Source organism: Oncorhynchus gorbuscha, linkage group LG05 (genome assembly GCF_021184085.1).
Source record: "Oncorhynchus gorbuscha isolate QuinsamMale2020 ecotype Even-year linkage group LG05, OgorEven_v1.0, whole genome shotgun sequence".
Taxonomy (NCBI): domain Eukaryota; kingdom Metazoa; phylum Chordata; class Actinopteri; order Salmoniformes; family Salmonidae; genus Oncorhynchus; species Oncorhynchus gorbuscha.
In genome coordinates, this window is record NC_060177.1 from 87,274,436 (window position 1) to 87,393,727 (window position 119,292).

Genomic DNA, 119,292 nt, shown 5'->3' on the forward strand with positions numbered 1-119,292 from the left:
CAGCCTTGCTGAAGCACCCCAGATCATCACCGAACGTCCACCAAATTTCACAGTGGGTGTGAGGCCTGGAGAGGCCTACAAGCCGCAGTGTCTCAAACCCCAAAATGTGTTAAACAAATCAAAATATATTTCAGATTTTAGATTCTTCCAAGTAGCCACCGTTTTCCTTGATTACAGCTTTGCACACTCTTGGCATTGTCTCAACCAGCTTCATGAGGAATGCTTTTCCTACAGTCTTGAAGGTGTTCCCACATATGCTGAGCACTTGTTGGCTGCTTTTCCTTCACTCTGTGGTCCAACTCATTCAAAACCATCTCAATTGGGTTGAGGTCGGGTTATTGTGGAGGCCAGGTCATCTGATGCTGCATTCCATCACTCTCTTTCTTTGTCAAATAGCCCATACACCGCCTGGGTGTGTGTTTTGGGTCATTGTCCTGTTGAAAAACAAATGATAGTCCCACTAAGTGCAAACCAGAGGGATGGTGTATTGTTGCAGAATGCTGTGGTAGCCATGCTGGTAAAGTGTGCCTCTAAATAAATCACAGATAGTGTCACCAACAAACCACCATTCACACCTCCTCCTCCATGCTTCACTGTGGGAAACACACACAACATGGCAGTTGGAACCAAAAATCTAACATTTGGACTCATCAGACCAAAAGGACAGATTTCTACCGGTCTAATGTCAATTGCTTGTGTTTCTTGGCACAAGCAAGTCTCTTCTCTTATTGGAGTCCTTTAGTAATGGTTTCTTTGCAGCAATTCAACCATGAAGCCATGATTCTCCTCTGAACAGTTTAGATGTTTCTGTTACTTGAACTCTGTGAAAAATAAGGAGAGCCACACACCCTAGGAGCTCAGATGATTTTTTATGTCCAACCTTTTGACAGACAGGCTGTTTTCATCAGGGTATAGTGACAAACACTGCGGGATGACTTGTTTATATAGTGTCACACAGGTGTCTTTAATCATGGCCAGTTGTGGCCTGATATAATTGGTTAATTGTCATATATTAAAATACAAAAAACATAAATGGATAGCGTACAATCATAGATACAATTTGGCTACATGAGCCTACAAACATTTACACTAGCAAAATCACAGTAATCACAAGAATTGCTTCAGATCAAAGTCTACTTGAACTCTGTGAAGCATTTATTTGGCCTGCAATCAGAGGCTGGTAACTCTAATGAACTTATCCTCTGCAGCCGAGGTAACTCTGGGTCTCCGTTTCCTGTGGCGGTCCTCATGAGAACCAGTTTCATCATAGCGCTTGATGGATTTTGCGACTGCACTTGAAGACATATTTTAAGTTTGTCACAACACAACAGATTGGCTCAAACGCATTAAGAAGGAAAGAAATTCCACAAATTAATTTTTAACAAGGCACATCTGTTGATTGAAATGCACGTCACTTGACTATCTCTTGAAGCTGGTTGAGAGAATTCCAAGAGTGTGAAAAGCTGTCATCAAGGCAAAGCATGGCTAAAATATATTTGGATTTGTTTAACACTTTTGTGGTTACTATGTGATTCCATTTGTGTTATTTCATAGTTTGATGTCTTCACTATTATTCTGCATTGTAGAAAATAGTTTTAAAAAATAAAGAAAACCCTTGAATGAGTAGGTGTTCTAAATCTTGTGACTGGTACTGTGTATGATGGATATTATGTATGTGGCTGGCTGGAATATGTAGAATATCTGTAGTCAATGGCAGAATATCTGTAGTCAATATCTAGTTTATCTGTAATCAATGGCAGAATATCTGTAGTCAATATCTAGTTTATCTGTAATCAATGGCAGAATATCTGTAGTCAATATCTAGTTTATCTGTAATCAATGGCAGAATATCTGTAGTCTTTATCTAGTTTATCTGTAATCAATGGCAGAATATCTGTAGTCAATATCTAGTTTATCTGTAATCAATGGCAGAATATCTGTAGTCAATATCTAGTTTATCTGTAATCAATGGCAGAATATCTGTAGTCAATATCTAGTTTATCTGTAATCAATGGCAGAATATCTGTAGTCAATATCTAGTTTATCTGTAATCAATGGCAGAATATCTGTAGTCAATATCTAGTTTATCTGTAATCAATGGCAGAATATCTGTAGTCATATATCAATAGTTTATCTGTAATCAATGGCAGAATATCTGTAGTCTAGTTTAGTAATCAATGGCAGAATATCTGTAGTCAATATGTAGTATATCTGTAGTCAAGATGCAGTATATCTGTAGTCAATATGCAGTATATCTGTAGTCAAGGTGCAGTATATCTGTAGTCAATATCTAGTATATCTGTAGTCTTTATGTAGTATATCTGTAGTCAATATGTAGTATATCTGTAGTCAAGATGCAGTATATCTGTAGTCTAGTCAAGATGCAGTATATCTGTAGTCAATATCTAGTATATCTGTAGTCAAGATGTAGTATATCTGTAGTCAATATGCAGTATATCTGTAGTCAATGGCAGTATATCTGTAGTCAATATGTAGTATATCTGTAGTCGATATGTAGTATATCTGTAGTCGATATGTAGTATATCTGTAGTCAAGATGTAGTATATCTGTAGTCAATATGCAGTATATCTGTAGTCAATGGCAGTATATCTGTAGTCAAGATGTAGTATATCTGTAATCGATATGTAGTATATCTGTAGTTATGTAGTATATCTGTAGTCAATATGTAGTATATCTGTGTCTACCAATTTTCTCTGTGGTGGAGCAAAATATCAAATAATGGTTTTGGGGATCAACAACAATCACAGAAAGAGTAAAAATAAGTCTACATGTAAAAATGGTTGAACTTCCCCTTTAATGCTCAGTGTCAAGCAGCAGGGCATCAGGTCACATTTTTTTGAGTCTCTGTTTGGTTTGACTCGACCAGGGATTGAACCCTTCCAATCTCAGGGAGGACATTCTACCACAGGGCCACTGACTTGCTGCTACTGTTATAGTGACTAATAGTAGCAGTACTAGTAGTGTAGAAGGCACAATGACGCTACTGTAGTCAGAGGAAAGGAAGCCGGGAAAGGGAGCTAAGAAAAGAGAGGAAAGGAAGCTAGGGAAGGAGGAACGGAAAGGTAGTTAGGAAAGATTAGGAGGAAAGGGAGCTAGGAAAGCGAATGAGGAAAGGAGGACAAACATCAAGGGAAGGAAGCTAGGAAAAAAGGAAAGGAACCTAGGAAAGAGGAAGAGTAAAGGAAATTTGGAAAGATAGCAAGGGAATTAGAAACGGGATCTGGATAAGGTGAAGCGGAAATTAAGCTAGTATAGGAAAGGGGGGAGAAGATGCTAGGAAAGGAGGGAAGGAAATTAGAAAAAGATAAGCTCGGATAGCAAAGGAGTGGAAGAAAGAAAGGAAAGGATCAAGGAACGGAATTGATGAAAGAAAGAATGGGAAGAACAAAGAAAGACCATGGACTGTGATTATCCAATGGGCTGTCACGTTTTTAATGCCACACTGTGATTATCCAATGGGCTGTCACGTTATTAATGACCACACTGTGATTATCCAATGGGCTGTCACATTTTTTATGACCACACTGTGATTATCCAATGGGCTGTCACGTTATTAATGACCACACTGTGATTATCCAATGGGCTGTCATGTTATTAATGACCACACTGTGATTATCCAATGGGCTGTCACGTTTTTAATGACCACACTGTGATTATCCAATGGGCTGTCACGTTTTTAATGACCACACTGTGATTATCCAATGGGCTGTCACGTTAATGACCACACTGTGATTATCCAATGGGCTGTGATGTTATTAATGACCACACTGTGATTGTCCAATGTGCTGTCACCTTGTTAATGACCACACTGATTATCCAATGGGCTGTCACGTTATCAATTGTCCTGTTGTTACTGATACCAATGCCAGTCAAACATAATCTTCTCGCCATTGGCCAGACTCCATCACCTAATCAGTTTGAGATACTGTAGTAATTTGCCACCAATTTTTACCAATTCTCTATTGTCCGTCAATAAGTACCTTGATTGAATAAAGTCAAACATTTCATAGATTAAATACATTTTATAGATAAGTATATGAATAAGTAGCATGATTTTCTCCTTCCAGATAACAACATCTGATTCAAAGGGGGTGGAGTTTAAAACACTTCCACGCTAGAAGCTGAAAGGATACTCTTGTGAATCCTCTGCTGAAGTTGGTAATCAATGAGGAGAGCAGACTCCTCCTTTACCTACTAATACATTAACACTCTACTCAAACACTCATTAGTTTCCCCGTCACTGAGATATATTTATTCACTGGGAGATTCTCATTTGGCAAAAGTCTGCCCTCTCCTCTGTCCTCCTCTGTAAGTTGTTCTGAATAAGAGCGTCTGCTGAATGACTAAAATGTAAATGTAATGCTCTGCTTTAAGATGTTTTCCTGTTCAAGAACATCCGTTAGATAGTCAACAGAAACCACCTGTTGTTGGAAAGCAGTCTTTCACCTCATATTCAAAACTCATCTCAAAGACTGTCAGGACCCAGTTACGAACCCGGGTCTCCAGAGTGAGAAACAGTCACTTAACCAACTGAGCCACGAATAGTTGGCAGAACCCAGAAGATGAGGCAGACACAGCAGTACTTGAGACGGTGTATTTAATGAAGTAAAAAGTGAAGTTCTTCAGGAAAACATGTAACTCCACAACCTCAAAAGGAATTCCACAAGAACAAAGGTAATCCTCCAAGACAAAAAGGTAAATTCACAAGGTGGAAGGTAAAGCACAAAAAGCCTAAAAAAATACTCAAAAAACAAACAAACAAGAACAAAAAACAGAATTCCACAAGAGAGTCCACCGGGATCACAGAGTACTAGGGCTGGGTGCTAACACACAAACACAGAGCAAAGGAATGAGGAAAACAAAGGGTTGAAATACAATCAGGGGAAACGAGGCACAGGTGCAAATAATAATGGGGATCAAGGGAAAACAAAAGGTCAAAAGGCACAATGGGGGCATCTAGTGACCAAAAACCGGAACAACCCTGGCCAAATCCTGACAAAGACAGATTAAGAGTGTTGGGCCAATATCCACAAATTATCTCTGAGTAAGAGTGCTGCGATCTACGACCTGTCCATACAATGTTATTCATTATGATCATAAGAGTATAACTGATCCTAGATCAGCAACACTATTCTGAAGTGCTTTGTGGATACAGACCCTGATCTAGGTCATATTCATAAAGCATCTATGTCACGACTTCCGCTGAAGTTGGCTCCCCTGCCTGTTGGGGTGGTGCTCGGCGGTCGTCGTCACCGTCCTACTAGCCGCTACCGATCCCTTGTTCGTTTGTCTGTTGGTTTTGTCTTATTAGTTTCACCTGTGTGTATTTTGGTTTAATTAGCTTCCCTATATGTAGTAGTTTGACCCACCCTTGTTTTGTGCGGGATTGTCTTTTGTTACGTGTGTACATATTAGGTCGTGGTGTATTTTATTTTCTATACTGGACACCCTGTGGTTTTGGGTTGTCTGGTATAGGGTCCTGCGCCCTGTATGGTATTGGGCTTATCAGTTTGGTGTGCAATAGTAAAGCACTTTACTCCGTTACTCTCTCTCCTGCACACACAACTAGTCCCGCATGACAATCTACATGAAAGATGATCTAGGATCAGTTTAGCTTTTTAGATCATAATGAATCTGTGGGGTATATGTAAGTATATCGGTGGGCTCCCTGACGATGTTGTGGGTTCACTTGCTGATGGTGTTCCTGCAGCTTCCCAGCATGTCATCCCAGGTTGGATCATACAGATAACTTATTGTAATATCAAATTATTTATATAGCCCTTCGTACATCAGCTGATATCTCAAAGTGCTAAAACCAGCCTAAAACCCCAAACAGCAAGCAATGCAGGTGTAGAAGCACGGTGGCTAGGAAAAACTCCCTAGAAAGGCCAAAACCTAGGAAGAAACCTAGTGAGGAACCAGGCTATGTGGGGTGGCCAGTCCTCTTCTGGCTGTGCCGGGTGGAGATTATAACAGAACATGGCCAAGATGTTCAAATGTTCATAAATGACCAGCATGGTCGAATAATAATAAGGCAGAACAGTTGAAACTGGAGCAGCAGCACAGTCAGGTGGACTGGGGACAGCAAGGAGTCATCATGTCAGGTAGTCCTGGGGCATGGTCCTAGGGCTCAGGTCCTCCGGGAGAGAGAAAGAAAGAAGGAGAGAATTAGAGAATGCACACTTAGATTCACACAGGACCCCGAATAGGACAGGAGAAGTACTCCAGATATAACAAACTGACCCCAGCCCCCCGACACAAACTACTGCAGCATAAATACTGGAGGCTGAGACAGGAGGGGTCAGGAGACACTGTGGCCCCATCCGAGGACACCCCCGGACAGGGCCAAACAGGAAGGATATAAACCCACCCACCCAATATAACATTAGGACCTAATTATCATCATGGGGAAATGTTCCCCTTCATAAGGACCTTACCCAGGCACCCTGTCATTAACGTACCAACCCCCTGTATAAATACTGTACCAACCCCCAGTATAAATACTGTACCAACCTCCCGTATAAATACTGTACCAATCCCCCAGTATAAATACTGTACCAACCCCCAAGTATAAATACTGTACCAACCCCCCAGTATAAATACTGTACCAACCCCTGTATAAATACTGTACCAACCCCCTGTACAAATACTGTACCAACCCCCTGTATAAATACTGTACCAACCCCCAGTATAAATACAGTACCAACCCCCTGTATAAATACTGTACCAACCCCCAGTATAAATACTGTACCAACCCCCAGTATAACTACTGTACCAACCCCTGTATAAATACTGTACCAACCCCCCGTATAAATACTGTATCAACCCCTGTATAAATACTGTACCAACCCCTGTATTAATACCGTCCCAACCCCCAGTATAAATACTGTACAACACCTGTATAAATACTGTACCAACCCCTGTATAAATACTGTACCAACCCCTGTATAAATACTGTACCAACCCCTGTATAAATACTGTATCAACCCCCTGTATAAATACTGTACCAACCCCTGTATAAATACTGTACCAACCCCCAGTATAAATACTGTACCAACCCCTGTATAAATACTGTACCACCCCTGTATAAATACTGTACCAACCCCTGTATAAATACTGTACCAACCCCCAGTATAAATACTGTACCAACCCCCTGTAACGGCATTCTTCGTTTGTGGAAAGAGAGTCGGACCGAAATGCAGCGTGATGGTTACTCATGACTTTAATAGAAAAAAGTGACACATGAAATAACTATACAAATACAAAACAACAAGTGGAAAGTGAAACCTAATTACAGCCTATCTGGTGAAACTACACAGAGACAGGAACAATCACCCACAAAATCCAAAGCGAAACCCAGGCTACCTAAATACGGTTCCCAATCAGAGACAACGAGAATCACCTGACTCTGATTGAGAACCGCCTCAGGCAGCCAAGCCTATACATCACCCCTACTCAGCCGTAATCCCAATAATACAAAAACCCCAATATGAAATACAACAACATAAACCCATGTCACACCCTGGCCTGACCAAATAATGAAGAAAACACAAAATACTAAGATCAAGGCGTGACACCCCCTGTATAAATACTGTACCAACCCCTGTATAAATACTGTACCAACCCCCTGTACAAATACTGTACCAACCCCCTGTATAAATACTGTACCAACCCCCTGTATAAATACTGTACCAACCCCCAGTATAAATACTGTACCACAAAATACTAAGACCAAGGCGTGACAGAACCCCCCCTAAGGTGCGGACTCCCAGACGCACCTCAAAACCATAGGGAGGGTCCGGGTGGGCGTCTGTCCATGGTGGCGGTTCCGGCTCGGGACGTGGACCCCACTCCATTAACCTGTTAAGACTCTAGGGGCAGTATTTCATTTTTGGATAAAAAGACGTGCCCGTTTTTAGCGCAATATTTTGTCACGAAAAGATGCTCGACTATGCTTGGAATTGATAGTTTTGGAAAGAAGACACTCTGACGTTTCCAGAACTGCAAAGATTTTCACTGTGAGTGCCTTAGAACAAAACCTACAGGCAAAACCAAGATGTTTGAGCGACCAGGAAATCAACAGGATTTCTGATGGCACGTTTTCCATGATCGCCTTATATGGCTGTGAATGCGACAGGAATGAACGGACACTTCCTATCGTTTCCCCAAGGTGTCTGCAGCATTGTGACGTATTTGTAGGCATATCATTGGAAGATTGACCATAAGAGACTACATTTACCAGGGGTCCCGCACGGTGTCTGTGTGGAAATTGGTGCGCAAAAGTCACCTACCAGTATTTTTCCATCCGAATCTGAGAACAATGCAGGCTTCCAGGAATGGCATTTCAATGAAGAGATATATGACAAAACACCTTGAGGATGGATTCAAACAACGTTTTCCATGTTTCAGTCGATATTATGGAGTTAATTCGGAAAAAAGTTTGACGTGTAGGTGACTGAATTTTCGGTTAGTTTCGGTAGCCAAATGCATAGTAACAAAACGGAACGTTGTGTCCTACACAAGCATCTTTCAGGAAAAACTGGACATCTGCTATGTAACTGAGAGTCTCCTCATTGAAACATCTGAAGTTCTTCAAAGGTAAATTATTTTATTTGATCCCTTTGCTGGTTTTTGTGAATATGTTGCGTGCTAAATGCTAACGCTAAATGCTAAGCTAGCTATCACCACAAATTATTGATTTTCTCTGGTTCTAAAGCATATTTTGAAAATCTGAGACGACAGGATTGTTAAGAAAAGGATAAGCTTGAGAACAGGCATATTTATTTCATTTCATTTGCGATTTTTAGAAATCGCTAACGTTGCGTTATGGTAATGAGCTTGAGGCTATGATTACGCGACCGAATACGGTGTGGGTCGGACTAAGAGGTTAATGTACTAGTTCCTCCCCTTCGCGTCCTGGGATAATCCACCCTCGCCGCCGACCATGGCCTAATAGTCCTCACCCAGAACCCCACAGAACTGAGGAGCAGCTCGTGACTGAGGGGCAGCTCGGGACTGAGGGGCAGCTCGGGACTGAGGGGCAGCTCGGGACTGAGGGGCAGCTCGGGACTGAGGGGCAGCCCGGAACTGAGGGGTAGCCCGGAACTGAGGGGAAGCCCAGTACTGAGAGAAAGCCCAGTACTGAGAGGAAGCCCAGTACTGAGAGGAAGCACAGTACTGAGATGAAGCTCAGGCAGGTAGTAGGCTCCGGTAGATCCTGACTGGCTGGCGGAACTGGAAGATTCTGGTTAACTGGCAGATCTGGAAGAGACTGGTTGACTGGCAGATCTGGAAGAGACTGGTTGACTGGCAGATCTGGAAGAGACTGGTTGACTGGCAGATCTGGAAGAGACTGGTTGACTGGCAGATCTGGAAGAGACTGGTTGTCTGGCAGATCTAGAAGATCATGGCTGACTGGCAGATCTAGCTGCTCTATGCAGACTGACAGCTCTGGCTGCTTCTTACAGACTGACAGCTCTGGCTGCTTCATGTAGACTGACAGCTCTGGCTGCTTCATGCAGACTGACAGCTCTGACTGCTCCATGCAGGCTGACAGCTCTGACTGCTCCATGCAGGCTGACAGCTCTGACTGCTCCATGCAGGCTGGCAGCACCTTGCAGACTGACAGCTCCTTGCAGACTAGCAGCTCCTTGCAGACTAGCAGCTCCTTGCAGACTGACAGCTCTGGCTGCTTCATGCAGACTGACAGCTCTGGCTGCTTCATACAGACTGACAGCTCTGACTGCTCCATGCAGGCTGACAGCTCTGACTGCTCCATGCAGGCTGACAGCTCTGACTGCTCCATGCAGGCTGGCAGCACCTTGCAGGCTGACAGCTCCTTGCAGACTGGCATCTCTGGCTGCTTCATGCAGACTGACAGCTCAGGCTGCTCTGAACAGGCAGGAGGCTCCGGCAGCGCTGTAGAGGAGGAAGGCTCTGATAGCGCTGAACAGGCGGGAGACTCCGACAGCGCAGGAGGGAAGGAAGGCTCTGGCTGTGCTGAACAGGCGGGAGACTCCGACAGCGCAGGAGGGGAGAAAGGCTCTGGCTGTGCTGAACAGGCGGGAGACTCCGACAGCGCAGGAGGGAAGGAAGGCTCTGGCTGTGCTGAACAGGCGAGGCGCACAGAAGGCCTGGTGCGTGGTGCTGGAACTGGTGCTACAGGATTGAGGACACGCACAGGAAGCCTGGTGCGGGGAGCTGCTACCGGAGGACTAGTGTGTGGAGGTGGCTCTGGATAGACCGGACCGTGCAGGTGCACTGGATCTCTTGAGCACCGAGCCTGCCCAAGCTTACCTGGCTCGATGCCCACTCTAGCCCGGCCAATAGGAAGGGCTGGTATGTGCCGCACCGGGCTATGGACCCGCACTGGAAATACCGTGTGCTCCATAGCATAACACGGTGTCTGCCCGGTCTCTCTAGCCCACCTGTAAGCACAGGGAGTTTGCGCAGGTCTCCTACCTGGCATAGCCATACTCCCTTTAAGCTCCCCCCCAATAATTTTTTGGGGCTGCTTTTCGGGCTTCCTTGCCAACCGTGTTCCCTCGTATCGTCGGCTCCTATCTCCGGCTGCCTCTGCTCTCCTTAGTGCCTCCACCTGTTCCCATGGGAGGCGATCTCTTCCGGCCAGTATCTCCTCCCAAGTGTAATAACCTTCACCATCCAACACGTCTTCCCATGTCCAATTCTCCAAGTGGTGCAGCCACTCCCACTGCAACTGCTCTTCACGATTAACAGGGAGAGTTGGCTCAGGTCTGAACCCTGACTCAGCCACTCTCTCTCTGCGCCCCCCCCCAATAAATATTCGGGGGTTACTTTCGGTTTTCGCTCTGCGCCAACGTGTCTTTCTTTTTGACTCAATTCGCCTATAGCCCTCTTCGCATTGCTCCAGCGAATCCCAGGCGGGCTACTGCACTCTCTCTGGGTCGGCCGCACACCTGTCGATTTCTTCCCACGTCGTATACTCCATGCATCTGCAATCCATAACGTCCTCCCTTCGCTGTTCAAGCTGTCGCTGCCTGTTAACACGCTGCTCGGTCCGAGTGTGGTGGGTGATTCTGTAACGGCGTTCTTCGTTTGTAGAAAGAGAGTCGGACCGAAATGCAGCGTGATGGTTACTCATGACTTTAATAGAAAAATGCGACACATTAAATAACTATACAAATACAAAACAACAAACGGAACGTGAAACCTACACAGAGATAGGAACAATCACCCACAAAATCCAAAGCGAAACCCAGGCTACCTAAATACGGTTCCCAATCAGAGACAACGAGAATCACCTGACTCTGATTGAGAACCGCCTCAGGCAGCCAAGCCTATACATCACCCCTACTCAGCCGTAATCCCAATAATACAAAAACCCCAATATGAAATACAACAACATAAACCCATGTCACACCCTGGCCTGACCAAATAATGAAGAAAACACAAAATACTAAGATCAAGGCGTGACACCCCCTGTATAAATACTGTACCAACCCCTGTATAAATACTGTACCAACCCCCTGTACAAATACTGTACCAACCCTCTGTATAAATACTGTACCAACCCCCTGTATAAATACTGTACCAACCCCCAGTATAAATACTGTACCAACCCCCAGTATAAATACTGTACCAACCCTCTGTACAAATACTGTACCAACCCCCTGTATAAATACTGTGCCAACCCCCAGTATAAATACTGTACCAACCCCCCGTATAAATACTGTACCAACCCCTGTATAAATACTGTACCAACACCCTATATAAATACTGTACCAACCCCTGTATAAATACTGTACCAACCCCTGTATAAATACTGTACCAACCCCTGTATAAATACTGTACCAACCCCCTGTATAAATACTGTACCAACCCCCAGTATAAATACTGTACCAACCCCCAGTATAAATACTGTACCAACCCCCAGTATAAATACTGTACCAACCCCCCGTATAAATACTGTACCAACCCCTGTATAAATACTGTACCAACCCCCAGTATAAATACTGTACCAACCCCCAGTATAAATACTGTACCAACCCCTGTATGAATACTGTACCAACCCTCTGTATAAATACTGTACCAACCCCTGTATAAATACTGTACCACCCCCTGTATAAATACTGTAACAACCCCTGTATAAATACTGTACCAACCCCTGTATAAATACTGTACCAACCCCTGTATAAATACTGTACCAACCCCCTGTATAAATATTGTACCACCCCCAGTATAAATACTGTACCAACCCCCAGAAGAATAAATACTATACCAACCCCTGTATAAATACTGTACCAACCCCTGTATAAATACTGTACCAACCCCTGTATAAATACTGTACCAACCCCGTATAAATACTGTACCAACCCCTGTATAAATACTGTACCAACCCCCAGTATAAATACTATACCAACCCCTGTATAAATACTGTACCAACCCCTGTATAAATACTGTACCAACCCCTGTATAAATACTGTACCAACCCCCTGTATAAATACTGTACTAGCCCCCTGTACAAATACTGTACCAACCCCTGTATAAATACTGGACTAACCCCTGTACAAATACCTTACCAACCCCCGTATAAATACTGTACCAACCCCCGTATAAATACTGTACCAACCCCCGTATAAATACTGTACCAACCCCCGTATAAATACTGTACTAACCCCTGTACAAATACCTTACCAACCCCCGTATAAATACTGTACCAACCCCCGTATAAATACTGTACCAACCCCCATATAAATACTGTACCAACCCCCATATAAATACTGTACCAACCCCTGTATAAATACTGTACCAACCCCCCGTATAAATACTGTACCAACCCCCGTATAAATACTTTACCAACCCCCCGTATAAATACTGTACCAACCCCCGTATAAATACTGTACCAACCCCGTATAAATACTGTACCAACCCCTGTATAAATACTGTATCAACCCCCAGTATAAATACTGTATCATCCCCCTGTATAAATACTGTACCAACCCCCAATATAAATACTGTACCAACCCCCATATAAATACTGTACCAACCCCTGTACAAATACTGTACCAACCCATATACCAACCCCTGTATAAATACTGTACCAACCCCCGTATAAATACTGTACCAACCCCTGTACAAATACTGTACCAACCCCCAGTATAAATACTGTACCAACCCCCAGTATAAATACTGTACCAACCCCTGTATAAATACTGTACCAACCCCTGTATAAATACTGTACCAACCCCTGTATAGATACTGTACCAACCCCATGTACAAATACTGTACAAACCCCTATATAAATACTGTACCAACCCCCAGTACAAATACTGTACCAACCGATGTACCAACCCCCAGGATAAATACTGTACCAACCCCCGTATAAATACTGTACCAACCCCCGTATAAATACTGTACCAACCCCCATATAAATACTGTACCAACCCCCAATATAAATACTGTACCAACCCCCGTATAAATACTGTACCAACCCCCAGTACAAATACTGTACCAACCCATATACCAACCCCCTGTATAAATACTGTACCAACCCCCGTATAAATACTGTACCAACCCCTGTACAAATACTGTACCAACCCATATACCAACCCCCTGTATAAATACTGTACCAACCCCCATATAAATACTGTACCAACCCCTGTACAAATACTGTACCAACCCCCAGTATAAATACTGTACCAACCCCTGTATAAATACTGTACCACACCCCTGTATAAATACTGTACCAACCCCCAGTATAAATACTGTACCAACACCCTGTATAAATACTGTACCAACCCCCAGTATAAATACGGTACCAACCCATATACCAACCCCTGTATAAATACTGTACCAACTCCCGCATAAATACTGTACCAACCCCTGTACAAATACTGTACCAACCCCCAGTATAAATACTGTACCAACCCCCAGTATAAATACTGTACCAACCCCTGTATAAATACTGTACCACCCCCTGTATAAATACTGTACCAACCCCCAGTATAAATACTGTACCAACCCCCTGTATAAATACTGTAGCAACCCCCAGTATAAATACCTTACCAACCCCCTGTATAAATACTGTACCAACCCCTGTATAAATACTGTACCAACCCCCCCGTATAAATACTGTACCAACCCCTGTATAAATACTGTACCAACCCCCAGTATAAATACTGTACCAACCCCTGTATAAATACTGTACCAACCCCTGTATAAATACTGTACCAACCCCCAGTATAAATACTGTACCAACCCCCAGTATAAATACTGTACCAACCCCTGTATAAATACTGTCCCAACCCCTGTATAAATACTGTACCAACCCCTGTATAAATACTGTACCAACCCCCAGTATAAATACTGTACCAACCCCTGTATAAATACTGTACCAACCCCCAGTAAAAATACTGTACCAACCCCCAGTATAAATACTGTACCAACCCCTGTATAAATACTGTATCAACCCCTGTATACATACTGTACCAACCCCCCATATAAATACTGTACCAACCCCCTGTACGAATACTGTACCAACCCCCTGTATAAATACTGTACCAACCCCACATTCGCCAAGAGGCAATGGAGACCCACAGCTGGTCCGTTCTCAGTAATGTCTCTTAACCAAACTGTATAGGGTTCTCAGTAATGTCTCTAAACCAAACTGTATAGGGTTCTCAGTAATGTCTCTAAACCAAACTGTATAGGGTTCTCAGTAATGTCTCTTAACCAAACTGTATAGGGTTCTCAGTAATGTCTCTAAACCAAACTGTATAGGGGGTTCTAGGGTTCTCAGTAATGTCTCTTAACCAAACTGTATAGGGTTCTCAGTAATGTCTCTAAACCAAACTGTAAAGGGTTCTCAGTAATGTCTCTAAACCAAACTGTAAAGGGTTCTCAGTAATGTCTCTAAACCAAACTGTATAGGGTTCTCAGTAATGTCTCTAAACCAAACTGTATAGGGTTCTCAGTAATGTCTCTAAACCAAACTGTATAGGGTTCTCAGTAATGTCTCTAAACCAAACTGTATAGGGTTCTCAGTAATGTCTCTAAACCAAACTGTATAGGGTTCTCAGTAATGTCTCTAAACCAAACTGTATAGGGTTCTCAGTAATGTCTCTAAACCAAACTGTATAGGGTTCTCAGTAATGTCTCTTAACCAAACTGTATAGGGTTCTCAGTAATGTCTCTAAACCAAACTGTAAAGGGTTCTCAGTAATGTCTCTAAACCAAACTGTATAGGGTTCTCAGTAATGTCTCTAAACCAAACTGTATAGGGTTCTCAGTAATGTCTCTAAACCAAACTGTAAAGGGTTCTCAGTAATGTCTCTAAACCAAACTGTATAGGGTTCTCAGTAATGTCTCTAAACCAAACTGTAAAGGGTTCTCTCTAAACCAAACTGTATAGTAATGTCTCTAAACCAAACTGTATAGGGTTCTCAGTAATGTCTCTAAACCAAACTGTAAAGGGTTCTCAGTAATGTCTCTAAACCAAACTGTATAGGGTTCTCAGTAATGTCTCTAAACCAAACTGTATAGGGTTCTCAGTAATGTCTCTAAACCAAACTGTATAGGGTTCTAAACCAAACTGTATAGGGTTCTCAGTAATGTCTCTAAACCAAACTGTATAGGGTTCTCAGTAATGTCTCTAAACCAAACTGTATAGGGTTCTCAGTAATGTCTCTAAACCAAACTGTAAAGGGTTCTCAGTAATGTCTCTAAACCAAACTGTATAGGGTTCTCAGTAATGTCTCTAAACCAAACTGTATAGGGTTCTCAGTAATGTTTCTAAACCAAACTGTATAGGGTTCTCAGTAATGTCTTAACCAAACTGTATAGGGTTCTAACCAAACTGTAAAGGGTTCTCAGTAATGTCTCTAAACCAAACAGTAATGTCTCTAAACCAAACTGTATAGGGTTCTCAGTAATGTCTCTAAACCAAACTGTATAGGGTTCTCAGTAATACTGTATAGGGTTTCAGTAAAACCAAACTGTATAGGGTTCTCAGTAATGTCTCTAAACCAAACTGTATAGGGTTCTCAGTAATGTCTCTAAACCAAACTGTATAGGGTTCTCAGTAATGTCTCTAAACCAAACTGTATAGGGTTCTCAGTAATGTCTCTAAACCAAACTGTATAGGGTTCTCAGTAAAACCAAACTGTATAGGGTTCTCAGTAATGTCTCTAAACCAAACTGTTAACCAAACTGTAAACCAAAAAGGGTTCTCAGTCTCTAAACCAAACTGTATAGGGTTCTGTCTCTTAACCAAACTGTAAAGGGTTCTCAAAGTAATGTTCTCTCTAAACCAAACTGGTTAGTAGGGTTCTCAGTAATGTCTCTAAACCAAACTGTAAAGGGTTCTCAGTAATGTCTCTAAACCAAACTGTAAAGGGTTCTCAGTAATGTCTCTCTTAACCAAACTGTAAAGGGTTCTCAGTAATGTCTCTTAACCAAACTGTATAGGGTTCTCAGTAATGTCTCTAAACCAAACTGTATAGGGTTCTCAGTAATGTCTCTAATGTCTCTAAACCAAACTGTATAGGGTTCTCAGTAATGTCTCTAAACCAAACTGTAAAGGGTTCTCAGTAATGTCTCTAAACCAAACTGTATAGGGTTCTCAGTAATGTCTCTAAACCAAACTGTATAGGGTTCTCAGTAATGTCTCTAAACCAAACTGTAAAGGGTTCTCAGTAATGTCTCTAAACCAAACTGTATAGGGTTCTCAGTAATGTCTCTAAACCAAACTGTAAAGGGTTCTCAGTAATGTCTCTAAACCAAACTGTATAGGGTTCTCAGTAATGTCTCTAAACCAAACTGTATAGGGTTCTCAGTAATGTCTCTAAACCAAACTGTAAAGGGTTCTCAGTAATGTCTCTTAACCAAACTGTATAGGGTTCTCAGTAATGTCTCTAAACCAAACTGTATAGGGTTCTCAGTAATGTCTCTAAACCAAACTGTAAAGGGTTCTCAGTAATGTCTCTAAACCAAACTGTATAGGGTTCTCAGTAATGTCTCTAAACCAAACTGTAAAGGGTTCTCAGTAATGTCTCTAAACCAAACTGTATAGGGTTCTCAGTAATGTCTCTAAACCAAACTGGTTCTAAAGGGTTCTCAAAGTAAGGGTTGTCTCTAAACCAAACTGTATAGGGTTCTCAGTAATGTCTCTAAACCAAACTGTAAAGGGTTCTCAGTAATGTCTCTAAACCAAACTGTATAGGGTTCTCAGTAATGTCTCTAAACCAAAAAAAGGGTTCTCAGTAATGTCTCTAAACCAAACTGTATAGGGTTCTCAGTAATGTCTCTAAACCAAACTGTAAAGGGTTCTCAGTAATGTCTCTAAACCAAACTGTAAAGGGTTCTCAGTAATGTCTCTAAACCAAAAGGGTTCTGTAATGTCTCTAAACCAAACTGTAAAGGGTTCTCAGTAATGTCTCTAAACCAAACTGTATAGGGTTCTCAGTAATGTCTCTAAACCAAACTGTAAAGGGTTCTCAGTAATGTCTCTAAACCAAACTGTATAGGGTTCTCAGTAATGTCTCTAAACCAAACTGTATAGGGTTCTCAGTAATGTCTCTAAACCAAACTGTATAGGGTTCTCAGTAATGTCTCTAAACCAAACTGTAAAGGGTTCTCAGTAATGTCTCTTAACCAAACTGTAAAGGGTTCTCAGTAATGTCTCTAAACCAAACTGTAAAGGGTTCTCAGTAATGTCTCTAAACCAAACTGTAAAGGGTTCTCAGTAATGTCTCTTAACCAAACTGTAAAGGGTTCTCAGTAATGTCTCTAAACTGTATAGGGTTCTCAGTAATGTCTCTAAACCAAACTGTATAGGGTTCTCAGTAATGTCTCTAAACCAAACTGTAAAGGGTTCTCAGTAATGTCTCTTAACCAAACTGTATAGGGTTCTCAGTAATGTCTCTAAACTGTATAGTGTTTTGTGTAACATACGTTCAACAGTGTTGTATTTATCTGATCTGCTGATTATGAACGTAGTCCAAACCTTAGAATAACAGAAAATTATATTAATAACAATGTTATATTAATAACAGGAAGTTATATTAATAACAGGAAGTTATATTAAACTCAGGTTTAAGCACAATAATGGTCTACTGTAAAAGGTAAATGTCAAATGGTAAAAATATTTGAGATAAAATCTCAAATTAGTAGAAATATAGATTTTTTCACTTTTAATATTCTATGGACCAATCTAAGACATGCTGAGAAGCATAAAACAATACAGAAACATGATAAAGTCAGACTGAGAACATCTTGCCGTAAAGCACTTTGTTTTATTGATGCTGTAAGGAAGAGAATATATGGGTGACAGGGTGAGAGAACCAATCAGACACGAGGTCACAAAGGTCATAGGTTACAATCTAATCATCATTCTATTGCTCCTGTTCCTTCTTGTAGCTGTAGGTGTAGTAGACGGTGCCTTTCTTCAGGTGGCAGGTCTCAGTGTGTGTTCCTGGGTAGACGGTGGTGGTGCAGGTTCCCAGGCGGTTATCTGGCCCGGCGTCCTGATCCCACACCTAATAATAATTACATTATTATAATAATAACAAACACAATAGTAATAATTAATAATAATCATAACTATCAAATTCGTAATAATCATAATCATCATCATCCTCCTCTTCCTCTTCCTCCTCCTCCATCTCTTACTCTTCCTGTCCCTCTTCATCATTATCATCACAATAATAATAATTGATGGGATTTACATAGTGATTTTCCAGTGCTCAAAGTGCTATGCTTAGTAAGGGGGGAAACTCACCTCCAGCTTCAGGACAGACTTGCGGATGATGTCTAGGAAGTTGAACTCACCGGGCCAGGTGGGGTTGGCCTGGTTCGTTAAAATGCTGGTCATGCCACCGAACGCTGGGCCGCACCACACCTAAAGAAGAGAATGTTGTTGTTTTTTATTGTTATTGTGCTTCTAATACTGAATGATCTTTAATGGTAAGGGTAGGTAACAACACATCCTCCACAGTGATCCTAAACACAGGGGCACCTCAGGAGTGTTCATCCCCTTCCTGTACTCCCTGTTGCCTGACCTTACAAGTAACAAGCCAATCACTGACATTTTCATGGTCACATGTCACTGTAGGCTACTTAATATCCAAACAAATGACAGCTGACTGTCTGTTTACTGATTGATTATTGCTGTGTCTCTGTCCTTCTGTGTTATGATGTCTGTCCTGTCTGTAACATCACTGTACTTCCGTTTTATCTCCACACCTGGCAGTTTGTTGTTGTAAATAAGAATGTTAACTGACTGTTCGGGTTAAATAAGGAAGAAATAAATTAATGAATTCACCTTGACGTAGGGGTCTGGCTGGGAGAGGAGGTCCCCTTTCAGGTTGGAGGCACTAAGGCCCCACACTCTGACATGGCTGTCATCCAGGTCACAGTGTACAAGAGCCAGGGTGCAAAGCACCAGCAGTCCCAGGGACAGAGAGAGAGAGGCCATGGTACACTGTCTGGGAGAGAGGGGAGAGACGAGGAGAGGAGGAGAGAGACGAGGAGAGGAGGAGAGAGAAGAGGAGAGGAGGAGAGAGACGAGGAGAGGAGGAGAGAGAAGAGGAGAGGAGAGGAGGGGAAGATATAGTCTTATGTCCATAAGAACTTAAAAATAACACTACAGACATTCAAACGTAGTTGAAAGATCAGGACATATTTTCAGAATTAAGAGATCAATGAAGGAGAGAGAGAGAGAGAGAGGTAGTAGAACAGCACCAGAACAACAGATCATGTCTTACCTGGATATTCTTGAGCTGGACGTCTGTCTTCTCTAGTCACCCAACTGCTGATGGTCCTTACTGTGCCATCTAGCTGTTTATAAAGATCTCAGCCCCCCCCCCCCACACCCAGGTTTGTATGATGACCCACAGATGGTATGTAGGACTACTTAGTGATGACATAACCATTGAGAACACACCCTATATTACCAAGAGACATATGGAAGCTTATAAGGTGTAACAACAAATTCTGATACTATTTGAAATGCTGATTGAACAAATTGTATTCCAGATAATGTCAAAAGGCCAGCCCAGTGAATCAACAGTTAGGTGAGGGAGAGGACATTGCTAAGGGTGGACATGGTAAATAGTACTGCATAGAATCTGTAATTCATCAGTAATACCATTGATCACTATCTGGAGGAGACAACAGGCGCCACACAGCCACCTGCTTCAGTAGGAGTGGTATTATAAGGACCACTCCTACAGTGATAATGTTTGAGTCCCAAATGGCACCCTATTCCCTATATAGAGCACTACTGGTCAAAAGTAGTTCACTATAGAGTGAATAGGGTGTAATGGGGGACAAAGCCTTTACACACTACAGTTATATCACTCACTTTGTGGCGCCACATACAAACACTGTCTCTGGCTTCAATAGAAGCTTTATCCCAGGGCCCTATCAACCGGATGAGTTGTAAAACCTCTTGGTTTTATCCTCAATCACTTTGAATGCAGTGAATCCAGTTATGGTTAATATTCCAAGATCTGATTAATAAACTTTTTGTATTAAAGACGTACAGAAGACTACAGAGCTAATTAAGGTATTATAATATGAGCCACTCCCACAGTGACAATATACACTGACTACAGAACATACTTCTGTCTCTTCTCTCTGTGGCGCCACACACAAACGTCTGTCTGTCTGTCTGTCTGTCTGTCTGTCTGTCTGTCTGTCTGTCTGTCTGTCTGTCTGTCTGTCTGTCTGTCTGTCTGTCTGTCTGTCTGTCTGTCTGTCTGTCTGTCTGTCTGTCTGTCTGTCTGTCTGTCTGTCTGTCTGTCTGTCTGTCTGTCTGTCTGTCTGTCTGTCTGTCTGTCTGTCTGTACTACAGGATCTTAGATCTTGGGGTTGAGGCTGTGGTGGGGGTTAAGGCTGTGGTCTGTGGTGGGGGTTAAGGCTGTGCCGCTGTGTTCTGTGGTGGGGTTAAGGCTGTGGTGGGGTTGCCGCTGTGGTGGGAGTTGAGGCTGTGGTGGGGTTGAGGCTGTGGTGGGGGTTAAGGCTGTGGTGGGGGGGGTGGTGGGGGCCGCTGTGGTGGGAGTTGAGGCTGTGGTGGGGGTTGAGGCTGTGGTGGGAGTTGAGGCTGTGGTGGGAGTTGAGGCTGTGGTTGCGGCTGTGGTGGGAGTTGAGGCTGTGGTGGGGGTTGAGGCTGTGGTGGGGGTTTAGTGTATGGTGGGGGTTGAGACTGTGGTGGGAGTTGAGGCTGTGGTGGGGGTTGCAGCTGTGGTGGGAGTTGAGGCTGTGGTGGGGGTTGAGGCTGTGGTGGGGGTTTAGTGTATGGTGGGGGTTGAGGCTGTGGTGGGAGTTGAGGCTGTGGTTGGGATTGAGGCTGTGGTGGGGGTTGAGGCTGTGGTGGGGGAGCTGAGGAAGGGGTCAGCTTTATCTGCTACTTGGTGGGGGTTGAGGCTTTTTGAGGCTGTGGTTGGGATTGAGGCTGTGGTGGGGGTTGAGGCTGTTTAATAGTTTATCTGCTCCTTGTGTTTTTTTCCTAGCTTGATTTAATAATTTGCGAAGTTGATGATTAACGTGGTGATGATATTTGTCTGAGAAGTTGTTTCCCAGACCCTTTAAACAGACATAAAGTGCTTTAACCTTACCTTTATCAAATGATCCTCAAAGGGACCACTAAACAGTTCATATGAATACCTTTAACTCCTCTTACGTATGTTTACGTGTGGGTGAGTAAGTTGTATTTTTCCCCCAGCTGAATCAGCATCTTCTGAATGAACCCATAATACACACATACAATTCAGTCTATTTACCCAACTTACTTTTCCCAACCGACACAAGTCTACTCAACCACTGGTCTGTCACTTCACCTCTATACTCAACCCGTCCTATTACCAACCACAGTCAGGAACAGTCTGGAATTACCTTCAAATGTCTCCTCTCATGTAGGCAAAAAAATGTAAATGTAGGCAAACCAATTCAAAATCAAATCAAATCAAATCAAATTTATTTGTCACATACACATGGTTAGCAGATGTTAAAGCGAGTGTAGCGAAATGCTTGTGCTTCTAATTCCGACAATGCAGTAATAACCAACGAGTAATCTAACTAACCATTCCAAAAGTCCTACCTTATACACACAAGTGTAAAGGGATAAAGAATATGTACATAAAGATATATGAATGAGTGATGGTACAGAGCAGCATAGGCAAGATGCAGTAGATGGTATCGAGTACAGTATATACATATGAGATGAGTATGTAAACAAAGTGGCATAGTTTAAAGTGGCTAGTGATACATGTATTACATAAAGATGCAGTAGATGATATAGAGTACAGTATATACATATACATATTCCTACTCCCTTTTAGTCAAAACTATGTATAATCATTTTTAGTCAAACCAATTCCTACCAATATATATATATAACAACTATATTTCCATTAGTTTAGGCTATCCAATTCCTGCTAATATACAAATATAAAGTAAAAACTGTATATTTTACCAACTTGTAACATACATTACAGCAATAAAGGAACAAATGCACTTTTATCACAGACAAATATTAGGAGGAACCCTTAACACTTCATGGTGATAAAGGAAAGAACCAAACTGTGACCATTATTCTGAAATACAGTTGTTTTATTGATGTCTAAGCTGTGACCATCATACTGAAATACAGGTGTTTTATTAATGTCTAAACTGTAACCATTATGCCGAAATACAGTTGTTTTATTAATGTCTAAACTGTGACCATTATGCCGAAATACAGTTGTTTTATTAATGTCTAAACTGAGACCATTATGCTGAAATACAGTTGTTTTATTGATGTCTAAACTGAGACCATTATACTGAAATACAGTTGTTTTATTGATGTCTAAACTGAGACCATTATACTGAAATACAGTTGTTTTATTGATGTCTAAACTGAGACCATTATGCTGAAATACAGTTGTTTTATTGATGTCTAAACTGAGACCATTATTGTCACGCCCTGGTCGTATTATATTGTGTTTGTCTTCATTTATTTGGTCAGGCCAGGGTGTGACATGGGTTTATGGTGGTGTGTTTTGTCTTGGGGGTGTCTAGCATAGTCTATGGCTGCCTGAGGCGGTTCTCAATCAGAGTCAGGTTATTATCGTTGTCTCTGATTGGGAACCATATTTAGGCAGCCATATTCTTTGAGTATTTCGTAGGTGATTGTTCCTGTCGCTATGTTTCTTGTCAGCAGATAGGCTGTATAGGTTTTCACGTTCCGTTTCTCGTTTTTTGTATTGGTCATTTTTTCATAGTCATTAAACAAGTCTCTAAAATACCACGCTGCATTTTGGTCCGCTTCTCCTTCACCAGACGAAAGCCGTTACAGAATCACCCACCACAACGGGACCAAGCGGCGTGGTAACAGGCAACAGCAACAGCAGGAGAAACATAATAAGGATTTCTGGACTATGGAGGAAATCCTAAACGGAGAAGGACCCTGGGCTCAGCCTGGAGAATATCGCCGCCCCAAAGAAGAACTGGAGGCGGGGAGAGCTGAGAGGCGCTGGTATGAGGAAAAGCAACAGCGGCAGCAGGAGCAACAGTATCTGGACTACACAACTTGGGAGGAGATAGACAGGTGGGCGGTCAACCCAGGGAGAGTGCCGGAGCCCACCTGGGATTCAATGGAGCAGTGTGCAGAGGGTTACGAGATACGAGAGAATGAGGTTGGCGAAGCAAGCACGGCGGCGTGGAAGGAAGCCCGAGAGTCAGCCCCAAAAATTTCTTAGGGGAGGGCTCAGGGAGAGTGTGGCAGAGTCAGGAGTCAGACCTGAGCCAACTCTCCCTGTTTATCATGAGGAGCCAGAACCAGAACCAGAACCAGAACCAGACTGTGAAGGAGTAAATGGGGAAATTGGAGGAGAGAGTAATGAGGGAGTTGCTGTGTTGGTGCTTTAAGCATGATATTCGCCCGACTGAGCGTGTCGGAGATTTGATGGCACCTGGGTTAGCGCTCCATACTTGTCCTGAGGTGCGTGTTAGTCGGCTGGTTAAGATGGTGCCAGTCTCACGCACCAGGCCTCCTGTGCACCTTCCTAGCCTTACATGTCCTGTGCCAGCACTGCTCTCAAGATCTCAGGTACGCCTTCACAGTCTAGCCCATCCTGTGCTACCTTCACACACCAGCCCTCCGGTGGCAGCTCCCCGCACCAGGCTTCCTGTGCGTGTCCTCGGCCCAGTGCCACCAGTGCCAGCACCACGCATCAGACCTACAGTGCGCCTCGCCTCTCCAGCGCTGCCGGAGCCTTCCTCCTCTCCTGCGCTGCCGGAGTCTCCCGCCTGTTCAGCGCTGCCGGAGCGTTTCTCCTCTACAGCGCTACCAGAGTCTCCCGCCTGTTCAGCGCAGCCAGAGCCTTCCTCCTCTCCTGCGCTGCTGGAGTTTCTCGCCTGTTTAGCGCAGCCAGAGCCTTCCTCCTCTCCTGCGCTGCCGGAGTCTACCGCCTGTTCAGCGCTGCCAGAGCCTTCCTCCTCTAAAGCGCTACCAGAGTCTCCCGCCTGTTCAGCACAGCCAGAGCCTTCCTCCTCTCCTGCGCTGCCGGAGTCTCCCGCCTGTTCAGCGCTGCCAGAGCCTTCCTCCTCTACAGCGCTGCTGGAGTCTCCTGCCTGTTCAGCGCAGCCAGAGCTGCCAGCCTGCATGGAACAGCCAGAGCTGTCAGCCTGCATGGAGCAGCCTGAGCTGTCAGTCTGCATGGAGCAGCCAGAGCTGCCAGTCTGCATGGAGCAGCCAGAGCTGTCAGTCTGCATAGAGCAGCCAGAGCTGCCAGTCTGCATGGAGCAGCCAGAGCTGTCAGTCTGCAAGGAGCTGCCAGTCTGCAAGGAGCTGCCAGAGCTGCCAGTCTGCATGGAGCAGCCAGAGCTGCCAGTCTGCATGGAGCAGCCAGAGCTGCCAGTCTGCAAGAAGCCGCCAGAGCTGTCAGTCTGCATGGAGCAGCCAGAGCTGCCAGTCAGCATGGAGCAGCCAGAGCCACCAGTCAGCATGGAGCAGCCAGATCCATCAGTCTGCCAGGATTCGCCAGTCAGCCAGACTCTTCCAGATCTGCCAGTCAGCCAGACTCTTCCAGATCTGCCAATCAGCCAGACTCTTCCAGATCTGCCAGTCAACCAGACTCTTCCAGATCTGCCAATCAGCCAGACTCTTCCAGATCTGCCAGTCAACCAGACTCTTCCAGATCTGCCAGTCAACCAGACTCTTCCAGATCTGCCAGTCAGCCAGGATCTGCCAGAACCGCCAGCCAGCCAGGATCTGCCAGATCCAACTACCTGCCTGAGCTTCCTGTCAGTGCTGAGCTTCCTCTCAGTGTTGGGATTCCTCTCAGTGCTGGGCTTCCTCTCAGTGCTGAGCTTCCCCTCAGTCCCGAGCTTCCCCTCAGTCCCGAGCTACCCCTCAGTCCCGAGCTGCCTCAGTCCCGAGCTGCCCCTCAGTCCAGTGGGTTTCTGGGTGAGAACTACTAGGCCATGGTTGGCGGCGAGGGTGGACTATCCTAGGACGCGAGGAAGAAGGACTTAGACAATGATAGAGTGGGGTCCACACAATGATAGAGTGGGCGCCGGAGCCGCCACCATGGACAGACGCCCACCCGGACCCTCCCTATTGTTTTGATGTGCGTCCGGGAGTCCGCACCTTATGGGGGTGGGGTTCTGTCACGCCCTGGTCGTATTATATTGTGTTTGTCTTCATTTATTTGGTCAGGCCAGATTGTGACATGGGTTTATGGTGGTGTGTTTTGTCTTGGGGGTGTCTAGCATAGTCTATGGCTGCCTGAGGCGGTTCTCAATCAGAGTCAGGTGATTATCGTTGTCTCTGATTGGGAACCATATTTAGGCAGCCATATTCTTTGAGTATTTCGTAGGTGATTGTTCCTGTCGCTATGTTTCTTGTCAGCAGATAGGCTGTATAGGTTTTCACGTTCCGTTTGTGGTTTTTTGTATTGGTCATTTTTTCATAGTCATTAAACATGTCTCTAAAATACCACGCTGCATTTTGGTCCGCTTCTCCTTCACCAGACGAAATCTGCTACTATTATACTGAAATACGGTTCTTTTATTGATGTCTAAAGGGAGGACCATGAGAGTAGAGTGAGGACTATGCATATTCATGAGGCTAGCATCTTACTCTCCATTGAGAGACTATGGTCTATGGTCTATGGTACTGTGGTTGACGCCAACACCCCTCATCAAATATTCAAAAAAGTATTCAAATAATGAAAGAAAGTATTAGGCGGGAGCTTGACAGCCCACCATTCCGCTCTGTGGACAACGGAGTGTGTAGGAGTAGTACAGGGTCTACTGTAGAGGCTCTAGGGTGTAGGAGTAGTACAGGGTCTACTGTAGAGGCTCTAGGGTGTAGGAGTAGTACAGGGTCTACTGTAGAGGCTCTAGGGTGTAGGAGTAGTACAGGGTCTACTGTAGAGGCTCTAGGGTGTAGGAGTAGTACAGGGTCTACTGTAGAGGCTCTAGGGTGTAGGAATAGTACAGGGTCTACTGTAGAGAGTCTAGGGTGTAGGAGTAGTACAGAGTCTGCTGTAGAGGCTCTAGGGTGTAGGAGTAGTACAGGGTCTACTGTAGAGTCTATAGGGTGTAGGAGTAGTATAGGGTCTACTGTAGAGGCTCTAGGGTGTAGGAGTAGTACAGGGTCTACTGAAGGGACTCTAGGGTGTAGGAGTAGTGCAGGGTCTACTGTAGAGTATCTAGGGTGTAGGAGTAGTACAGGGTCTACTGTAGAGGATCTATGGTGTAGGAGTAGTACAGGGTCAACTGTAGGGGCTCTAGGGTGTAGGAGTAGTATAGGGTCTACTATAGAGGATCTAGGGTGTAGGAGTAGTACAGTGTCCCGCCCTTCTTCAGGAAGCAGCTATGCTGCCAAGTTCCGTTCTTGATGGAGCGATCATAGGTCCCCAGCAGGTCGTAGAGTTGCTGTCTCACACCTCCAACCTCACAGGGTTGTTCTCATTGGCGTTGAAGAAGCTGAAGTCCTCCTTCCACCAGGGGTCGGATCGGTCATTCTTCACCTCTGTCCTCCCCGCAAAGCTGCACCTTCACCTTAAAGGGATAGTTCACCAAAATCACAAAATGACTTAGAGAACCATAGATTAATTTATCATTTGGACTGGCTTTCAGATGAGTTACAGCCACCAGTCGAAGGTTCAGGAGAATCAGGGAGCTAAGTCCTGCTTTTTTTTAAATTGCTGAAGTTGGAGACTTACCGATTGCTGCATCTGTACACCTCCCATCTGTAAATAGCCCATCTGTAAATAGCCCATCTGTAAATAACCCATCCAACCTACCTCATCCCCACATTGTTTTTATATCCTTTTTTGTTGCTCTTTTGCACACCAGTATTTCTACTTGCATCATCTTCTGCACATCTATCACTCCAGTGTTAATATGCTAAATTGTAATTACTTCGCTACTACGGCCTATTTATTGCCTTACCTCCTTATGCCATTTGCACACACAGTATATAGACTTTTCTATTGTGCTATTGACTGTACGTTTGTTTATTCCATGTGTAACTATGTGTGTCGTTTGTGTCCCACTGCAGTGCTTTATCTTGGCCAGGCTGTTGTAAATGAGAACTTGTTCTCAACTGGCCTACCTGGTTAAATAACATGGTGACCCCTAACCTCAGAGGGTCACCCAGAGACCACATAATATATTTCATGGTCAACAACCATTTTTATCTTGACTGTTTCCTTGCCCTGTAAGCAGTCTATTGACAAGGTAAGCCAGCAATCAATGCATTTGGGGGAACTATCCCTTTAATAACAATAATAAAATAATGATAGATTTATATAAAAAAAAAAATCCAGATGCTCAAAGGGCTATACATGGTAAGTGGTTGGGATACTACCTTATCCACCACCCAGATATATGGCGCCAGACAGATCACCACACATCAACTGTCATGGTGGACAGGTGACTCAGGTGAGGAGAGTTACCTCGACGTAGGCATCAGGGGTCCCTAGCAGGCTGCTGTGCAGGTCAGTGGCATGGAGGTTGAACACCTTGAGGACCATAGGTTCTTCTGCTGCATAGATCTGGACCACAGTCAGAACACACACCACCAGCAGGCACCACGGGAGAGAGGAGGAGGACATGTCTCTCAGTCAGATAGGGCTTGATCTGTGGAGGGAAGATAATTAGGAGAGAGAAGGGGGGGGAGGCAGAGAGAGAGTGCGAGAGAGAAACCGGGAGGGGTAGAAAGAGAGAAGTGAGGCAGAGAGAAAAAGAGGGAGGGGGAGAAAGAGAGAAGAGAGGCAGAGAGAGAGAGGGGAAGAAAGAGAGAAGAGAGGCAGAGAGAGAGAGGGGAAGAAAGAGAGAAGAGAGGCAGAGAGAGAGAGAGGGAGAAAGAGAGACGAGAGGCAGAGAGAGAAAGGGGAAGAAAGAGAGAAGAGAGGCAGAGAGAGAGAGGGGAGAAAGAGATAAGAGAGGCAGAGAGAGAGAGAAGAGAGGCAGAGAGAGAGAGGGGAAGAAAGAGAGAAGAGAGGCAGAGAGAGAAAGGGGAAGAAAGAGAGAAGAGAGGCAGAGAGAGAGAGCGGAAGAAAGAGAGAAGAGAGGCAGAGAGAGAGAGGGGGAGAAAGAGAGACGAGAGGCAGAGAGAGCAAGGGGAAGAAAGAGAGAAGAGAGGCAGAGAGAGAGAGGGGAGAAAGAGAGAAGAGAGGCAGAGAGAGGGGAAGAAAGAATGAAGAGAGGCAGAGAGAGAGAGAGGGGAGAAAGAGAGAAGAGAGGCAGAGAGAGCAAGGGGAAGAAAGAGAGAAGAGAGGCAGAGAGAGAGAGAGGGGGGAGATGAAAGAAAGGAGAAAATATAAACTTGAAAACACTAACCATCTTCACAGAGAGAGAGAGACGGGAGAGAGGCAGAGATGGGTGGTGGGAAGCAGAGAGAGAGTGGGGGGGGGGGGGAGACGGGGAGAGGCAGAGATGGGGGTGGGAAGCAGAGAGAGAGAGTGGGGGAGAGAGGGGGAGACGGGGGAGAGGCAGAGATGGGGGTGGGAAGCAGAGAGAGAGAGTGGGGGAGAGAGTGAGAGAGAGAGAGAGGGGAGAGAGGGGGAGAGAGGGGGAGAGAGGGGGGGAAGAGGAACAAATGAAAAGATAGAAAAAGTCAGAAGAAGAGAGGAAAGACTTGATATATCAGGACATGACGTGGAAACAACGTTGATTCAACCAGTTTTTGCCCAATGAGTTCTTTACATTATGTTCATTTTCAAATATAATACATTATAAAGTAAACTCTCGTTACATGACTCCTGAATGGTCATAATATCTGTGTTCTGTAGAGTCTGGAGACGAGTGTCTGTCTGTCTGTCCGTCCGTCTGTCTGTCTCGCAAACCAACCACTGATGGTTGTTCCTATGCCCTCTCACTGTTTGTAAACACCTCACCCGTGTATCCACAATACACCCTCAACATACACCCTCTCTCCCCCGGAAAGAAATGCAATGACACTCCACAAGTGGCTTGTTCTCAGTGATGCCTCAACCAATGAGATAACAGTCTGCGTTGCCAAATAACAGCAACACCTACAAATAGTATAAACCTCTAATGGTGATGAAATGAAGACCAGGCTTTTGAATAAACTCTTTGAAGGCAAGATTCACAGCCTTCAAAGAGTGAGGAAAACATTGCTAGCTGTCAAATCCTTGCTTCCCTGTTTTTTATCAATTCCTCTCAAAGCTCATTGGAGGATGACAACCAAGGGAGGGACGTTGGATCCACTCATCTCCTCCGAAGCGATTTGAGATGGATTGAGGAAACAAGGAGGGAAGAAGCAAGGATTTCGACAGCCAGTAATGTTTTCAGACACAGCCAGTCCAATATGTCCATAAAGGGGAGGTTACTAGTTCTTTACAAGGGTTGCACCTCAAATGCACCCTATTCCCTATATAGTGCACTACTTTTGACCAGGGCCCATAGAGAGGGTAGTCCACTACACAGGGAATAGGGTGCCATTTGGAACACAAACAGGGACTAATAGCTGAGTGACGTATCATGTGTCATCATGACGTATTCCCACGGCAACACATTTTTCCACACCTGTGTTTGTTCAAGCTGGCCTGAAATGTGTTTGGTACGCCTCGTTCAACATTGTTTCATTTATTTAAAACATGTTTCCTAACAGCACAAGAATAGTCTGGTATCTGTACATCTGGTCTGGTTCCTTAATTAAATACCTAAATTAGCTCTATACTGTTACTGCTTTCTTACTTTGTCATAACCCCAAATAAACATTCTTTGTAGGGGACATGCTGTATATTTTCTTTGTTTTCAAACTTTTCAACTGCCCTAAAATAGAACCAACAGTGAATCAGGAAGACCCGGGTATTTGTGTCCTAACTGTAAAAACACACATATATAGCTTTAAATCACTTCCTTTTATTTGTGTTACTCTCTAAGAATTGTGTTCCTTTTCTAACAGACCTTCATGTAAGTGAGCCTCATTTCAACACAACTAAAAAAAATATGAGAGAGACTGAAAGCCATGTGCAGTGAATCTACTTTTATTAATTGATGCCATGGTTGAGTGAGCACGGAAGTGACAGTTGGACAGAGCCAATCAGACACAGAGCTAGAAGGAGCATGACAGTACAATCATAGTGACAAGAGGTCAACTTCTTTACTGCAGTTCACGAGATAAACAGACACAGAACCCATGTTTTATGGTGACGTTTACTGGAAATAAGCAGTTGTATGTTGCTAAATTGGGTGCATGGACAGTCTTAAATCTGGTGCATGGACAATCTTAAATCTGGTGCATGGACAGTCTTAAATCTGGTGCATGGACAGTCTTAAATCTGGTGCATGGACCGTCTTAAATCTGGTGCATGGACAGTCTTAAATCTGGTGCATGGACAGTCTTAAATCTGGTGCATGGACAGTCTTAAATCTGGTGCATGGACAGTATTAAATTTGGTGCATGGACAGTCTTAAATCTGGTGCATGGTCAGTCTTAAATCTGGTGCATGGACAGTCTTAAATCTGGTGCATGGACCGTCTTAAATCTGGTGCATGGACAGTCTTAAATTTGGTGCATGGACAGTCTTAAATCTGGTGCATGGACAGTCTTAAATTTGGTGCATGGACAGTATTAAATCTGGTGCATGGACAGTCTTAAATCTGGTGCATGGACAGTCTTAAATCTGGTGCATGGACAGTCTTAAATCTGGTGTACTGTTTGTCATGCATGGTCCCTGATCCCCTGAGATCCGATTTATACCCAAATCAGTTAAATACACAAAGTGGGAGACTGAGAGAGAGACATCAGACACGAATTACAATACACTAACTGTAAGGTGGAGGTGGAGTTTTGTACTGCTCAATGTTCTAGAATCTAGTCTGTTATGATGAGCCTGAGGATGAGGTCAGGGGGAGGACGGTTTTCCAGCTCAGTTTGAGGAGAATTAGAAATCCATGTAACAGATGAGGGGTCCGAAATGGGACGTTGTTGTAAATATAGATAAGAGGAGAGAGACCATGGGACCAGACGTTGCTGTAGATAACAAGAGGCTTCTACTGGATATAGGACTATCAGTAGTAAATGCTGTTTTAACTATGTGGAAGGGGTCTAATGAGCTCTAGTGTGTACTGTAGGCTTTTAGGGTGTAGGGGTAGTACAGGGTTTACTGTAGGCTTTTAGGGTGTAGGGGTAGTACACGGTCTACTGGGCTCTATGGTCTAGGGTGTAGGAGTAGTACAGGGTCTACTGTAGAGGCTCTAGAATGTAGGAGTAGTATGGAGTCAACTGTAGAGGCTCTAGGGTGTAGGAGTAGTACAGGGTCTACTGTAGAGGCTCTAGGGTGTAGGAGTAGTACAGGGTCTACTGTAGGGACTCTAGGGTGTAGGAGTAGTACAGGGTCTACTGTAGGGACTCTAGGGTGTAGGAGTAGTACAGGGTCTACTGTAGGGGCGCTTGGGTATAGGAGTAGTACAGGGTTTACTGTAGGGACTCTAGGGTGTAGGAGTAGTACAGGGTCTACTGTAGAGGCTCTAGGGTGTAGGAGTAGTACAGGCTCCCTCCCTTCTTCAGGAAACATTGATGTTGCCAAGTTCCATTCTTGATGGAGCGCTCACAGGTCCCCAGCAGGTCGTCGAAGAGCACGTCGGAGTCATACACCTCCAGCCTCAGCGGGTCGTTCTCACGGACGTTGAAGAAGTTGAAGTCCTCCTTCCACCAGGGGTCATGGTTGTTGTTCTTTACCTCTGTCTTCCCGCCGTAGCCGGAGCCCAAAAACACCTAAATCATAATGAGACTTGTGATGATAATGACAATAATGATGATGATGATGAGGAGAATAATGATACTGATAATAATGATAATAATAATATTTAACACCATAGTACCCTACAAACTCGTCATTAAGCTGGAGACCCTGGGTCTCGATCCCGCCCTGTGCAACTGGGCTTTCTGACAGGCCGCCCCAAGGTGGTGAAGGTAGGAAACAACATCTCCACCCTGCTGATCCTCAACACTGGGGCCCCACAAGGGTGCGTTCTGAGCCCTCTCCTGTACTCCCTGTTCACCCACGACTGCGTGGCCATACACGCCTCCAACTCAATCATCAAGTTTGCAGACAACACAACAGTGGTAGGCTCGATTACCAACAATGATGAGACGGCCTACAGGGAGGAGGTGAGGGCCCTCGGAGTGTGATGTCAGGAAAATAACCTCACACTCAACATCCACAATACCAAGGAGATGATCGTGGACTTCAGGAAACAGCAAAGGGAGCACCCCCTATCCACATCGACAGGACAGTAGTGGAGAAGGTGGAAAGTTTTAAGTTCCTCGGCGTACACATCACGGACAAACTGAAATGTTTCACCCATACAGACAGCGTGGTGAAGAAGCCACAACAGTGCCTCTTCAACCTCAGGAGGCTGAAGAAATGTGGCTTGTCACCGAAAACACTCACAAACTTTTACAGATGCACAATCGAGAGCATCCTGTCGGGCTGTATCACCGCCTGGTACGGCAACTGCTCCTCCCACAACCGTAAGGCTCTCCAGAGGGCAGTGAGGTCTGCACAACGCATCACCGGGAGCAAACTACCTGCCCTCCAGGACACCTACACCACCCGATGTCACAGGAAGGACAAAAAGACAGTCAAGGACATCAACCACCTGAGCCACTGCCTGTTCACCCTGCTGTCATCCAGAAGGTGAGGTCAGTACAGGTGCATTAAAGCTGGGACCGAGAGACTGAAAAACAGCTTCTACCTCAAGGCCATCAGACTGTTAAACAGCCACCACTAACATTGAGTGGCTGCTTCCAACATACTGACTCAACTCCAGCCACTTTAATAATTAATAATTGGATGTAATACATGTATCAGTAGTCAACAATGGCACTTTATATAATGTTTACATACCCTACATTACTCATATGTATAAACTGTACTCTATACCATCTACTGCATCTTGCCTATACTGCACGACCATCGCTCTTCCATATATTTAAATGTACATATTCTTATTAATTCCTTTACACTTGTGTATAAGGCAGTTGTGCAATTGTTAGATTACTTGTTAGTTATTACTGCACGGTCGGAACTAGAAGCACAAGCATTTCGCTACACTCGCATTAAAATCTGATAACCATGTGTATGTGACCAATAACATCTGATAACCATGTGTATGTGACCAATAACATCTGATAACCATGTGTATGTGACCAATAACATCTGATAACCATGTGTATGTGACCAATAACATCTGATAACCATGTGTATGTGACCAATAACATCTGATAACCATGTGTATGTGACCAATAACATCTGATAACCATGTGTATGTGACCAATACAATTTGAATTGATTTGATTTATCATGATACTTATCATTATCATCATCATTATTACAATTATTTTCATTATCGTCACTATCATCATTAGATTAGATGTATAAGCGCCCCCCTCCCAGATGTTCATGGTATAAAGGGGGAAGGGTGACTCACCTCATCTAATCTACTAATGTATAGCACTAGCACCTGGCTATTTTGCACCACATCAGCTATCATGGTGGACAGGTGACTCAGGTGAGGAGAGAGTTACCTTGACGTAGCCATCAGGGGTCTGGAACAAGCCACTGTTCAGGTCGCTGGCTCTGAGGTTGAACACCTTGAGGACCTTACGTTCCTCTGCTGCATAGATCTGGACCACAGCCAGAACACACACCACCAGCAGGCACCACAGAAGAGAGGAGGAGGACATGCCTCTCAGTCAGATAGGGCTTGATCTGTGGAGGGAAGACAACTGGGAGGGAGGGAGGGAGGGAGGGAGGGGAGGGAGAGGGAGAGGGAGAGGGAGAGGGAGAGGGGAGAGGGGAGAGGGAGAGGGAGAGGGGGAGAGGGGGAGGGGGAGAGAGGGGAGAGGGAGAGGGAGAGGGAGAGGGAGAGGGAGAGGGAGAGGGAGAGGGAGAGGGAGAGGGAGAGAGGGGGAGGGGGAGAGAGGGAGAGAGGGAGAGAGGGAGAGAGGGAACAGGATTGGACCCTTTTTTTTCATTTTGCCTAAAATGACATACCCAAATCTAACTGCCTGTAGCTCTGGACCTGAAGCAAGGATATGCATATTCTTGATACCATTTGAAAGGAAACATTTTGAAGTTTGTGGAATGAATTCAGGAGAAAATAACACATTAGATGTGGTAAAAGATAATACATCGAAAAAAAAACTGTAGAACCCAGTTCCTACATTTGAATATAAAAATTGATTTTATCAAACAAAACCATGCTACATTTTATCTCTGGGACCCTCAGGATGACAAATCAGAGCCAGATTACTGAATGTAAGTACATTATTTAACTTCAGAGATTAATGTATCAAACCAGGTGCCGTGCTAAAAGTTTTCTGTTCTTGTGCACTCAAACAATAACATGGTAAAGTTTCACTGTAATAGCTACTGTAAATTGGAGAGTGCAGTTAGATTAACAATACTTTAAGCTTAAATTATGTCTGTGACTTGTCTAACCTTCCCGCGCGCGGGGGGGGGGTCCGTAGAGGTTAAAGAGGGTGTATGACCTTGTCACAGAGCAGAAACTGTCTTCAAACCGTAAACATACACACATAACAATAACAATAACAATGTACATCCATTTCAAGGTCTCGTTCAGTTTAGGGATAACCACTAGGAGAGAGAAGAAGAAAATACACATGCCACATACAGAGAGAACGAGAGAGGGAGAAGCCAAGATACTTCTGAGAAAAACAAACCCAGTACAGACGAAGAAAACTACAGATAGAGGGAGAAGTCAAGATACTTCTGAGAGAAACAAACCCAGTACAGACGAAGAAAACTACAGAGAGAGGGAGAAGTCAAGATCCTTCTGAGAGAAACAAACCCAGTAGAGACAAAGAAAACTACAGATAGAGGGAGAAGCCAAGATACTTCTGAGAGAAACAAACCCAGTAGAGACGAAGAAAACTACAGATAGAGGGAGAAGCCAAGATACTTCTGAGAAAAACAAACCCAGTACAGACGAAGAAAACTACAGATAGAGGGAGAAGCCAAGATACATCTGAGAGAAACAAACCCAGTACAGACGAAGAAAACTACAGATAGAGGGAGAAGTCAAGATACTTCTGAGAGAAACAAACCCAGTACAGACGAAGAAAACTACAGATAGAGGGAGAAGCCAAGATACTTCTGAGAGAAACAAACCAAATAGAGACAAAGAAATGACAACAGAGAGAGTGAGAGATAGAAATATGGATTGGCTGTCCTTTACCTCAGCCTTGTAGCGTCTGAATGTTGTGCATTCTACCCCTGTAAATATAACATACTGTACAGTCCCTTCAGCCCCCTCCACTCTAAAGGTGATAGCAACATACATATGGTCAGTTCTCAAGCATCGTCTCAGCCAATGAGTCTCCACGGTGCTGGCTATGAGATGGCAACGCCCTATACTACGTGGCAAACAGGGGTTTGAACTGAAATCCTATGTTGCGTCCCAGAAAGGACCCTATTCTCTATACAGCACTATGGGCCCTGGCCAAAAATAGAGCACTATATAGGGAATATGGTGAAATTTGGGATGAAGCCTGGGTTAACAGAGATGGTCTCATTACATAATGACTGTGAGAAAAGGCTTTCCTCCAACAGGTGGGTGACAACAGGGGCCAACGTTGTTGTCATGGTTAACAGAGGTAGAAATGGTTTCATTACATAATGAAAGGTAGGTTACGGTATGCCTGAGAGAAAAGGCTTTCCTCCAACAGGTGGGTGACAACAGGGGCCAACGTTGTTGTCATGGTTAACAGAGGTAGAAATGGTTTCATTACATAATGAAAGGTAGGTTACGGTATGCCTGAGAGAAAAGGCTTTCCTCCAACAGCTGGGTTAATCTGACCAAAAATTATAAACCTGTAGCTAATATCGACCAAGTCTTCACAACCTAATTACACTATCTAACTAAGATACTGTATCTTTAGCTATCGAGCTCGCTTGTCTGCTGGAAGAAATGCTTTATAGTCATTCAGTTTTTGTTATTATTTTTGTTTATCCTCTTATGTTTGTGGTAAGTAGTAAATATTTCAGATGTTATTTTCATTGTTGTTGTTTTTTCCTGTGAATCACAATGCTTTGCATTCCGTGTCTGTAAAGTGGTGTATAAATAAAGCTTGATTTGATTTGAATGCACAGAGACACCGTGATGAGATAGATCCTGTGGCCCATTGTCGTGCCATTCATCCGCCGCCATCACCTCATGTTTCAGAATGATAATGCACGGCCCCATGTCCTGCATAAGACCAGCCCTTAGCCGTTGTATATTGGCCATATACCACACCCCTCCGTGCCTTATTGCTTAAGTATACAATTCCTGGAAGCTGAAAATGTCCCAGTTCTTCCATGGCCTACATACTCACCAGACATGGCACCCATTGAGCCTGTTTGGGATGCTCTGCATCGACGTGTACAACAGAGTGTTCCAGTTCCCGCCAATATCCAGCAACTTTGAACAGCTATTGAAGAGGAGTGGGACAACATTCCACAGGCCACAATCAACAGCCTGATCAACTCTATGTGAAGGAGATGTGCTGCATGAGGCAAATGGTGGTCACACCAGATACTGACTGGTTTTCTGATCCACCCCCCTAACTTTTTTAAAGTATCTGTGACCAACAGATGCATATCTGTATTCCCAGTCATGTGAAATCCATAGATTAGGACCTAATGAATTTATTTCAATTGACTGATTTTCATTATATGAACTGTAACTCAGTAAAATCTTTGAAATTGTTGCGAGTTGCGTTTATATTTTTGTTCAGTGTATCACTCAAATATCAAATAAATGGTGGCCAATATTGAGAGGTATCGTGAGGCTACCTTCACATATCTGAAATGATATGATCAATCGATGTTTACAGAACATGAATGGCATCCAGTGACTCGCTGTACAACTCTGATGATAGACCTAAATGTTTTGCATGGAACAATCTGAAATGTGTTGTTCTGACTATTCTCTTCAAGAGGTGATGATATTACAACCAAATAGTTCATATTTAACATTCCATTGAAAAACGCCGCTCAGTTGTCAAAGCTTGTAGCGGAGCTGGGGGTCTCCTTGCCCCCCTCGGGCAGGAAAATCAAACGCTCTGCACCTTATTGTGACGTTTTCTTGATAACAACCTATTACAGTGTCACAAACATTTGTACTTACTATCTATCAGAACCTTTGTCACCCAATAAACTTTGTGACTGAGAGACTGGGGTGATGGGTACGACAGTCCACAGTGGAGTCTGCTGAAGGGAGAACGGGCGGAACGGAGCGAATGGAATGGCAGCAAACACCTGGAAACAATGTGTTGGATGTATTTGTGTCATACCCTGACTTTAGAGATCCTTTTCATTTTCTATTTGGTTAGGTCAGGGTGTGACTAGGGTGGGCAATCTATGTTTTCTATTTGGTTAGGTCAGGGTGTGACTAGGATGGGCAATCTATGTTTTCTATTTGGTTAGGTCAGGGTGTGACTAGGATGGGCAATCTATGTTTTCTATTTGGTTAGGTCAGGGTGTGACTAGGGTGGGCAATCTATGTTTTCTATTTGGTTAGGTCAGGGTGTGACTAGGGTGGGCAATCTATGTTTTCTATTTGGTTAGGTCAGGGTGTGACTAGGGTGGGCAATCTATGTTTTCTATTTGGTTAGGTCAGGTGTGACTAGGATGGGCAATCTATGTTTTCTATTTGGTTAGGTCAGGGTGTGACTAGGGTGGGCAATCTATATTTTCTATTTGGTTAGGTCAGGGTGTGACTAGGGTGGGCAATCTATGTTTTATATTTCTTTGTTGGCCAGGTATGGTTCCCAATCAGAGGCAGCTGTCTATCGTTGTCTCTGATTGGGGATCATACTTAGGCAGACCTGTTTTCCACCTGTAGTTTGTGGGATCTTCGTTTTCTTCTGTATTGTTTTTGTTGAGTTTCATATTTATTAAACATGTGGAACTCTAAGTACGCTGGGCCTTGGTCCTATCATTCAGACGATCGTGACAATTTGATACCATTCCACTGATTCAGCTCCAGTCATTACCACAAGCCCATCTTCCCCAATTAAGGTGCCTGTGTTTATCCCTCTGCACTCTTGCTGTTTTATTTCACAACAGTCACACCTACATGTATAAATTACCTCAACTAACCTGTACCCCCGCACACTGACTCGGTACAGTCTGTATATAGCCTTGTTATTCTTATTCTTATTGCGTTACTTTTTGTTTGTACTTTTTATTTTAGTCTATTTGGTCAATATTCTCTTAACTCTTCTTGAACTGCACTGTTGGTTTAAGGGCTTGTAAAGTCAACATTTCACCGTAAGGTCTACACTTGTTCCATTCGGCGCATGTGACAAATACATTTAGATTTGATTGGTACTGTGGTGGGAAGCTGTGATTGGAGCTTGTAAGTGACATCTTCTTACTTACTTACTGACTTTATTGTCCCCATGGGGAAATTTTGTTGCAGTGTCATGTACACATTTAACGTGGCCTTTAAATAAATAAATAAAGTAATAAATAACTAAAAAATAAAACAATTTAAAGACTAGAGTGCTGGCCTTACGGAGTCGATAGGAACATTAGCCCAAGCTATTTAGGAGGGATATCACACCTGGCACAAATGATTGTCTCGTTCTGTTTTTCCTGCTGAGGGGTGCCCTATACCTGCGCCCAGAGGGGAGTAGTTCAAAGTCCAGGTACAGGGGGTGGCTTGGGTCTAAAATGATTTTGTGAGCCTTGCGGAAGGCCCTGACCTTAAAGACCTCATCCAGGCCTGTATGTTTGACTCCAAGTACCTTGTGGGGGGTTCTGACCTTAATCTTGCGACTTGCAATCCCGGATCCGGGAGCGTAATCATAGCCTCAAACGAATTAGCATAACGCAGAGGACATAAATACCCCTAGAAACTTTTCCTATTCATGAAAATCGCAAATGAAATATATTCAAACACAAGCTTAGCCTTTTGTTAATCACACTGTCATCTCAGATTTTCAAAATATGCGTTACAGCCAACGCTAGACAAGCATTTGTGTAAGTTTATCATGGCATAATGCTATGCTTGGCTCTGCTGGCACCAGGCAACATTTTCACGAAAATAAGAAAAGCAACCAAATTAAATAATTTACCTGTGAAGAACTTCGGATGTTTTCACTCAGGAGACTCCCAGTTAGATAGCAAATGTTCCTATAGCTTGAGGCTATATCAGTTTTTGCAGTGTGTGACTGTATTTAACATGATTAATCAGGCTAAACGCAGTTATAGGTTGTGGCATTTGTCTTCCCTATAGTGTATAGCCTAGCTGTTGCCCTTGTCCAGTTTATTGTAGCTTATTCAGTGCACCGTAGATGGGTATCTACTGCCAGTCTGCAATTAACCCGCAACTCCAACAATGGTACACACACACACACCCAGACCCCATTAGGGGGTCCCATCAGCAGGACGACCATGGCATATGGTTTACATCATTCATTCATGCTCAGCAAACCATTCAGTGACCGCTTGTGCGCTGTGGATGAGGGCATTGTCACCCTATGGGGGGCATAGCCATTATAGCCAAAATAATGGCCTGCTCAGCATTTTTATGCATGACCCTAAGCATAATAGGATGTTAATTGCTCCACGCTCGTGTAAACCCTCTGAGTCATGTCTTTGGAGAGCAGACGGGATCAGATCCGACTGACATTTACTAAATCCCTGCAGAACTCCCAGTTTGCAGATTGGCTCCACCCAAGCAGACAGCAGATTACTGGACAGGAAACCCGCAACAGCCACAAACTGAATACTCCGATGACACGTACAGGTTGGTGTCAGAACTCTACCATCCCATTCTTCACTACACTGATCATGCATACACCATATAGCCCAGGGCAAATGTCTTCCTAAGAACTCTAAAGATGTGATTTCTGAAAAGCAGCAGGGTAGCCTAGAGGTTAGAGTGTTGGACTAGTAACCGGAAGGTTGAAAGTTCAAATCCCCAAGCTCACACGGTACAAATCTGTCGTTCTGCCCCTGAACAGGCAGTTAACCCACTCTTCCTAGGCTGTAATTGGAAATAAGAATTGTTCTTAACTGACTTGCCTAGTTGAATAAATAAAAATAATAAATATAGCTGCCACCCACTTGTCATTGTTGTTTTTTTTTTATTGTATATTTTAACATTGTATTATATTAACTATTTTGCTAGTTTAGGATCTGATAATTATATTTGATTGATGTTATGACTGTAAATTGGTGTACATTTCAGTCTATGACTGTGAGAAACCAGTTAAACCTACTACTACTACTATCCCCATTTAGTCAAATGTTTCCATTATCTTGGCAGTTACCTGTATGTGTCTATATTAGAATAAATCTGACAGAGAATATAGTGTACTGTCCAAGACAAGTACACACTGCAGGTAATATATTGTACTTTCTTTGAACACCATACTGTATGGTGGTTCTTTAGAGTTCATAAGGGGTTTTAATTGAGATACAACTTAACGAGAAATGCACAGTAAACTTGCTGTGTCAAATAAAATATTTTTTAAAGCATTTACAAGTATCATGCAAAACTATTGAAGAATCAAGCTAATGACGGCATCATTCAGGTTTTAAGTATCAAGGTAAGGTGACTCTTTCGGTGAAAAGCATTCGATTTTGCTATCGCACACATAATGTGGGATTTGTGTGCCCCATGAAAACTATTTTCACCCCCCCAACATAAAATTAAATGTTTCGTAGTTACACTGCATTTCTGAGATCTCTATACAAAAAAAACCATTCAGACAGGATTCTTACAGAGTTCCAGTTCAACTAATTTAATTAATTAATCTAATTTAACTGATTCATTCTTAACATATGATATAACGACAACAACACACTGCCATAAACGCAAGGAGAAAAAAAACAATGTTTTATGTTTTATGCCACACAATTTTGAACAAATTCAGTCAAGACACCAACCATGATAAAGGACTAATAAACACTTAAATCAACACATCAGTTTGATTGAATATAACTATGATCCCCTGTTATATCTTATGTAATGACATGTATTGCCATGAAACAGCTGTAACAAGTTGTTGAGTGTAGGAAATTGTCACTGCTACCCTAGTTTATAGAAAGACAAATAAGTGAGGCATCTGACTGTGGAGGAGTTTAGGTGGACAGCCTTCACAGCGGACCAGTGGCAGATCTGGGGTAGTGGTAGCTCAGCAGGTCGATGGAATAGCATGTCTCACTGAATGGATACCCCATCCACCGGCCCAGCTGGTACAAGGCGTTCGCGTACCAGTGCATACCTTCCTGGTCTTCCTGCACCTGCCTCGGGGGAGCCAGAAGCCGGTCCCCAAGGAGAGAGAGGGAAGAGCGCAGGATGTGGAGGAGCCTGTAGGGGATGAAGGTGAGGTGAGCAAGCTGCTGCCGGCACTGCAGGGTGTAGCAGGAAACTAGGCGTCCGTCCACCACCAGGTTCCCCTCCACAGTCAGGGGAGCGTAGGCCCCTAGGCTCTCTGCCTCGCTCACTTCGGTCACACGTTTGGCCTCCAGTGATCCAGTGCTGGGGTCATGCAGGTAGATTAGGTGGCCCGGGAGGACATCCTTGGCGAACACCGGCACCCTGCGTGCGTCGCTGGCCAAGTCAATTGTTGTTGCGTTGTCGGGGGCGATGAAGAGAACATGGTCAGGTGTGATGTACAGGGGCTCCTCGGACCCCTCCGTGTCCAGCAGGAGGTAAAGCTCCCTTGAGCCGCTCCGCCGATCAAGCCACAGGAGGACCTCGCTGAAGGTGGGCCGGCCAGCAGCGTCGACCGCCAGCACCCTGTCCCCCACGCTCAGCTCTGCCATGGTTCTCCTGGATCCGTCACTGGTGAGCACCGTGGCATGGGCGGGGAAGCACTCCTCATCTTCCTCGCACACTGTGTTTATAGTGAATGCGTTTTTACTGGGGTATTCGGCCATGTTTCTCCTCACCTCACTCACAGTCATTGTGTTCCAGTATCTTACTAATTCCGGGTTCCTTGTAGGAGAACCTTCGGTCTGGAGGCTACAACCTGCCTCAACCCAAAGCTTGCTCAAGCACTTCATGAAATGGGGTCCACTCTCGTTGTCATAGCCACAATCCCCACTCTCTGGGGGCAGAAGAGAGAAAGAATGCAGGTTAGTCAAATGAATATTTACCTTTCAAATAGATTAATAGAAATGGATTTCCCTGAGTGGCTCAGTGGAATATTCTGAATGTGGCAGCTGGGAGAAACTCTGATGATAGCAATATTTGCACTTTAGGCAGGAGTTAGTCACTAATGCAACTTTATTTAACCATCTCAAGTGGTTTTTCTTTTGTGTGTGCTACATGTTTCCATGTGTTGCCACAACTGTTTAAATAAGGTGTGTGTTTTGTATTTATTCTTGAATTGTTTTGACATCCTGTCCACGCTATTAAATTGCAATCTCTACACAGTGCTCGGTTTCCAAGATGGCTTTCCTAATGTACTCTTTCAGATAAATAACTTTAGAACTACACTTCCCATCAACCCCTCCATCATAGACACATGAGCAAAACAATCTGATGGAAAAGGTTCTCGGGTTCTTCTTAAGGGTATATGTGAAGTCATCTTGGACATTGTGTACACTGAAATGTAATGACGTGAAACACATTTTCAGAATGTACACACCTTTTACTTAACAGTTGCAGCAACATATGAGAACATATAAAACACACACAAAAAAAAAAACATTTGAGTTCCCCTTTTTAAGCCCAGAATGACTGCCATTGTTCCATGGATTTTTTTCAAGCACTGCGGTAATAATTTTTCAACATAGTCAAATGATACTTCTGCACAGCCAGCTAGATACAGGTGGAGTCTTGTGTGACCCGGAAGTAGAAACCGCATGCGTCCACAAAACATATTGGTTTCAGAAGGGACATATTTAGAGCACAAATGGTTGTTGCAGTGCAATTTCACTACTATAGTGTGAGAGCTATTTGAAAAGACCGCCTGACATTTCAGCCTGTTTTGGTGCATAGGGGCTGCAGGGTAGCCTAGTGGTTAGAGCGTTGGACTAGTAACCGGAAGGTTGCAAGTTCAAATCCCCGAGCTGACAAGCTACAAATCTGTTGTTCTACCCCTGAACAGGCAGTTAACCCACTGTTCCTAGGCCGTCATTGAAAATAAGAATTTGTTCTTAACTGACTTGCCTAGTTAAATAAAGGTAAAATTAAATAGAGTTTTGGCCAGTGGATTAGTTAATAGACCAATACAATAAGAAAGATAGTTCCAAACCTTTCTACAAATCACAGCTAGTTATCATTTTCCCCTCCCCACTCAGACCACTCCCAGACAGACCTAGCAAAAATTCTTGCTTGAGAAATTGTTCTTTGCTAAGAAGCATTTTTTTTTAAACACAAAAAAAAAACATTTTAATTGAAAAACAATCACAGTATGGTACTTCAATGTTACCCATAAATGATTTGAAATTGAGATTTTCTTAGCCTTTAACATGCACATTTCATCAAATAATACAGTTATCACAAACTGTTCAGGTTTTTATAATGTTTTTTTAACCAGTAAGTTGACTGAGAACACATTCTCATTTTCGCAACAACCGGGGTAATGGTTACAGGGAAGAGGGATGAATCAGCCAATTGGGAGCAGGGGATGATTAGATGGCCGTGATGTTTAGATTGGGAAATGTAACCAGGACACCAGGGTTAACACCCCTACTATTACAATAAGTGCCATGGGATCTTTAATGACCACAGACAGTCAGGTCACCCGTTTAACATCCCATCCAAAAGACAGCAACCTACACAGGGCAATGGCCCCAATCACTGCCCTGGGGTATTGGAACACTTTTTAGACCAGAGGAAAGAGTGACTCCGACTGGCCCTCCAGCACCATCTGGTCTCCCATTCAGGGACCAACCAGTACCAACTCTGCCTAGTTTCAGACGCGAGACAGCAGTGGGATGCAGGGTGGTATGCTTCTGTTTTTTTTTAAAGGATCATTCAAAACATTGCATTTCCCCCAGTTAAGCACAAGTATTTTACTGGAGTAAGTTCAATTCAACCATTTTTAGTCGCAGAAAGTTTAAGGTCATGTTTTACTTAGTAAAATAATTCAGCGGGTATATGTGGTCCTTCTGTAGCTCAGTTGGTAGAGCATGGCGCTTGTAACGCCAGGGTAGTGGGTTCGATCCCTGGGACCACCCATACGTAGAATGTATGCACACATGACAGTAAGTTGCTTTGGATAAAAGCGTCTGCTAAATGGCATATATTATTATTATATATATTATATTTTGGATCACATTTCTATTTACATACAATTATTTAATACACTGTAATACGGCTGTATTTTCAGATTGTATTGTATGGTCAATTGCATATGACTTTGGAAAAATACATTTTACAACCTTTCTGGTGTATCAACGGTGTTATTATGCACCCTGTTCTCCCCTCTGAAAAATCAGTCTGAAAATGTGGGAAGATGTTTATAAATGTAGTGTAGGCTACCCTTGTCTTATGCTGACCTGTGTTTTACTATGAAATCTGTTGTTGTTGTGATTATTACACTTAGACATCCCATGTACTGGTCACATAATTTACTGCACTCAATTTTTTTTTAAATAAATATGTCAATATCTGGCTATTCCAAATTGGGGAGAAAAGATAAGATAATTGGCATTCTTTGTATAGAATGGATTGTATTTGGTAGCCTTTGTTGGTAGCCAAATAAAAAAATAACAATGGCCATGTTGACGTCCACTCACCGATGCAGTAGGGAAAGCTTGACCATCCAGAACTGGTACACTGGATCTGAGAGGAGACTTCAAGATTATAGAGTCGGTTACACGTTATATCGCATTTTTCTCCTTCAAAATTGGAGGCACAAAGTGCTTGGCCATTGGGAACTTCATAGGGATCACAGCGCTGTCTGCATTGGATCTGTTTGCTGCAGGTCAATGTTTCTGGTATGAACCTACATCCCATGACATCGCAGATGTGTGTCTGTTGAGAAACAAACCTTCCACTGTCGATCACTGATGCTGTCCATTCTGTATACACAACAGCAACAAAATACAAGAACACATGAAAACAGCAATGTAACACATATGTCATGGAAATAGAAATATAAAGACAATATCTGTCATGGAAACAGAAATATAAAGACAATATCTGTCATGGAAACAGAAATATAAACACAATATCTGTCATGGAAACAGAAATATAAAGACAATCAATATCTGTCATGGAAACAGAAATATAAACACAATATCTGTCATGGAAACAAATATAAAGACAATATTTGTCATGTAAACAGAAATATAAACACAATATCTGTCATGGAAACAGAAATATAAAGACAATATCTGTCATGGAAACAGAAATATAAAGACAATATTTGTCATGTAAACAGAAATATAAAGATAATATCTGTCATGGAAACAGAAATATAAACACAATATCTGTCATGGAAACAAATATAAAGACAATATTTGTCATGTAAACAGAAATATAAAGACAATATCTGTCATGGAAACAGAAATATAAACACAATATCTGTCATGGAAACAGAAATATAAACACAATATCTGTCATGGAAACAGAAATATAAACACAATATCTGTAATGGAAACAGAAATATAAACAATATAAACTCACCAGACTCATATACTCAATAACTCAATATTACATCAGAGGAATTTATATTACAGTACTTGGATATTAATATGATATTATGTATGTCTGGTGAGTTCATACTGCTGTGTATGTGTATCTCTGTGTTTGTTTAGTGAGTGTGTCTATGTGTGTGTCTACAATGCCTTTGGAAAGTATTCAGACCCCTTGACTTTTTCCACATTTTGTTAAGTTACAGCCTGATTCTAAAATTGATTTTTGTTTTTAAATAATCAGCAATCTACACACAATACCCCATAATGACAAAGTGAAAATAGGTTTTTAGAAATTTTAGCAAATGTATTAAATGTTCAAAAGAAATACCTTATTTACATAAGTATTCAGACCCTGCTATGAGAAGTGAAATTTAGCTCAATTGCATCCTGTTTCCACTGATCATCCTTGAGATGTTTCTACAACTTGATTGGAATCCACCTGTGGTAAATTCAATTGTTTGGACATGATTTGGAAAGGCACACACCTGTCTATATAAGGGTCCCACAGTTGACAGTGCATGTCAGAGCAAAAACCAAGCCATGAGGTCGAAGGAATTGTCAATAGTGCTTCGAGACAGGATTGTGCACAGATCTGGGGAAGGGTGTCAAAACATTTCTGCAGCATTCTTAAATGGAAGAAGTTTGGAACCACCAAGACTCTTCCTAGAGCTGGCCACCCGGCCAAACTAAGAAATTTGGGAGAAGGGCCTTGGTCGGGGAGGTGACCAAGAACCTGATGGTCAGTCTGACAGAGCTCTAGACTTCCTCTGTGGAGATGGGAGAACCTTCCAGAAGGACAACCATCTCTGCAGCACTCCACCTATTTGGCATTTATATTAGTAAAAGACACATGAGAGCGCGCTTTGAGTTTGCTGAAATGCACCTAAAGACAAGATTCTCTGGCCTGATGAAACCAAGTTTGAACTCTTTGGCCTGAATGCCAAGCATCACTTCTGGAGGAAACCTGGCACCATCCCTACAGGGGAGCATGGTGGTGGCAGCATCATGCTGTAGGGATGTTTTTCAGCAATAGGGACTAGTCCAGATTGAGGGAAAGATGAACGGAGCAAAGTACAGATACTTGATGAAAACCTGCTCCAGAGCGCTCAGGACCTCAGACAGGACAATGACCCTAAGCACACAGCCAAGACAACACAGGAGTGGCTTTGGGACTAGTCTCGGAATGTCCCTGAGTGGCCCAGCCAGAGCCCGGACCAGACCCGATCTAACATCTCTGGAGAGAACAGAAAATAGCTATGCAGCAACTCTACCCATCCAACCTGACAGACCTTGAGAGGATCTGCAGAGAAGAATGGGAGAAACTCTCCAAATACAGATGTGCCAAGCTTGCGGCATCATACCCAGAAGACTCAAGGCTGTAATAATCACTGCCAAAGATGCTTCAACAAAGTACTGAGTAAAGGGTCTGAATACTTATGTAAATGTCATATTTCAGTTTTACATTTTTTATAAATTAGCAAACATTTCTAAAATCTTGTTTTGCTTTGTCATTAAGGGGGTTTGTGTGTAAATTGATGAGGATAAAATATATATTTAATACATTTTAGAATAAGCCCCAACAAAATGTGGAAAAAGTCAAGGGGTCTGAATACTTTCCGAAGGCACTGTCTATGTGTGTGTCTGTATGTCTGTCTGTCTGTCTGTCTGTCTGTCTGTCTGTCTGTCTGTCTGTCTGTCTGTCTGTCTGTCTGTCTGTCTGTCTGTCTGTCTGTCTGTCTGTCTGTCTGTCTGTCTGTCTGTATGTCTGTCTGTCTATAAGTGTCTGTCTGTATGTCTGTCTGTCTATAAGTGTCTGTCTGTATGTCTGTCTGTCTATAAGTGTCTGTCTGTATGTCTGTCTGTCTATAAGTGTCTGTCTGTATGTCTGTCTGTCTATAAGTGTCTGTCTGTATGTCTGTCTGTCTATAAGTGTCTGTCTGTATGTCTGTCTGTCTATAAGTGTCTGTCTGTATGTCTGTCTATAAGTGTCTGTCTGTCTGTCTGTCTGTCTGTCTGTCTGTCTGTCTGTCTGTCTGTCTGTCTGTCTGTCTGTCTGTCTGTCTGTCTGTCTGTCTGTCTGTGTGTCTGTGTGTCTGTGTGTGTGTGTGTGTGTGTGTGTGTGTGTGTGTGTGTGTGTGTGTGTGTGTGTGTGTGTGTGTGTGTGTGTGTGTGTGTGTGTGTGTGTGTGTGTGTGTGTGTGTGTGTCTGCCTATCTGAACAACAAACCTATCTGAACAACTGCATTAGTATAAAAAATAATTGGAGCATACAGTATACTGAAGCTCAGTATTGGTATTATTCGTTTCATACAGTCATATTTATGAAGGGTGTCAATCATGTTGGACCACCAACTGTACATAAGTGCTGACTCACCATGACCAGGAAACAGATGTCCACAGACCGCTTTAGCGGCAGTTGAGTCTTCAACACAAACTTTGCTCCAACCGGCCTCGTCCACGTTCCCCTCAACGATCCCTGTGTAACCCGAGCCACTTGTCTGCAGCTTTACTTTTCTACATTTCACCTGTGGACTCCTGGGAGTCCCTGTCAGTGTTACAAACTCCAACTGTCTATCTGCACAGGCAAACCTGGCGTAGGGATCAATATTATGGAAGGAAACTCTCCATGCCACGATATCGCCAACTAAGTCATAAAGGCCATCTTGAATGTTGACCAGATGGAAGTCAGGCTCACAGGGTGAGGTTATCAATCCCCAGTCACCACCGTGGCAGGTGATGGTGCTGTCCTCAGAGGAAATGTGGTGGAAATGATCACATCTCAAGTACAGAGTGTCCCCTTCTTTGAAATTCCTTGTGCTACCTGAAGGTGAATAGAATTTACCATGAGGAACCTGGGGAGGGGCAAGGCAGGGGCTTGGTTTGCATTGCAGTATTCCAGCACTAGGGGGTGGGAACCACTCTCCTGATTCTACCTGGCATGTAAAGCTGGACACCCCAAAAAGATCGTACCCTGAGTCACAGCTGTATCCGATTGTAATGTAGTTTGAGTGTTGCAGGGAACGGTGAAACCCGTTGTTGATCTCCGGTGGGGTACTGCAGCAAAACGGAGGGGTGGGTTGAAAAGTACCGTAGTGACATCTGCTTTTGAAGTCGACACCAAGACAGATAACAGAGATAATTATGCCATGAGGAACATAATTGCCCCAATGGATGCAGCTTCTGGGGACACAGGGCCTATTCAAGTGTAGTAATAGGGCTGATGGTGTGCATTGAATTTCAGAGCTAGAGGTCAGCTGGTAGCCCTCCAGGCACTCAATCACCGCCACCGGTCCATCCGCTGTCATTTTCTCCTCAACGATAGTGCTTCCACTGGGGGCGATGAAGCCAAAGCATATGCTTAGAGTTTCTATTGGTGGGAAGACAGCCTTCTGACTTTCCATCTCTTCTATTACCGATGACACAAAGACCTTGAATGCACATTTGGGTTTTAAGTCGCGGATTTCCGCTCTAGCGTCGCTGGTGTTGAAGTGCGCCACCAGGTCACCACTGTCTTCTTCCACAAGCACCACGTAAGTGTACCTCTCGCTGTCGGGGTCAGACCCCACAGGGGGTGCCGCCCAGTTTATCATCACGCTGCTGTGGGTGACGTGCAGCACTTTCAGAGACACTGGCGGATTGGGTTTCGTTCTCTGTGCTGCCTCCCATAAAACCAACACTGGAACTTCACATCTTGTCAGGTAGAGCTGAAAGGTGTAAAGGACTCCAGAAAGGAGGCCAGTGATTTCCAATGAGGGGCTGTTACCCCAAGGTAAAGTGTCGGTGTGGAAAAGCTGGTCTGACACTTTTAAATGATAGCGGAACATTGACTCTGCCACACTTCCTACTCTCCCCAGAGCCATGTCTTCTACTTCAATGGCCGTCTCATTAGCACGTGTCACGCTGAAGGGCGGAAGGGATGAGTTAAAAGCCTTGAGGGAGGGGCTAATCTCAACAGCTGAGTTGAAGTAGGATGAGTCGGTCAGGGTGTTGTTTGCAAAGGCAAAGCTGATGTGTTGGTAAAGCGAGCGGTTGCTGCTCCAGTTGTCAAAAATCACAGTGAGCGAGTCTCTGCCAATCAGTTTTAGAAGAGGGTCTCGGTAGTGCATTGAAACAACAAGGTTTCCTTCTAAAGTAAAGAAGCAGGCGTCCTGGGGGGCGAAGTTACGAATTAGAACGCTATCTTCGATCCCATCTGAGGCGAAGTTGTCGATGTGTTTTACTCCGCTGCTGTCGTCCAGAATGTAAAGGTCTCTTCCTGGCCCCCCACACAGCAGGTCTGACCCGTGTTCCGGCACCAGACTGTCATTTCCGAATTTCCCAATCAGCTGGTTATCCTCGTTGTCGCCAATCAGCAGGTCGTTGAACTCTGTCCCAATCACCCTCTCCACACCAGTGAAGGTGTCATTTTCCGCGTCTGCTCCCCACCCCCTGCCTGAGTGTAGGTCCACCGTGACCCCACTGCCTGTCCGCACGTCTCCACTGAAGAATACTGTATCTATCCCAGGACCCCCGTCAATCCTGTCGGCCCCACCTCCCCCATAGATTAAGTCGTCTCCCTCGCCACCCTGGATTTCATCCTCCCCTTCTCCCCCCTCCAGGACGTCATTCCCGCCATCTCCGATGATGATGTCATTTCCTCCAAAGCCCTCGATCATCTCGCTTCCCTGGTGGCCATGGATATAGTCATTCATGTTGCCCCCGGTAATAAGGAAACTGCCGTTGCTCCCCGTGATGTAGTTACTGAAGGCAGTGGCGCCACGTATTCTAGAAACATTTCTGAATTCACTTCCTGATGAGGCACAGCTGATGTTGCAGCTCTTGGTGGAGGATGCCATGTCAATGCTGAGAACGGACTTGTAGGGGTAAGAATCACCATTGATTTTGAACAGAAATCCATCCAAGGAACGAACCAGGAGGTGCTGAAACTTCGGCCCCTTCAAGTAGTTCAGCAAGTGTACACGGACCGAGTCGTTCCTAGAGCGGGAGAACATGATAATGTGGGGTCCCTCCAGGAGAACTTCGACGTCTTCATAGAGGACCTGAAGGAAGAGGTTGTCCATTTTCATGTCTCCTGCCTCGTTGTCAATTTCGTTCTCATAGCCGTATGCATGGCCAAGGACATAGGTGTCTGACCCATTGCCTCCCCGCAGGTACTGGTACTTGTAAATGTTTCCAATGCCAGGGTCAATGAAGTTGTCCAAAGAGTTTCCAATCACAGTGTATGAACACTTGCTAGATTTGGCTTGGAACCTTTCCACTTTCCTCCAGGGCTCTTTGCTCAAGTCAAATATTTGTTTCTGGTCTATACACTCCTCCTTGCTGAGGTTAATTTCCATGGGACTCATGACGTCCTGGTCGGACTCATTGAGCGGCAAGGTGGAGATGATGCCGTCAGAAGTCTGCACAACCAGGTGTTGGAAGTTCTCACCCTGGAACCACTTCCACAGCACGACTTCAATGTTAACAACTGCCACCTTCAAAACAAGGTGTGGCAATCGAAGCTCTGTTTTGATTTCCCCCCAGGCATACTGGATAAACAAAACGTCGCTAGATTTGTCTTCTGCGAGATTGTTGATATGAGCTCCTCCGCAGCCAGACTTGATGACGTATTTATCACTGCCACCTCCTCCCTGCAGGTGGTCCCTGCCCCCGCTGCAGCTGAGGAAATTGCCCAGCACATTCCCGACAACGATGTCATCATAGGGGGAGTCGAAGACAGTCACCACGGTGTGGAAGTGTTGGTCAGTTTTGTTGAGGTTGACGGTGCTGCCATGTTGCTCTGTGCTGAGGTCGACAATCAGCGGCGTCTTTACCAGCCCACTGTCTTCACTTTTTGAGATGTAAAAAGTCACATGATCAGAAGACAGAAACGCCAAGTGTTGATATTGTCTGTCCGTGTTCCACTTTTGCAAATGGAAGCACGTTGACTTCGGCTCTTTTTCGTCTGTCACCTGAACACCATCATCCAGCAGTTCTGCACGAATCCTCTGGAAGGGCACGTGAAACACCACCAAGTCTACTTTCTGGTCTGTGGCGTAGTTGTTGATGATATCACAGCCTTCTGCTGGGAAGATCTCATAGGTGTCGGCTCCCTCTCCTCCTTCAAGTACATCTGCTCCCGGACCACCATTGAGAACGTTGTCCCTCTTGTTGCCTAAAATGCTGTCACTAAAATTGCTGCCCAAAACCCTGATTACACTTTGGTAAACCCCCTCCAGTCTGAGAGATATCAGACTTTGGGATTTGGTGTTGTCCAGAGTTTCCGGGACACAGTTAGTATGGAACTTGTGCCCCATAAGTCCTCTGTCTGCTATTTTAAACATGACGCCATCAGAAGACTGAAATGTCATGTGCTGATAGTAGTCAACATTACTGTGGGTAAACCAGTTCCTAATGGTGATCTGGTGCTTCTTCTGTTGTCCGTAAACGAGGAGAAGATCGTTTTGATTCCGGATACAATCAATGCGGCTGAAAGGTGCTTTTATCAACAGGTGATCCTCAAACAAATCGTGGGAGAAATTGTCAATCTCGGAAATGCTTCCGTCTGTGGGAAAGACGTAAAGGTCCCTCCCTTCTCCGCCAGAGAGCACCGAAGCCTGCGACCCGAGAAAGAAAATGTCATCCCCCCCATGACCGTGGATGGTGTAGCGATAGTTCCGGATCACGTAGTCCAAATCCAGGCCTCCATAAGCGCAAGGGTCTGAGGGAGCTGGTGGAGGCTGCTCTGCTGACGGTTGATGGAGGGCAAAGAATGAGTTGTCCTTGTCATTCCCATAATAGGTGCCGAACAGGGAGGAGCGGAGCAGGAGTTCTCCACAGATTACCTTTTTGGAGTGCACTGGGATGACCCACCACAGGTTTGCAGTCTTCTGGGTGTACAGGAACTGGCGAGACTCCCCCACCCCAAGAATGATGCTCTGAATGGCAGGGTTGTGGAATGTTTTCACAATGGTTTTGACCCCGCCTCGCCCATCATCAATGCCTCCAATCTGAATGGTGACATTGCCGTGGTTCGACAGCCGGACCGTTATCAAACCCCCGTATTGTGAGAGCTCCCCTTCCGTCAGGTCGATGGTGCTTACGTTACCGTCATTGGCCACTATTCTGTAATAGGCACCGGGGGAAGACAATTTCCGCAGAAGCTCTTGGTTTTTTCTGTATTCTTCATCCACCTCTTTCATCTGTCTCAGCAGCCCTCCAGTCCCAAAATCCAAAGCACCTTCCCCTAACCCTTTTAAAACAGCAGTCAGTTTCTGTATGTCATTAGCCCCCTTGGGCAGCCGGTCCAGCTCACTCACAACATCGCAGTAAAAATCACTGAGAGACATCCTAACTATGGTCAGGCCAATGATTATGGGCTCCAGAATGAGTGCGGCCGGAGGGAAGGCCACCTCAGCGATGGACAGCACAGTGGTTGACACGTCCAAGACTAAGTTTGAAACTTTTAAGCCATAATATTTCTTCTGTTCTGGGTCAGAGTTGTTGCTTGTCTGAATCGCTACAGAATCTTCAGCTATGAAATAGAATTGGAAACCCAAGCCAACGAAGGGAATGTCCTTCATAAATTGTCCAGCGGCACTCTCCTGAACTCTTTCCAGTGAGCCGCTTACTCTCTCCAATGTCTTCTCTAGACCCAATCTCTCTGCCCCTTTACGGATGGTGCTTTTTAATATGTTCTGGGACATTTTGGAGAGCTGTTGATTCATGCCAGTCAGCCCCCCAAGCCCGTGTAGAGACTGGGTGAGAGTGAAGGCACCTCTGGCTGTATCATTCTCTGCAAAAAACTTCCCCGCCCCAATGAAGCCAGCCACAATGCCATACACCGCCATGCCTCTGTTGATCTTGTCCAAGGCACCCCCACCTGACACTTTCACCCGACTGCCCTGATGCATGGCATTCTCTTCGATCTGCCGGGTGTAGAAGGTTCTGGACTCATCTAGAGGGAAGGAGACCAGGTGGGTGTCCTCTGGATTCCTCCTGCTTGCCACTTCAACCTCCACTTGACCGTCTTTAATGCGCAGTGACTTGTCCTTCACCACATACTCTTCTGAATTGCACACATTTCTGCGTCGTCGCCTCTTCTTATAACAACCATGTAAGTTCATATCTAGCTGCTCCCCAAAGCTGTTTTGGTCATTAAGCTGGTTTATGTTTGTTTCCAAATCGACCTCCATTTGGTTATTATTATTAGTAATTTTTCGCAAGGGGCTGCGAAACACGTTTCCATTTTCATAAGTAAACAAACATCTTCTTTGATCTTTTATGGTCATTTTATTCGTCATTTGCCCATGGTCCAAGACAGCAGGAAAAGGTTCCATACCCTTTTGCTCATAACTCCAGAATAGGTTTTCAGGAACATTGCCCATTTGGGTTTGGTAAACATTAAATGTGTCGGTTGTTGACAGGAAGGTGTCGTACGCCACAATCTTATGGAGCTGGAACCCTAGATGATTATTATTCACCTCCTTCATGAATCCAGTCATGTAATTGCTTGCGGCATCCGTTCCAGCATTGCACACAATGAATCGCATTTCAACTTGGGGTTGTTTCATATTGCTGACCAATACCTTCACCACATTAGCCAGTTCATGGTAATTCATGTTGTTGATGTTGTAGTCCACGCCAAAATGTTTCTGACCATAGTTTGTTAACTCTACCAGTTTTCTGTTACCATGAGAAATCAAGGTAATCTTGACTCTATCAGCGTTCTCAATAAGTGCATTGCTCATCCCATCTGGCATGCTAAGCACATGAAATGTTGTTTGACCGTTTTGGTCTATGTTTGCTTTCATAACACACACCTTAGCTGCTTTCCCTTTGATGTAAGAATCTGCGTAACTAATATAAGCTTGGTCATTGATGAAGACATCGGATGGCCCAAGCACTAAGTGAATTTCCACTTCATTTGGCCGATCAATGTTAACCTGTTGCCACTCCGGTCTGGAGTAAGGCCACATGGAGCCGCACCCCAGGACACAGGCTGAGAGGATGGCAATGAAAATGGAAAGACCAGCGGGCCTCATGGTGGCTATTCAACATTCACAAAAACTGCTTTCTCCTGAGAAAAGAAAAACACAGTAAGGAAAGATATTAAGGATTAAAGAAATTAAGAATAGATTCATGATATTACTGATTAATGATATTAAGGATATTTTAATGTCTGCTTCCAACTCATGCTCTCAAACACATAGATCTCCTGAACGCAGCCCACTTTCCCACCTCTTGTTTACTGACCCCTGCCTGTCTTGACCTGGATTATTACACCATTGTTATTGGACGTTGTCTGCATCTTGGTCTTACCTTCATACCTGATATAGTGTATTAAATGTTTTTTTCAATTAAACAACACATTCTACATAAATTAAGTTACTCTCTCAATGAAGTATCCTCCAGAAAACCTTCCTCTTCCTATCAAGGCCTGACCTATCCTCAAAAACACTTCCTCTCCCTATCAAGGCCTGAGCTACCTCCAGAAATCCTTACTCTCCCTATCAAGGCCTGAGCTATACCGTTAAGTGAATTCGGCGCATGTGACAAATACAATTTGATTTAGTATGATTTAAAGTGCTGCTGCTCATGGAATTGGTTGCTTGGACATGTTAATATTATTATAGATATTAAGAATAGATTACTTACATTAAGGATAGATTAATGACATTAAAGATAGATTACTGATATTAACGATAGATTAATGACATTAAGGATTAAGGATAATAAAGATAGATTAATGATATTAAGGATAGATTAAGGATATTAAGGATGAATGATATTAAATATTAATGATATTAAAGATAGATGAATGATATTAAATATTAATGATATTAAAGATTAATGATATTAAAGATAGATTAATGATATTAAATATTAATGATATTAAAGATAGATGAATGATATTAAAGATTAATGATATTAAAGATAGATTAATGATATTAATGATTAATGATATTAAAGATTGATGAATGATATTAAAGATAGATGAATGATATTAAAGATAGATTAATGATATTAATGATTAATGATATTAAAGATTGATGAATGATATTAAAGATAGATTAATGATATTAAGGATAGATTAAGGATATTAAGGATGAATGATATTAAATATTAATGATATTAAAGATAGATGAATGATATTAAAGATAGATTAATGATATTAAAGATAGATGAATGATATTAAATATTAATGATATTAAAGGTAGATGAATGATATTAAAGATAGATTAATGATATTAAAGATAGATTAATGATATTAAATATTAATGATATTAAAGATAGATGAATGATATTAAAGATAGATTAATGATATTAAAGATAGATGAATGATATTAAAGATAGATTAATGATATTAATGATTAATGATATTAAAGATTGATGAATGATATTAAAGATAGATGAATGATATTAAAGATAGATTAATGATATTAATGATTAATGATATTAAAGATTGATGAATGATATTAAAGATTGATGAATGATATTAAAGATAGATGAATGATATTAATGATAGATTAATGATATTAATGATTAATGATATTAAAGATTGATGAATGATATTAAAGATAGATGAATGATATTAAAGATAGATTAATGATATTAATGATTAATGATATTAAAGATTGATGAATGATATTAAAGATTGATGAATGATATTAAAGATTGATGAATGATATTAAAGATTGATGAATGATATAAAGGATATATTATGATATTAAGGATTAATGATATTAAGAATTACTCATATTAAATATAGATTAATGATATTAAAGATAGATTAATGATATTAAGGATTACTCATATTAAATATAGATTGCTATATTGATATAGATGCCATCAATCCACGGTTTCTGGTTAGGGAATGTTTTTATCGTTGCTATGGGAACGACATCTTCGACGCACGTTCTAATGAACTCGCACACCGAATCAGCGTATTCGTCAATATTCCCATCTGACGCAATACGAAACATGTCCCAGTCCACGTGATGGAAGCAGTCTTGGAGTGTAGAGTCAGCTTGGTCTGACCAGCGTTGGACAGACCTCAGCGTGGGAGCCTCTTGTTTTAATTTCTGCCTGTAGGCAGGGATCAGCAAAATGGAGTCGTGGTCAGCTTTTCCGAAAGGGGGGCGGGGCAGGGCCTTATATGCGTCGCGGAAGTTAGAGTAACAATGATCCAAGGTTTTACCACCCCTGGTTGCGCAATTGATATGCTGATAAAATTTAGGGAGTCTTGTTTTCAGATTGGCTTTGTTAAAATCCCCAGCTACAATGAATGCAGCCTCCGGATAAATGTTTTCCAGTTTGCAAAGAGTTAAATAAAGTTCGTTCAGAGCCATCGATGTGTCTGCTTGGGGGGATATATACGGCTGTGATTATAATCGAAGAGAATTCTCTTGGAAGATAATGCGGTCTACATTTGATTGTGAGGAATTCTAAATCAGGTGAACAGAAGGATTTGAGTTCCTGTATGTTTCCTTCATCACACCATGTCCCGTTAGTCATGAGGCATACGCCCCCGCCACTCTTCTTACCAGAGAGATGTTTGTTTCTGTCGGCGCGATGCGTGGAGAAACCCGTTGGCTGCACCGCCCTGGATAGCGTCTTCCCAGTAAGCCATGTTTCCGTAAAGCAGAGAACGTTGCAGTCTCTGATGTCCCTCTGGAATGCCACCCTTGCTCGGATTTCATCAACCTTGTTGTCGAAAGACTGGACATTGGCAAGAAGAATACTGGGAAGTGGTGCGCGATGTGCCCTTTTTCGGAGTCTGACCAGAACACCGCCGCGTTTCCCTCTTTTTCGGAGTCGTTTCCTTGGGTCGCTGCATGCGATCCATTCCGTTGTCCTGTTTGTAAGGCAGAACACAGGATCCGCGTCGCGGAAAACATATTCTTGGTCGTACTGATGGTGAGTTGACGCTGATCTTATATTCAGTAGTTCTTCTCGACTGTATGTAATGAAACCTAAGATGACCTGGGGTACTAATGTAAGAAATAACAATGTGCGGGAGCACTGGTTGGTCGGGCCAATTGAGGTAGTATGTTCATGAGTGTATAGTTAAAATGGCTATGCATATATAGATAAACAGAGAGTAGCAGCAGCGTAAAAGAGAGGTTGGGGGTGGTGGAGGGGGAGGGGGACACACACAATGCAAATAGTTTGAGTAACCTTTGGTTACCTGTTCAGGAGTCTTATGGCTTGGGGGTAAAAACTGTTGAGAAGCCTTTTTGTCCTAGACTTGGCACTCCGGTACCGCTTGCCATGCGGTAGTAGAGAAAACAGTCTATGACTGGGGTGGCTGGGGTCTTTAACAATCTTTAGGGCCTTCCTCTGACACCACCTAGTGTAGAGGTCCTGGATGGCGGTGGGGTGGCCAGTCCTCTTCTGGCTGTGCCGGGTAGAGATTATAACAGAACATGACCAAGATGTTCAAATGTTCATAAATGACCAGCATGGTCAAATAATAATAAGGCAGAACAGTTGAAACTGGAGCAGCAGCACAGTCAGGTGGACTGGGGACAGCAAGGAGCCATCATGTCAGGTAGTCCTGGGGCATGGTCCTAGGGCTCAGGTCCTCCGAGAGAGAGAAAGAAAGAGAGAATTAGAGAGAGCATATGTGGGGTGGCCAGTCCTCTTCTGGCTGTGCCGGGTGGAGATTATAACAGAACGTGGCCAAGATGTTCAAATGTTCATAAATGACCAGCATGGTTGAATAATAGTAAGGCAGAACAGTTGAAACTGGAGCAGGAGCATGGCCAGGTGGACTGGGGACAGCAAGGAGTCCTCATGTCAGGTAGTCCTGGGACATGGTCCTAGGGCCCAGGCCAGTTGAAACTGGAGCAGCAGCATGGCCAGGTTGTCATGCAGGTGAAAGAGGACCCAAACGCGACTTAACAGAAACAGAGTTTATTAAAGTCCAAAACGGAATAACAGAAATCCTCTAGATTTGTAGAGGGGAAAACAACTGGAGAAGCGGCCACAGACTGCAGGTCGCTTCGGGTAGGCGCAGGCCGTAGTCGACTGAGACACCTGCTCACACGCAGCATCTGATGAAGGCACAAAACACGACAGGACAGGGTGATACACAATCACGGCAAAAACACGACAGGACAGGGCGAAACGCAATCACAGCATGGTGAATACAATACAAGGAACCGACGGAACAGGAACGGATCACAAAGGAATAAATAGGGACTCTAATCAGGGGAAAGGATCGGGAACAGGTGTGGGAAGACTAAATGATGATTAGGGGAATAGGAACAGCTGGGAGCAGGAACGGAACGACAGAGAGAAGAGAGAGCGAGAGAGTGAGAGAGGGAGGGGGAGAGAGAGGGATAGAACCAAACAAGACCAGCAGAGGGAAACAAATAGCATGGGGAGCACAGGGACAAGACATGACAATAAATGACAAACATGACAGTACCCCCCCACTCACCGAGCGCCTCCTGGCGCACTCGAGGAGGAATCCTGGCGGCAACGGAGGAAATCATCGATGAGCGAACGGTCCAGCACGTCCCGAGACGGAACCCAACTCCTCTCCTCAGGACCGTAACCCTCCCAATCCACTAGGTATTGGTGACCCCGTCCCCGAGAACGCATGTCCATAATCTTATGTACCTTGTAAATAGGTGCGCTCGACAAGGACGGGAGGGGGAGGGAAGACGAACGGGGGTGCGAAGAAAGGGCTTAACACAGGAGACATGGAAGACAGGATGGACGCGACGAAGATGTCGCGGAAGAAGCAGTCGCACAGCGACAGGATTGACGACCTGGGAGACACGGAACGGACCAATGAACCGCGGAGTCAACTTACGAGAAGCTGTCGTAAGAGGAAGGTTGCGAGTGGAAAGCCACACTCTCTGGCCGCAACAATACCTTGGACTCTTAATCCTGCGTTTATTGGCGGCTCTCACCGTCTGTGCCCTGTAACGGCAAAGTGCAGACCTCACCCTCCTCCAGGTGCGCTCACAACGTTGGACAAACGCTTGAGCGGAGGGAACGCTGGACTCGGCAAGCTGGGATGAGAACAGAGGAGGCTGGTAACCCAGACTACTCTGAAACGGAGATAACCCGGTAGCAGACGAAGGAAGCGAATTGTGAGCGTATTCTGCCCAGGGGAGCTGTTCTGCCCAAGACGCAGGGTTTCTGAAAGAAAGGCTGCGTAGTATGCGACCAATCGTCTGATTGGCCCTCTCTGCTTGACCGTTAGACTGGGGATGAAACCCGGAAGAGAGACTGACGGACGCACCAATCAAACGACAGAACTCCCTCCAAAACTGTGACGTGAATTGCGGGCCTCTGTCTGAAACGGCGTCTAACGGGAGGCCATGAATTCTGAATACATTCTCAATAATGATTTGTGCCGTCTCCTTAGCGGAAGGAAGTTTAGCGAGGGGAATGAAATGTGCCGCCTTAGAGAACCTATCGACAACCGTCAGAATCACAGTCTTCCCCGCAGACAAAGGCAGACCGGTAATGAAGTCTAAGGCAATGTGAGACCATGGTCGAGAAGGAATGGGGAGCGGTCTGAGACGACCGGCAGGAGGAGAGTTACCCGACTTAGTCTGCGCGCAGTCCGAACAAGCAGCCACGAAACGGCGCGTGTCACGCTCCTGAGTCGGCCACCAAAAGCGCTGGCGAATAGACGCAAGAGTGCCTCGAACGCCGGGATGACCAGCTAACTTGGCAGAGTGAGCCCACTGAAGAACAGCCAGACGAGTGGAAACAGGAACGAAAAGGAGGTTACTAGGACAAGCGCGCGGCGACGCAGTGTGCGTGAGTGCTTGCTTAACCTGTCTTTCAATTCCCCAGACTGTTAACCCGACAACACGCCCATAAGGAAGAATCCCTCGGGATCAGTAGAAGCCACAGAAGAACTAAACAGACGGGATAAGGCATCAGGCTTGGTGTTCTTGCTACCCGGACGGTAAGAAATCACAAACTCGAAACGAGCGAAAAACAACGCCCAACGAGCTTGACGGGCATTAAGTCGTTTGGCAGAACGGATGTACTCAAGGTTCTTATGGTCTGTCCAAACGACAAAAGGAACGGTCGCCCCCTCCAACCACTGTCGCCATTCGCCTAGGGCTAAGCGGATGGCGAGCAGTTCACGGTTACCCACATCATAGTTGCGCTCAGATGGCGACAGGCGATGAGAAAAATAAGCGCAAGGATGAACCTTATCGTCAGACTGGAAGCGCTGGGATAGGATGGCTCCCACGCCTACCTCTGAAGCGTCAACCTCGACAATGAATTGTCTAGTGACGTCAGGAGTAACGAGGATAGGAGCGGACGTAAAACGTTCTTTTAGAAGATCAAAAGCTCCCTGGGCGGAACCGGACCACTTAAAACACGTCTTAACAGAAGTAAGAGCTGTGAGAGGGGCAGCAACTTGACCGAAATTACGAATGAAACGCCGATAGAAATTAGCGAAACCTAAAAAGCGCTGCAACTCGACACGTGACCTTGGAACGGGCCAATCACTGACAGCTTGGACCTTAGCGGAATCCATCTGAATGCCTTCAGCGGAAATAACGGAACCGAGAAAAGTAACGGAGGAGACATGAAAAGAGCACTTCTCAGCCTTTACGTAGAGACAATTCTCTAAAAGGCGCTGTAGAACACGTCGAACGTGCTGAACATGAATCTCGAGTGACGGAGAAAAAATCAGGATATCGTCAAGATAGACAAAAACAAAAATGTTCAGCATGTCTCTCAGAACATCATTAACTAATGCCTGAAAAACAGCTGGCGCATTGGCGAGACCGAACGGCAGAACCCGGTACTCAAAATGCCCTAACGGAGTGTTAAACGCCGTTTTCCACTCGTCCCCCTCTCTGATGCGCACGAGATGGTAAGCGTTACGAAGGTCCAACTTAGTAAAGCACCTGGCTCCCTGCAGAATCTCGAAGGCTGATGACATAAGGGGAAGCGGATAACGATTCTTAACCGTTATGTCATTCAGCCCTCGATAATCCACGCAGGGGCGCAGAGTACCGTCCTTCTTTTTAACAAAAAAGAACCCCGCCCCGGCCGGAGAAGAAGAAGGCACTATGGTACCGGCGTCAAGAGACACAGACAAATAATCCTCGAGAGCCTTACGTTCGGGAGCCGACAGAGAGTATAGTCTACCTCGAGGAGGAGTGGTCCCCGGAAGGAGATCAATACTACAATCATACGACCGGTGAGGAGGAAGGGAGTTGGCTCGGGACCGACTGAAGACCGTGCGCAGATCATGATATTCCTCCGGCACTCCTGTCAAATCGCCAGGTTCCTCCTGAGAAGTAGGAACAGAAGAAACGGGAGGGATGGCAGACATTAAACACTTCACATGACAAGAAACGTTCCAGGATAGGATAGAATTACTAGACCAATTAATAGAAGGATTATGACATACTAGCCAGGGATGACCCAAAACAACAGGTGTAAACGGTGAACGGAAAATCAAAAAGAAATAGTCTCACTGTGGTTACCAGATACTGTGAGAGTTAAAGGTAGTGTCTCAAATTTGATACTGGGAAGATGACTACCATCTAAGGCAAACATGGGCGTAGGCCTGTCTAACGGTCTGAAAGGAATGTTATGTTTCCGAACCCATGCTTCGTCCATGAAACAACCCTCAGCCCCAGAGTCAATCAAAGCACTGCATGTAGCACCCGAACCGGTCCAGCGTAGATGGACCGACATAGTAGTACAAGATCTAGATGAAGGGACCTGAGTAGTAGCGCTCACCAGTAGCCCTCCGCTTACTGATGGACTCTGGCCTCTTACTGGACATGAATTAACAAAATGTCCAGCAACTCCGCAATAGAGGCACAGGCGGTTGGTGATCCTCCGTTCCCTCTCCTTATTCGAGATGCGAATCCCTCCCAGCTGCATGGGCTCAGTCTCAAAGCCAGAGGAGGGAGATGGTTGCGATGCGGAGCAGGGAAACACCGTTGATGCGAGCTCTCTTCCACGAGCCCGGTGACGAAGATCTACCCGTCGTTCTATGCGGATGGCGAGAGCAATCAAAGAATCCACATCTGATGGAACCTCCCGGGAGAGAATCTCATCCTTAACCACAGCGTGGAGTCCCTCCAGAAAACGAGCGAGCAGCGCCGGCTCGTTCCACTCACTAGAGGCAGCAAGAGTGCGAAACTCAATGGAATAATCCGTTATGGACCGTTCACCTTGGCATAAGGAAGCCAGGGCCCTAGAAGCCTCCCCACCAAAAACTGAACGGTCAAAAACCCGAATCATCTCCTCTTTAAAGTTCTGGAATCTGTTAGAGCAATCAGCCCTTGCCTCCCAGATAGCTGTGCCCCATTCTCGAGCCCGGCCAGTAAGGAGTGAAATGACGTAAGCAACCCGAGCTCTCTCTCTAGAGTATGTGTGGGGTTGGAGAGAGAACACAATCTCACACTGCGTGAGAAAGGAGCGGCACTCAGTGGGCTGCCCGGAGTAGCAAGGTGGGTTATTAACCCTGGGTTCTGGAGGCTCGGCAGGCCAGGGAGTAACAGGTGGCACGAGACGTAGACTCTGGAACTGTCCAGAGAGGTCGGAAACCTGAGCGGCCAGGTTCTCCACGGCATGGCGAGCAGCAGACAATTCCTGCTCGTGTCTGCCGAGCATGGCTCCTTGGATCTCGACGGCAGTGTAACGAGCGTCTGAAGTCGCTGGGTCCATTCCTTGGTCGGTTCCTTCTGTCATGCAGGTGAAAGAGGACCCAAACGCGACTTAACAGAAACAGAGTTTATTAAAGTCCAAAACGGAATAACAGAAATCCTCTAGATTTGTAGAGGGAAAACAACTGGAGAAGCGGCCACAGACTGCAGGTCGCTTCGGGTAGGCGCAGGCCGTAGTCGACTGAGACACCTGCTCACACGCAGCATCTGATGAAGGCACAAAACACGACAGGACAGGGTGATACACAATCACGGCAAAAACACGACAGGACAGGGCGAAACGCAATCACAGCATGGTGAATACAATACAAGGAACCGACGGAACAGGAACGGATCACAAAGGAATAAATAGGGACTCTAATCAGGGGAAAGGATCGGGAACAGGTGTGGGAAGACTAAATGATGATTAGGGGAATAGGAACAGCTGGGAGCAGGAACGGAACGACAGAGAGAAGAGAGAGCGAGAGAGTGAGAGAGGGAGGGGGAGAGAGAGGGATAGAACCAAACAAGACCAGCAGAGGGAAACGAATAGCATGGGGAGCACAGGGACAAGACATGACAATAAATGACAAACATGACACAGGTGGACTGGGGACAGCAAGGAGTCATCATGTCAGGTAGTCCTGGGGCATGGTCCTAGGGCTCAGGTCCTCCGAGAGAGAGAAAGAAAGAGAGAAGGAGAGAATTAGAGAACGCACACTTAGATTTACACAGGACACCGAATAGGACAGGAGAAGTACTCCAGATAAATAAACTGACCCTAGCCCCCCCGACACATAAACTACTGCAGCATAAATACTGGAGGCTGAGACAGGAGGGGTCAGGAGACACTGTGGCCCCATCCAAGGACACCCCCCGGACAGGGCCAAACAGGAAGGATATAACCCCACCCACTTTGCCAAAGCACAGCCCCCACACCACTAGAGGGAAATCTTCAATCTTCTGTATCTGAAGTGCCTTGCCCCGTCGATGAGAATAGCGGCGTGCTCGGTGCTCCTTTTCCTGTAGTCCACAATCATCTCCTTAGTCTTGGTCAAGTTGAGAGATAGGTTGTTATTCTGGCACCACCCGGCCAGGTCTCTGACCTCCTCCCTATAGGCTGTCTCGTCGTTGTCGTGATCGGGCCTACCACTGTTGTGTCGTCTGCAAACTTAATGATGTTGGAGTCGTGCCTGGCCATGCAGTCGTGGGTGAACAGGGAGTACAGGAGGGGACTGAGCACGCACCCCTGGGGAGCTCCAGTGTTGAGGATCAGTGTGGCAGATGTGTTGCTACCTACCCTTACCACCTGGGGGCAGCCCATCAGGAAGTCCAGGATCCAGTTGCAGAGGGAGGTGTTTAGTCCCAGGTTCCTTAGCTTAGTGATGAGCTTTGAGGGTACTATATTGAACGCTGAGCTGTAGTCAATGAATAGCTTTCTCACATAGGTGTTCCTTTTGTCCAGGTGGGAAAGGGCAGTGTGGAGTGCAATAGAGATTGCATCATCTGTGGATATGTTTGGGCGGTATGCAAATTGGAGTGGGTCTAGGGTTTCTGGGATAATGGTGCTGATATGAGCCATTACCAGCCTTTCAAAGCACTTCATGGCTACGGCCGTGAGTGCTAAGGGTCTGTAGTCATTTAGGCAGGTTGCTTTTGTGTTCTTGGGCACAGGGACTATGGTGGTCTGCTTGAAGCATGTTGGTATTACAGACTCAATCAGGGACATGTTGAAAATGTCAGACTCCTGCCAGTTGGGCAGCACCTGCCCGGAACATTCGTCCTGGTAATCCGTCTGGCCCCGCAGCCTTGTGTATGTTGACCTGTTTAAAGGTCTTACGTCGGCTATGGAGAGCGTGATCACACAGTCGTCCGGAACAGCTGGTGCTCTCATGCATGCATCAGTGTTGCTTGCCTCGAAGAGCGTAAAAAAATGATGTAGCTAGTCTGGTAGGCTTGTGTCACTGGGCAGCTCTCGGCTGTGCTTCCCCTTGTAGTCTGTAATAGTTTTCAAGCCCTGCCACATCCGACGAGCGTCAGAGCCAGTGTAGTATGATTCAATCTTAGCCCTGTATTGACGCTTTGCCTGTTTGATGGTTTGTCACAGGGCATAGCGGGATTCTTGTCAGTTTCCGGGTTAGAGTGCCATTTAGCTCAGTGCGAATGTTGCCTGTAATCCATTGCTTCTGGTTGGGGTATGTATGTACAGTCACTATGGGGATGACTTCCTCAATGCACTTATTGATAAAGCCAGTGACTGATGTGGTGTATTCCTCAATGTCATCGGAAGAATCCCGGAACATGTTCCAGTCTGTGATAGCAAAACAGTCCTGTAGTTTAGCATCTGCTTCATCTGACCATTTTTTATAGACCGAGTCACTGGTGCTTCCTGCTTTAATTTTTGCTTGTAAGCAGGAATCAGGAGGATAGAGTTGTGGTCGGATTTACCAAATGGAGGGCGAGTTACTATCATTCTAATATCAATTAATGTATCTTTAATATGAATAATCCTTTTTATCATTAATCCTTAATATCATTAATCTATATTTAATATCATTAATCTTTAATATTACGAAGCTATCTTCCGGGGGGGGTTTTATCCTAAAAAACTCCCTAGTCCTTGCCAATGACAAGCATATACATAACATGATGCAGCCACCACCATGCTTGAAAATATGAAGTGGTACTCAGTTACGTGTTGGATTTGCCATTAAGCTTTGTATTTAGGACATAAAGTTAATTTCTTTGCCACATGTTTTGTAGTTTTACTTTAGTGACTTATTGCAAACAGGATGCATGTTTTGGAATATTTGTATTCTGTACAGGCTTCCTCCTTTTCACTCCATCATTTAGGTTAGTATTGTGGAATAACTACAATGTTGTTGATCCATCCTCAGTTTTCTCCAATCACAGCCATTAAACTGTGTAACTGTGTAATTGTTTTAAAGTCACCATTGGCCTCATTGTGTAATCCCTGAGCAGTTTCCTTCCTCTCCGTCAAACTGAGTTAGGAAGGACGGCTGTATCTTTGTAGTGACTGGATATATTGCTACACCATCCAAAGTGGAATTGTTTTAAGTCGGTCATACCAAGGATAATTTAGCTATTTGATTTTTAATGTTTTACTCTCTTGAATGGACACACAACCAATAAAATGAGGTTGCATTTCTTGAGCCAAGAACCAATTACTGGTGCAGGGATTTTCAAGGCAATATATGTTTTTAGATGAAATCTAACAGAAATGAAGCTACTCTTACCTTTATGAAGGTAAACAAGTTGATATGTGTTCCTGCATTGAAGGTTCTGCACTGTGTTCTCTCTCTCTCTGAGTGTGTCAGTTTTCCGGAGTTAATGATAAAGTGTTTCGAATCACATTGGTTTTTATATGAAGCTTGCTATTTGGCTGTGGGTTGGTCTAAAACCCTCTGGAGTCAAAACAGGGGTGGAAGATTGAAAAACATGTTTTCTGAAAAGAGAACAAAGGGGAGGGGTTGAGGGGAGAAGATCTTTGACTTGGGCTTGCGAGAGAAGAGCCTCTTTACCTTTTTTCTCTCTCTCTCTACAAATCATTTATTATTTTGACTCTATACTCCAAAAAACAATCAAAAGGGTAGGCTGTCGGCTTTAATCAGAGGGTATTTTCATCAATATCAGGTGAACCGTTTAGAAATTACAGCACTTTTTGTGCATAGTCCCCCCCACTTTAGTAGTGAAAAGTAATTAGTCCAAAAGTAATTTGTCCAACAATGACTACATCAGGCATGTGGCTCTACAAATTTGTTCCATGCATTTGCTGTTGGTTTTGGTTGTGTCTCAGAGTATTTAAATTAATGGTCATGGTAAATAATGTAGTGTGTCACTTTTATTGTAAATAAGAATATAATATATTTTGAAACACTTCTACATTAAAGTGGATGCTAGTATGATTATGGATAGCCCTGAATGAATTGTGAATAATGATGAGTGAGAAGGTTAGATGTACAAAGACCATAGCCCCAAGACATGCTAACCTCTCACCAATACAATAACATATACATTTTGTTTTGGGGGGGGGGGTGATTTTTGTGCGCCTAACTTTCTCACTCATCATTATTCACGATTCATTCAGGATTATCCGTAATCGTGGTTAGAAACATTCTTCACTGTCCCAATAATTGAACATACCAGCTGCTTAGCTAGCTACCCATCCAGCTCAGGCTAGAAAGCTGTGTTTAGCTAGCTAACTATAAAGGTCTGCTAACTTAGCTGCAGTTAGGCCTATATTAATTGACGGTGTCTGTACAAGGTAATTGACATAATACATACATATATCAAATTGTTAGCTAACAGTTCACTAGCTGGTTAACAAGTGATTAGCTAACCGATTAGCTACTTACTATTCATCTTCTGCATAGATAGCTCTGTGGTTAATTAAGCTAGCTAAGGTCTGCCAGTTAGCTAGCTAGCTGGGCTAGCAAGCATCTCCATGGTTCCTCCCACCCAACGGTTTCTCAATCAGACAGTTATGAGCAACAAAAATGAGTTCCAGGCTATTATAAACAGTCACCTTTGATGGGAGAATCTTTTCAATCTTTTTATTGGGTTTGGGCGAGGGAGAGCTTTGTACGCGTCTCTGTGTGTGGAATAAAGGTGGTCTAGTTTTTTTTTTCATCTGGTTGCACATTTAACATGCTGATAGAATTTTGGTAAAACAGATTTAAGTTTCCCTGTATTAAAGTCCCCGGCCACTAGGAGCGCCACCTCTGGGTGAGCGTTTTCCTGTTTTCTTATGGTGGATACAGTTGACTAAGACCGCACATCTTAGCGTGAGCATCAGTCTGTGGTGGTATGTAGACAGCTACGAAAAATACAGATGAAAACTCTCTAGGTAGATAGTGTGGTCTACTCTACCTCAGGCGGGCAAAATCTTGAGACTTCCTTAGACATTGTGCACCAGCTTTTGTTTACATATATGCATAATTCCACCCCTTGTCTTACCAGACACCGTTGTTCTATCCTGCCGATACAGAGTATACGGCTTATAACCAGCCAGCTGTATGTTGATAATGTCGTCATTCAGCCATGACTCTGTGAAGCATAAGATATTGCCGTTTTTTAATGTCCCATTGGGGTAGTTTAATCTTCTTCGTAGGTCGTCGATTTTATTTTCCAATGATTGCACGTTAGCTAGTAGGACGGAAGGCAGCGGGGGTTTATTAGATCACCTACGAATTCTCAGTAGGCAGCCCGACCTCCGTCCTCTTTTTCTCTGTTGTCTCTTCACGCAAATAACATGCATTTGGGCCTGTTCCCGGGAAAGCAGTATGTCATTCACATCAGGCTTGTAGGATTCGATAATGGAAAAAAAAGCCTCTGCCAGTTCGTGGTGAGTAATCGTTGCTCTGATGTCCAGAAGTTTTTTTTCAGTCATGAGAGACGGTAGCAACAACATTATGTACAAAATAAGTCTAACAAATACGTTACAAACAATGCGAAAAACAAACATAAAAGCACAATTGGTTAGGAGCACGTAAAACGTCAGCCATCTTCTCCATCACCGTCTTCTCAAATTGAATGCAGGGACAGTGCACACGGGCTGTGCAACTTTTGTTTTAGAAGTGGGATAAACACTCCAAACAGCAGCGTCCGCAAGGAGGCATCCACATGGTCCTAAAGCACACCGCTGCCTCGTTTTGTATCACATTCCAATTATAATCATACATTTTTTTTATTTCAGAATGTGGGGGGCATGTGAAAGTTGTGCCCCTTTCAAATATTCATAGTCTAATATAGTTTATATAGTTTCAACTAAAAGGCAACACTTTTTTAAAAATTATTTTTAAACAAAAATGTATTTATTTGATGGCGGCCAAATATTTGATATAAAACTACAACAGTTAGTTGAATTAGTCTAAATATATGATCATTAGCACATGGTCTGGAGGGCACATGGTCTGAATCTTAATAGAATATATAGCCTAGAATGAAACACATGAGGGACATGGAATCACATCAACATTAGAGTAGACCACTTTTGCAGCTTCAAAATGACTAACTAATATATTGTTCATAATGAGTGAAACATAAGATAATACAGTAACACTTCACATCATGTTCTTATATATGTGTTGTAGCGTAGTACTTTGTAAATCGCTTCATAATTACATAACGATGGAGTTATTACATGGAATAAGGAACCGTCACTATTCCTCTTGTGTCCCGTAGTTACAAAAACTCTCGGCTCATTGCTATGCAATTAAAATGCAATTACCAAAGTATTATGTCACCACATGCTAATTGAATTTAGTTGTAATACACAGGCACAAGGGCAGTTTAATGTTAAGTGCTCACAGTAACAAAATACAGCTATTAAGTGGGAACTAAATATCCAAAACTGCCTTCTTGAATCAACTACAGCCAAGGTACAGTAGGTAAAAAATTATGTAAGTTTGTATTCTGAATAAACTATCCCTTTAAATGTGGTAGAGTGTGTTTGAAACAAGAACACTTCCCCTCAGATGGACAAGAAGGTCCAAAGTAGGCTTTGAATCAAAAACTGTATTGCAGCTTTCAACATTTTCAGTGGTATGTTGAAAGAGTCATACAGTATTTGAGCATCACAACTTATTTATACTTCTCTGTACAGAATATCATTGGTTAGTTGGTTTGACTTGATTTTCTGCTTTTACAGACTGTTTGGGGTTTTATCTTTGAGATTGCTGTTAGTTAAATAAATTTGATTTGATTTGATTTGATTTGATTTGTACACCTGGGGCAATGGACAGTCAGGAGAATGGACATTTACAGAATGTTCAGATAGACTGATCTTTCCAGATATAACCCTGCTGATCTATTTTAAAAAAAAATCTGATTCTACTGCTTGTATGAATTACTACCATGTAGTCGTGGCTCTATGTCATACTGTGCGTTTCCCATAGTCTGTTCTGGACGCGGGGACTGTGGAGAGACCTCTGGTGCATGGATGTCTTCGCTGTGTGCAAGTCATTTATACAGACAATTCGATGCATCAACGTGTCAATACTTCTCACAAATACAAGTAGTGATTAGGTTAATCCCTCCTCTACTTGTCCATCTGATCCAGGAAAGATTGACATGCATATTATTATTGTTAGCTCTCTGTGTACATTTAAGGGCCAGCTGTGCTGTTCTGTTATGGGTCAACTGTAATTTGCCTAAGTCCATCTTTGTGGCACTTGACAAGGGGCAACAAAATTAGGGCCTGTACACTCTTAGAAAAATGTGTTCCAAATGGGTTATTGGCTGTCCCCTTATTGGCTGTCCCCTTATTGGCTGTCCCCTTATTGGCTGTCCCCTTAGGTCAACCCTTTTTGGTTAGAGGTTTAACTTTTTGGGGTTCCATTTAGAACCGTCAGTGGAAAGGGTTCTACACCGAACCCAAAATGGTTCAACCTGGAACCCGAAAGAGTTCCTCCTGAAACCAAAAAGGGTTTTTCAAATGCTTCTCCTATGAGGGACAGCCAAAGAACCCTTTAAGGTTCTAGATAACGCAGTTTTTTCTAAGAGTGTAGGACTTGCTTTTTTGATAGCCATGTCAAGAAAGCAGAGCAACGCTTTATTACGGACAGACAGCCCCTTATGTCATGCAATAAAATGCAAATAAATTACTTAAAAATCATACAATGTGATTTTCTAGATTTTTGTTTTAGATTCCGTCTCTCACAGTTGAAGTGTGCCTATGATAAAAATTACAGACCTCTACATGCTTTGTAAGTAGGAGAACCTGCAAAATCGGCAGTGTATCAAATATTTGTTCTCCTCACTGTAGGTATATTATTTCAACAGCATTTGACATGAGATCCTCTCTAAGCTTTACAGGAATATGACTCTGCATACAAACAGCAACTCCACCCCCATCATTTTTTCTGATGATGTGGTAACCAAAGCATTGCTGCCATTTCCCAGAAAGTTATCAATTTCATGAACCTTGTTTCCAGGCAAATTATGTTAATGATTGTTTTTATTGATTTACTGTGAGGCTTATCAGAGGAAGACATGGCAGTGATATTTATTTTGGAGCAGATAATGGACTTCCTACCAGAGCAAACTGACAGTAGAACTCAGGTTCATGGGCTCGTGATTACTGCTTACAATATTTGTTCGATTGACAGAGGCATTTCGGGAAGTTAGAGGAAAACACATTTGGTTACTTACATTATAACTTCCAACACTCCTGGGATAATAAACATTTGCAGCAGCACTAAGGCAATTCAGCAGCACAATGGTAGGGATTATCTGAGCAGGGCTTGATATCACAAAAATAATCATTACAATAATGACACATTTCTATATACAAACTTCCTATAGGAGAAATTAAGTCATTGTAAAGACAAATGCAATTCCCAATTTCAAAATTATAACGTAATTACCATATTGGTCATGGGGTGATGATGATAAAACAACACTAAAACAGACCTTCATCCTTCATTTAGTAGGATAAATTAGTATTGTAATTAGTAGAAAATGACAGATACCGACACTGCTGTGATCTTACCGACACTGCCCTGCTCTTACCGACACTGCCCTGCTCTTACCGACACTGCCCTGCTCTTACCGACACTGCCCTGCTCTTACCGACACTGCCCTGCTCTTACCGACACTGCCCTGCTCTTACCGAAACTGCCCTGCTCTTACCGACACTGCCCTGCTCTTACCGACACTGCCCTGCTCTTACCGACACTGCCCTGCTCTTACCGACACTGCCCTGCTCTTACCGACACTGCCCTGCTCTTACCGAAACTGCCCTGCTCTTACCGACACTGCCCTTCTCTTACTGACACTGCCCTGCTCTTACCGAAACTGCCCTGCTCTTACCGAAACTGCCCTGCTCTTACCGACACTGCCCTGCTCTTACCGAAACTGCCCTGCTCTTACCGACACTGCCCTTCTCTTACTGACACTGCCCTGCTTTTACCAACCTGCTCTTACCGACACTGCCCTTCTCTTACTGACACTGCCCTGCTCTTACCGACACTGCCCTGCTCTTACTGACACTGCCCTGCTCTTACCGACACTGCCCTGCTCTTACTGACACTGCCCTGCTCTTACCGACACTGCCCTGCTCTTACCGACACTGCCCTGCTCTTACCGACACTGCCCTTCTCTTACTGACACTGCCCTGCTCTTACCGACACTGCCCTGCTCTTACCGACACTGCCCTGACATTATATAGGTTTATCAAAACCGCTGCAGGAATTTGTCTTACCTTGCAGGAATAAATTAATCCTGCAGGAATTTACCATGTCCTGCAGGAATTTCTTTTTTAAACATGCAGGATCTGTAGGATTTTAGAAATTCCTGCAGGACAATACAAACAGTAGTCCTACAGAGGAGTAGGCAAAACTTCTGACAGTTATCAACATTAGTTCTGCACAATTCCTTCACAGAGGCACAAATTCCTGCAGGAGTCACAGACAAATATTAGGAGAAAACCTAAACACTTCATGGTGATAAAAGAAAGAACCAAATTGAGAGCATTATACTGAAAAACAGTTGTTTTATTGATGTCTAAAGGGAGGAGGGGGAGGGGGAAACTAGGTACACGTGTCTGTTGGGATTGGGAAACGCTGGTGTTGAGGGTGTTTGGAATCAGAGTGAGGTCAGACTTTGACAGATTGTTGTCGATGAGAAGAGGGACATTACTCTAGGCTTGGGGTGTAGGAGTAGTACAGGGTCTACTGTAGAGGCTCTAGGGTGTAGGAGTAGTACAGGGTCTATTGTAGGGTCTCTAGGGTGTAGGAGTAGTACAGGGTCTATTGTAGGGTCTCTAGGGTGTAGGAGTAGAACAGGGTCTATTGTAGGGTCTCTGGGGTGTAGGAGTAGTACAGGGTCTACTGTAGAGGATCTAGGGTGTAGGAGTAGTACAGGGTCTATTGTAGGGTCTCTAGGTTGTAGGAGTAGTACAGGGTCTACTGTAGGGGCTCTAGGGTGTAGGAGTAGTACAGGGTCTACTGTAGAGGCTCTAGGGTGTAGGAGTAGTGCAGGGTCTACTGTAGAGGCTCTAGGGTGTAGGAGTAGTACAGGGTCTACTGTAGAGGCTCTAGGGTGTAGGAGTAGTGCAGGGTCTACTGTAGAGGCTCTAGGGTGTAGGAGTAGTACAGGGTCTACTGTAGAGGCTCTAGGGTGTAGGAGTAATACAGCGTCCCTCCCCTCTTGATGGCGCAGCTATGTTGCCAGGTTCCATTCTTGATGGAGCGCTCGCAGGTCCCCAGCAGGTCATCGAAGAGCACGTCGGAGTCGTACACCTCCAGCCTCAGCGGGTCGTTCTCACGGACGTTGAAGAAGTTGAAGTCCTCCTTCCACCAGGGGTCATGGTCGTCGGTCTTTACCTCTGTCTTCCCACCGTAGCCGGCGCCACTGAACACCTGAATTATAATAATGACAATGATTATGACGATAATGATAATAATGATGATAATAATGATAGTGATAGTCATCATCATAAACATCATCGTCATCATAAATATCATCATCGTCATGACAATCATCATAAACATAATAACAATCATAATAATAGATTAGAGTTATATAAAGCTTTTGCCCAGATGCTCAAAGAGCTTCATATAGCTTCCACCACAAATGTGTATCACCCAGACATTTGGCACCAGACAGATCACAACACATCAGCTATCATGGTGGACAGGTGACTCAGGTGAGGAGAGAGTTACCTTGACGTAGCCATCAGGGGTCTGGAACAAGCCGCTGTTCAGGTCGCTGGCTCTGAGGTTGAACACCTTGAGGACCTTACGTTCCTCTGCTGCATAGATCTGGACCACAGCCAGAACACACACCACCAGCAGGCACCACAGAAGAGAGGAGGAGGACATGCCTCTCAGTCAGATAGGGCTTGATCTGTGGAGGGAAGAGAGAGAGGGGGGGGGTGATAAAGAGAGAGGCAGAGAGAGAGAGCGGGGGTGAGAGTGTGAGAGAGAGAGAGACGGTGGAGAGGCAGAGATGGGGGTGGGAGGCAGAGAGAGTGTGGGGGTGAGAGTGTGAGAGAGAGAGACGGGGAGAGGCAGAGATGGGGGGTGGGAGGCAGAGAGAGAGTGCGGGGGTGAGAGTGAGAGTGAGATAGAGACAGGGGAGAGGCAGAGATGGGGGGTGGGAAGCAGAGAGAGAGTGGGGGAGAGAGGGGGGGAAGAGAAACAAATGAAAAGATAGAAAAAGTCAGAAGAAGAGAGGAAAGACTTGATATATCAGGACATGACGTGGAAACAACGTTGATTCAACCAGTTTTTGCCCAGTGAGTTCTTTACATTATGTTAATTTTCAAATATAATACATTATGAAATAAACTCTCGGTAGGGTCATAATACCTGTGTTCTGTAGAGTCTGGGGACGAGCGTCTATCTGTGTGTCTGTCTGTGTGTCTCAGGGGAACCACTGACTGTTTTCCTATGCCCTCTCACTGTTTATAAATGACACTCCACAGGTGGCTTGTTCTCATGCCTCAACCAATGAGATGACAGTCTGCGTTGCCAAATAACAGCAACACCTACAGGTATTATTATCCTCTGACGCTGATAAAATGAAGGCCAGACTTTTGAATTAACACTTTGAGGGCTAGTTTCCCTGCCCAATGAGTGAGGAAAACGTTGCTAACTGTCGAGTGGCACAGCGGTCTAAGGCACTGCACCTCAATGCTAGAAGTGTCACTACAGACCCTGGTTTGATCCCGACTGTATCACAACCGGCCGTGATCAGGAGTCTCATAGGGCGACACAATTGACCCAGCATTGTCTGGGTTAGGGGAGGGTTTGGCCGGGGTAAGACATCATTGTAAAATAATAATTTGTTCTTAAAACCTCTTTGGGCTAGATGTGCCGCTAGCGACCCACCTCGACAACATACGGTGAAATTGCAGAGCGCGAAATTCAAATTACAGAAATAGTCATATATAACATTCATGAAATACAAGTGCCATACATCAGTTGAAAGCTTACCTTCTTGTTAATCCAGCCACTGTGTCAGATTTCAAAAAGGCTTTACGGCGAAAGTACACCATGAGATTATCTGAGGACAGCGCCCAGCACACAAAAGCATTAAAAACATTTTCCAACCAGGCAGATGTGCAACGAAAGTCAGAAATAGTGATAAAATAAATGCCTTACCTTTGTAGATCTTCTTCTGTTGGCACTCCAAAAGGTCCCAGCTACATCACAAATGGTTCTTTTGTTCAATAAAGTGCTTCTTTATATCCCAAAAATTCAGTTTCCCTCCTTCAAAATGCATATAAAATCAATCACAAAAGTTACCAATAAACTTCTCCAAACAAGTAAAACAACGTTTATAATCAAACCTCAGGTACCCTAATACGTAAATAAACGATAGAATTTAAGACGGAGGATTGTTATTGTCTATACCGGAGATAAACAACAAAGTACGCGCATTCACCAGTCCGTGTAACTAACACTACAGCCAAAATGGGAGCCACTTAGAAAAACTACAAATTCTAGCTCCTTTTTCCAAAAACAAGCCTGACCTCTTTCTAAAGACTGTTGACATCTAGTGGAAGCCCTAGGAACTGCAATCTGGGAGGTTTTCCCTTCATATTCAAACTGACAGCCATAGGAATCAATGGTGGGCTGAATTTATATTTTTCTGGATGGTTTGTCCTCTGAGTTTTGCCTGCCATATGAGTTATGTTATACTCACAGACATTACTTCAACAGTTGTGGAACCTTTAGAGTGTTGTCTATCCAAATCTATCAATTATATGCATATCCTAGCTTCTGGGCCTGAGTAACAGGCAGTTTACTTTGGGCACGCTTGTCATCCGGACATCAAAATACTGCCCCCTAACCCAAAGAGGTTTTAACTAACTTGCCTAGTTAATTTTTTTTTTTTTAATCCTTGCTTATTTATCTTCTCAATTCCTCTCAAAACTCTGAAGCTGCAGTCTTATATCTCCCTCTAACTTTAAGCATCAGCTGTCTGAGCAGCTTACCGATCACTGTACCTGTACACAGCCAATCTGTAAATAGCACACCCAACTACCTCATCCCCATATTATTACTTACCCTTTTGCTCTTTTGCACCCCAGTATCTCGACTTGAATCATCATCATCATCTGCACACCTATCCCTCCAGTATTATTACTAAATTGTAATTATTTTCACCTCTAGGGCCTATTTATTGCCTACCTCCCTACTCTTCTACATTTGCACACAATGTACATATATTTTTTATATTTTTCTGTTCTTTTATGTTATTGACTGTACGTTTGTTTATGTATAACTGTGTTGTTTTTGTCGCACTGCTTTGCTTTATCTTGTTCAGGTCGCAGTTGTAAATGAGAACTTGTTCTCAACTGGCCTACCTGGTTAAATAAAGGTGAAATGAAATGTAAAGAAATAAAAAAGCTCATTGGAGGAAGAGAACCATGGGACCTTGGACCCTCTACTCTCTGCCAGTACACTTTGAGGGGAACTGAGGAAACAACGGCATAGGAAGCAAGGATTTTGACAGCTAGTGCTGTTTTCAGACACAGCCCAATAAGAGGTCCTGTCCATCTTTTTCTGCTATTGGCCTGTAGCGATGGGACTTAGGAACTGGGTGACACTTTCCGTATTACCTTGTTTTACAATGGGTGGGTCAGTTCCTCAATTCTGATTGGTTAAAAGCGCATTCCAGCCAGTGTATATTCCAGAAATTACCACCGGCTAAATCTATGATGTTGAAAGGCCTATTTACTCTGTTCCATCTGACTGTTCAATCCACTGTCTCATCAGCCCAGCCAGGCAATTTATAAACTTGATCTCCACTATAAAAAGCATCTAGACATTGTCTCACATTTCTTTTAGGCTAACATTTCATTTTCAACATCAGAGATTTGTATAAACCTTTCTGTCCGTCTCTGACATTTGCCACATTGCTCTGAACTACAGTGTCCTGACGAGAAAACACATTTCACTAGAAAACAGCTTAAGCAAATGCAAATGCAGCTTAAACCGCATCAGATTACCTGATGTTGAGTTTATTGTTTGCTTATGTAGGATTAAACTTCAGATTGGCTTTTTAGCTTGTTTTTAAAATCTCTTGGCAGGAGAGGGTGTGACTGCTTCCCAAATGGCATCCTATTCTCTTTGTACACTACTTTTGACCAGGGTGCATAGTAGTGCACTATATAAGGAAAAGGGTGTCATTTGGGATGCACCCTGTGTTCATATTGGTGCTAGATACCACTGGGATCAAACCACATGTGGTTTAATATGAGCGTATTCTGCATGCCGCAGGGGCTTTATAAAGTGGCACGAGGCCTTCGGATAACTTGGGTGCCATGAGACAGGCACATAAGGTTAATGTTAACTAGCTGGCTCATCGTTGCCCATGAAAATAAGGTAGGCTAGCGAGCAAGCATTTTAGACAGGAGCCTAGGACAACAAAATATTAAAGTGTGAACAGGTCAACATTCACAAAGCTGCTGGGCCAGATGGATTATCAGGATGTGTACTCCAAGCATGCTCTGACCAACTGGCAAGTGTCTTCCCTGACATTTTCAACCTCTCCCTGACCGAATCTGTAATACCTACATGTTTCAAGCAGACTACCATAATCCCTGTGCCCAAGGAAGTGAAGGTAACCTGACTAAATGATTACCGCCCCATGGCACTCACGTCGTAGCCATGAAGTGCTTTGAAAGGCTGGTCATGGATCACATCAGCAGTATCCTCCAGGACACCCTAGACACACTCAAATTCACATACCGCCCCAACAGATCCACAGATGACACATTCTCAGTCTCACTCCACACTGCCCTTTCTCACCTGGACAAAAGGAACACCTATGTGAGAATGCTGTTCATTGACTACAGCTCAGCGTTCAACACCATAGTGCCCGCGAAGCTCATCACTAAGCTAAGGACTCTGGGACTAAACACCTGCCTCTGCAACTGGATCCTGGACTTCCGGACGGGCCGCCCCAGGTGTTAAGAGTAGGTAACAACACATCTGCCACACTGATCCTTAACACTGGGCCCCTCATGGGTGTGTACTTAGTCCCTTCCTATACTCTCTGTTCACCCACGACTGCATGTCCAAACACGACTCCAACACCATCATTAAGTTTGCTGATGACACAACAGTGGGAGGCCTGATCACCGACAACAATGAGACGGCCTATAGGGAGGAGGTCAGAGAAATGTCAGTGTGATGCCAAGACAACAACCTCTCCCTTAATAATTAATGTGAGCAAGACAAAGGAGCTGATCGTGGACTACAGGAAAAGGCGGGCCGAACAGGCCCCCATTCACATCGACGGGGCTGTAGTGGAGCGGGTCAAGAGTTTCAAGTTCCTTGGCGTCCACATCCCCAACGAACTATCATAGTCCAAACATACCAAGACAGTCATGAAGAGGGTACGACAAAACCTTTTCCCCCTCAGGACTGGAAAAACTTGGCATGGGTCCTCAGATCCTCAAAAGGTTATACAGCTGCACCATCGAGAGCATACTGACCGGTTGCATTGCCGCCTGGTGTCAAATCAAATCAAATCAAATGTATTTATATAGCCCTTCGTACATCAGCTGATATCTCAAAGTGCTGTACAGAAACCCAGCCTAAAACCCCAAACAGCAAGCAATGCAGGTGTAGAAGCACGGTGGCTAGGAAAAACTCCCTAGAAAGGCCAAAACCTAGGAAGAAACCTAGAGAGGAACCAGGCTATGTGGGGTGGCCAGTCCTCTTCTGGCTGTGCCGGGTGGCGATTATAACAGAACATGGCCAAGATGTTCAAATGTTCATAAATGACCAGCATGGTCGAATAATAACAAGGCAGAACAGTTGAAACTGGAGCAGCAGCACAGTCAGGTGGACTGGGGACAGCAAGGAGTCATCATGTCAGGTCGTCCTGGGGCACGGTCCTTGGGCTCAGGTCCTCTGAGAGAGAGAAAGAAAAAGAGAATTAGAGAGAGCATATGTGGGGTGGCCAGTCCTCTTCTGGCTGTGCCGGGTGGAGATTATAACAGAACATGGCCAAGATGTTCAAATGTTCATAAATGGTATGGCAACTGCTGACCACAAAGCGGTACAGAGAGTAGTGTGAACGGCCCAGTACATCACTGGGGCCAAGCATTACATTGACCCCGATCCCTTTTGTGCACTGCTGCCGCTCGCTGTTTATTACCTATGCATAGTCACCCCCACCTACACTACTGATCAAAGTTTGGGGTCACTAAGAAATGTCCTTGTTTTTTAAAGGAAATCAAATTTTTGGTCCATAACAAATTGATCAGAAATACAGTGTAGACATTGTTAATCTTGTAAACTGAAAAAGTTTGGGCACCCCTCTGAGGCTCCATAATAATTTACTCTGTCGTCACAGAAAATGATCACAGTGGCATGCCATCCATTTTCTAATAAAAGCTGAGTACTGGGGTATTGTCCATACAAAGACTTTTAGTGTAGCAATATTAAGTTGTATGAAATTAATCCAGATGTGAAAAATAGGCTATGCAAAAATGTGGGCACCCTTGTCATTCTGTTGATTTGAATACCTGTAACTACTTAGCACTGATTAATTGGAACACACAATTGGTTTGGTGAGCTCATTAAGCCTTGAACTTCATAGACAAGTGCATCCAATCACGAGAAAAGGTATTTAAGGCCAATTGCAAGTTGTTGTTCTCTTTGACTCTTCTCTGAAGAGTGTCAACATGGTGGCCTCAAAACAACTCTCAAATGACCTGAAAACAAATGTTGTTCAACATTATGGTTTAGAGGAAGGCTACAAAAAGCTATCGCTGAGATTTAAGCTGTCAGTGTCCACTGTGAGGAACATAGTGAGGAAATGGAAGACCACAGGCACAGTTCTTGTTAAGTGGTCCTTCTGTAGCTCAGTTGGTAGAGCATGGCGCTTGTAACGCCAGGGTAGTGGGTTCGATTCCCGGGTCCACCCATACGTAGAATGTATGCACACATGACTGTAAGTCGCTTTGGATAAAAGCGTCTGCTAAATGGCATATTATTATTATTATTATTAAGGCCAGAAGTGACAGGCCATGTAAAATATCGAAGAGGCAAAGGCGAAGGATGGTGAGAACGGTCAAAAACAGCCCACAGACCACCTCCTACAACATCATCTTGCTGCAGATGGTGTCACTGCATCATTCAACAATTCAGCGCACTTTGCACAAGGAGAAGCTGTATGGGAGAGTGATGCGGAAGAAGCCTTTTCTGCACACACGACACAAACAGAGTCGCTTGAGGAATGCAAACGCACAGTTGGACAAGCCAGCTTCATTTTGGAATACGGTGCTGTGGACTGATGAAACAAAGATTGGGTTATTTGGCCATAACAAGGGACGTTATGCATGGCGGCAAAAGAACACAGCGTTCCAAGAAAAACACTTGCTACTCACAGTAAAATGGGGGTTCCATCATGCTGTGGGGCTGTGTGGCCAGTGCCGATACTGGGAATCTTGCTAAAGTTGAGGGTCGCATGGATTCCACTCATTATCAGCAGATTCTTGAGAATAATGTTGAAGAATCAGTCACAAAGTTGAAGTTACGCCGGGGCTGGATATTTCAACAAGACAACGACCCAAAACACTGCTCAAAATCTACCCGGGCATTTATACAGAGGAACAAGTACAATGTTCTGGAATGGCCATCCCAGTCCCCAGACCTGAATATCATTGAGAATCTGTGGGATGATTTGAAGCGGGCTGTCCATGCTCGGCAACCATCAAACCTAACTGAACTGGAGATGTTTTGTAGGGAGGAATGGTTCAAAATACCTTCATCCAGAATCCAGACACTCATTAGAGGCTATGGGAAGCATCCAGAGGCTGTTATTTTAGCAAAAGGAGGCTCTACAAAATATTGATGTGATTTTTCTATTGGGGTGCCCAAATTTATGCACCTGTCTAATTTTGTTTTGATGCATGTTGCACACATATTACTGTGTCCATCAGTTATTTGATAGATCAAAATGAAATTGCTGATTCAAACACCCAAATATTTATAAATGGAAATCATGGAAATTCTCAGGGGTGCCCAAACTTTTTCATACGACTGTATCTGAAAACAGCAGATTTGTATTGGAATATCTACGTAGGCGTACAGAGGCCCATTATCAGCAATGGCACAGTGTGTAAGGTAATTCAAGTTTGTAATTTTAAAAGTCTAATTGATCATTAGAAAACACTTTTGCAATTATGTTAGCACAGCTGAAAACTGGTGTTCTGATTAAAGAAGCAATAAAACTGGCCTTCTTTAGACTAGTTGAGTATCTGGAGCATCAGCATTTGCGGGTTTGATTACAGGCTCAAAATGGCCAGAAACAAATAACTTTCTTCTGGAACTCGTCAGTCTATTCTTGTTCTGAGAAATGAAGGCTATTCCATGCGAGAAATTGTCAAGAAACCGAAAATCTCATACAACACTGTGTACTACTCCATTCACAGTACAGCCCATACTGGCTCTAACCAGAATAGAAAGAGGAGTGGGAGGCCCCGGTGCACAATTGAACAAGTCCTCAACTGTCAGCTTCATTAAATAGTACCCGCAAAACACCAGTCTCAATGTCAACAGTGAAGAGGCGACTCCGGGATGCTGGCCTTCAAGGCTGAGTTGCAAAGAAAAAGCCATATCTCAGACTGGCCAATAAAAATAAAAGATTAAGATGGGCAAAAGGACACAGACACTGGACAGAGAAACTCTGCCTAGAAGGCCAGCATCCTGGAGACACCTCTTCACAACATGTCATTGTAACACAGGAGTGATGGTTGCTGATAATGGGCCTCTGTACGCATATGTTGATATTCCATAAAAGAATCAGCCGTTTCCAGCTACAATAGTTATTTACAACATTAACAATGTTTACACTGTATTTATGATCAATTTGATGTTGTTTTAATGGACCAAAAATGTGCTTTTCTTTCAAAAACAAGGACATTTCTAACTAACCCAACTAACCTGTACCCCCGCACACTGACTCTGTACCGGTGCCCGATGTGTATAGCCTACACACTGACTCTGTACCGGTGCCCCCTGTGTATAGCCTCCACACTGACTCTGTACCGGTGCCCCCTGTGTATAGTCTCGTTATTGTTATTCTTATTGTGTTACTTTTTATTTTAGTCTACTTGGTAACTATTTTCTTAACTCTTCTTGAACTGCACAGTTGGTTAAGTGCTTGTAAGTCAACATTTCACTGTAAAGTTTACACCAAATCAAATCAAATCAAATTGTATTTGTCACATACACATGGTTAGCAGATGTTAATGCGAGTGTAGCGAAATGCTTGTGCTTCTAGTTCCGACAATGCAGTGATAACCAACAAGTAATCTAACTAACAATTCCAAAACTACTGTCTTATACACAGTGTAAGGGGATAAAGAATATGTACATAAGGATATATGAATGAGTGATGGTACAGAGCAGCATAGGCAAGATACAGTAGATGGTATCGAGTACAGTATATACATATGAGATGAGTATGTAAACAAAGTGGCATAGTTAAAGTGGCTAGTGATCCATGTATTACATAAGGATGCAGTCGATGATATAGAGTACAGTATATACGTATGCATATGAGATGAATAATGTAGGGTAAGTAACATTATATAAGGTAGCATTGTTTAAAGTGGCTAGTGATATATTTACATCATTTCCCATCAATTCCCATTATTAAAGTGGCTGGAGTTGAGTCAGTGTCAGTGTCAGTGTGTTGGCAGAAGCCACTCAATGTTAGTGGTGGCTGTTTAACAGTCTGATGGCCTTGAGATAGAAGCTGTTGTATTCGGCGCATTTGACAAATAAGGTTTGATTTGATTTGGAATGAGAAAGCCATATAACAGATGAGGGGTCAGACAATGGAGGGGTAGGTCTAGCTACTCTAGCTGAGTATTGTTGGATGAGAGTAGTTGATGGAGGGGATCTATGCTAGGCTAGGGGCTCTAGGGTGTAGGGGTAGTACAGGGTCTACTGTAGAGGCTCTAGGGTGTAGGAGTAGTACAGGGTCTACTGTAGGGGCTCTACGGTGTATGAGCAGTACAGGGTCTACTGTAGAGGCTCTAGGGTGTAGGAGTAATACAGAATCTACTGTAGGGGCTCTGCATGAACACACACAGAGAGAGAGAGAGAGAGAGAGAGAGAGAGAGAGAGAGAGAGAGAGAGAGAGAGAGAGAGAGAGAGAGAGAGAGAGAGAGAGAGAGAGAGAGAGAGAGAGAGAGAGAGAAATGGGAACTGCCATGGCTGATTGGACTAAATTGTTTTTAGTTGTCACTGTATTAGACTAAGCAGAGGTGCTGTGCTGGAATAGTGGAGGCAGCGCCTGTTTTCTTTGAGACTTAAGGAAACTCTCCGTGGTTCTAAACCAATAGTTGTTTCCAAAAATGTCAAACACTAACTTGCTTGACCCTGCTGCTGTAGGTCATGGAGCTCTTTGTTACATGCAATATGTTTTGTGGACTTGATACTGGATAGAGGTCGCTCTCTGGTTTTAAGATGAAACAAATGTGTGGTTGAATTCATTATTTCCCTGTGTCTTCTTATTGTATCGGTCTTCAGGCCAATATATGAGGGCCGCAAGGCATATGAACTAACAGGTTATAGAGCAAACGACGCAATTATCACAACACGTAGGTTGAAGTCGGAAGTTTACATACACTTAGTTTGGAGTCATTAAAACTCATTTTTCAACCACTCCACAAATGTCTTGTTAACAAACTGTAATTTTGTCAAGTTGGTTAGCGCATCTACTTTGAACATGACAAGTCATTTTTCCAACAATTATTTACAGACAGATTATTTCACTTATAATTCACTGTATCACAATTCCAGTGGGTTAGAAGTTTACATACACTAAATTGACTGTGCCTTTAAATAGCTTGGAAAATTCCAGAAAATTCTGATAGGCTAATTGACACTATTTGAGTCAATTGGAGGTGTACCTGTGGATGGATGCCAAGGCCTACTTTCAAACTCAGTGTCTCTTTGCTTGACATCATGGGAAAATCAAAAGAAATCAGCCAAGACTGGTTCATCCTTGGGATCAATTTCCAAACGCCTGAAGGTACCACGTTCATCTGTACAAACAGTAGTACGCAAGTATAAACACCATGGGACCACGCACCCGTCATACCGCTCAGGAAGGAGACGCATTCTGTCTCCTAGAAATTAACGTACTTTGATACGAAAAGTGCAAATCAATCCCAGAACAACAGCAAAGGACCGTGTGAAGATGCTGGAGGAAACAGGTACAAAAGTATCTATATCCACAGTAAAACGAGTCCTATATTGACATAACCTGAAAGGCCACTCAGCAAGGAAGAAGACACTGTTCCAAAACCACCATAAAAAAGCCAGACTACGGTTTGCAACTGCACATGGGGACAAAGATCATACTTTTTGGAGAAATGTCCTCTGGTCTGATGAAACAAAAATAGAGCTGTTTGGCCATAATGACCATCGTTATGTTTGGAGGAAAAAAGTGGAGGCTTGCAAGCCGAAGAACAACATCCCAACCGTGAATCACGGTTGAAGAAAACTAGCCCACAAAGTGTTGATTCAAAAGCATGGCCTTCATTCATCAGCATCAGAGAGGTTAATAGGCCATGCGTTCCGCCTGGCTACTCCAACCTCGGCCAACAGCTCCGCCCCCCCCGTAGTTCCTCACCCAAGCCTCTCCAGGTTCTCCTTTACCCAAATCCAGATAGCAGATGTTCTGAAAGAGCTGCAAAACCTGGACCCGTACAAATCAGCTGGGCTTGACAATCTGGACCCGCTATTTCTGAAACTATCTGCCGCCATTGTCGCAACCCCTATTACCAGCCTGTTCAACCTCTCTTTCATATCGTCTGAGATCCCCAAGGATTGGAAAGCTGCCGCAGTCATCCCCCTCTTCAAAGGGGGAGACACCCTGGACCCAAACTGTTATAGACCTATATCCATCCTGCCCTGCCTATCTAAGGTCTTCGAAAGCCAAGTCAACAAACAGGTCACTGACCATCTCGAATCCCACTGTACCTTCTCCGCTGTGCAATCTGGTTTCCGAGCCGGTCACGGGTGCACCTCAGCCACACTCAAGGTACTAAACGATATCATAACCGCCATTGATAAAAGACAGTACTGTGCAGCCGTCTTCATCGACCTCGCCAAGGCTTTCGACTCTGTCAATCACCATATTCTTATCGGCAGACTCAACAGCCTCGGTTTTTCGGATGACTGCCTTGCCTGGTTCACCAATGACTTTGCAGACAGAGTTCAGTGTGTCAAATCGGAGGGCATGCTGTCCGATCCTCTGGCAGTCTCTATGGGGGTGCCACAGGGTTCAATTCTCGGGCCGACTCTTTTCTCTGTATATATCAATGATGTTGCTCTTGCTGCGGGCGATTCCCTGATCCACCTCTACGCAGACGACACCATTCTATATACTTTCGCCCCGTCATTGGACACTGTGCTATCAAACCTCCAAACGAGCTTCAATGCCATACAGCACTCCTTCCGTGGCCTCCAACTGCTCTTAAACGCGAGTAAAACCAAATGCATGCTTTTCAACCGATCGCTGCCTGCACCCGCATGCCCGACTAGCATCACCACCCTGGATGGTTCCGACCTTGAATATGTGGACATCTATAAGTACCTAGGTGTCTGGCTAGACTGCAAACTCTCCTTCCAGACTCACATCAAACATCTCCAATCGAAAATCAAATCAAGAGTCGGCTTTCTATTCCGCAACAAAGCCTCCTTCACTCACGCTGCCAAGCTTACCCTAGTAAAACTGACTATCCTACCGATCCTCGACTTCAGCGATGTCATCTACAAAATGGCTTCCAACACTCTACTCAGCAAACTGGATGCAGTCTATCACAGTGCCATCCGTTTTGTCACTAAAGCACCTTATACCACCCACCACTGCGACTTGTATGCTCTAGTCGGCTGGCCCTCACTACATATTCGTTGCCAGACCCACTGGCTCCAGGTCATCTACAAGTCCATGCTAGGTAAAGCTCCGCCTTATCTCAGTTCACTGGTCACGATGGCAACACCGATCCGTAGCACGCGCTCCAGCAGGTGTATCTCACTGATCATCCCTAAAGCCAACACCTCATTTGGCCGCCTTTCGTTCCAGTACTCTGCTGCCTGTGAGTGGAACGAATTGCAAAAATCGCTGAAGTTGAAGACTTTTATCTCCCTCACCAACTTCAAACATCAGCTATCCGAACAGCTAACCGATCGCTGCAGCTGTACATAGTCTATAGGTAAATAGCCAACCCATTTTCACCTACCTCATTCCCATACTGTTTTTATACTGTTTTTATTTATTTACTTTTCTGCTCTTTTGCACACCAATATCTCTACCTGTACATGACCATCTGATCATTTATCACTCCAGTGTTAATCTGCAAAATTGTATTATTCGCCTACCTCCTCATGCCTTTTGCACACATTGTATATAGACTGCCCATTTTTTCTACTGTGTTATTGACTTGCTAATTGTTTACTCCATGTGTAACTCTGCGTTGTCTGTTCACACTGCTATGCTTTATCTTGGCCAGGTCGCAGTTGCAAATGAGAACTTGTTCTTAACTAGCCTACCTGGTTAAATAAAGGTGAAATAAAAAATAAATAAAAAATAATACTTGTAGGTGTTGCTGTTGTTTAGCAACAGAGTGCTATCTCATTGGTTGAGGCATCCCTGAGAACAGGCCACCTGTCTCCATTGGCCCTCTATCTGTGTCCCAAATGACACCCTGGCCTAGATAGTGCACTACTTTTGACCAGGATCTATAGGGCCCTGGTCAAAAGTAGAGCACTATGTAGGGAATAGGGTGTCATTTGGTACAAAGCATCTGTGTTGAGGGTATATTGTGAATGCACAGGTGAGGTCTTTATAAACAGTGAGAGGGCATAGGAAAAAACAGCAGTGGTTGCTTCCCCCTGAGACAGACAGACTCGTCTCCAGACTCTACAGAACACAGGTATTATGACCTTTTATGAGTCATGTAACGAGAGTTTACTTTATAATGTATTATATTTGAAAATGGACATTATGTATAGAACTCACTGGGCAAAAACTGGTTGAATCAACATTGTTTCCACAAAAATCTATGTGATGACTTTGAATCAACGTGGAATTCTGAATTTCTAAAAAGTAATCAATGTAACCTAAATCCAACGACAACCAAATGTAAATCAGAAGTAGACTTTGAACTGTGACCAGTGGGTATTGTCCTGATATATCCTGTTCCTTCTATCTTCTAATAATTTATGTATTTTAATATCTCTTTTCTTGCTCTTCTTGCTTTGTGACATTCTCTTAGAGAAACAGGTGATGTGCTTATATTTTCTCCTTTCATCTCCCTATCTCCCCCCCTCTCTCTAGTTGTCTTCCCTCCACGGATCAAGCCCTATCAGACTGAGAGACATGTCCTCCTCCTCTCTCCCGTGGTGCCTGCTGGTGGTGTGTGTTCTGACTGTGGTCCAGATCTATGCAGCAGAGGAACCTATGGTCCTCAAGGTGTTCAACCTCCATGCCACTGACCTGCACAGCAGCCTGCTAGGGACCCCTGATGCCTACGTCGAGGTAAATCTCTCCTCACCTGAGTCACCTGTCCACCATGATAGCTGAGACAACCGGCCGTGATTGGGAGTCTCATTGGGCGGCGTACTATTGGCCCAGCGTCGTCCGGGTCAGAGGAGGGTTTGTCATTGTAAATAAGAATTTATTCTTAACCGACTAGTTAAATAAAGGTAAATAAATATTAGGGTAATTTTCAGCATTAATATCAGAATTCATAGAGTTAGTTAGAGGACTCGTCTTTGTATCTGAGCATGGGCAGCGCCATTAAAGCCATCTCCATTTTTAAGTAGTCAATTTTCACAAAGCTTATATATGTAATATACTGCCACCTGCAGGGCTGGAGTCCTGAAACAAATCGTGTGTCATTAATTTAATTAAATCAAATCAAATCAAATTAATTAAATTAAATTAAGTTTGAAGAAAGAGACAATGCTCTCCTGATCTGCTCTCTGCTGATCATCTGCTCTCCTGATCTGCTCTCCTTGGCTGATCACACTGATCACTCCCAACCCATTCTCATTATTATCCAGGTGTTCAGAGCGCACGGCTTTCTCGGGAGGACAGAGGTGAAGAACAACAACCATGACCCCAGCTGGAAGGAGGAGTTCAGCTTCCTCAACGCCCGTGAGAACAACATCTTGAGGTTGGAGGTGTACGACAGCGACATCAACACCGACGACCTGCTGGGGACCTGCGAGCGCTCCATCAAGATTGGAACTTGGCAACATAAATGTTTCCTGAAGACAGGCGGGATCCTGAACTACTCCTACACCCTAGATCCCCTACAGTAAACCCTGTACTACTCCTATACCCTAGAGCCTCTGCAGTAGACCCTGTACTAGTCCTACACCCTAGAGCCTCTACAGTAGACCCTGTACTAGTCCTACACCCTAGAGCCCCTACAGTAGACCCTGTACTACTCCTACACCCTAGAGCCTCTATAGTAGACCCTGTATTCATCCTACCCTACACCCTAGAGGCCCTAGCCCAGCATAGAGCCCCTCCATCAACAACTGTAATCCAACAATACTCAGCTAGACCTCCTCCTCCCTTGTCTGACCCCTCATCTGTTACATTGCTTTCTCATTCCAAATCAAATCAAACCTTATTGAAGCCAGCCGCCGCCATATCGGTTCACCTCATAAAGAGCAGTCCTCCATAGGATGCCACGGACAAAATTACATGTATTTAAGTCTTTCTTTGTTGTAGTGGGGACAGTAACATTGGTACTCTCTAAAAACGCTACTTTATTATACTTTAAAAGTATGCATTAAGGCATATATAATAGATTATACTTGGCAAAAACAAATGTTGACAACAATAAATGTATTTCTATATAATCCCAAATTGTTTTTACAATGGTGAAGGAGTTGAATGGTGAAGGAGTTGAATGGCTGCGCAGTGGCTTCCAAACAGCGGCCAATTGTAGTCATCAAGGGTTTTATACACATTATTGATTCCTTACACCCTCAACTAGAGAGTATGCCTGCTCTTACCAACAACAACATCCGACCCCCATCTAGCCCCTCTCCCCTGACATGGATTTCTAATTCTCCTCAAACTGAGCTGAAAAACCGTCCTCCCCCTGACCTCATCCTCGGGCTCATCATAACAGACTAGATTCTAGAACATTGAGCAGTACAAAACTCCACCTCCCCCCTACAGTTAGTTCATTGTAATTAGTGTCTACACATTTACCTTAGAACTGAAGTAGTGAATGAGTTAACATCTGTCACTCACTGGTGTCTGGCCTGCTGTCACTGTGTCTGGCCTGCTGTCACTGTGTCTGGCCTGCTGTCACTGTGTCTGGCCTGCTGTCACTGTGTCTGGCCTGCTGTCACTGTGTCTGGCCTGCTGTCACTGTGTCTGGCCTGCTGTCACTGTGTTTGGCCTGCTGTCACTGTGTCTGGCCTGCTGTCACTGTGTCTGGCCTGCTGTCACTGTGTCTGGCCTGCTGTCACTGTGTCTGGCCTGCTGTCACTGTGTCTGGCCTGCTGTCACTGTGTCTGGCCTGCTGTCACTGTGTCTGGCCTGCTGTCACTGTGTCTGGCCTGCTGTCACTGTGTCTGGCCTGCTGTCACTGTGTCTGGCCTGCTGTCACTGTGTCTGGCCTGCTGTCACTGTGTCTGGCCTGCTGTCACTGTGTCTGGCCTGCTGTCACTGTGTCTGGCCTGCTGTCACTGTGTCTGGCCTGCTGTCACTGTGTCTGGCCTGCTGTCACTGTGTCTGGCCTGCTGTCACTGTGTCTGGCCTGCTGTCACTGTGTCTGGCCTGCTGTCACTGTGTCTGGCCTGCTGTCACTGTGTCTGGCCTGCTGTCACTGTGTCTGGCCTGCTGTCACTGTGTCTGGCCTGCTGTCACTGTGTCTGGCCTGCTGTCACTGTGTCTGGCCTGCTGTCACTGTGTCTGGCCTGCTGTCACTGTGTCTGGCCTGCTGTCACTGTGTTTGGCCTGCTGTCACTGTGTCTGGCCTGCTGTCACTGTGTCTGGCCTGCTGTCACTGTGTCTGGCCTGCTGTCACTGTGTCTGGCCTGCTGTCACTGTGTCTGGCCTGCTGTCACTGTGTCTGGCCTGCTGTCACTGTGTCTGGCCTGCTGTCACTGTGTCTGGCCTGCTGTCACTGTGTCTGGCCTGCTGTCACTGTGTCTGGCCTGCTGTCACTGTGTCTGGCCTGCTGTCACTGTGTCTGGCCTGCTGTCACTGTGTCTGGCCTGCTGTCACTGTGTCTGGCCTGCTGTCACTGTGTCTGGCCTGCTGTCACTGTGTCTGGCCTGCTGTCACTGTGTCTGGCCTGCTCTGATCCTCACTTTAGTATGACATCAATTAATACAAATCTTGTTTCCCTGCACAATGGTCTCAGTCTGGCTCTCTCCAGTTCTTCACTGAAATACCAAATTACCATATTCATGTTATAGAAATAACAGCTAGCCTACAATTTGACAATGAGGCTTACATCTTTTCAATCATAGTCTCTTACCATGTTTAGTGTGGACACCGGACTTTGGCCACAAATTGTCAATAAAACTGTGGAATTATGATTTCAACAAGGTAATTGAACCTCTGTTAGAGAAAACGGAATGTTTTTGAGAAAAATAGTACAATTCCTAGAGAGAGAAATTAAGAAAACCTTTTAAGCTAAATGTGTTTGTTTACTGTCATAGTATCTAATTAGCAGCATCTTCATGATTCAACATTGGTTCTCTTTCACAACAGTTAAAAATGTAAACAATCAAATAATATAGCATTTCCCCTGCAAAGAAGGTTGTTGTTTTGGGGGGATTGTGATTAAGTAAGAAAGCAGTATTCAGCTATTTGTGGTATACCCGGCCAGATGTACAGATAGCTAAGCTGGATTCTTCTTGTGCTGTAAAGAAACGAGTAAGGAAACGAGGCAGAACCAGGTGGAACGAGGCGTACCAAACACATTTCAGACCAGCTTGAACAAACACAGGTGTGGAAAAATGTGTTGCTGTGGGAATAAGTCATGATGACACATGATACGTCACTCAGCTATTAGTCCCTGTTTGTGTTCCAAATGGCACCCTATTCCCTGTGTAGTGCACTGCCCACTCTATGGGCCCTGGTCTAAAGTAGTGCACTATATAGGGAATAGGGTGCCATTTGGGATGAAGATATTGTAAAGAACTAGTAACCTCCCCTTTATGGACACATTGGACTGGCTGTGTATGAAAACATTTCTGGATGTCAAATCCTTGCTTCCTCCCTCCTTGTTTCCTCAATTTATCTTAAAGATCATTGGAGGAGAAGGTCCATGGGAGGGAAATTGGATCTTCTCCTCCAATGAGCTTTAAGAGAGAGGTTACTGGTTGGTTAATGGGAGTCTGGGTCTAACAGGTGAGTAATAATGATGAGAATTCTGCCACGCTAAAGATGATAAACACCTCGTTGTCAAATTGTAGGCTAGCTGTTATTTCAACAACATAAAATATATGGTAAAAATCAATTGTTTTATGAAGACTGAAGTATATCATGAGTAAGTATATCATGAGTAAGTATATCATGAGTAAGTATATCATGAGTAAGTATATCATGAGTAAGTATATCATGAGTAAGTATATCATGACGTGTCGTTTATTGTTTCTATTGAACGTGCCATACTAATAAAGGCATTGTCACGCCTTGGTCATAGTGTTTTGTGTTTCGTTATACATTTGGTCAGGCCAGGGTGTGACATGGGTTTAATGTTGTGTTTCGTATTGGGGGTTTTGTAGGTATTGGGATTGCGGCTGAGTTGGGGTGTTGTATGGGCTTGGCTGCCTGAGGCGGTTCTCAATCAGAGTCAGGTGATTCTCGTTGTCTCCGATTGGGAACCGTATTTAGGTAGCCTGGGTTTCACTGTGTATTTCGTGGGTGATTGTTCCTGTCTCTGTGTAGTTTCACCAGATAGGCTGTAATTAGATTTCACGTTCCGTTTTTTGTTTTGTATTTTGTAATAGTTATTTCATGTGTCACTTTTTTTCATTAAAGTCATGAGTAACCACCACGCTGCATTTCGGTCCGACTCTCTTTCTACAAACGAAGAACGCCGTTACACGCATTGTAATTACAGTGCCTTGCGAAAGTATTCGGCCACGTTGAACTTTGCGACCTTTTGCCACATTTCAGGCTTCAAACATAAAGATATAAAACTGTATTTTTTTGTGAAGAATCAACAACAAGTGGGACACAATCATGAAGTGGAACGACATTTATTGGATATTTCAAACTTTTTTAACAAATCAAAAACTGAAAAATTGGGCGTGCAAAATTATTCAGCCCCCTTAACCAGAAGGGGACTAGGGTTCCAATTTGGGAACCCCCCCCCCCCCCACGTTCAACTGGAAGGTGGCGCATGGAACGCAAAAATATTCCTAAAAATATTTAACCTCCACACATTAACAAGTCCAATGGCTCAAATGAAAGATAAACACATTGTTTATCTACCCAGCAAGTCAGATTTCTAAAATGTTTTATGGCGAAAACATAGCACATATTTATATTAGATCACCACCGAAACAAAAGGCAAGCGGCGGCCATTTTGTCCCAGAAAAAATCAAATTTAAAAGTAGTATTAAAAAATAAATAGTTCACTAACCTTTTGAAAATCTTAATCAGATGACAGTAATATTACATGTTACACAGTACATTTAATTTTTTTTTTTCAATAATATGCCATTTATATCCATAAATCTCTGTTTACAATGACGACATTTCAAAAAATGCTACTCAATATGTCAGGAGAAATGATGATAGCTCCGACAGATAACGTCAGATAACAAGCAATAAACATGACTAAATATACATGTTCTACATATAGTTACAAAGATACACTTCTTCTTAATGCAACCGCTGTATTACATTTATTTTTAACGTTACAGACATCGTTCGCTGGGCTATACTATGAGTCAGCGCTCAGATATTAGCAGTATGTCTCCTCTACGTTTGGAGTCCACAGAAACACCAAATAACCACATAAATATTCCCTTACCTTTGATGTTCTTCCATCAGGAGACGTAGAAGGAGTCATACTTACCCAATACATCGTTTGGTTTCACGTTGTGTATCTCTGTATTAGCACATGTTAACAGCTTCGGCTGAAATGCATCCAAAATGACTTCTGGTCCAGCACTCTTGCGCATCAAAACTTCCAATTTACATATTATATGTCCACTAAACTGGTCAAACAATGTGAAAAATCGAGCTTTATGATGTTTTTAGCATGTAGAACAAAGAGCAACGCTAACAGACAATCCGGCTTGAAATGCTGCATCATGGAAAAAGTCGTACCCCAAATCGGCCGCGCGCAAAAGAGTGCCTGTTTTTCAGAGGGACACGAGCAATTTCGCCCGCCAAACGTGCAGGGCTCAATGAACGTGCCATTTGAAATCTGACATCGCGCTGAACAGATAGAGACTGTTCCTGGATCCGTAGCTGCCTGGGTAGGGTGGGGGCCATGACGTCAAAGTTGACCCAACTTTTCTCTTCACAAGAGAGAATTTGGGAGAAAGGCTGCCCTGATAGTTCTGCTTTACATACAGACATAATTTAAACGGTTTTAGAAACTTTAGAGTGTTTTCTATTCAATAATAATTTTTATATGCATATATTAGCAATTTTGGGAAAAAATATTTTCAGTTTACTATGGGTACGCACTTTCTCCAACGGGGGCAGTATAGAGGGGTATCTCTAATACTTTGTAGCGCCACCTTTTGCTGCGATTACAGCTGTAAGTCACTTGGGGTATGTCTCTATCAGTTTTGCACATCGAGAGACTGAAAATTTTCCCATTCCTCCTTGCAAAACAGCTCGAGCTCAGTGAGGTTGGATGGAGAGCATTTGTGAACAGCAGTTTTCAGTTCTTTCCACAGATTCTCGATTGGATTCAGGTCTGGACTTTGACTTGGCCATTCTAACACTTGTATATGTTTATTTTTGAACCATTCCATTGTAAATTTTGCTTTATGTTTTGGATCATTGTCTTGTTGGAAGACAAATCTCCGTCCCAGTCTCAGGTCTTTTGCAGAATCCATCAGGTTTTCTTCCAGGATGGTCCTGTATTTGGCTCCATCCATCTTCCCATCAATTTTAACCATCTTCCCTGTCCCTGCTGAAGAAAATACGTGTATGTGTCTGTCGATGTGTCTGTCAAAGTGTCTGTCAATGTGTCTGTCAATGTGTCTGTCGATGTGTCTGTCAAAGTGTCTGTCAATGTGTCTGTCAATGTGTCTGTCAAAGTGTCTGTCAGTGTGTCTGTTAATGTGTCTGTTAATGTGTCTGTCAAAGTGTCTGTCAATGTGTCTGTTAATGTGTCTGTTAATGTGTCTGTCAATGTGTCTGTTAATGTGTCTGTCAAAGTGTCTGTCAATGTGTCTGTTAATGTGTCTGTCAATGTGTCTGTCAATGTGTCTGTCAAAGTGGCTGTCAATGTGTCTGTTAATGTGTCTGTCAATGTGTCTGTTAATGTGTCTGTCAATGTGTCTGTCAATGTGTCTGTCAAAGTGGCTGTCAATGTGTCTGTCAAAGTGTCTGTTAATGTGTCTGTTAATGTGTCTGTCAATGTGTCTGTCAATGTGTCTGTTAATGTGTCTGTTAATGTGTCTGTCAATGTGTCTGTCAATGTGTCTGTTGATGTGTCTGTTGATGTGTCTGTCAATGTGTCTGTCAATGTGTCTGTCGATGTGTCTGTTAATGTGTCTGTCAATGTGTCTGTCAATGTGTCTGTCTAAGTGTCTGTCAATGTGTCTGTTAATGTGTCTGTTAATGTGTCTGTCAATGTGTCTGTTAATGTGTCTGTCAATGTGTCTGTCAATGTGTCTGTCAAAGTGGCTGTCAATGTGTCTGTTAATGTGTCTGTCAATGTGTCTGTTAATGTGTCTGTCAATGTGTCTGTCAATGTGTCTGTCAAAGTGGCTGTCAATGTGTCTGTCAATGTGTCTGTTAATGTGTCTGTTAATGTGTCTGTCAAAGTGGCTGTCAATGTGTCTGTCAAAGTGTCTGTTAATGTGTCTGTTAATGTGTCTGTTAATGTGTCTGTCAATGTGTCTGTCGATGTGTCTGTTGATGTGTCTGTTAATGTGTCTGTCAATGTGTCTGTCAATGTGTCTGTTGATGTGTCTGTTAATGTGTCTGTCAATGTGTCCGTCGATGAACAGCAGTCAGCAGCTAAAAGGCCTTTGATAATATAAAAAATGCAATTGCGGGGAAAAAACAGTTTGGATGTGTCACGACTTCCTCTGAAGTTGGCCCCTCTCCTTGTTCGGGCGGTCGACGTCACCGGCCTTCTAGCCTTCGTTGATCCATTTTTAATTTTCCATTGGTTTTGTCTCGTCTTACTTCACACCTGGTTCCAATCCCATCAACCCTCTGTTTCCCCTCATGTGTTTGTCGGTGATTGTCTGTTGTATGTTTTGCTCAAGTCATGTTCTGGTGTGCGATGGGTTTTGTACCCGTTTATAATTATTTTTGTATATATTGGTTTTCAGAGTTTTTTTGTGTTTTTTTTTTTAGCATTTATTAAATTGCTCTGTTTATACCAAGTTCACTCTACTGCACCTGACTTCCCTGCCACCAACACGCACCATTACAGGATGACTGGGTGACTGGATGACTGGGTGACTGGATGACTGGGTGACTGGATGACTGGGTGACTGGATGACTGGGTGACTGGATGACTGGGTGACTGGATGACTGGGTGACTGGATGACTGGGTGACTGGATGACTGGGTGACTGGATGACTGGGTGACTGGATGACTGGGTGCCACTGGATGACTGGGTGACTGGATGACTGGGTGACTGGATGACTGGGTGACTGGATGACTGGGTGCCACTGGAAAGTTGGTGAAGTATAATTTCCTCCTCATACAATCTGTGCATCCATACTTTTCATTGGCCTGTGCTACAGGGTTGCATTTAAAGACAGCGTCATTTGTTTAACTCATCTCAGTATGTCGACATCGGAGTAGCCATTTTGGTCATTTGTATGCTATTAAAAAAGGTTCTTGTGACGTCTCCAGTCATGTAAAATGACATTGCATTTCATGGAATCGGATTTGAAAAGCCATTTTTTTCCCCCTTAGACCTGCATGCATATACAACGACATGCATGCAATGTGCTTTATTAAATGTGATTTGTTTTATGCCCCTGACCAGCAGGACCTCAACCGTTACACGACGCTGACCTTTGACCCCACGCTCATTCCAAAAACCCTCTTGACCTAAGAGACGCACATACTATGTACTCACCCCTATCACAATGTCTGATTATCATATTTAAGTGCATTTGTTAATGAACTAACCCCAATAACTGAGCATATGCCAAATGCTCCCTGTGACCTTGTCCCTACTGGATATTGGATCACTCATCTGATATGACGATGGCATCAATAAAGAAACTTGCATCTCAGTGTTATGGTCTCAGTCTGGATATTTATTTCATCACGTAAAGTGTTTACTTTTTATCTTAACATGTCAGTGATTATGAATTTGAATTTTCATGGATTTCTCTTTATGAACATTGAGGTTTGATGACCCAGATTAAGCCTAATGCTGAAATTAAAATCACACTTAATGTAGAATCCCTGTTGAAAGGGCTTTTCTTTGTAGTCCAGGACCAAGTTGAATTTGTGTCCAGAAAACTAGCCCACAAAGTGTTGATTCAAAAGCCTGGCCTTCATTCATCAGCACCAGACAGGTTAATAATACTTGTAGGTGTTGCTGTTGTTTAGCAACAGAGTGCTATCTCATTGGTTGAGGCATCACTGAGAACAGGCCACCTGTCTCCATTGGCCCTCTATCTGTGTCCCAAATGACACCCTGGCCTAGATGGTGCACTACGTTTGACCAGGATCTATAGGGCTCTGGTCAATAGTAGAGCACAATGTAGGGAATAGGGTGTCATTTGGGACAAAGAATCTGTTTGAGTATGTTGAGGGTATATTGTGGATGCACAGGTGAGGTCTTTATAAACAGTGAGAGGGCATAGGAAAAACCATAAGTGGTTGTTTCCCCCTGAGACAGACAGACTCGTCTCCAGACTCTACAGAACACAGGTATTATGACCTTTTATGAGTCATGTAACGAGAGTTTACTTTATAATGTATTATATTTGAAAATGGACATTATGTATAGAACTCACTGGGCAAAAACTGGTTGAATCAACATTGTTTCCACAAAAATCTATGTGATGACTTTGAATCAACGTGGAATTCTGAATTTGCAAAAAGTAATCAATGTAACCTAAATCCAATGACAACCAAATGTAAATCAGAAATAGACTTTGAACTGTGACCAATGGGTATTGTCCTGATATATCCTGTTCCTTCTATCTTCTAATTATTTATGTATTTTAATGTCTCTTTTCTTGCTCTTCTTGCTTTATATTTTCTCCTTTCATCTCCCTATCCCCCCTCTCTCTCTAGTTGTTTTCTCTCCACGGATCAAGCCCTATCAGACTGAGAGACATGTCCTCCTCCTCTCTCCCGTGGTGCCTGCTGGTGGTGTGTGTTCTGACTGTGGTCCAGATCTATGCAGCAGAGGAACCTAAAGTCCTCAAGGTTTTCAACCTCCATGCCACTGACCTGCATAGCAGCCTGCTAGGGACCCCTGATGCCTACGTTGAGGTAAATCTCTCCTCACCTGAGTCACCTGTCCACCATGATAGCTGATGTGTGATGTTAAGATTATTCGATCCCGGGCTGTATCACAAACGGCCATGATTGGGAGTCTCATTGGGCGGCGTACTATTGGCCCAGCGTCGTCCGGGTTAGAGGAGGGTTTGTCTTTGTAAATAATGCCACACCCTGACCTTAGAGAGCCTTTTTATGTCTCTATTTGGTTTGGTCAGGGTGTGATTTGAGGTGGGCATTCAATGTTTTTGTTTTCTATGATTTTGTATTTCTATGTTTTGGCCGGGTATGGTTCTCCATTAGGGACAGCTGTCTATCGTTGTCTCTGATTGGGAACCATACTTAGTAGCCCTTTTCCCTCCTTTCAGTGTGGGAAGTTAACTTTGTTTGTGGCATATAGCCCTTAACTCTTGGCACACGTATCCCTTTAACGGGATCATTTTCGTAAACAACCTCTGAATTGCAGTGCCATATTTTTAAAAAATTACAAAAAATATTAATTTTCACGAAAAGTTTAGCTTGTTGTTAATCCACCTATCGTGTCAGATTTTGAAAATATGCTTTACAGCGAAAGCAATCCAAGCGTTTGTGAGTTTATCGACCACTAGACAAAACATTACGAACAGCTAGCAGCAATGTAGATTGGTCACAGAAGTCAGAAAAGCAATCAAATTAATCGCTTACCTTTGATGATCTTCGGATGTTTGCACTCACGAGACTCCCAGTTACACAATAAATGTTCCTTTTGTTTGATAAATATTATTTTTATATCCAAAAACCTAAATTTGGTATGTTCAGAAATCAACAGGCTTGAGCGGTCATGAAGGGCAGACAAAAATTCCAAATAGTATCCGTAAAGTTTGTAGAAACAAACATTTTTTATAACCAATCCTCAGGTTGTTTTTAACATAAATAATCAATAATATTTCAACCGGATGGTAAACTATTCAATAAAAGAGATTTATTTTATTTATTTATTTATTTCACCTTTATTTAACCAGGTAGGCTAGTTGAGAACAAGTTCTCATTTGCAACTGCGACCTGGCCAAGATAAAAGCATAGCAGTGTGAACAGACAACACAGAGTTACACATGGAATAAACAATTAACAAGTCAATAACACAGTAGAAAAAAAAAAATGGGCAGTCTATATACAATGTGTGCAAAAGGCATGAGGAGGTAGGCGAATAATACAGTATTGCAGATTAACACTGGAGTGATAAATGATCAGGTCATGTACAGGTAGAGATATTGGTGTGCAAAAGAGCAGAAAAATAAATAAATAAAAACAGTATAAAAAACAGTATGGGAATGAGGTAGGTGAAAATGGGTGGGCTATTTTCCTATAGACTATGTACAGCTGCAGTGATCGGTTAGCTGCTCGGATAGCTGATGTTTGAAGTTGGTGAGGGAGATAAAAGTCTCCAACTTCAGCGATTTTGAATCTCGTTCCAGTCACAGGCAGCAGAGTACTGGAACGAAAGGCGGCCAAATGATGTGTTGGCTTTAGGGATGATCAGTGAGATACACCTGCTGGAGCGCGTGCACGGATGGGTGTTGCCATCGTGACCAGTGAACTGAGATAAGGCGGAGCTTTACCTAGCATGGACTTGTAGATGACCTGGAGCCAGTGGGTCTGGCGACGAATATGTAGTGAGGGCCAGCCGACTAGAGCATACAAGTCGCAGTGGTGGGTGGTATAAGGTGCTTTAGTGACAAAACGGATGGCACTGTGATAGACTGCATCCAGTTTGCTGAGTAGAGTGTTGGAAGCCATTTTGTAGATGACATCGCCGAAGTCGAGGATCGGTAGGATAGTCAGTTTAACTAGGGTAAGCTTGGCAGCGTGAGTGAAGGAGGCTTTGTTGCGGAATAGAAAGCCGACTCTTGATTTGATTTTCGATTGGAGATGTTTGATGTGGGTCTGGAAGGAGAGTTTGCAGTCTAGCCAGACACCTAGGTACTTATAGATGTCCACATATTCAAGGTCGGAACCATCCAGGGTGGTGATGCTAGTCGGACATGCGGGTGCAGGCAGCGATCGGTTGAAAAGCATGCATTTGGTTTTACTCGCATTTAAGAGCAGTTGGAGGCCACGGAAGGAGTGCTGTATGGCATTGAAGCTCGTTTGGAGGTTAGATAGCACAGTGTCCAATGACGGGCCGAAAGTATATAGAATGGTGTCGTCTGCGTAGAGGTGGATCAGGGAATCGCCCGCAGCAAGAGCAACATCATTGATATACACAGAGAAAAGAGTCGGCCCGAGAATTGAACCCTGTGGCACCCCCATAGAGACTGCCAGAGGACCGGACAGCATGCCCTCCGATTTGACACACTGAACTCTGTCTGCAAAGTAATTGGTGAACCAGGCAAGGCAGTCATCCGAAAAACCGAGGCTGTAGAGTCTGCCGATAAGAATATGGTGATTTCGAAAGCCTTGGCGAGGTCGATGAAGACGGCTGCACAGTACTGTCTTTTATCGATGGCGGTTATGATATCGTTTAGTTTGAGTGTGGCTGAGGTGCACCCGTGACCGGCTCGGAAACCAGATTGCACAGCGGAGAAGGTACGGTGGGATTCGAGATGGTCAGTGACCTGTTTGTTGACTTGGCTTTCGAAGACCTTAGATAGGCAGGGCAGGATGGATATAGGTCTGTAACAGTTTGGGTCCAGGGTGTCTCCCCCTTTGAAGAGGGGGATGACAGCGGCAGCTTTCCAATCCTTGGGGATCTCAGACGATATGAAAGAGAGGTTGAACAGGCTGGTAATAGGGGTTGCGACAATGGCGGCAGATAGTTTCAGAAATAGCGGGTCCAGATTGTCAAGCCCAGCTGATTTGTACGGGTCCAGGTTTTGCAGCTCTTTCAGAACATCTGCTATCTGGATTTGGGTAAAGGCGGAAGGCATGGCCAGCCGTTGAGAAGTGTTTATTGAAGTTTTCGATAATCATGGATTTATCGGTGGAGACAGTGTTTCCTAGCCTCAGAGCAGTGGGCAGCTGGGAGGAGGTGCTCTTGTTCTCCATGGACTTCACAGTGTCCCAGAACTTTTTGGAGTTGGAGCTACAGGATGCAAACTTCTGCCTGAAGAAGCTGGCCTTAGCTTTCCTGACTGACTGCGTGTATTGGTTCCTGACTTCCCTGAACAGTTGCATATCACGGGGGCTATTCGATGCTATTGCAGTCCGCCACAGGATGTTTTTGTGCTGGTCGAGGGCAGTCAGGTCTGGAGTGAACCAAGGGCTGTATCTGTTCTTGGTTCTGCATTTTTTGAACGGAGCATGCTTATCTAAAATGGTGAGGAAGTTACTTTTAAAGAATGACCATGCATCCTCAACTGACGGGATGAGGTCAATGTCCTTCCAGGATACCCGGGCCATGTCGATTAGAAAGGCCTGCTCACAGAAGTGTTTTAGGGAGCGTTTGACAGTGATGAGGGGTGGTCGTTTGACTACGGCTCCGTGGCGGATACAGGCGATGAGGCAGTGATCGCTGAGATCCTGGTTGAAGACAGCAGAGGTATATTTGGAGGGCCAGTTGGTCAGGATGACGTCTATGAGGGTGCCCTTGTTTACAGAGTTAGGGTTGTACCTGGTGGGTTCCTTGATGATTTGAGTGAGATTGAGGGCATCTAGCTTAGATTGTAGGACTGCCGGGGTGTTAAGCATATCCCAGTTTAGGTCACCTAACAGAACGAACTCTGAAGCTAGATGGGGGGCGATCAATTCACAAATGGTGTCCAGGGCACAGCTGGGAGCTGAGGGGGGTCGGTAGCAGGCGGCAACAGTGAGAGACTTGTTTCTGGAGAGAGTAATTTTCAAAATTAGTAGTTCAAACTGTTTGGGTATGGACCTGGAAAGTATGACATTACTTTGCAGGCTATCTCTGCAGTAGACTGCAACTCCTCCCCCTTTAGCAGTTCTATCTTGACGGAAGATGTTATAGTTGGGTATGGAAATCTCTGAATTTTTGGTGGCCTTCCTGAGCCAGGATTCAGACACGGCAAGGACATCAGGGTTGCAGAGTGTGCTAAAGCAGTGAGTAAAACAAACTTAGGGAGGAGGCTTCTGATGTTGACATGCATAAAACCAAGACTTTTTCGATCACAGAAGTCAACAAATGAGGGTACCTGGGGACATGCGGGGCCTGGGTTTACCTCCACATCACCCGCGGAACAGAGAAGGAGTAGTATGAGGGTACGGCTAAAGGCTATCAAAACTGGTCGCCTAGAGCGTTGGGGGCAGAGGATAAGAGGAGCAGGTTTCTGGGCATGGTAGAATATATTCAGGGCATAATGCGCAGACAGGGGTATGGTGGGGTGCGGGTACAGCGGAGGTAAGCCCAGGCACTGGGTGATGATGAGAGAGGTTGTATCTCTGGAAATGCTGGTTGTAATGGGTGAGGTCACCGCATGTGTGGGGGGGTGGGACAAGGGAGGTAACAGGGGTATGCAGAGTGGATCTAGGGGCTCCATTGTGAACTAAAACAATGATAACTAACCTGAACAACAGTATACAAGGCATATTGACATTTGGGAGAGACATACAGCGAGGCATACAGTAGTCACAGGTGTTGAATTGAGAAAGCTAGCTAAAAACAGTGGGCGAGGCTAATCAGCTAGCACAACAAACAGCAGGTAAAATGGCGTTGACTAGGCAACTGGGCCGACAGATAAAACAAACAAGCAGATTGGAGTACCGTGATTAATGGGCAGTCCAGTGTGCGTCAGCTATGTAGCCAAGAGATCAGTGTCCAGGGGCAGCGGTGGATGGGGCAGGGGGCTGGGCTGGCGAGTGTTATCCAGGTTTTTTTTTTTTTTTTTTAACTAACAATGACTAAATAGCTTGTAGCTAGCTAGCTGGTTAGCGTCTGGAGGTTCTTGAGTGTGTCATAAAAATAAAATAAAAATTAAAAGTAACAGCGATTCCGTACCACAGTGGGTGAGGCAAGTTTCCGGAAGGTATAAACAAAATAAAAATCAAAAAGAGATAGAAAGTAAATGGGTTCAGAGAGTTTGGGATGCAGTGATTCCGATGGTTAGCAGGCCTGTGCTAACAAGCTAACAGTTCGTAGGCCCGGGCTAGACAAGCTAGCCATTAGCAGGCCGAATTAGCAAGCAGGGAGATAGCGAGGACTAGAGAGTTAACCTTTGGGGGAACGTCGCGATGGGGTGAGTCTGTTTATTCCTCTTCATGCAGTGACATCGACAGACCGGTCGTGGGCCCGGGTAATTGTAGCCCAGGAGTATGCTACAGGTGCTCTATATACGCTAGGTGAGCTGGAGTACGCTAGGTGAGCTGGAGACACAGCGTTTCAGAAAGCTCGCGGGCCTTGGCCAGCAGATGGATCTTTGGCGATGTCGCAACGGAAAAGCCTGTTGAAACCACCTCGGACGATTATGTCGGCGGACCAGTCGTGATGGATCGGCGGGGCTCCGTGTCGGCAGTAAAGGGTCCAGGCCAGTTGGCAAAAGAGGTATTGTTGGGCCTCTTCGGCTAGTCGGGAGATGGGCTTAGCTCGAGCTAGCTCAAGGCTTTGGTGCTTGTTTTGGGACAGAGACGTTAGCCAGGAGTAGCCACTCGGATTGCAGCTAGCTAGTTGCGATGATCCGGTGTAAAGGTTCAGAGCTTGCGGTAGGAATCCGGAGAAAAGCAGTCTGATGTGCTCTGGGTTGATGTCGCGCTGGTGTCCTAGTTAGCTTTGAAGATAAAGAAAATGTTGAACGCGCATGAACTAATCGAAGGACATTCAGCTATCCACTGACGCGTTTTGATAAATCTCGCTCATTTTTCAGAATAAAACCTTGACACTATGTCTAAAGACTGTTCACACTCTGTGGAAGCATTTGCAAAATGAATCTGGTTGATATCCCTTTAAATGGAGGAAAGGCAGGCTATGGAACAGGAATTTTTCAAAATAAGAGGCACTTCTGGGTTGGATTTCCTCAGGTTTTCGCCTGCAAAATCAGTTCTGTTAAACCCACAGACAATATTTTGACAGTTTTGGAAACTTTAGAGTGTTTTCTATCCTAATCTGTCAATTATATGCATATTCCAGCATCTGGGCCTGAGAAATAGGCAGCTTACATTGGGAACATTATTTTTTTCCAAACATAAATTTCTGCTCCCTAGCTTCAAGAGGTTTAAGCTTCACGGTTGTTTTGTATTGTTTATTGTTTTTTGTCGGCGTCATCCTAAATAAATGGAATATGTACGCTCACCACGCTGCGCTTTGGTCAACTTCCTTTGACGGCCGTGAAAAGTAAGGATTTGTTCTTCGCTGACTTGCTTAGTTAAATAAAGGTAAAAGATTAATTGGATCATTTTCAGCATTAATATCAGAATTCATAGAGTTAGTTAGAGGACTCGTCTTTGTATCTGAGCATGGGCAGCACCATTAAAGCCATCTCCATTTTTAAGTAGTCAATTTTCACAAAGCTTATATTGGTAATTTACCGCCACCTGCGGGGCTGGAGTCCTGAAACAAATCTTGCCATTAATTTCATTCAATCCATAGTTAACCCAATTTGAAGAAAGAGACAATGCTCTCCTGATCTGCTCTCTGCTGATCATCTGCTCTCCTGATCTGCTCTCCTTCGCTGATCCCTCCCAACGCACTGGTTTCCACTACATACCACAGCCACACAAACAATGTATGCATTAATTTAAGGTCAGGGTTAGGCATAAGGTTAGCAGCCTGGTTAACGTTAATGTTAGGGTTGGGGTTGGGTTTAAAATCCGATTTTACAAAGATAAATTATAGAAATAGGCGGGGTTTATGACTTTGTAGCTGTTGTAACTAGTGACGACCATACCCACTCAGTTGACTACTTTAAAGGGATACCGCGAGATTCTGGAGATTCTTTACCCAGATTCTTTACCCAGAGTCAGATGAACTCGTCGATACCAGATTTATGCCTCTGCGTGCCGTATGAAGGAAGTTACAGGTAGTTTTTCGAGTTAATGCTAGCTAGGTATGCTAGCTTACCTGTAGACTTCCAGTCATTGTGCTATGCTAGCATACAGTTGTGTATACTCATAGGCGAACGGGTTATATCCATGATGTTTCCTCTAACTAACTCTATGATCATAATCATTCTCATTATTATCCAGGTGTTCAGGGCGCACGGCTTTCTCGGGAGGACAGAGGTGAAGAACAACAACCACCACCCCAGCTGGAAGGAGGAGTTCAGCTTCCTCAACGCCCGTGAGAACAACATCTTGAGGTTGGAGGTGTACGACAGCGACATCAACACCAACGACCTGCTGGGGACCTGCGAGCGCTCCATCAAGATCGGAACTTGGCAACATAAATGTTTCCTGAACACAGGCGGGATCCTGAACTACTCCTACACCCTAGAACCTCTACAGTAGACCCTGAACTACTCCTACACCCTAGAGCCCCTACAGTAGACCCTGAACTACTCCTACACCCTAGAGCCTCAACAGTAGAGCCTGTACTACTCCTACACCCTAGAGACCCTACAGTAGACCCTGAACTACACCTACACCCTAGAGCCTCAACAGTAGACCCTGTACTACTCCTACACCCTAGAGCCCCTACAGTAAACCCTGCTACTCCCACACCCTAGAGCCCCTACAGTAAACCCTGTACTCCTCCTACACCATAGAGCCCCTACAGTAAACCCTGTACTACTCCCACACCCTAGAGCCCCTACTGTAGACCCTGTACTACTCCTACACCCTGGAGCCTCTACAGTAGACCCTGTACTACTCCTACACCCTAGAGCCCCTACTGTAGACCCTGTACTACTCCTACACCCTGGAGCCTCTACAGTTGACCCTGTACTACTCCTACACCCTGGAGCCCCTAGCCTAGAGTAGAGCCCCTCCATCAACTACTGTAAGCCAACAATACTCAGCTAGAGTAGCTAGACCTCCTCCATTGTCTGACTCCTCATCTGTTACATGTCTTTCTCATTCTCCTGAGCTGAATTCTAGGCTCCTCTTGTCCTCTCTAGGTTTCTTCCTAGGTTCTGGCCTTTCTAGGGAGTTTTTCCTAGCCACCGTACTTCTACACCTGCATTGTTTGCTGTTTGGGGTTTTAGGCTGGGTTTCTGTACATCACTTTGTGTCATCAGCTGATGTAAGAAGGGCTTTATGAATAAATTTGATTTGATTGAACCCAGCCTCTACTATTCCTACATATGATGTTTATAAACCCTTGATACTGATGCTATGTATTGGCCAACGAGACACTTTGAAGCCAGCAGCCGCCATATTGGTTCTCCTCATAAAGAGCAGTCCTCCATAGGATGTCACGGACAAAATTACTTGTATTTAAGTTTTTCTTTGTTGTAGCGGGGACAGTAACATTAGTACTCTCTAAAAAGTATACTTTAAAGAATGTTTTATTATAATAGTTTTTTATTTAAATGTGTATGTTTAAAAGTATGCATTAAGGCAACTATGATAGAATATACTTGGCAAAAACAAATGTTGACAATAATACATGCATTTCTATAGCCTCTAAAATCGTTTTTACATTGGTGTAGGAGTTGAATGGTCAAGGAGTTGAATGGTCAAGGAGTTAAATGGTCAAGGAGTTGAATGGCTGCGCAGTGGCTTCAAAACAGCATCCCATTAAAGTCATCTAGGGTTTTATAAACATCCCTGATTCCTACATCCTCAACTAGAGAGTATGCCTGCTCTCACCAACAACAGCATCCGGCCCCCATCTAACCCCTCTCCTCTGACATGGATTTCTCATTCTCCTCAAACTGAGCTGGAAAACCGTCCTCCCCCTGACCTCATCCTCAGGCTCATCATAAGAGAATAGATTCTAGAACATTGAGCAGTACAAAACTCCACCTCCACCTTACAGTTAGTGTATTGTAATTAGTGTCTACACTGATGTCTCCCACCTTGTGTATTTGAAGTTTGACTCAGTTATATGACCCAGATCTGGTTGTCCCACTATAGTTACTATAGCTATATATTTTACAAGTACTGTGTATGTTTACCTTATGCAGTATTGAATGTGTTAACCTCTTGTCACTTACTGTGTTTTGACAATGAGGCTTACATATTTTCAATCATAGTCTCTTACCATGTTTAGTTTGGAGACCGGTCTTTGGACATAAATTGTCAATAAAACTGTGGAATTATGATACCAACAAGGTAATTTGAACCTCTGTTAGTGAAAATGGAATTCCTAGAGAGAGAAATTAAGAAAACCTTTTAAGCCAAATGTGTTTGTATATGGTCATAGTGTCTAATTAGCAGCATCTTCCTGATTATCACGGCTGTTGAAAAGAGAGGACCAAGGTGAAGCGTGGTGAGTGTACATTTTACTTTATTTAAGAATGACGCCAACAATAAACCGTGACGCTGAAGGCAATAGTGCCAACAAACAAAGACTACTTCCCACAAAGAACGGTGGGGGAAAAAAGTTACCTAAGTATGGTTCCCAATCAGAGACAACGATAGACAGCTGTCCCTGATTGTGAAACATACCCGGCCAAAACATAGAAATAGAAAATCATAGAAACACAAGACATAGAATGCCCACCCCAACTCACGCCCTGACCAAACCAAAATAGAGACATAAAAAGGATCTCTAAGGTCAGGGCGTGACACTGATTCAACATTGGTTCTCTTTCACAACAGATAAAAATGTAAAACAATTAAATAACATAGCCTTTCCCCTGCAACGACTGTTGTTGTTTTTGGGGGATTGTGATTAAGTAAGAAAGTAGTATTCAGCTATTTGTAGTATACCCGACCAGATGTACAGATAGCTAAGCTGGATTCTTCTTGTGCTGTAAGGAAACATGTTTTAAATTAAACAATGTTGGAATGAGGTGTACCAATCACATTTCAGGCCAGCTTGAACAAACACGGGTGTGGAAAAACGTGTTGGCGTGGGAATACATCACCATGACAGATGATAAGTAACTCAGCACAACCCTCCCCCCCTTCCTTTGGGTTGTGCCGTGGCGGAGATCTTTGTGGGCTATACTCGGCCTTGTCTCAGGATGGTAAGTTGGTGGTTGAAGATATCCCTCTGGTGGTGTGGGGGCTGTGCATTGGCAAAGTGGGTGGGGTTATATCCTGCCTGTTTGGCCCTGTCCGGCGGCATCGTCGGATGGGGCCACAGTGTCTCCCGACCCCACCTGTCTCAGCCTCCAGTATTTATGCTGCAGTAGTTTATGTGTCGGGGGGCTAGGGTCAGTCTGTTATATCTGGAGTATTTCTCCTGTCTTATCCGGTGTCCTGTGTGAATTTAAGTATGCTCTCTCTAATTCTCTCTTTCTTTTTTTCTTTCTCTCTCTCTCTCTTCTCTTGGAGGACCTGAGCCCTAGGACCATGCCTCCGGACTACCTGGCCTGATGAGTCCTTGCTGTCCCCAGTCCACCTGGTCATACTACTGCTCCAGTTCCAACTGTTCTGCCTGCGGCTATGGAACCCTGACCTGTTCACCGGACGTGCTACCTGTCCCAGTGATACTCTGAGATACTCTGAATGATTGGCTATGAAAAGCCAACTGTCATTACTCCTGAGGTGCTGACCTGTTGCACCCTCGACAACTACTGTGATTATTATTATTTGACCCTGCTGGTCATCTATGAACATTTGAACATCTTGGCCATGTTCTGTTATAATCTCCACCCGGCACAGCCAGAAGAGGACTGGCCACCCCTCATAGCCTGGTTCCTCTCTCCTAGGTTTCTTCCTAGGTTCTGGCCTTTCTAGGGAGTTTTTCCTAGCCACCGTGCTTCTACACCTGCATTGCTTGCTGTTTGGGGTTTTGGGATGGGTTTCTGTACAGCACCTTGATATATCAGCTGATGTAAGAAGGGCTTTATAAATACATTTGATTTGATTTGAGATATTAGTTCCTTGTCCCTCCCAAATGACTCCCTATTCCCTGTGTAGTGCGCTACCCACTCTATGGGCCCTGGTCAAAAGTAGTGCACTATATAGGGAATAGGGTTCCATTTGGGATGAAGGCCTTGCAAAGAACTAGTAACCTCCCCTTTATGGACACATTGGGCTGGCTGGTTATGAAAACATTACTAGCTGTCAAATCCTTGCTTCCTCCCTCCTTGTTTCCTCAATTCATCTTAAAGATCATTGGAGGAGAAGGTCCATGGGAGGGACATTGGATCCTCTCCTCCAATGTGCTTTAAGAGAGAGGTTACTGGTTGGTTACTGGGAGTCTGGGACTAACAGGTGAGTAATAATGATGAGAATTATGCCACGCTAAAGATGATAAAAACCTCGTTGTCAAATTGTAGGCTAGCTGTTATTTCAACAACAAAAATATGGTAAAAATGAATTGTTTTATGAAGACTGAAGTATATCATGAGTAAGTATATCATGAGTAAGTATATCATGAGTAAGTATATCATGAGTAAGTAGATCATGAGTAAGTATATCATTTGTATCTATTATTTGTTATTTGCTAAGTTTTTTGTGAAAGGCAGTAGCATGTATTCATGGATGCCAAGGGAAGCCAAGCTTCCCCAAAAATCATTTTTACTTCATCTCTCTGTATTCTCATAATTTTCCTTCAATTTGCAAGAGGCAAGAGGAATGTCACCAACGAAAACATCCCAGCGAGTGATACACAGCCCCTCTGTCTCCGTATGTGTAGGTCATCTGTCTGATGCTGTCTGGTCATAAAGAGTATGACATTGTTGCCGTCCGTAGCATTGTAGGACCCCTCCGCCAGGTTATGTCCCCCCACTTTTCTAAACCCAAATTGGTGCCCAATGCTAAAATGTCATAACACCATATAAGACCGTTTTACAGTTGATGTATTACTATGGCATACCCTACAACTTAACGAGTCCGGAGTTTTACCTGATTAGGTTAGCCCAATGGTGCACATTAACAGTGGTGTGTATTCATAGATGCCAAAGGAAGCTAGGCTTCCAAAGAAATGGACCAAGAAAAAAGGAAAATAATGTATCTTTCATCTCTCTGTGTTTCATAAGTTTCCTTCAATTCACAAGAGGCTGAATTTATCTAACAGGAGAAAGCATCCCAGCGAGCGAAACAGCCCCCCTCTGTCTCTGTATACGTAGCACATCTATCTGATACTGTCTGGTAATAAAGAGTATGACATTGTTGCCGCCATGTAGCATTGAATGCAAGAGAAGCCAACGAGCAAAATAGCCAATCAGCGTTGCGCTAAACTTGTGGTTTTAATTAATTCTCCGTACTGGCCAATGATTATAACGGAAATTAATAAATAAATTCCTGCATTGTGCCCCTGGCCTGAGAGGATGGAAGTTCAATATGTAGCTAGATGTAGAAGGCTAATGTTAACTAGCTAACATTGCACATGAAAGAAAGTTAGGCTAGCACGCAAGCATTTTAGTCAGGTAGCCTACGGCAACAAAAAATAAAAGTGTGTATGACAGAGTGAAAGACTGTTTCATCAACATGAAAGAGGAGGATGGCGTTTCTCTACAAGTAGGGTGAGTCAACATGTTTTCTACTTGCTCTCACACACACACACACACACACACACGCACGCACACACACACACGCACACACACACACACACAAATCAGAAACATGGACACATCCTATTAAGCCTACGTTGATTGGACTTAATTGTTTTTGGTATATTTTAGTTGTCACTGTATTAGACTAAGCAGAGGTGATTTGATGATGTTGAAAAGGTGCTGGAATAGTGGAGGCAGCTCCTGTTTCTTTGTGACTTTCTGTAACTCTCCAAATCAATAGCTGAAAATGTCAGAAATGTTAACTTGTTTAACCATACTGTAGGTCATGTACTGTAACTGTTAGTGACATGCAATATGCTTAGTGGACTTCACAGGACAGAGGTTTCTCTCCGGTTTTGTTAAACAAAAGTGTGGTTGAATTTATTCTGCCACTGAGTCTTCTCATTGTCTCTGCCTTTAAGCCTGTATATCACTGTCGCAAGGCATATGAACGAACAGGTTGTAGAGCAAATAACGCAATAATCACAACACATAGGTTGTCATATGGCCTTTTCCCAGTGGTTTTACCCACTCACCACTACTGGTGAAGGGAGCATCAGTAGTACAGAAGAATTGCTAGACATTTACTCGCTAGATGCACAATTAAAGGGCCAGATGCACAACAAAAGGGGAATTACACAAGATAAATCAAGTTTTGTTTCAGACCTAAATAAAATTGTTTTCTGATATGAATTAGGAGTAATGAGGGGGGCAGCTGTGTCGTCCGGGTTAGGATTTGGCCAGGTTAGGCCATCATTGTAAATAAGAATTGGTTCTTAACTGACTTGCCTAGTTAAATCAAATAAAAATTAAGCTGTGACATAGACATCAAATTTATAATATATAAGATAGAATTTGGGTATGAAATTACAGGGTTTGCCTTAGAGTTGTTTATTAACCATTATTTTACCAGGTATATTGACAGAAAACATAGTGCAGTACTTTCTCTTGTACACTTTTGACTTACTTATTTATTTTTATTTCACCTTTATTTAACCAGGTAGGCCAGTTGAGAACACCTTTATTTAACCAGGTAGGCTAGTAGAGAACACCTTTATTTAACCAGGTAGGCCAGTTGAGAACATGTTCTCACTAAGGACACGGAGAAGAGTTGCAGGGGAGAGAAGAAAGAGAACAATGTGCCTATTTGAAAGTTAGGAAAATTGAAAATTAGATTTTTTTTAAAGTAGCTTTCATGCTAGAAAAGGTTGAAGACCTCTGACCTACACTGTGGTTGTAGTGGAGGATGGGTTCCTTAAAAGGAGGTGTCTAGTTGAGGGTGTTGACTACAGTAATAGACATTGTTTTAGATGAAAGGAGTGGTCTAGGTTTCAGCTCAGGTCTAAGGAGAACGAGAAAGCTGATGGGGTCAGACATGGGACATTGTGGTAGATATAGATAAAAGGACTGAGAGATATGGGAACAGATGTTGCATAGATAACAAGAGGCCTCTACTCTAGCTGTATATAGGACTATCAGTAGTAAATACTGTTTTAGATAAGAGGACTCCAGGGTAGGGTGTACTGTAGGCTTTAGGGTGTAGGAGTAGCACACGGTCTACTGGGCTCTAGGGTCTGAGGTGTAGGAGTAGTACAGGGTCTACTGTAGAGGCTCTAGGGTGTAGGAGTAGTACAGGGTCTACTGTAGAGGCTCTAGGGTGTAGGAGTAGTACAGGGTCTACTGTAGACGCTCTAGGGTGTAGGAGTAGTACAGGGTCTACTGTAGAGACTCTAGGGTGTAAGAGTAGTACAGGGTCTACTGTAGAGGCTCTAGGGTGTAGGAGTAGTACAGGGTCTACTGTAGAGACTCTAGGGTGTAGGAGTAGTAAAGGGTCTACTGTAGATACTCTGGGGTGTAGGAGTAGTACAGGGTCTACTGTAGAGGCTCTAGGGTGTAGGAGTAGTACAGGGTCTACTGTAGAGGCTCTAGGGTGTAGGAGTAGTACAGGTTCTACTGTAGATACTCTGGGTTGTAGGAGTAGTACAGGGTCTACTGTAGAGGCTCTAGGGTGTAGGAGTAGTGCAGGGTCTACTGTAGAGACTCTAGGGTGTAAGAGTAGTACAGGGTCTACTGTAGAGGCTCTAGGGTGTAGGAGTAGTACAGGGTCTACTGTAGAGGCTCTAGGGTGTAGGAGTAGTACAGGGTCTACTGTAGAGACTCTAGGGTGTAAGAGTAGTACAGGGTCTACTGTAGAGGCTCTGGGGTGTAGGAGTAGTACAGGTTCTACTGTAGATACTCTGGGTTGTAGGAGTAGTACAGGGTCTACTGTAGAGGCTCTAGGGTGTAGGAGTAGTGCAGGGTCTACTGTAGAGACTCTAGGGTGTAAGAGTAGTACAGGGTCTACTGTAGAGGCTCTAGGGTGTAGGAGTAGTACAGGGTCTACTGTAGAGGCTCTAGGGTGTAGGAGTAGTACAGGGTCTACTGTAGAGACTCTAGGGTGTAGGAGTAGTACAGGGTCTACTGTAGAGGCTCTAGGGTGTAGGAGTAGTAAATGGTTTACTAAAGAGGGTGTAGGAGTAGTACAGGGTCTACTGTAGAGGTTCTGGGGTGTAGGAGTAGTACAGGGTCTACTGTAGAGGCTCTAGGGTGTAGGAGTAGTACAGGGTCTGTAGAGACTCTAGGGTGTAAGAGAGTACAGGGTCTCTAGAGACTCTTGGGTGTAGGAGTAGTACAGGGTCTACTGTAGAGGCTCTAGGGTGTAGGAGTAGTACAGGGTCTACTGTAGAGGCTCTAGGGTGTAGGAGTAGTACAGGGTCTACTGTAGACGCTCTAGGGTGTAGGAGTAGTACAGGGTCTACTGTAGAGACTCTAGGGTGTAAGAGTAGTACAGGGTCTACTGTAGAGGCTCTAGGGTGTAGGAGTAGTACAGGGTCTACTGTAGAGACTCTAGGGTGTAGGAGTAGTAAAGGGTCTACTGTAGATACTCTGGGGTGTAGGAGTAGTACAGGGTCTACTGTAGAGGCTCTAGGGTGTAGGAGTAGTACAGGGTCTACTGTAGAGGCTCTAGGGTGTAGGAGTAGTACAGGTTCTACTGTAGAGACTCTGGGTTGTAGGAGTAGTACAGGGTCTACTGTAGAGGCTCTAGGGTGTAGGAGTAGTGCAGGGTCTACTGTAGAGACTCTAGGGTGTAAGAGTAGTACAGGGTCTACTGTAGAGGCTCTAGGGTGTAGGAGTAGTACAGGGTCTACTGTAGAGGCTCTAGGGTGTAGGAGTAGTACAGGGTCTACTGTAGAGACTCTAGGGTGTAAGAGTAGTACAGGGTCTACTGTAGAGGCTCTGGGGTGTAGGAGTAGTACAGGTTCTACTGTAGATACTCTGGGTTGTAGGAGTAGTACAGGGTCTACTGTAGAGGCTCTAGGGTGTAGGAGTAGTGCAGGGTCTACTGTAGAGACTCTAGGGTGTAAGAGTAGTACAGGGTCTACTGTAGAGGCTCTAGGGTGTAGGAGTAGTACAGGGTCTACTGTAGAGGCTCTAGGGTGTAGGAGTAGTACAGGGTCTACTGTAGAGACTCTAGGGTGTAGGAGTAGTACAGGGTCTACTGTAGAGGCTCTAGGGTGTAGGAGTAGTAAATGGTTTACTAAAGAGGGTGTAGGAGTAGTACAGGGTCCAGTGTAGAGGATCTAGAGTGTAGGAGTAGTACAGGGTCTACTGTAGGGGGCTCTAGGGTGTAGGAGTAGTACAGGGTCTACTGTAGAGACTCTAGGGTGTAAGAGTAGTACAGGGTCTACTGTAGAGACTCTTGGGTGTAGGAGTAGTACAGGGTCTACTGTAGAGGCTCTAGGGTGTAGGAGTAGTACAGGGTCTACTGTAGAGGCTCTAGGGTGTAGGAGTAGTACAGGGTCTACTGTGCTCTAGGTGTAGGAGTAGTACAGGGTCTACTGTAGAGACTCTAGGGTGTAAGAGTAGTACAGGGTCTACTGTAGAGGCTCTAGGGTGTAGGAGTAGTACAGGGTCTACTGTAGAGACTCTAGGGTGTAGGAGTAGTAAAGGGTCTACTGTAGCTGGGGTGTAGGAGTAGTACAGGGTCTACTGTAGAGGCTCTAGGGTGTAGGAGTAGTACAGGGTCTACTGTAGAGGCTCTAGGGTGTAGGAGTAGTACAGGTTCTACTGTAGATACTCTGGGTTGTAGGAGTAGTACAGGGTCTACTGTAGAGGCTCTAGGGTGTAGGAGTAGTGCAGGGTCTACTGTAGAGACTCTAGGGTGTAAGAGTAGTACAGGGTCTACTGTAGAGGCTCTAGGGTGTAGGAGTAGTACAGGGTCTACTGTAGAGGCTCTAGGGTGTAGGAGTAGTACAGGGTCTACTGTAGAGACTCTAGGGTGTAAGAGTAGTACAGGGTCTACTGTAGAGGCTCTGGGGTGTAGGAGTAGTACAGGTTCTACTGTAGATACTCTGGGTTGTAGGAGTAGTACAGGGTCTACTGTAGAGGCTCTAGGGTGTAGGAGTAGTGCAGGGTCTACTGTAGAGACTCTAGGGTGTAAGAGTAGTACAGGGTCTACTGTAGAGGCTCTAGGTGTAGGAGTAGTACAGGGTCTACTGTAGAGGCTCTAGGGTGTAGGAGTAGTACAGGGTCTACTGTAGAGACTCTAGGGTGTAGGAGTAGTACAGGGTCTACTGAAGAGGCTCTAGTAGTAAATGGTTTACTAAAGAGGGTGTAGGAGTAGTACAGGGTCCAGTGTAGAGGATCTAGAGTGTAGGACAGTACAGGGTCTACTGTAGGGGGCTCTAGGGTGTAGGAGTAGTACAGGGTCTACTGTAGAGACTCTAGGGTGTAAGAGGAGTACAGGGTCTACTGTAGAGACTCTTGGGTGTAGGAGTAGTACAGGGTCTACTGTAGAGACTCTAGGGTGTAAGAGTAGTACAGGGTCTACTGTAGAGGCTCTAGGGTGTAGGAGTAGTACAGGGTCTACTGTAGAGGCTCTAGGGTGTAGGAGTAGTACAGGGTCTACTGTAGAGACTCTAGGGTGTAGGAGTAGTACAGGGTCTATAGAGGCTCTTGTAGGAGTAGTAAATGGTTTACTAAAGAGGGTGTAGGAGTAGTACAGGGTCTACTGTAGAGGTTCTGGGGTGTAGGAGTAGTACAGGGTCTACTGTAGAGGCTCTAGGGTGTAGGAGTAGTACAGGGTCCAGTGTAGAGGATCTAGAGTGTAGGAGTAGTACAGGGCCTACTGTAGGGGGCTCTAGGGTGTAGGAGTAGTACAGGGTCTACTGTAGAGACTCTAGGGTGTAAGAGTAGTACAGGGTCTACTGTAGAGACTCTTGGGTGTAGGAGTAGTACAGGGTCTACTGTAGTGACTCTAGGGTGTAGGAGTAGTACAGGGTCTACTGTAGAGGCTCTAGGGCAGCGTTTATTAAAGTATGGGTCGTGGACCTGCTAACGGTGGGTGTCGACGTAAATGTTTAAATCTTTCATTAATTACTGGAATTGATTTGGCCAAGTGCAACTGCGATCTCTGCTCAGTGCTCTCTCTGCTCAGCAGCGGTCTCTGCTCAGTGCTCTCTCTGCTCAGCAGCGGTCTCTGCTCAGTGCTCTCTCTGCTCAGTGCTCTCTCTGCTCAGCAGCGGTCTCTGCTCAGTGCTCTCTCTGCTCAGCAGCGATCTCTGCTCAGTTTGGGAGCTACGCGAGTGGGAAAGGTAGAGGTAGAGGTAGAGGTAGAGGTAGAGAGGTAGAGGTAGAGGTAGAGGTAGAGTAATAATAATAATAATAATATATGCCATTTAGCAGACGCTTTTATCCAAAGCGACTTACAGTCATGTGTGCATACATTCTACATATGGGTGGTCCCGGGAATCGAACCCACTACCCTGGCGTTACAAGCGCCATGCTCTACCAACTGTAGAGGTAGAGGTAGAGGTAGAGGTAGAGATTACCGTGTGCTTCGAGGTTTACCGGATCTTTTTTTCTGCAGTTTTCTTGAAGATCAGTCTTACAGTGGAACCATAATGATGATATAGAGATCAAATGTGTATGTTCTGTTACAATGCTCTTTCTTCTATCTACTTCGGGTTCATACTATCCCCCCCCCCTTTTTGTAAAGCCCTATGACATTGAGTATCTGGCATTATAAGACCATTAATACAAGTCAACATCAGGAACACCTAATCAACACATGCTTCTTGACATGGCCAGTGTTTATGGTTAAATATTGGTTTCTTATCTTTCCACAAGAAGACGAGAAAATAAACTAGCTATACAGTATCTTTAAACCTGAGGGAACTGAAGTGGTATAGATGACATAAGAAATTATAGTCTAGGGTTTATGTTCATCGTTATCACCTCGGCTTGTCCTCATAGTGATAAAGGCAGAACTGTCCATCTCTTAATGTCAGCCCTGATGGCTTTTAGGAGACCTGGTCCATTAAGATGAAATATATTATTGATAGATGACCTGATATCTCTCCCTGGGTATTTATAGCTTGTGGTTTCCATATGAAGGGAGCAGTACGAAGGTGGGAAAGCTGTGGTGGTTCAGAGAAATAGCCTCCCTCGTAGTCCAATTCACTTTATATCCAGAACATTGGCCACTATTGTTATCGAACAGCTGGGATTTCACAGTGTTACTAAGAATATCATCACCCTATAGGCTGGTTTTGAAGTCATGACCTCTCAGTGTTACTAAGAATATCATCACCCTATAGGCTAGTTTTGAAGTCATGACCGCTCAGTGTTACTAAGAATATCATCACCCTATAGGCTGGTTTTGAAGTCATGACCGCTCAGTGTTACTAAGAATATCATCACCCTATAGGCTGGTTTTGAAGTCATGACCTCTCAGTGTTACTAAGATATCATCACTGTATAGGCTGGTTTTGAAGTCATGACCACTCCAAGTGATACAGTCAAGGGGGTCTAGTGGCAAAATGAACATACATGGTGAGGCCCGGCAGCCCTGCCTTGTAGAACGGAGAAGCTGAAAGTGGCAGATGTTACAGTCTGCCATTCGTTTCAAGTGAAGCAATAGGTTCATGATAGAGTGCCCTGATCCACTGCATAATAGCAGGCTCAATTTAGAGAGAGTATAAAACACAAGGCCAATTCCATTCTATCAAAAGCTTTCTCTGCATCCAGCAATACTGCTACTTCTGGATACTGGAGAGAGCTAGCCCCTTGACTTAACATGGAAAAAGTATCCTCGTGTTGTTGGAGGATAGGCCACCTGGTACAAACCCCACCTGGTACAAACCCCACCTGGTCTAAGTGTACAAGGCGCAGGGCAAGGATCCTAAGAGATAGAAATATGGATTGGCTGTCCTTTACCTCATCCTTGTAGCCTCTGAATGTTGTGCATTCTACCCCTGTAAATATAACATACTGTACAGTCCCTTCAGCCCCCTCCACTCTAAAGGTGATAGCAACATACATATGGTCAGTTCTCAAGCATCGTCTCAGCCAATGAGTCTCCACGGTGCTGGCTATGAGATGGCAACGCCCTATACTACATGGCAAACAGGGATTTGAACTGAAATCTTTGTCGTGTGCCAAATGGAATTTGGGATGAAGCCCGGTTTTAACAGAGATGGTCTCATTACATAATGAAAGGTAGGTTAGGGTATGACTGTGAGAAAAGGCTTTCCTCAAACAGGTGGGTGACAGGGGCCAAGCAACGATACTATATTGAGGGTGATTATGGGATTATCACAGGCCAAAGCACATGTCCTCTCATAGTAAGTAAATTAAGCCTTGTAAATTAAGTCTTGTCTGAGACAGACCAGCCCATAGAGGCAGGAGCCCATTTCCTGTCTTTGTAAAGTGACTGAGGCAGCTTGATGTTCAAGTACACCTCCTGGACAGGACGCCAGTAGCCTACACGTACACCCCCTGGAAAGGACGCCAGTAGCCTACACGTCTCACCTGCCCCTAACAGACCCACCCCTCTCCTCACCTCTCACCTGCCCCTAACCCACCCACCCCTCACCCTCTCCTCACCTCTCACCAGCCCCTAACCCACCCACCCCTCACCCTCTCCTCACCTCTCACCTGCCCCTAACCTACCCATCCCTCACCCTCTCACCTGCCCCTAACCTACCCCCACCTCTCACCTGCCCCTAACCCATCCACCCCATCATACCCATCTTATCTTTCAGTGTTATGGTACAATTGTTATGGTTTATTTCACTTTTGTTTATTATCTACGTCACTTGCATTGGCATTGTAAACATATGTTTCCCATGAGAGAGAGAGAGAGAGAGAGAGAGAGAGAGAGAGAGAGAGAGAGAGAGAGAGAGAGAGAGAGAGAGAGAGAGAGAGAGAGAGTTTCTCGGCCCAACATTTCTTCTCTCCACTGTAATTTAGATTTCCCCTTGTTATCTACACATTGACATATGCAGTATAGTATGTTCCAAAAATTACCTATAGAGGGCAGTGGCTAATA

The 119,292-nt window shown here is 44.2% G+C and overlaps 5 protein-coding genes across 7 annotated transcripts; 2 read left to right on the forward strand and 3 right to left on the reverse strand.

The window, feature by feature from the left end:
- Positions 1–18,273: 18,273 nt before the first annotated feature.
- On the reverse strand, positions 18,274–19,863 carry LOC124035304 (perforin-1-like). 2 transcript variants are annotated; one of them, XM_046348767.1, is made up of 4 exons: positions 19,764–19,863; positions 19,322–19,480; positions 18,779–18,898; positions 18,274–18,536 (listed from the first exon to the last, which is right to left on the reverse strand). In XM_046348767.1, the coding sequence occupies exons 2-4, from the start codon at positions 19,472–19,474 to the stop codon at positions 18,393–18,395; spliced, it is 417 nt and encodes a 138-aa protein (XP_046204723.1). In that variant the 5' UTR covers positions 19,475–19,480; positions 19,764–19,863; the 3' UTR covers positions 18,274–18,392. The 2 variants fall into 2 exon arrangements, with proteins under 2 accessions (XP_046204723.1, XP_046204722.1); XM_046348766.1 differs by having other exon boundaries at positions 19,322–19,484; positions 19,764–19,820.
- Positions 19,864–30,485: 10,622 nt separating this feature from the next.
- Positions 30,486–35,882, reverse strand: LOC124036625 (perforin-1-like). The gene is made up of 3 exons (XM_046351438.1): positions 35,728–35,882; positions 34,055–34,255; positions 30,486–32,239 (listed from the first exon to the last, which is right to left on the reverse strand). The coding sequence occupies exons 2-3, from the start codon at positions 34,211–34,213 to the stop codon at positions 31,979–31,981; spliced, it is 420 nt and encodes a 139-aa protein (XP_046207394.1). The 5' UTR covers positions 34,214–34,255; positions 35,728–35,882; the 3' UTR covers positions 30,486–31,978.
- Positions 35,883–41,271: 5,389 nt separating this feature from the next.
- Positions 41,272–67,176, reverse strand: LOC124036624. 2 transcript variants are annotated; one of them, XM_046351436.1, is made up of 4 exons: positions 67,035–67,176; positions 48,516–55,199; positions 45,240–45,524; positions 41,272–42,598 (listed from the first exon to the last, which is right to left on the reverse strand). In XM_046351436.1, the coding sequence occupies exons 2-4, from the start codon at positions 55,162–55,164 to the stop codon at positions 41,643–41,645; spliced, it is 7,890 nt and encodes a 2,629-aa protein (XP_046207392.1). In that variant the 5' UTR covers positions 55,165–55,199; positions 67,035–67,176; the 3' UTR covers positions 41,272–41,642. The 2 variants fall into 2 exon arrangements, with proteins under 2 accessions (XP_046207392.1, XP_046207393.1); XM_046351437.1 differs by lacking the exon at positions 67,035–67,176 and adding an exon at positions 58,311–58,348.
- A 20,391-nt stretch (positions 67,177–87,567) lies between these two features.
- Positions 87,568–92,463, forward strand: LOC124036626 (perforin-1-like). Its single transcript, XM_046351440.1, has 3 exons — positions 87,568–87,718; positions 88,123–88,323; positions 88,851–92,463. Exons 2-3 carry the CDS (start codon positions 88,165–88,167, stop codon positions 89,109–89,111), a joined length of 420 nt encoding a protein of 139 aa, XP_046207396.1. The 5' UTR covers positions 87,568–87,718; positions 88,123–88,164; the 3' UTR covers positions 89,112–92,463.
- A 5,249-nt stretch (positions 92,464–97,712) lies between these two features.
- Positions 97,713–105,924, forward strand: LOC124036627 (perforin-1-like). Its single transcript, XM_046351441.1, has 3 exons — positions 97,713–97,869; positions 98,239–98,439; positions 105,556–105,924. Exons 2-3 carry the CDS (start codon positions 98,281–98,283, stop codon positions 105,814–105,816), a joined length of 420 nt encoding a protein of 139 aa, XP_046207397.1. The 5' UTR covers positions 97,713–97,869; positions 98,239–98,280; the 3' UTR covers positions 105,817–105,924.
- Positions 105,925–119,292: the final 13,368 nt, after the last annotated feature.

Excerpts from the sequence above, each read along its gene's own strand:
- LOC124035304 (XM_046348767.1), bottom strand. The coding sequence starts at position 19,474 with ATGGCCTCTCTCTCTCTGTCCCTGGGACTGCTGGTGCTTTGCACCCTG. Across the intron at positions 18,899-19,321 it reads AGCCAGACCCCTACGTCAAG|GTGTGGTGCGGCCCAGCGTT; the intron begins GTGAATTCATTA and ends TCTCTTCTTTAG. Across the intron at positions 18,537-18,778 it reads AGTCTGTCCTGAAGCTGGAG|GTGTGGGATCAGGACGCCGG; the intron begins GTGAGTTTCCCC and ends AATTATTATTAG.
- LOC124036625 (XM_046351438.1), bottom strand. The coding sequence starts at position 34,213 with ATGTCCTCCTCCTCTCTTCTGTGGTGCCTGCTGGTGGTGTGTGTTCTG. Across the intron at positions 32,240-34,054 it reads CCCCTGATGGCTACGTCAAG|GTGTTTTTGGGCTCCGGCTA; the intron begins GTAACTCTCTCC and ends ATTATGATTTAG.
- LOC124036624 (XM_046351436.1), bottom strand. The coding sequence starts at position 55,164 with ATGAGGCCCGCTGGTCTTTCCATTTTCATTGCCATCCTCTCAGCCTGT. Across the intron at positions 45,525-48,515 it reads ACATCTGTTTCCTGGTCATG|AATGGACAGCATCAGTGATC; the intron begins GTGAGTCAGCAC and ends TTGTGTATACAG. Across the intron at positions 42,599-45,239 it reads AAGCTTTCCCTACTGCATCG|AGAGTGGGGATTGTGGCTAT; the intron begins GTGAGTGGACGT and ends TTCTGCCCCCAG.
- LOC124036626 (XM_046351440.1), top strand. The coding sequence starts at position 88,165 with ATGTCCTCCTCCTCTCTCCCGTGGTGCCTGCTGGTGGTGTGTGTTCTG. Across the intron at positions 88,324-88,850 it reads CCCCTGATGCCTACGTCGAG|GTGTTCAGAGCGCACGGCTT; the intron begins GTAAATCTCTCC and ends ATTATTATCCAG.
- LOC124036627 (XM_046351441.1), top strand. The coding sequence starts at position 98,281 with ATGTCCTCCTCCTCTCTCCCGTGGTGCCTGCTGGTGGTGTGTGTTCTG. Across the intron at positions 98,440-105,555 it reads CCCCTGATGCCTACGTTGAG|GTGTTCAGGGCGCACGGCTT; the intron begins GTAAATCTCTCC and ends ATTATTATCCAG.